Source organism: Bufo bufo, chromosome 4 (assembly GCF_905171765.1).
Source record: "Bufo bufo chromosome 4, aBufBuf1.1, whole genome shotgun sequence".
Taxonomy (NCBI): Eukaryota; Metazoa; Chordata; class Amphibia; order Anura; family Bufonidae; genus Bufo; species Bufo bufo.
The window spans coordinates 346355443-346482967 of record NC_053392.1 but is presented as its reverse complement, the minus strand read 5'-3'; the positions used below and the strand labels follow the sequence as shown (position 1 = coordinate 346482967).

Sequence of the window (127525 nt, the reverse complement as noted above, 5' to 3'; positions counted from 1 at the left end):
TTTCCCATTTTTTTATACAAAGTTGGCATTTGACCAAGATATTTATCTCACCCAGCATGGGTATATGTAAAATGACACCGCAAAACACATTGCCCAACTTCTCCTGAGTACGGCAATACCACATGTGTGACACTTTTTTGCAGCCTAGGTGGGCAAAGGGGCCCACATTCCAAAGAGCACCTTTAGGATTTCACAGGTCATTTTTTACACATTTTGATTTCAAACTACTTGCGACAAGTTAGCGGAAATTGATCTTTTTTAGTTTTTTCTCACAAAGTCTGCCTTTCCGCTAACTTGGGACAAAAATTTCAATCTTTCATGGACTCAATATGCCCCTCAGCGAATACCTTGGGGTGTCTACTTTCCGAAATGGGGTCACATGTGGGGTATTTATACTGCCCTGGCATTTTAGGGGCCCTAAAGCGTGAGAAGAAGTCTGGAATATAAATGTCTAAAAATTTTTACGCATTTGGATTCCGTGAGGGGTATGGTGAGTTCATGTGAGATTTTATTTTTTGACACAAGTTAGTGGAATATGAGACTTTGTAAGAAAAAAAAAAGAAAAAAATTTCTGCTAACTTGGGCCAAAAAAATGTCTGAATGGAGCCTTACAGGGGGGTGATCAATGACAGGGGGGTAATCAATGACAGGGGGGTGATCAGGGGGTCTATATGGGGTGATCACCCCCCTGTCATTGATCACCCCCCCTGTAGGGCTCCATTCAGACGTCTGTATGTTTTTTACGGATCCACGGATACATGGATCGGATCCGCAAAACACATACGGACATCTGAATGGAGCCTTACAGGGGGGTGATCAATGACAGGGGGGTGATCAATGACAGGGGGGTGATCAGGGAGTCTATATGGGGTGATCACCCCCCTGTCATTGATCACCCCCCCTGTAAGGCTCCATTCAGACGTCCGTATGTTTTTTACGGATCCACGGATACATGGATCGGATCCGCAAAACACATACGGACATCTGAATGGAGCCTTACAGGGGGGTGATCAATGACAGGGGGGTGATCAATGACAGGGGGTGATCAATGACAGGGGGGTGATCAGGGAGTCTATATGGGGTGATCACCCCCCTGTCATTGATCACCCCCCTGTAAGGCTCCATTCAGATGTCCGTATGTGTTTTGCGGATCCGATCCATGTATCAGTGGATCCGTAAAAATCATACGGACGTCTGAATGGAGCCTTACAGGGGGGTGATCAATGACAGGGGGGTGATCAGGGAGTCTATATGGGGTGATCATCCCCGTCATTGATCACTCCCCTGTAAGGCTCCATTCAGACGTCCGTATGTGTTTTGCGGATCCGATCCATGTATCAGTGGATCCGTAAAAATCATACGGACGTCTGAATGGAGCCTTACAGGGGGGTGATCAATGACAGGGGGGTGATCAGGGAGTCTATATGGGGTGATCACCCCCGTCATTGATCACCCCCCTGTAAGGCTCCATTCAGACGTCCGTATGTGTTTTGCGGATCCGATCCATGTATCAGTGGATCCGTAAAAATCATACGGACGTCTGAATGGAGCCTTACAAGGGGGTGATCAATGACAGGGGGGTGATCAATGACAGGGGGGTGATCAGGGAGTCTATATGGGGTGATCACCCCCGTCATTGATCACCCCCCTGTAAGGCTCTATTCAGACGTCCGTATGTGTTTTGCGGATCCGATCCATATATCAGTGGATCCGTAAAAATCATACGGACGTCTGAATGGAGCCTTACAAGGGGGTGATCAATGACAGGGGGGTGATCAATGACAGGGGGGTGATCAGGGAGTCTATATGGGGTGATCAGGGGTGAATAAGGGGTTAATAAGTGACAGGGGGAGGGTGTAGTGTAGTGGTGTTTTGTGCTACTTATTACTGAGCTGCCTGTGTCCTCTGGTGGTCGATCCAAGCAAAGGGGACCACCAGAGGACCAGGTAGCAGGTATATTAGACGCTGTTATCAAAACAGCGTCTAATATACCTGTTAGGGGTTAAAAAAAATCGCATCTCCAGCCTGCCAGCGAACGATCGCCGCTGGCAGGCTGGAGATCCACTCGCTTACCTTCTGATCCTGTGAACGCGCGCGTTCACAGGAAATCTCGGCTCACGCGAGATGACGCCAATCGGCGTTAGTGTAGCCTGGGAGCGCTATAGGGCCGCACTTTGCCCATCCATGGTCTAGTGGGTGTATATGCAATCAATATGCCTTCATTACTTGAAATTGATATACATAATAATATTGTGAACAATTGTATAAAAATATTTTATTTAAAAAAAAAAAAGAATTTTTGTTATAGATAACTCATAAAATCAAAACCATGTCTTCGTGTATAATAAAAGGGATGTACAAACACATGGAGGGACAAAGGGAAAAATATAATAATGCATGTTTTTTCTAAAGATCGTGGAACTGTCCGTAAATGGATCAAGCAGGCACCGGATCATTTTCCAAATGTTGAAGAATGGGTCAAAAAAATTATGGATAAAAAAAAAAAACATGACAATTACCGATTGTGCTCTAAGCACTTAGATTTTTTTGCTTACGAAGCGGGTGGTTTACGCAAAAAATTACGTAGAGACGCTATTCCGACCATTTTTCCAGCAATAACTGACAGTACCCAAGATTCTTCAGATGCAAATAAAGGGACAGCTGAAGAAAGCCAGTCAACATCGGAATCATTCCTGAGGTCAGACTCACGATCTGCTACCCCTTCTGCAAATATTTCTGAAGAGACAGTCAGTGCAGAAACTCAAGCTGCAGCTGTAACAGTGCCCACGTTACAGACTATGCCATCTGTGAAAAGGAGGCCTAAGAAAAGAAAGGTTGCAAATATGCCTACTACCCAAGTTAGTTCAGATGCGGTAATTTCTACTGGTAACGTAATATTTACAGGTGAAATGAATTTGCTGGGAAGCACAATACAATTGCACCTTCCCTTGACTGCTACTGTAACAGATATGGATGTACAGATTGCTACTCCCAGTCATCCACCAAAGGAGGACAAATCGACCAATACAGACTTGTATTGGTCCAAAGATCATAACACATTGTTTTTGATAGCAGTTTTGTGAAAAAAGCAAATATCGGTATTCAGACTAAAAAAATTATTTGTCACCTTTGAAAAAAAGCAATAACAGAATTTCTAATAAAATTGAGCTGGCGCAAACACGTTATGTTCCGATTGAAAGAGAAGAAGAACCACAGTTTGCTCCTGGTGACCAGTTGAAGTCAGAAGAAGAGGAGGATGAAGATTTATCAGCATATACAGGGCCAGTGCAAGGATTTTTGCACACACAAGCGAAGCTACATTTTGGCGCCCCCCCCCACAACAAGGTGGGGGTGATGTAAAAAAGGAGGGCGTGATGTAACATGGAGGGGGATGAGAAATGTGACATGGAGGGGGATGAGAAATGTGACATAGGGGGGTGATGTGACATGGAGAAATGTGACATTTCTCCCCCTCCATGTCACATCACCCCCTGCTTTTTACATCACCCCCTTTGCGTCACATTTCTCCCCCCCGTGTCACATTTCCCCCCCTCTATTAATGTTGTGTAAAAATAAACATTATGCTCCTCACCTGGCCCTGGTCGTCTGCAGCAGCTCCCCTTCTCCTCTGTGTGGTCCTGGTATCTTCTCTCTGTGCTCCCGACAAGAATTTGAGGACCTTCCCCACTCAGCCAATCAGTGGCTGCAGCTGTGTCATGTGTCAGACCAGTGATTGGCTCAGCAGGAAATCACTGCCCTGACACGTGACACAGCTGCGGCCACTGATTGGCAGAGTGGGAAAGGTCCTCAAACAACTTGTCAGGACTCGGGAGCCCAGAGTGAAGATATGAGGACCACCACACAGAGGAGAACAGCCGCAGGAGGCCGGCGGCATGCAAGTGATTAATAAAAAAAAAAAAAGTTTCATTTTTCCGCCCCCCCTTCTCAGTGCCCTAAGGCGGCCGCTTGGTCTGCCTTATTATAGCACCGGGCCTGAGCATATATTGATGACTTGGATGATGAGGTTGAACCACTGGGAGGAAATTACTACTGATCCTGATCAAATGGAAATTATAAGTGGCGATAGAAAAGATCCTGTTTTGTATTTGTGTTTCAAAGTTGTCCTAAAAGTTTGGTCTCGATAATACCATGCCAGTATAGAAAAACCTGTGGTTCTAAAATAACCCATATGAAGATCAGAGAGATAGGGTCGGCGATAAACCTTGATGTAAAATGTGTACGAGGACACATACAACAACTGTGAACCAGTCAACCGAGAGTCAATCGAATTGCGGCTGGCAACCTTATATTGTCTAGTGCAATTGTGCTAAGTGGTAGCCATTTCAATAAAATAAAAAATTTATTTCAGTTGATGAAAGTGCCAATTATATCACAAGCGACACATTACAGGAACCAGCCAAAGTATATATTTCCTATGATAAACGAAGAATAGCGAAACGAACGTGAAAAAATAATATCCACACTGGGAAGGAGACCAGTATGCTTGGCAGGGGATGGTCAATCCGACAGCCCCGGATTTTCAGCCAAATATTGTATTTATACAATGATGGAGACAGAACTTAGCAAGATTGTGGACTTCAATGTACAACAACTTATTCCACCAGCCAATTCTGTAAGCCTTGAGAAGAAAGCATTTCAAGAAACTATAGACCGTGTTATTGCTAGCAATGTCAACGTGCAAATAGTGGCAACAGATCGGCATGTAGACATACGAAAAATAATACGAGAAGAATATCCCAGGATCAGGCATCAATTCGATGTATGGCACTTGGCAAGGTCGGTTTAACAGAAGCTGCTAGCTGCTTCAAAAAACAAACATTGTTACTCACTGTCACCATGGATACCATCAATTAAAAATCATATTTGGTGGTGCTCAAGAAATTGTGATTCTGACCCAGCAGAACTGATAGTCCGATGGAAGTCCATTTTACAACACGTACTAAACATTCATGAATGGGAATCTGACAATAACTACTCAAGGTGCCATCATGCATCCGGTCTCCAGGATACAAAGTGGCTCACCAACGACTCGGCAGCATATGAAAAATTAAAAAGTATAGTTATAAATCAGTCACTTCTCAAGGACATAGAACATCTTTGGTTTTTTTGCCACATCGCTGAATTGGAAGTTTTCCATTCAAGTGTACTAAAGTATCGACCAAAAAGGGTGCATTTTTATTATGATGCCATGGTTGCTAGAACCACGCTAGCAGTTTTGGACCATAATTCTAATGTGGGCAGAGTTCAGGCTGTTATAAAAGAATTTGTTGACATGGAGAGTGAGGAGCCACAGAAGAGATATAGACTTGAATACAGTAAGACACGTAAAGCCTGGGTGGTGAAAATCCTCTATGAACCACGATCTAATGAATTCCTAAAGCCAATACTCTCTAGAATTCTGGACTTTGCTGAAGGAAAAACAGATTCAACATGGCAATCAGCCATGCCTGGTTTACCGAAAAATATTGCTCCTATTGAAAGGCCACCAAAAGAGGACTTGGTTCGAAGACATTTGTTCAGAAAATTACAATTACAATTACAAAATAGAATTATTGTAATAAAAATGTTTCCATGATTGTTAAATTTGAGTTTATTTTAGGAAGTGACTGTTAATTTTGTAAAGTATTAAAACATTTTTTAAAATAAAACAATAGTTTTTTTGGTTCAAATTTTTTTCTATGTCCTGGGTGGTAAGTAGATGTGTGATTTTTCTGGCATTGATTTCCTTCGTCGGTGATCAATACCAGAAAAAAATAAAAATAAAATTTCAATTCTACTGCAGTCTGAAAGGAGAGAAATCCGTTCAGGATGCATCAGGATGTCTTCAGTTCAGTCGTTTTGACTGATCAGACAAAAGATAAAAACATAGCATTCTGCGGTTTTATCTCTGGCAAACCAAAAAAAAAAAAGCTTGCTTGAATGCCGGATCCAACATTTTTCCCATAGGAATATATTATTGACAGATCCTGACCCAGACTGAAAAAAGTGTAAAAATTGGGCTACAATTAGGGCATTTACACCAAGTCACATTGTTGACCCTTTTTTAGGGGTCTGGTTCAGGTCCTGGACGCTCTTCACCAGGGGCCCAAACAGGGTCTGTTTGAAAAGAGTAATCGGATCCCGGATGTGATGCCTTTGCTTTGTCTTTCATTCTCTGTAGTAATTCTTGCATTTCCTTTGACGAAAAAATACACAAAATAAAGTAATTTCGTAAGTGCCATTTCACAGATACCAAGGGCTAGTGAACTAAATATCTCATACCTCATCATCTTCTTGATCCTTATGCACAGAACTTGTTGTCACATTCATCTACTGTATATTGTCTTCCGTCTCAGAAATCTGAGTTGAATTTTTTTTTTTCTCATTGTAAACATTTTATTACAATAGACAGTGTATTATTATACAGCATGGAATGGTGTTACTTATCACTATTGTAATGGATGGCGTACCCCAGGTTGCGTATCCCTTCTTTATGTTATGGTACGCCTTTTGACATTTTATAGATATTTTGCTGACTGGGGGAGGGAATAGACAGATGTAGCAGAGCTGAACTGAATGGAACGGAACCCTTTGCTTGTGGGGGAGGAGAAGACAGATGTAGCAGAACTGTATATTCATGTATACAGATACAAGACCCACGGTTTATACACCCGGGTAGTCTATATCGACTAGATCAGTGTTTGGTTGTCCTCCAGCAATGCGACCAAACCGATTGATATGCTGCAGCTACTACATCAGTCTTTTCCCCTCCTCCACCAGCAATGTGGCTGTCTGGCTACATACCTTGCCCCGCTGTATATAGTAGACAGAAACAGAAATATACCCCACTAACTAAAGTAAGGTGCTACATCAACATACACAGCTCTGCTGTGTGAAAATGCTGCAGTCATGTGTAGGCTGATGCAGCAGCTTGCTAAACTGGTATAAGTGGGTCGTTTTTAATCTATGACATACAGCAGGGAAGCAGAGCTCTATGTACAAAGCTATATTGCTGGCTGGGGGAGGGGAATAGACAGATGTAGCAGAGCTGAACTGAACGGAACCCTTTGCTTGTGGGGGAGGAGAAGACAGATGTAGCAGAACTGTATATTCATGTATACAGATACAAGACCCACGGTTTATACATCACTATATTAGTGGAAAAATATATACACCAACTATATTAGATAAATATCGGCATCAGTGCTGGTCAGTGGGGGGTGGTCATGTTTTGTGGGAGTCAAATGCACAAATCATATGGAGACTACATGACTTGTGGGCTAATGTGTAGTAGTGAATTATTGTTTAGCTCCACAGAATGGTTTTGTAAAAAATAAGACAGCTTCTGTGTGTAAAACTGTACTAGACTGCAGGAAAGTGACCTTTTTCTGTGTAAATAAACTTACCATTGCTGTGAGAGTGATGGTTTCCACAGCAGAAGTGATTAGCTTCACAGAGATGCCAGAGTGATGAGTCATACAAACCTCATGAACAGAGCTCTGTGTGATGTCATAAGGAGGCGTGGCCAGCCTTAGAAGCTGAGAAGCAGGAAGTGAAATTCAGAGCTGCTGCAGGTATTATTATTATTATTTATTATTATTATTGAAGCGCCATTCATTCCATAGCGCTGTACATATGAGAAGAGGTATACATACATAATTCAGACAATTGCACTAATCATAAACAAGACAAGTTACAAACTGGTACAGAAGGAGAGAGGGCGCTGCCCGTGAGGGCTTACAATCTACATGGTATGGGAGAAGGACACAGTAGGTGCGGGTGAAGTTGGTCATGGCGGTATAGAGGCAGCAGGGTCACTGGTTGTAGGCTTGTCTGAAGAGGTGGGTTTTCAGGTTTCTTTTGGAGGATTCCACTGTAGGTGAGAGTCTGATATGTTGGGGTAGCGAGTTCCAGAGTGTGGGGGATGCACGGGAGAAATCTTGGAGGCGATTGTGGGAAGAGGTGATAAGAGGAGAGGAGAGAAGGTCTTGTGAGGATCGGAGAGTGCGTGTGGGGATGTATCGGGAAAGTAGCTCAGAGATGTAGGGAGGGGACAGGTTATGGACGGCCTTGTATGTATTTGTTAGTACTTTGAAGTGAATTCGCTGGGCAATGGGGAGCCAGTGAAGGGATTGGCAGAGGGGAGAGGCAGAGGAGTAATAGGGTGAGAGGTGAATTAGTCGGGCAGAAGAGTTGAGGATAGATTGGAGGGGTGCGAGAGTGCTAGATGGAAGGCCACAGAGGAAAGTGTTGCAGTAGTCTAGGCGGGAGATGATGAGGGCATGTACAAGCATTTTCGCAGATTCAAAGTTAAGGAAAGCACGGATGCGGGAGATGTTTTTGAGTTGGAGGCGGCAGGTGGTGGAAAGTGCTTGGATGTGCGGTCTGAAGGAGAGGGCAGAATCCGAGGTCACTCCAAGGCAGCGGACTTGGTTGACTGGGGAGAGTGTGCAGCCATTGATCGTGATAGATAGGTCTGTTGGGGGGGTTGAGCAAGATGGGGGAAAGAGGATGAATTCTTTTTTATCCATGTTAAGTTTTAGAAAGCGAGAGGAGAAGAAGGATGATATAGAAGATAGACATTGTGGGATTCTGGATAGTAAGGTGGTGATGTCTGGACCAGAGAGGTAGATTTGTGTGTCGTCAGCGTAGGAGTGATACTGAAAGCCATTGGACTCTATGAGCTGTCCCAGGCCAAAAGTGTAGATAGAGAAGAGCAGGGTTCCTAGGACAGAGCCTTGCGGGACACCAACAGAGAGGGAATGAGACGAGGACGTGGTGCGGGAGTGGGAGACGCTAAACGTCCGGTCTTTTAGGTATGATGTTATCCAGGAGAGGGCCAGGTCAGTGATACCAAGAGATGAGAGAGTTTGCAACAGAAGGGAGTGGTCAACAGTGTCGAAGGCAGAGGACAGGTCAAGGAGAAGGAGGACAGAGTATTGTTTGGTTTTGGCTGTCAGTAGGTCATTGGTGACTTTGGTGAGGGCAGTCTCAGCTGAATGGTGGGGTCGGAAGCCAGTATGTAGGCGGTCAAAGAGGGAGCAGAAGGAAAGGTGAGAGGACAGTTCAGAATGGACAGGTAAGGATTAAATAGCAAGATGATAATACCCCTTTAAGCCTACTTCATTTTCATTCAGGCTTTTGGTGAAGTCAAAAAACTGTGCTTCAGTGCCGTCCCAAAAAAAATCTAAATGTCTTCTACAAAATGACTCCAAGACAATATGTGGTCAGTGTGGTGTACATTGTGTTCTGTGAAAACTATATGGTCTTCCCACCACCCTAAAAAAAAAGATTAAAAATGCACAAATTGTCCCCATTGCTGTCCTTTTTGTCTGTAAATAAAATTTCCCATCAAACATAAACTAATTATGAGTTAACAAAAACCATAAAAGTGACAAAACAAAGTGATTGAAATTGCGTCCCTTAAAGGGGTTATCCGAGTTATTTTTTTGTTTTTTCTATGTTCCTAACTGGACAAATGTAACAGCTTTCCAATTCACTCACTTTATCTCCAGTGGCTGGTTTCTCAGATTTCACTGAGGGTCACATGACCTGTGATGTCAGCTTCTCTCCCTGCTCTGATAAAGGTCGTTTACAAGCCTGTAAACGAGACGTCACTGTGCTGGCCACGCCCCCCTCCACTGCCGTCTACTCTCTGCTAGGATTCTTAACCCCTTCAGCTGCACAGCTCTGCAAGCAGTAAGAGACAATTCTGGGCACATGATCTGACATACTAGAGAGAGCATTACACAAAAAGGTAGGGGGAAGATCCTGTGTGTATTAGCAGTGTCATTATACAGGTGGGACATGTAGTCCTACACATACAACAGCTCTTGTATCCACTCCCTTAGCAGTGTCATTATACAGATGGGACATGTAGTCCTACACATGCAACATGCTGCAGAGTCTCCCAGCACTCAGGGCAGCTCTTGTATTCACTCCCTTAGCAGTGTCATTATACAGCTGGGACTTGTAGTCCTACACATACAACATGCTGCAGAGTCTCCCAGCAGTCAGACATGTCACTCAGGGCAGCACTTGTATTCACTCCCTTAGCAGAGCAGGGGGAGGGGCAGAGATGGTTTTTATTGCATGTAAACAAAGGGCCAGAAAAGAACCAGGGAAATGAGGAAAAATAAATATTTTTTTTGCATAAAACTTGCTTAGCTCAGTTATATATCAGATTTTCAGTGCTATATTATTTTTTTTCATAACTCGGACAACCCCTTTAAGTATTGAGGAAGAACTCTACCACCTTTATTCCGAGTTCATGTTGGATACCCGTGTTAGAGCCTCTACATCCAGACTCATTATGAACGTATTTGAGTGAATTTGTATATCCTGGAGTTTCACAACAGTGTCTTTGGTGTCTTTTACAAAGGAAGTAAGGGTCTGGACGAACGGTGAGATGATTTGATCTACATACTCACTGATTCCTTCACACCGGTTCTGATTACCGGAGACTATTGGTCTTCCAGGAATTGGTCTACGCTTTTTATAAACCTTAGGTATTGTGTAAAATGTTGCAATTGTTGGACATGATTTGAATAAAACCTTAAATTCCTCTTTTGTAATTAGTTGTCTTTCTTTTGCTTCTAGAAGCAAGGGACACAGTTAGTCTTGTAAAGCAATGAATAGGAGTTAGAGACAGTGCAGATAAGGCTACTTTCACACTTGCGTTAGGTGCGGATCCGTCTGGTATCTGCACAGACGGATCCGCACCTATAAATGCATACGATGGTATCCGTTCAGTGGGGATCCGTCTGCATAACAGCTTTTTCAGATCTGAGTTTTCACTATTTTGAAAACTCAGATCCGACAGTATATTCTAACACAGAGGCGTTCCCATGGTGATGGGGACGCTTCAAGTTAGAATATACTAAGAACTGCCCCCCAGCAGGGGGCAGTTATGTACACAGTTCTTAGTATATTCTAACTTGAAGCGTCCCCATCACTATGGGAACGCCTCTGTATTAGAATATACTGTCGGATCTGAGTTTTCACGATCTAACTCAAATCCGATGGTATATTCTAACATAGAGGCGTTCCCATGGTGATGTGAGGTATGTCAACCACATGGGCGGCACTCGCTCCGCTTTGCTGGCTCGTTTGGCAAAAGACTTTTGCAACTATTGTTTTTCCAAAAATCTGCTCGTCCGGGCAGACTATCTTCCGGGCCTCCACAATATCGAGGCAGATTGGAGCTCTCGCCACTGGTCGGACAGCAGCGATTGGAAGCTCAAGGTAGAGGTCTTCTCTGCTATCTGTTCTCTGTGGGGCCCGTTGTCCGTCGACCTTTTTGCATCCCGGCTCAACGCCCAACTCCCGCGGTTTTACAGTTGGCGGCCGGATCCGGCGGCGGAAGCAGTGGACGCATTTCTCCAGGATTGGTCCAACTCACTTCTCTACGCCTTCCCTCCATTTTCCCTGATCCCCAGGGTGCTCCTTCAAGTCAGGCGCCAATCGGCCGAGTTGGTTCTATTAACCCCGTTCTGGAGGTCTCAGGCATGGTTTCCCCAGCTCCTGGAATTGGCGGTGGATATCCCCAGGCTGTTGCCAGCGCTTCCGGATCTGGTGTTGGATCCCCATGGTCAGTCTCACCCCCTTCTGATGGAGGGCTCCTTACCCCTCCTGGCGTGGAGGATTTCGGGTTCCCCTGGGATCTCCAGGGACTTCCGATCTCGACTAGATGCACTAGACGATCATATCGATCCGCCTGGAAGGCTTGGGCTAACTGGTGCATGGAACGGGACCTGGATCCCGTATCAGCCCCTGTTTCAGACGTCCTTCGATACTTGACGTCATTGTTCAAGGAGGGTCGTGCTTATCGTACCATTAATGTGTACAGATCGGCCATTTCCTCAGCGCACCAGGGTTTTAATGGTTGCCTGGCTGGGCAACACCCGTTAGTATGCCGCCTGCTTAAGGGGGCTCGCCTATCTCGCCCTCCCAGACCTCGGTTTTCGTCCACTTGGGATGTCTCCTGTGTTCTGTCACTTTTTCCTTCTTGGCCTTCCAACACGGATCTCTACCTTCGCCAACTCTCGGCCAAGTCAGTTTCCCTCTTGTGTTTGGTATCCTGCAAACAGGTTTCCGACGTGCAAGCCTTGGATTTTGCCGCTAGGTCGTTTACTCAAGATGGGGTGACCTTTCACATCTCTAGACGCACTAAGACGTCATCACGCTTGGTTTCTTATCCGGCATTTCCGGCAAGACCAGCTTTGTGCCCGGTTGTCTGCCTTCGTTAATACGAGTCCAGAACGGTGGTTCACTGCTCTCTCGCCTGTTCCAACCTTTTCCTCTCGTATCGCTCCCCCTTTGCTCCGGTGTCTAGTACCACCTTGGCACATTGGGTCAAATGGATCCTTTCGCTCGCGGGCGTGGACACTTCCGTCTTTACGGCTCATTCCACACGTAGTGCTTCGGTCACCTCCATGATGGCTTCAGGGGCACGGTTGCAAGACATCTTAAGGGCGGCCGATTGGTCGCGCGAGTCCACTTTTCGGGATTTTTACTTTCGCCCGTCGCCTCATGTTTTCTCTACGGTGGTCATGCAGCTTTGAACTTGCAATACGAAGCCTCCGTGTCTGGGATAAAATTGTAGGATTTTACTAGTTCTACGACGTAAAGTCATGATTTTAGTAAGACACGGAGGCGAGTATTGACCGACCCTTTGGTTTTCTCCCGCCCTTGATTCCTTCTTGGGTATGGTAAGTACTTAATCTCAAGGGAAATGTTGAATTGCATGTTAGGATATTTGCACATGTTTCCAGCAGCGTGTCAGAGTATCCCTCTTTTGTGGGACGGTGTTGATTCGCCACGTTTTCTTTTCTTCCCTTTTAGGTTGATGCCTTCGGGATCCATTCTTTCGGAGTGTTCTTCGTTTCATCGCCATGCGGATAGTTCTACGTTGGCGAGTCACACCAGAATCGTTCTGTTTCCGGTTCATATGGTTCTAGTTCCAGTGGGTCGTTTGGAGTTCCACGGTTTCCGGATCTTAGTTCATTTGTTCGCATACAGTGGTTACAAAGAAAGAGGAGGACTGTTAGGCGGAGCTGGTTCTTATACTGGCTGGGTCAGGGGGGAGTGGCCTGTTGCCTTAGTCACTGATGTTTTTTCTCTTCCTGTGTCTGTTTGCTGCTATAACTTAAGTAAAGAAAGAGAAAGCAATACTCGCCTCCGTGTCTTACTAAAATCATGACTTTACGTCGTAGAACTAGTAAAATCCTACAATTTAAAGCTATGTCTTCTTGTAGCAGTTTTTCTTCTTTTAAATATTCTCTCCTCTTTTACCTTGTTGATTTTCTTTATGTATTTAAAAGTTTCTATCATATCCCCTCTGTCTTGTCTTTCTTCCAAGCTATATATGTTAAGGTCCTTTAATCTTTCCTGGTGAGTTTTATCCTGCAATCCACATGCTAGTTTAGTAGCTCTTCTCTGAACTCTCTCCAAAGTATCAATATCATTCTGGAGATATGGTCTCCAGTACTGAGCACAGTACTCCAAATGAGGTCTCACTAGTGCTCTGTAGAGCGGCATGAGCACCTCCCTCTTTCTACTGGTAATGCCTTTACCTATACACCCAAGCATTCTGCTAGCATTTCCTGCTGCTCTATGACATTGTCTGCCTACCTTTAAGTCTTCTGAAATAATGACCCCTAAATACCTTTCCTCAGATACTGAGGTTAGGACTGTATCACTGATTGTATATTCTGCTCTTGGGTTTTTACGCCCCAGGTGCATTATCTTGCACTTACCAACATTAGAATTTAGTTGCCAGATTTTTGACCATTCCTCTAGTTTTCCTAAATCCTTTTCCATTTGGTGTATCCCTCCAGGAACATCAACCCTGTTACAAATCTTTGTGTCATCAGCAAAAAGACACACCTTACCATCGAGGACTTCTGCAATTTCGCTGATAAAGATATTAAACAATATGGGTCCCAGAAAAGATCCCTGAGGTACCCCACTGGTAACAAGACCATGGTCTGAATATACTCCATTAACTACAACCCTCTGTTGTCTGTCCCTCAGTCACTGCCTAATCCATTCAACAATATGGGAGTCCAACAATATGGGAGTCCAAGCCCAAAGATATGGAGATACTAAATTTTTTTTTATTTTTTGGTTATGAAAAGATAATATAGTGTAAAACATAAATACATTTAAAAAAAGTAGACATATTAGGTATCGCCGCGTCCGTAAGAATCTTCTCTTATAAAAATACCCCATGACCTAACCCCTCAGATGAACACTGAAAAAATAAAATAAAATTGGTGCAAAAAAAGGTATTTTTTTTGTCACCTTATATCACAAAAATTGTAATAGCAAGCGATCAAAAAGTCACATGCCCCCAAAATAGTGCCAATAAAACCGTCCCCTCATCCCGCAAAAATTGAGCCCCTAGTTAAGATAATCGTCTAAAAAAAAAAAATTATGACTCTTAGACTATGGAGATACTAAAATTATTATTTTTTGTTTATAAAAAGATAATATAGTGTAAAACATAAATAAATAAAAATAGTAGACATATTAGGTATCGCTGCATCCGTAAGAATCTGCTCTATAAAAATACCCCATGACCTAACCCCTCAGATGAACACGGTCAAATTTTTTTTATAAAAACGGTGCCAAAACAGCAATTTTTGGGCAAATTTTCCATTTTATTATGTTTTTTTCCAGTCACAAAGCAAGGGTTAACAGTCAAACAATACTTAATATTTATTAACCTGATTCTGAAGATTACCCCATATGTGGTCGTAAACTGCTGTATGACCAAACGGCAGGGCGCAAAAGGAAAGGAACGCCGTATGGTTTCTGGAAGGCAGATTTTGATGTCCTTTTTTTTTGGCACCATGTCCCATTTGAAACCCCCCTGATGCACCCCTAGAGTAGAAACTCCATAAAAGCGACCCCATCTAAGAAACTAAACCCCTCAAGGTATTCAAAACTGATTTTACAAACTTTCTTAACCCTTTAGGTGTTCCTCAACAGTTTATGGCAAATGGAGATGACATTTCAGAATTTCTATTTTTGGTAACCGTACCTCACAAAAATGTAATATAGATAAACCAAAAAATCATATGTACCCTAAAAATAGTCCCAACAAAACTGCCACCTTATCCTGTAGTTTCCAAAATAATTTATACTCTAGGGGTGCATCAGGGGGGCTTCAAATGGGACATGGTATAAATAAACCAGTCCAGCAAAATCTGCCTTCCCAAAACCACACGGCGCACCTTTCCCTCTACGCCCTACCGTGTGCCTGTACAGTAGTTTACAGCCACATATGGGGGTGTTTCTGAAAACTACAGAAACGGGGCAATAAATATAGCATTTTTTTTGGCTGTTAACCCTTGCTTTGTTACTGAATAAAATGGATTAAAATGGAAAATTTGCCCAAAAATTTAAATTCTCAAATTTCATCTCCATTTGCCAATAACTCTTGTGCAACACCTAAAGGGTTAACGACGTTTGTAAAATCAGTTTTGAATACCTTGAGGGGTGTAGTTTCTTAGATGGGGTCACTTTTATGGAGTTTCTACTCTAGGGGTGCATCAGGGGGGCTTCAAATGGGACATGGTGTAAATAAACCAGTCCAGCAAAATCTGCCAAACCACACGGCGCACCTTTCCCTCTACGCCCTACCGTGTGCCCGTACAGTAGTTTACGGCTGTTTCTGCAAACTACAGAATCGGGGCAATAAATATAGCGTTTTTTTGGCTGTTAACCCTTGCTTTGTAACTGGAAAAAATGTATTAAAATGGAAAATTTGCCCAAAAATCTAATTATGAAAATTTATCTTCATTTTACATGAACTCTTGTGGAACACCTAAAGGGTTAATGACGTTTGTAAAATCAGTTTTGAATAGCTTGAGGGGTGTAGTTTCATTTTTGGGTGGTTTCTATTATGTAAGCCTCACAAAGTGACTTCAAACCTGAACTGGTTTCTAAAAATTGGGTTTTTGAAAATCTCTGAAAAATGTCAAGATTTGCTTGTAAACTTCTAAGCCTTGTAACGTCCCCAAAAACTAAAATGTCATTCCCAAAATGATCCAAACATGAAGTAGACATATGGGGAATGTAAAATAATAACTATGTTTTTAGGTATTACTATGTATTATAGAAGTAGAGAAATTGAAACTTTTTGTAAATTTGCTATTTTTTTATAAATAAAAAAGATTTTTTTTTACTTGATTTTACCAGTGTCATGAAGTACAATATGTGACGAAAAAACTATCTCAGAATGGCCTGGATAAGTCAAAGCGTTTTAAAGTTATCACCACATAAAGTGACACTGGTCAGATTTGCAAAAAATGGCCTGGTCCTTAAAGTGAAAATGAGCCCGGTCCCTAAGGGGTTAATACTTGGTTCCAAATCCATTGCATTCAATTACAGCCTGAAGTCTGGAAAGCATATACATCACCAGATGCTGGGTTTCCTCCCTGGTGATGCTCTGCCAGGCCTCTACTGCAACTGTCTATAGTTTCTATTTGTTCTTGGGGCATTTTCCCTTCAGTTTTGTCTTCAGCAAGTGAAATGCATGCTCAATCGGATTCAGGTCAGGTGATTGACTTGGCCATTGCATAACATTCCACTTCTTTCCCTTAAAAAAATCTTTGGTTGCTTTTGCAGTATGCTTTGGGTCATTGTCCATCTGCACTGTGAAGCGCCGTCCAATGAGTTCTGAAGCATTTGGCTGAATATGAGCAGATAATATTGCCCGAAACACTTCAGAATTCATCCGGCTGCTTTTGTCAGCAGTCACATCATCAATAAATACAAGAGAACCAGTTCCATTGGCAGCCATACATGCCCACACCATGACACTACCGCCACCATGCTTCACTGATGAGGTGGTATGCTTAGGATCATGAGCAGTTCCTTTCCTTCTCCATACTTTCCATCACTCTGGTACAAGTTGATCTTGGTCTCATCTGTCTATAGGATGTTGTTCCAGAACTGTGAAGGCTTTTTTAGATGTCGTTTGGCAAACTCTAAGCTGGCCTTACTGTTTTTGAGGCTCACCAATGGTTTACATCTTGTGGTGAACCCTCTGTATTCACTCTGGTGAAGTCTTCTCTTGATTGTTGACTTTGACACATATACACCTACCTCGTGGAGAGTGTTCTTGATCTGGCCAACTGTTGTGAAGGGTGTTTTCTTCACCAAGGAAAGAATTCTTCGGTCATCCACCACAGTTGTTTTCCATGGTCTTCCGGGTCTTTTGGTGTTGCTGAGCTCACCGGTGCGTTCCTTCTTTTTAAGAACGTTCCAAACTGTTGTTTTGGCGACGCCTAATGTTTATGCTATCTCTCTGATGTTTTTTTTGTTTTTTTTCAGCCTAATGATGGCTTGCTTCACTGATAGTGACAGCTCTTTGGATCTCATCTTGAGAGTTAACAGCAACAGATTCCAAATGCAAATAGCACACTTGAAATGAACTCTGGACCTTTTATCTGCTCATTGTAAATGGGATAATGAGGGAATAACACATACCTGGCCATGGAACAGCTGAGAAGCCAATTGTCCCATTACTTTTGGTCCCTTAACAAGTGGGAGGCACATATGCAAACTGTTGTAATTCCTACACCGTTCACCTGATTTGGATGTAAATACCCTCAAATTAAATCTGACAGTCTGCAGTTAAAGCACTTCTTGTTTGTTTCATTTCAATTATATTGTGGTGGTGTATAGAGCCAAAAATGTTAGAATTGTGTTGATGTCCCAATAGTTATGGAGCTGACTGTATATGTGTAATTTAATGTGTGTACTTATTATATAATATTTACTCATTTTGCTCACTAAAAGACATGAATGGTATAACTGCTTGTGTGCTATTAGCTTTGTTACAACGTGTTTACCTATAATTGTAAGGGTAATCTCACACTAGCGTTATTCTTTTCCAGCATTGAGTTCCGTCCTAGGGGCTTAATACCAGAAAAGAACTGATCAGTTTTATTCTAATGCATTCTGAATGGAGAGCAATCCGATCAGCATGCATCAGGATGTCTTCAGTCTTTTTGCCTTTTCAGGACGAAGATAATACCGCAGCATGCTGTAGTTTTATCTCCGTCCAAAATTCCGGAACACTTGCCGGAATGCTGGATCCGGCATTTTTTCCTATTGAAATGCATTAATGCCGGATCCGGCCCCTAGTGTTCCGGTAAAACAGATCTGGCATTGCGGTCTGCGCATGCTCAGACCGCAATAAAATGTGAAAATAAATAAATGCATAATCTGTTTTTCCGGATGACACCGGAGAGACGGATCCGGCATTTCAATGCATTTGTCAGACGGATCAGGATCCCGCGACGGAACTGCCTGACGGAATCCTCTGCCGCAAGTGTGAAAGTACCTTAACATATTGTAGATAATTAGATACCATTTTACTAGTAATTCCAAATGGCATCCAGGTAATTCCAACAGATTCACATCATTTTTCTTGCAACTGTATTAAATAATAATATACACAGTTGTATGTGTATGTATGTGTATATATGTGTATGTGTATGTATTTTTTGGTTGTCTGCCATTCTTCCTTCATATATGGTTCCCCTAATTCAGGTTACATTTCTTAACAAGTCTCTGACTTTGCAGAGATGAGGGACAGAGTCTCATCACATTGCAGTTGCTTTGCTCTGAGTCCTTTATAAGGGCAGCAAGCATTAGATCTGTGATATAGAATTCTGCCCCCTAACTTATATATGTACTCATACATGATGTTGCTTCAACCGGTCTTCCCTGCTTCCTGCTTGTGATAGGTTTCTCATATATATCTATTATAAGCAGGAGAGAGCAGATCGAAATAGGATACACTAAATCTTCTGTACACAGGACACACAGGTTGTATTGCCAACTTATGTGAGACAGTTGTGAGATATTTTATGTACTCACCTACTATATCACAACACTTCCCATCCCTTTGATAGAGTGGAGACTTTATGTTCAACAGAACTCAATACATGAGGGGACACACTGAGGAACAAGAAGGAGGGATTTGACAATCAAATCCACAAGTAGTTGCAGGGACCGCGCTGATACCAGCAGTAATAGACACAATGCAGACTTCAACACACGCTCCAGCAGGCAGCTGTTATAAATCCACTCCTATGGACGTCTCCTGCAGCGTCTTGATAACAACCGAAAACTTCAATATACGGCACCAATTCCTTCACAAGACAAAGAGACACATAGCGCAATACCCAAGTGGTAAAAGTAAGTATCCAATTTGACAGATGATGATGCAATCCTGTAGTATACAGGAGATCAGTTGCACAGGAGAGCAAGGTTTAGACTACCGGTCAGACTGGGGGGCACATTACACAGTCGCCATAATGAAAGGATTCAAAATGTATGGGTGCACTTTGAATCCTTTCATTATGGCAACTGTGTAATGTGCCCCCCAGTCTGACCGGTAGTCTTAACCTTGCTCTCCTATGTAACTGATCTCCTGTATACTACAGGATTGCATCATCATCTGTCAAATCCCTCCTGTCAGCTTTCAGACCCCCTCCCCACCAAGCTCCTCCCTTCTTGTTCCTCATTGTGTCCCCTCATGTATAGAGATCTGTTCAGCACATAGTTACTGTGCACAATATGTATACATTTACCGATACCTGGAAAATCTGGATAGAAAGCCCATTGTGTCATATTCCACCACTAACCAAAATTGAAACACACAAAGAGACTTAGACTTTGTCAAATTAAATAATAAGATATTTTATTTATAACATTTTTAACATTGTTTTGGTATATAAAGGCCACAGTGTTTTTACGTTTCATATTATTAGACAATCAAAATTATTTAAATCATAAGAACCAATTAAATCCAAGACCTTGTCTAAGACCCAAACTAGTCCGCTCAAGGAGTGACTATTACCCCATATAAACACCATGACGATAAAAGAAGGGGGGGTGGGATGAGGGATTCTTCGCTGTCAACTGCTGAATGCACAGCAAGTAACTGAAATCTTCTTCTCTTACAGGTGACTCGTGGCGACCGTTACCAGCAGACCAATCACAATCTTCAAGCATCCACGAGGTCAAGTTCAGCCCAGCACACATTAGAGGTAAGTAAATAAACTTAACCCTTTCACTTCCACATACCTTTGCACATACCAAAAAGGGGTGGGTGTTTCCTGACACCATGTCCCCCCTTTTGTATTTGCAAAAGGTTATCTCATACTTCAGAGAATATGGTTAATCCCTTAGGAATAGGTAACTAGCCCTGTTGAGGAAGGGTTGAGGCGTATGCATATATACCCATGCATGCATGCAGACAAGTGCATGCGTGTATGGTATATATGCATACAGTGACCACCATATCATAAGATGATGTGCGCAGATGTGCCCAACATCTGCGCACGTCTGCCCATGGTGGCCCACAGGGGCTCATGGTGGCCCCTGTGGGAAATATGTGCCTCCTTTATAGGTCCCTTACTCCCCTTAGTGTATATATATATATATATATATATATATAGCGGTGCCCCCTGTAGCTGTGTCCCATTCATCTGTGCCCCCTTTAGCTGTGCCCCCTTCTATGATCTATATATATATATATTCATCTGTGTCTTATAGGATATTCCCCCCCTCTCCCTACAGGGAGTGCAGAATTATTAGGCAAGTTGTATTTTTGAGGATTAATTTTATTATTGAACAACAACCATGTTCTCAATGAACCCAAAAAACTCATTAATATCAAAGCTGAATATTTTTGGAAGTAGTTTTTAGTTTGTTTTTAGTTTTAGCTATTTTAGGGGGATATCTGTGTGTGCAGGTGACTATTACTGCGCATAATTATTAGGCAACTTAACAAAAAACAAATATATACCCATTTCAATTATTTATTTTTTACCAGTGAAACCAATATAACATCTCAACATTCACAAATATACATTTCTGACATTCAAAAACAAAACAAAAACAAATCAGTGACCAATATAGCCACCTTTCTTTGCAAGGACACTCAAAAGCCTGCAATCCATTGATTCTGTCAGTGTTTTGATCTGTTCACCATCAACATTGCGTGCAGCAGCAACCACAGCCTCCCAGACACTGTTCAGAGAGGTGTACTGTTTTCCCTCCTTGTAAATCTCACATTTGATGATGGACCACAGGTTCTCAATGGGGTTCAGATCAGGTGAACAAGGAGGCCATGTCATTAGATTTTCTTCTTTTATACCCTTTCTTGCCAGCCACGCTGTGGAGTACTTGGACGCGTGTGATGGAGCATTGTCCTGCATGAAAATCATGTTTTTCTTGAAGGATGCAGACTTCTTCCTGTACCACTGTTTGAAGAAGGTGTCTTCCAGAAACTGGCAGTAGGACTGGGAGTTGAGCTTGACTCCATCCTCAACCCGAAAAGGCCCCACAAGCTCATCTTTGATGATACCAGCCCAAACCAGTACTCCACCTCCACCTTGCTGGCGTCTGAGTCGGACTGGAGCTCTCTGCCCTTTACCAATCCAGCCACGGGCCCATCCATCTGGCCCATCAAGACTCACTCTCATTTCATCAGTCCATAAAACCTTAGAAAAATCAGTCTTGAGATATTTCTTGGCCCAGTCTTGACGTTTCAGCTTGTGCGTCTTGTTCAGTGGTGGTCGTCTTTCAGCCTTTCTTACCTTGGCCATGTCTCTGAGTATTGCACACCTTGTGCTTTTGGGCACTCCAGTGATGTTGCAGCTCTGAAATATGGCCAAACTGGTGGCAAGTGGCATCTTGGCAGCTGCACGCTTGACTTTTCTCAGTTCATGGGCAGTTATTTTGCGCCTTGGTTTTTCCACACGCTTCTTGCGACCCTGTTGACTATTTTGAATGAAACGCTTGATTGTTCGATGATCACGCTTCAGAAGCTTTGCAATTTTAAGAGTGCTGCATCCCTCTGCAAGATATCTCACTATTTTTGACTTTTCTGAGCCTGTCAAGTCCTTCTTTTGACCCATTTTGCCAAAGGAAAGGAAGTTGCCTAATAATTATGCACACCTGATATAGGGTGTTGATGTCATTAGACCACACCCTTTCTCATTACAGAGATGCACATCACCTAATATGCTTAATTGGTAGTAGGCTTTCGAGCCTATACAGCTTGGAGTAAGACAACATGCATAAAGAGGATGATGTGGTCAAAATACTCATTTGCCTAATAATTCTGCACTCCCTGTATACCTGAAACCAGGTGCATCGGTGTGAATGTCCCCCAAGCATTCACACAGATGCAATCTGGTTGATTGCATCAGAATGACCGGACTAAGGTCCGGTCATCCTGATAACTACAAAGGACTCGGATTCCACAGAATCTGAGTCCTTTGATATAATTGTCTCCAACGCTTCTGGAGATAATTATACATGATAGAAGGAAAGGAGAAGCCTCCCCTCCTTCTATTATGCGCATTCCGGCAGCGAAATTAACATCTCGCTGGCCGGAATGCAGAGTGCCACAGGCGGGAGATCAAAGGCATGTAAGTGCGGCCCCGATGCGCTCGTTTAGGAGACGCACGGGCCGGCGCAGTGACATCATTTCACTGCGCCGTCCCACGTGTCTCCAATGGTGACCCCCACATTATAGTGTCCTTGTTCGTGCCCCTGTTACTGTGCCCCTGATTTACCCTTGCCCCTGGTTAACCCTTACATTGTGGTATCTGTGTCCCTGATTAACCCTTGCCTTATTTGTACCCCTGTTACTGTGCCTTGTTTTGTACCCCTGATCCTGTGCCCCTGATCTACCCGGTCCCTGATTACCCTTACATTGTGTTGTCCCTGATTCTGTGCCCCTGATATACCAATCCTTGTTGTGTTTGTGGTCTGCTTACACCCCTGTAAGACCACCGTTAACCCTCGTCGTACCCCATAGGGATAGTAAATAGAATCAGGTGGGTGTGCTGTTGATATTTGTGTGTGTATGGTATAGCTAGTTTGTGGGTGGAAGCCGGGAACGTGTAGGGTAGTTTAGTACTGTATATTTAGTGTTGTATTAGTGTATTGCGTACATAATGTACTAGGTGTTAATAAATATCTTACTTACTAGTAACTATCTGTGTAACGAGTAGTCATTGGTGATAGTTAGTCCAGTAAGGCGCATGCAGTTAGTTTAGTGAGTAACGTAAGGTGTAGTGAAGGTATTGTATATATATAAAAGTATAAATAGGCGGAGTCATCAATAGACGGCCCCTCCTATTTATGAATATTAATCATTGATATTTGCATAAATATTAACGACTAATATTCTCCCTTTACAAGCCCGCACAAGTATTTAGTCTTCCTTATGTTTGGTTACCATCTCCCTGATTGTTTAGATAGTAAGTTTCCTATACATTCTTTAGATTCCTTTCTGTGATTTACTTTTTTACTTCCTTTTCCCCTCCTATACCCTTCGCACCCCGTGCCTCATTAATGCTTTCCTACCTCCCATACAATGACAATTACCTGAAAGGTTGGTGATTTTGGTTTGGCGGTGACCTATGGGAATTTCTATTACCACAAGCTGCAGGGAAGAACACACACCTCTCTCGCAATAAAGTTTGTTCTTTATCACATTGTCTATGAGCTCTTCACTGGTGCTTAGAAAATGAAACAACTTTGAGTACACGACCTGTACAGTTTCATATAAGCTGTGACCAAATCACTATATACCATTGAAAATTACATGTAATTATTTTTTTACTTCTGTATTACCATAGTATTGTCATTGAAGTGTTTTTTACATTTTCCCTGTATTAAAGTTTTTTGTTTTCAATAAAAATGATTGTCTCCCAAATGTATCGGTGAGCTATGATGAGTTTGCATTATTTGTCAATAACGCCTTTTTACTGACATACACATAGGATGCTTTAGCTAAACAGCTGGCTTTAATCAATCATCACATGTACCCAAAATGGTGCATTAAAAACTAGAACTTGTCCTGCAAAAAATAAGACCTCATACATAGTAACATAGTACATAAGGCCGAAAAAAGACATTTGTCAATCCAGTTCGGCCTGTTATCCTGCAAGTTGATCCAGAGGAAGGCAAAAAAAAACCTGTGAGGTAGAAGCCAATTTTCCCCACTTTAGGGGAATAAAAAATTCCTTCCCGACTCCAATCATGCAATCAGAATAACTCCCTGGATCAACGACCCCTCTCTAGTAGCTATAGCCTGTAATATTATTACGCTCCAGAAATACATCCAGGCCCCTCTTGAATTCCTTTATTGTACTCACCATCACCACCTCCTCAGGCAGAGAGTTCCATAGTCTCACTGCTCTTACCGTAAAGAATCCTCTGCTATGTTTGTGTACAAACCTTCTTTCCTCCAGACGCAGAGGATGTCCCCTCGTCACAGTCACAGTCCTGGGGATAAATAGATGATGGGATAGATCTCTATACTGACCCCTGATATATTTATACATATTAATTAGATCTCCCCTCAGTCGTCTTTTTTCTAACGTGAATAACCCTAATTTTGATAATCTTTCAGGGTACTGTAGTTGCCCCATTCCAGTTATTACTTTAGTTGCCCTCCTCTGGACCCTCTCCAGCTCTGCTATGTCTGCCTTGTTTACAGGAGCCCAGAACTGTACACAGTACTCCATGTGTGGTCTGACTAGCGATTTGTAAAGTGGTAGGACTATGTTCTTATCACGGGCATCTATGCCCCTTCTGATGCAACCCATTATCTTATTGGCCTTGGCAGCAGCTGCCTGAAACTGTTTTTTGCAGCTTAGTATGCTGTTTATTAAAACACCTAGATCCTTTTCCATGTCAGTGTTACCGAGTGTTTTATCATTTAGTATGTACGGGTGACTTGCATTATTTCTTCCCATGTGCATAACTTTACATTTGTCAGTGTTAAACCTCATCTGCCACTTATCTGCCCAAGCCTCCAATCTATCCAGATCCCTCTGTAGTAGTATACTGTCCTCTTCAGTGTAAATTACTCTACACAGTTTAGTGTCATCTGCGAAAATGTATACTTTACTATGCAATCCTTCTACAAGATCATTAATAAATATATTGAAGAGAATAGGGCCCAATACTGACCCCTGAGGTACCCCACTAGTGACAGTGACCCAATCTGAGTGTGTACCGTTAATAACCACGGTTTTCTATCATTGAGCCAGTTACTTACCCACATACAGACGTTTTCTCCCAGTCCGAACATTCTAATTTTATATACTAACCTTTTATGTGGTACAGTGTCAAATGCTTTGGAGAAGTCCAGATATACGACATCCATTGATTCGCCGCTGTCAAGTCTAAAACTTACCTCCTCATAGAATTGATTAAATTACTTTGGCATGACCGATCCCTCACGAAGCCATGCTGATATGGCGTTATTTGCTTATTTCCGTTGAGATGCTCTAACATAGCATCTCTCAGAAAACCTTCAAACAGTATACCCACAACAGATGTTAAACTTACCGGCCTATAGTTTCCAGGCTCTGTTTTTGGACCCTTTTTGAATATTGGCACCACATTTGCCATGCGCCAATCCTGTGGGACATTCCCTGTCAGTATAGAGTCCGCCAATATCAGAAATAAGGGTCTGGCTATGGCATTACTTAATTCCCTAAGGATACGGGGGTGTATGCCATCCGGTCCTGGTGATTTGTCTATTTTAATCTTTTTAAGTCGCTGATGTACTTCTTCCTGGGTCAGACAGGACACTTTTAATGGGGAATTTATTTTTACATTCTGCATGTCATCTGACAGTTTATTTTCCTCAGTGAATACATTGGAGAAAAAAATATTTAACAGCTTTGCTTTCTCCTCGTCGCTCTCTCTGCGACTCCCCCCTCATTACTCTTTAAAGGGCCGACACCTTCAGATTTATACTTTTTAACATTTATATAATTGAAGAACATTTTAGGGTTAGTTTTACTCTCTTTGGCAATTAATCTCTTGGTCTCTAGTTTGGCCGCTTTTATTTGTTTTTTACATGTTCTATTTTTTTCCTTATAGTTTTTCAGTGCTTCCGTGCTACCCTCCTGTTTTAGTGATTTATATGCTTTCTTTTTGTCATTTATTGCTTTCTTTACAGTTCTGTTTATCCACATTGGTTTATTTTTGTTCCTTAACCTTTTATTCCCATACGGTATGTACCTCTCACAATGAGATTTTAGGATCCTTTTAAAGATATCCCATTTTGTGGCTGTATTTTTATTTTTGAGGACTTTGTCCCAGTTAGTTAGGCCTATGGCCTCTCTTTGTTGGCTAAATTTAGCTTTTTTAAAGTTTGGTATTTTTGTTCCTCTCTGTAGAAACGCTCTTTTGAATGATAATTGGAAGGTTATTACTTTATGGTCACTATTTCCCAGGTGTCCACCAACCTGCACGTCTGTTGTTCTGTCAGGCCTATTGGTTAATACTAAGTCGAGTATGGCCGTCCCTCTAGTCGGGTCCTGAACCAGTTGGGAGAGGTAATTGTCTTTGGTTATTGCCAAGAACCTGTTTCCCTTATGAGCTATACAAGATTCAGTTTCCCAGTCTATATCTCGGTAGTTGAAGTCCCCCATAATAACCACCTCATTATGATTTGCCGCCTTGTCTATCTCGTTTAGTAGTAGATTTTCTGTGGACTCTGGTATATTAGGTGGTTTATAGTAAACTCCTATTAGTAATTTATTGTTGTTTTTAGCTCTATGTATCTCTACCCACAGTGACTCCACATGTTCATGTCCCTCACTTATATCTTCACGGAGTGTGGGCTTTAGACAGGACATTACATAAAGGCAGACCCCTCCCCCTCTCCAGTTTTGACGATCCTTTCTAAACAGACTGTAACCTTGTACATTAACTGCCCAGTCATAGCTATCATCCAGCCATGTCTCAGTTATTCCCACTATGTCATAGTCCTCCTCACACATCACTAATTCCAGCTCCCCAGTTTTATTAGTCAGGCTTCTGGCATTAGTATACATACATTTGAGAGGTTTATGTATATTTTTTACCCTACACCTTTCCTTCTGAACTGTTCTAGTCCCTCCTTCCATTCCTCTCCCAGTCCCACTACCTTGCCCCCGGTCTCTATCTGCACTATCTTCACCTCCTATAGTGTAATTACCCTCCCCCCCAGTCCCTAGTTTAAACACTCCTCCAACCTTCTAGCCATCTTTCTCCCCAGCACAGCTGCCCCTTCCCCATTGAAGTGCAGGCCGTCCCTACAATAGAGCATGTAGCCGATAGAGAAGTCGGCCCAGTTCTCCAGGAACCCAAACCCCTCCTTCCTACACCAGTTCTTGAGCCACTTGTTAATCTCCCTAATCCCCCACTGCCTTTCTTGTGTGGCTCGTGGTACAGGCAGTATTTCGGAAAATACTACCTTTGAGGTCCTTGCCCTAAGCTTTTGACCTAAATCCCTGAAATCATTTTTAAGGACTCTCCACCTACCTCTAACTTTGTCATTGGTTCCAATATGGACCATGACCGCTGGATCTTCTCCAGCCCCTCCCAGTAATCTGTCAACCCGATCCGCGATGTGTCGAACTCTAGCGCCAGGAAGACAGCACACTGTTCGGCGATCACGGTCTTTGTGACAGATTTCCCTATCTGTTCCCCTAATAATGGAGTCTCCCACTACCAGCACCTGTCTGGCCTGCCCTGCTCTCCTGTTTCCCTGCTTACTGGAGCTGACATTCCCCTGACTGGCAGAGGAAGTGTCCGGCTGCAGCAGTGCTGTCCCTGGACTCACATCCCCCTCATCTACCAAACGTGCAAACTTGTTGGTGTGTGTCAGATCAGGGCTAGCCTCCCTGGCACTCTTCCCTCTACCCCGCTTTCTAACTGTTACCCAGCTAGCTACCTCACTTTCCTCAGCCTCCTCTCTGTCACCCTCCCCCTCATCTACCCCAAAGAGTGCTTGCTCGGTGAGAAGCAAACTGTTTTGCAAATTGTCAATGCCTCTCAGTGTTGCAACTTGCCCGTTTAGAGACTCGATTAGCGATTCCAAACGGGTAATTTGCTCACATCTTGAACAAAGATATACACCCTCGAACGGCTGTTCCAGGACTGCATACATCATGCAAGATGTGCACTGGATTGCGTTGTCAATTGTGCAACACATACTAAATGGGGATAACAACAGTAAAAAAGTAAAACAGTAAATATGATTTAGAATTAGACCCTGTCTGCTGTAGTTGAAGGACTACCTAGAATTAAGCCAACAACACACAAGGAAATTATAACCAACCTTAGTTTCCAACTCCTTTTTTTTAACTCCACTTAATAAGAAGCCCACTTACTAGAGCAAGCCTCAGGAAGAGCAGGCTCTAGAGAGTCTAGTGGTTCAATTTATAGCACCTGGTTGCCCAGGCCACTCCCCTTAATCAAGCAGAGAAAAAAAATGGGTTTAAATGGCAACACCCAGCAGAGAAAAAAAAAAAGTTTTAAATGGCTCATACAAGTACATTGATGAAAAAACAAAAAAGTTATAGCTCTTGCAATGCAATTTAAAAACAAATGTGCGTGGTAACTAAGGGGTTAAAAAAAACATATTTTTATGGAGGGTGGAGGCACATTGAACCTTCGACCCTGGAGAAGGTACAACCCATCAACAGCTCTGTTTCTAAGTTCATTTCAGGACAAGATTGTTAGATCAAATTACAATCTTACATTTTCTGCCTAACTATCACTGCTTAACCAGAACAGAGGAAACACATGTTCCTAACCGGTAATAAGAGATTATTTTTTGTTATAAACGTTACTCTGAAATATATACAGTTGATGCATTTTTTGTTTTAAGGAAGCACAATGGAAACGGATGCACTTGAAGCCCTGAACGCTCTATGGTTTGAACATAAAGGGATATATTTTGATGCCAGTTTAACATCACCAGAAATCATAGATTCTATAAAGCACATGGAAATAAGGGACAGCGATGTGTTTCTTGTCACTTACCCAAAATCAGGTAAGTTCACAGGTTGAAATGTTTTTTTTGTTTGTTTTGTTTTTGGTGTAGTCTGTTATAGAGAAGCTTACATATAATATACAATTATAGAAAACATTACTTTAATGTAACCTGTCTCTCCTCAGAAGGCACACCATTAACAACAACACCTAGGTGTCAGTTCATCAGCCTAGCCTAGGCCATGTGAGGTCCCGTTCTTCCGTCACATAGCCTACGCATTACTCAGCCCCATTGAAGTAAATAGGGCTCGGCTGTGACACCAAACACTGCTGTTGGACAATGTATGTAACGCTGTGCTTGGTGAGCTGAGGGAGGGCTGCAGTGCTACTGAAAGTAATGGTGACTTCTTACACAGCTGATCTGCAGATGTCCTCGGTGTCAGACCTCCAACGATTAGATACTGATGACCTATCCAGACAATAGGTCATCAGTATAAAATCTCAGAAAAACCCTTTATGTCCAATCTTCAATAATTTATCTATCACGGTAGCTCTTTATGTGGCACTGTATCAAAGGCTTTGCAGATGTCCAAGTAGGCAAGGTCCATAGCACTATCTCCGTCCAACACTTTTGAAACACAGTCAAAGAAATTAATAGGATTAGTTTGCCATCTGCCCTTGGCGAATCCACGCTATTTTGGATCCAACAAGTTATACGTTTTGAGGTGGTCAACTACCTTTTTTTCAGGATGATTTCTATTATTTTTACTACTACTGAGGTCAAACTAACTGGTCTGCAGTCTCTGGCTTGTTTTCTGCTACCCTTCTTGTGGATAGGTACAATACAAGGGGCGTACATGGAAATCATGGGGCCCCATAGCAAAACTCAGAATTGGGGAGCCCCCCCTAATAAAATTTCAAATTATTAAAGCTGATTAGTGAGGGTGCAGGGTACATTAGGGGTTAAATAAATGGTTAGGCTGTGTTTACATCACGTTTTTGCCATACGTTTTTACGTATATGTTGGGGGGGAGGGGGAAAGGGAAAAATGCAGCACCCAACACTTTTCTATCCTGCAGAGTCCAGTAGAAAAAACGTATACGTTAACATATACCAGTCCCCATAGCTCTGTGTGCTTTTATTGTGTAAAAAAACCTATTTGATACATATGCAAATGAACCTGAGATGAGTCAGAGCTTGAAAATATGACTCTTCTCTGGTCACACAAGTAAGATATGACTCTTTTATGTTCATTTGCATAAAAGGCGGGAAGTACAAAAATGCATAATACTTATTGAATTCATCTGCAAATTAAATTAAAAGTGTAATTTATATGTTTAGGGTAACACAATGAGCATTTAGAAACGCTCAGTGAGGATAGCATAGTAGAGGCGACAGGTTCTCTTTAAGTTTTATTTATTTTTAGATAGGTGTAAAGTAGAGGAGAGCATTAGATCTCTGTCTTTGTTATTAACAGGCAGCAGAGCTGACCACTCTTAGTCATGTCCCATCCTTTCACCTCAGAGGTAGTCTATCTGGAGCATCCAGCACATGCCTCAGGTCCCATATGAAAGAATACGTATGCACTACAGTAAGCAGAGCTGAGGCTCCTGTTTGACCCTGACCCTAACAGCTGTAAATTCAGTCACCCTGAAAACAGCCCGTCTTCCTGTCAGCTCCTCTCACCTCAGCTCTGCTCCATCATGCAGAGCGCTTATGGTGCTGCTTCCTTCTGACCTCTCACCCAGCCTAGGAATAGTGTGAAGGAAGTGACTGGCAGTGCTGGGGGTAAACAACCATAGAGAAGTGCAGGAGGACCCAGAAGAGGGTAAGCATGTGGGACATCACTGCTGATAAAAGTAAATACAGGGCTGCTACTTTACCGCGCTGCTAGCTGTGGGAGCAAACTTCCACCAAAAACATCACAGAGGGGTGGGCACATCAGGCAGTGGAGGAAGCGGCTGCTCACTCTTCTCTCCCTCCCTCCTTCCAGCCCAGTCTGCTGTTATTTGCGCTGCGCATAGTGCCAAATAAAAATGTAAATATGTAATGGCACTGGGGCGTTTGGGGGGGACAATGGGCCCCTCATTGACACTGGGTCCGGGGCTGCCGACCCAAACGCCCTATTATAATCAGCCATTGCCGGTATTTATCGCTCTACTGTTACTAATGCAGTGTGTATTCAGGTAGGAAAGGGGGCGGAGCCATGCAGCCTGGCCGGGCCCCCTAACCTCACGGGCCCCATAGCCAGTGCGTGGTCTGCCTATATTGATGGTACGCCACTGGTACAATGTTGGCCATTCTCCAATTTCCAGGAACATCCCCCTGTCAAGAGGAACCAGTTAAAAAAGTCAGTAAGAGGAGCAGCAACTACAGATCAGAGTTCTGTACAGACTTCGAGGTGGACGCCATCTGCACCCATTGATTTGTCTGACTTCAAATGTGTCAATTCACCTATAACATCATCCTCCCAAAACCCTGGGGCTGAGACTCTAAAGCTAGCAGTAATGTCATGACCAATGACCATAATGTAATGATTTTCTAAAAAATACAGGATAAAAGTAACTATTCAAATGGTCAGTGACAGCCTTGTTCCCATCAATACATTTCAAATTTTTGTAAATATATTATCATAAGATTTGAGATTTGGAAAAAATAGACTTAACATGACTTAGGTGCATAAAGAGTTTACTAAACTTAGTTTTTTTTGCAGCCCCGTGAAAAACTGTTGCTACAGGAGGGAGGTGTTATCAGTCAGTTATAGGATTGTGATCCCATGTATTTGATTTGTACTGGACTCAATTGACGATTGTCTGTATTTGATGTGTTTGTTATGCTTTTTGCTAAATTAATAAATAAAAAGATACTATTAAAAAAAAGTTATAGGATTGTGTATAAGTGTGTAACATGAAATTCTGCCTAGTATATCACGTTAATACTCAGAGATATAATCATCCGCCACCCTGTGTATTATAAGATATGTATATTCTGTTTTCACAAACTTCAGTTCAACCCAAAAAAAAAATGAATTTGAACTGTGTGGAGATGCACCAACACAGATTTTTGCCAGGTATTTCATGATATCACTCGGAGATATAAACCATACTCTAGCTCACCTACTGAGTCTTTAATAATTAATCTGTTCTGTTATACATAGACTTACTGTGCATCAAACTTATTGTCAACAGATGGGCTAATATATAGGCACATTTACCTAGTTTACCTACTGAGCCTTTAATAATGTCTTCTGTTATATGTGGACTTACTGCATTAGACTCATTGTCAACAGGCAGTCTAATATATATGCGCATTTTTCTAGTTCATCTGCCACGCTATTCATACTTCTAAAACTTGATTCATCTGTTACATTATTGATTCAGTTACTGTATATTATGGCCAACAGACAGTTGCTTGGGCTCTCAAAGGGAATGAGCAGGGGCAAAACTGCTGCTGTAGCTGCTACAAGTAGCAGCAGAAGAAGAGGTGGTGGCAGCAGCAGCCACAGCAACAGGCTAGAGCTGCCACTGTCATCCTCTGGTCGTGTTTTGACTAACAATCTAGCTGTACTGGAATGGTTGACTCATTCTTCAACATCATCTTAGGTGACAACACATACGCAGAGCCAGGGGCGTAGCTAGAAATGCATGGGCCCCATAGCAAAAAAAATGATGGACCCCCCCGTGCCATCCACAGATCCCCCTCCCCTAAACAGTGCCATCCACAGATCCCCCCTCCCCTAAACAGTGCCATCCACAGATCTCCCTCTAAACAGTGCCATCCACAGATCCCCCCCCTAAACAGTGCCATCCACAGATCCCCCCTAAACAGTGCCATCCACAGATCCCCCCTAAACAGTGCCTTCCACAGATCCCCCCTCCCCTAAACAGTGCCATCCACAGATTTCCCCCCTAAACAGTGCCATCCACAGATCCCCCCTAAACAGTGCCATCCACAGATCCCCCCTAAACAGTGCCATCCACAGATCCCCCTAAACAGTGCCATCCACAGATCCCCCCTAAACAGTGCCACCCACAGATCCCCCTCCCCTAAACAGTGCCATCCACAGATCTCCCCCCTAAACAGTGCCATCCACAGATCCCCCCTAAACAGTGCCATCCACAGATCCCCCCTAAACAGTGCCATCCACAGATCCCCCCTCCCCTAAACAGTGCAATCCACAGATCCCCCCCCCTCATAACAGTGCAATCCACAGATCTCCTCCCTAAACAGTGCCATCCACAGATCCCCCCTAAACAGCGCCATCCACAGATCCCCCCTAAACAGTGTCATCCACAGATCCCCCCTAAACAGTGTCATCCACAGATCCCCCCTAAACAGTGTCATCCACAGATCCCCCCTAAACAGTGCCATCCACAGATCCCCCTAAACAGTGCCATCCACAGATCCCCCTAAACAGTGCCATCCACAGATCCCCCTCCCCGACGCTCACAGCAGTATATTTATAAACTAATCAGTAACTACTTTAACTTTAATCATTGCTCATTACTGAGCTCTTTACTTGGATTATTTGGATATCTTACTCTGTTTTAGCTCCGTTAACAGCAGGCAGTGCGGCGGGCGGCGCTCACTCACTGACATCACTCGCCTGTGCCGCCTAGTGGGAGGAGCAGGTGCGTGATGTCGGTGAGTGAGCGCCGCCCCCGCACTGCCTGCTATTACCGGAGCTAAGACAGAGTAAGATATCCAAATAATCCAAGTAAAGAGCTCAGCAATGAGCAATGATTAAAGTTAAAGTAGTTACTGATTAGTTTATAAATATACTGCTGTGAGTGGCGTGGCCCTGTATATTCTAACCCCCAGGCAAGCGTCCCTGTCACCATGTGAACGCCTGGGGGTTAGAATATACCATCGGATTTGAGTTTTTACGATCTCACTGAGCTCGTGAAAACTCAGATCCGATAATATATTCTAACCCCCAGGCAAGCGTCCCCGTCACCATGGGAATGCCTGGTGGTTAGAATATACCATCGGATCTTCTGAGTGGCCTGGCTGGAGCCTCCGCAGCCACTGTGTCGGCCCGGCCCTGCATGCGCCCTGCTCCATCCTGACTCCTCCCCACCCAGGCCCGAGCCGCGGACCACCCGCGCCCCGCCCACTACACTAGTCTAGAGTAGTGGGCGGGTGGTCCGCGGCTCGGGCCTGGCTGCCTGTGTGCAGTGTGTGTGTAAATAAAAAAACTAAAAAATAAAAAATCAACAGAAGGCGGCACGGACGGGCCCCCAGTGGCGTAGGGCCCCATAGCCACTGCTATGGTTGCTATGGCGATCCCTACACCACTCCGCAGAGCCAGGAATCACCCTATGTGCGCTCAGCTGTCCTGCAACTGCCTCTTTCTTTTGCTGCTCCTTCTGCCTGGGAAGTAATACATGCTGCCAGCTCTGCTTCGCTTTTCAGTGAGGACGATCTTAGTGAGAACAGTCAGCAGCTGAGTTCTCCATTAGGCATGCAACTAGTGATGACAGTTGAGTGGGAGCAGGTGTTGCGAGTGGTAAGGGATGTGGCCATGAGACTGGTGAGGGTGACATAAGTAATGACTAAACAGTGATGGATCATAAAGCAGTTGATCACACGTGGGACCCGGGTGAGGAGGAGGCATCATCATCATCATCAGGGGGTGAGTGAAGGAAGCAGGCCAGTGAGACAGCAGCAGGGTGGCAGCCTGCTGATGAGCCAGCAGGGTGGAAGCATTGGGAAATCTGCAGCCAAACGTGCCCAGGGCAGACCAACTGCTAATCAGGAGCTTACCTTCAGGAAACAACTAGCAGTGCACAGGTTCATAAAGGCAGCAGCAGTCATCACGGAGTGGTGGGGGTAAAATGCCATACTCTGCAGTGTGGGAATTTTTTTATCAAGTCGCTGGAGGACATTAGCATGGCGGTATGCAGGATATATGGACAAAAGGTGATGCGCGGTCAGGGTGCTAATGTTGCCCTGCATTAACACATGGGGCATCATCATAAAGTGGCCTGGGAAAACCGTGGTACTAATGTAGTGGTACAGCCTGAGGCAGCAACCGCTGCATCTCCCAGCGGCCCTCACGCCTTCTCCAGCAGTCAGGGCTCCTCAACCTCAGCAGAAAGAAACTGTCTTTCATTCCCTTCGTCTACAGCTCCTCATGCTCCTCCGCATCCTCCTCCTACCCCTTGTCATGTTTCACGAGCAATCAGTCACCGAGGCTATTGCAAAGAGACAACAGTATGCATGCACTCACCCATTGGCATAGAAGCTGAATGTGTGCCTGGCCAAGTTGCTGGTACTACAGACCCTCCATTTCCATATCGTGAACATTTCAGAGAAATGATGGCTTGTGTCCACCCAAGGTGGAGAGTCCCAAGCTGTTATTACTTCTCTAAAAAAGCTGTACCAGCCCTGCACACATATGTTCAGCAAAAGGTGGGCCAGTCCTTGAGCCTGTTGGTGTCTGGTATAGTTAATGCCAGCGCCGAAGTTTAGAGATGTAACTTCGGTCAAGGACAATATATGTCCTGTACAGCCCACTGGGTAAATGTGGTTCCGGCCCAAGCACACCAGCAACTTGGCCAGGTGATGGCAATGTTGCCTCCGCATTGTAATCATGGGATTTCTGTGTCAATGTCCTCCTCTGGCACCTCATCCTCCACCTTGTCCTCAGCCTCCACTGTAGGCACAGTTCAGAGTGGTCCTCCAGCATACCACCTATGCAAAGCACAGCGTTGTTGTGCGGTTCTGCACCTGGTCAGCCTGGGTGAACAGAGTGACACCGGGGAGGAACTGCTCCGCGTCATCAACCAATGAATCAAATCCTGGCTATCTCCTCACCAACTGGAGATAGGAACTATTGTCACCTATAACGGGAAGAACATTCTGTCTGCACTGCGTCAGGTAGGGCTGACCCATGCGTCCTGCATGGCGCATGTCTTCAATTTGTTTGTCATCCGGTTCCTAAAGTCTTCCACCATCACTGTGCATGCACTTCAGCCACTCTTACCATGCAAAACACTGCAGGTCAGTGTGTGGATACAGTCAGTACAACAGGTAATCGTTCAGGAAAAAGATAAAATATCACAAACCCCCTCCCCATAATATAAAAACTATAATGCAACATAGAGAAGGCAGTCCATGTCTCCTGTCCTTGGAGGATTATCATCCTGCAAATGTTTGCAAATTTACTTGGTAATGTGGTTGAAAAAAGACATAAGTCCATCAATTTAAACCAAGGGATAGGTGGGAACGCCAATCCTAGAAGGATGTATTTAGTATTTTAATGTTTCATGAAAAATTAAAGAAGTGACCAACAAAAGTTTTCTAGAACCAGGGCCGGACTGGGGATAAAAACCAGCCCTGGAAAAAGTTGCATACCAGCCCCACAGCATTGCGTCATTATTTACTTGTTTATAAAAGGGGAAAGCATTCATTTTAAAACATGCGTGTAAACACGAATATGAACTTTGCCCCACAATAGCTCTTTTGTAGAACCCCCATTGTTCATATTATCACAGTACAGTCGTGGCCAAAAGTTTTGAGAATGACACAAATATTAGTTTTCACAAAGTTTGCTGCTAAACTGCTTTTAGATCTTTGTTTCAGTTGTTTCTGTGTTGTAGTGAAATATAATTACACGCACTTCATACGTTTCAAAGGCTTTTATCGACAATTACATGACATTTATGCAAAGAGTCAGTATTTGCAGTGTTGGCCCTTCTTTTTCAGGACCTCTGCAATTCGACTGGGCATGCTCTCAATCAACTTCTGGGCCAATTCCTGACTGATAGCAACCCATTCTTTCATAATCACTTCTTGGAGTTTGTCAGAATTAGTGGGTTTTTGTTTGTCCACCCGCCTCTTGAGGATTGACCACAAGTTCTCAATGGGATTAAGATCTGGGGAGTTTCCAGGCCATGGACCCAAAATGTCAACGTTTTGGTCCCCGAGCCACTTAGTTATTACTTTTGCCTTATGGCACAGTGCTCCATCGTGCTGGAAAATGCATTGTTCTTCACCAAACTGTCTTTGGATTGTTGGAAGAAGTTGCTGTTGGAGGGTGTTTTGGTACCATTCTTTATTCATGGCTGTGTTTTTGGGCAAAATTGTGAGTGAGCCCACTCCCTTGGATCAGAAGCAACCCCACACATGAATGGTCTCAGGATGCTTGACTGTTGGCATGACACAGGACTGATGGTAGCGCTCACCTTTTCTTCTCCGGACAAGCCTTTTTCCAGATTCCCCAAACAATCGGAAAGAGGCTTCATCGGAGAATATGACTTTGCCCCAGTCCTCAGCAGTCCATTCACCATACTTTCTGCAGAAGATCAATCTGTCCCTGATGTTTTTTTTTGGAGAGAAGTGGCTTCTTTGCTGCCCTTCTTGACACCAAGCCATCTTCCAAAAGTCTTCGCCTCACTGTGCGTGCAGATGCGCTCACACCTGCCTGCTGCCATTCCTGAGCAAGCTCTGCACTGGTGGCACTCCGATCCCGCAGCTGAATCCTCTTTAGGAGACGATCCTGGCGCTTGCTGGACTTTCTTGGACGCCCTGAAGCCTTCTTAACAAGAATTGAACCTCTTTCCTTGAAGTTCTTGATGATCCTATAAATTGTTGATTGAGGTGCAATCTTAGTAGCCACAATATCCTTGCCTGTGAAGCCATTTTTATGCAACGCAATGATGGCTGCACTCGTTTCTTTGCAGGTCACCATGGTTAATAATGGAAGAACAATGATTTCAAGCATCACCCTCCTTTTAACATGTCAAGTCTGCCATTTTAACCCAATCAGCCTGACATAATGATCTCCAGCCTTGTGTTCGTCAACATTCTCACCTGAGTTAACAAGACGATTACTGAAATGATCTCAGCAGGTCCTTTAATGACAGCAATGAAATGCAGTGGAAAGATTTTTTTTTGGGATTAAGTAAATTTTTATGCCAAAGAAGGACTATGCAATTCATCTGATCACTCTTCATAACATTCTGGAGTATATGCAAATTGCTATTATAAAAACTTAAGCAGCAACTTTTCCAATTTCCAATATTCATGTAATTCTCAAAACTTTTGGCCACGACTGTAGACCAGCTTTTCCCAACCAGGATGCCTCCAGCTGTTGCAAAACTACAACTCTCAGCATGCCCACGCTGGGAGGTGTAGTTTTGCAACAACTGGAGGCATCCTGGTAGGGAAACGCTACAGTAGACCATCCAATTGGGTCAGAACTAAGAATAATCAACTTAATTCAGCTGTACATATATAATTATATACAGGAGATACCCAGGTTATACCAACATGGTCCATATCACTATATACAATAGATGTATAAGTTATAAATCTTCAATGGACCATGCTGGTATAACCTGGGTATCCCCTGTATATAATTATATATGTACAGCTAGTATAAGTTATACATCTTCTGTATATAGTGATATGGACCATTCTGGTATAACCCGGGTATCCCCTGTATATAATTATATATGTACAGCTGGTATAAGTTATACATCTTTTTGTATATAGTGTATAACTTATACCGACTCTACATATATAATTATATGCAGGAGATACCCAGGTTATACCAGCATGCTCCATATCACTATATACAAGAAGATGTATAACTTATACCTGCTGTACATATATAATTATATACAGGAGATACCCAGATTATACCAACTGTACATATATCATTATATACAGGAGGTACCCAGGTTATACCAGCATGGTCCATTAAAGATTTATAATATATACCAGCTGTTAGTTGTACATTTATAATGATATCCAGATGATGCCTAGGTTATTTCAACTTAATATATTTAAAGTGAGTCTTTCACCTAATCTGAGCGTTTTAGACCGCTCAGATCAGGTTATAAACTCTTTGACCCTCATTACAATAGTACCTTTGTTTTCTGTGTCCCTCATCCAGATCATGAAAGAAAAAACACTTTTTAAACGTATGCAAATGAGCTTCTGAAGGTGCCCAGGGGCGGCGTTACTGGGCGATGTGCCCAGAAAAACACACCTCTTTCAGTCCTCTGGCCCGCCCTTCTGTCCTATTATCCCCTCCGCCTCCAGCCGGCGAAAGTCACGAGCGGCACCAGAGGCCGGCGGGCCGGCTGTGTTTAGTTGGCCGGGGCATGCGCTATATAAAAAGCTGTTCCCCTGCCCATAATGGGCAGAGCAGTGCGCAGGTTCGGGCCAGTTCCCAGCCTGACTTCTTCTCTTGCCGTTCGTGACGTCGGCCGGCTGGAGGCAGAGCAGGAGGTAATAATAGGACAGAAGGGCGGCCAGAGGGCTGAAAGAGGTGTGTTTTTCTGGGCACATCACACAGTAACACCACCCCTGGGCACCTTCAGAAGCTCATTTGCATACGTTTAAAAAGTGTTTTTTTCATGATCTGGACGAGGGACACAGAAAACAAAGGTACTATTGTAATGAGGGTCAAAGAGTTTATAACCTGATCTGAGCGGTCTAAAACGCTCAGATTAGGTGAAAGACTCCCTTTAATTTATACTTAGATATACAGTCCTCCTGTAAGTACCTGGCCTTCCCCCTCTGTCCCCCTCTTCCTCACCCCCCTTCCTCACCCCCTCTTCCTCCCCCCCCTTCCCCTTCTGTCCCCTTTCTTAACCCCAGTTCGGGACGTGCGCATCGTAGTCCCAGTATTCACGGCTCCTCAGGCTGTTTACCTCAGCATACACGTGGGCTCTGCTACCGCTCTGCAGGCCCGGCATAGCTGAGAATCGGGAGGTTAGGCCCAGCAGCACCGGTCTAGGGAGGTGGCGGGAGGCTACTCGCAGGAAGAGAGGGGTAGCCACACACAGGACTGCCAGGCCAGGCCGGGCCAGGATCACTAGCTTCCAGGACTGAAAGGGACGAGTGAATGAGCGGCGCCTGCAAATCACAGCGACACCAGGTGGTCGGAGGTAGGCAGCTCCCACGGAGGCCGGCCGGCCTGCTCAGCTCCACTACACCAGAGCTTTCGACCCGAAAGTGCAGGCACATCTTAAAGCGGCCCCAGCCGCCCCAGGGCAGGCTTCCTACCGGGAAATTTTCCTGTATCCCGGTAGGCCAGTCCGGCCCTGTCTAGAACCCACTGTAATTTTTGCATAGTGGGCATACAGGGGATAGTGATGGGATACCTAAGGGACAGAGTGGTGTAATCCAGGTAGCAGAGTGATGGCATATTAGGGGGCAGAGTTTTCTAGAATCCGCTGTATTTTTTCACACTTTGAGTTTAATTGCAAGTAAATTATAAAAGCTATAAATCATTTTACAGGCACAGTTTGGACACAACAAATTCTAAGCCTAATATTTCATGAAGGCCATCGAAATGGAACAGAGTCTATCCAAAATTTGACAAGAATGCCATGGATTGAAGCAAATATTTTAAATGTTGACTTTAAAAGCAGTCCATCTCCTCGAACCTTAACAACTCACCTGCCTTATTATCTAATGCCAAGAGAACTGAGTATCAGAATGGGAAAGGTAAATCACAGGAGTATTTTCTTACAGTGTTTCTAGTATTTATTCATTATTGTTTTGCAGCGCATACTATTTGTCTTTGATTAGTTTTTCCCAACAAGAAAAAGATATATACAATATTTCTATATTCCAATTTTATTTATATATAAGAATCATCTCCTAGAAATTCCAATTATTTTCAGCTTTTTCCTCCACCATAAAATATTCCGGTTGTTGTACAGCATAGAGATAGGGCATGCATAAACAGCAAAATGATAAGCATGGAAAGACTCAAAATAATGAAAGAAATATGCCAAACATTTTTCCTGGGGTAGTCATATTAATAATGAAAAGACACATACACAAGGCAAAATAATGGGGCTACCCCCATCCTCTTATACATCCTGTCAGACACTGTCAGAGGAAGCCTGTGGTTATTGTGTCTACAGTTACAAAAAAAAGTAAGTGAACCCTTTGTAATGACCTGGATTTCTATATTGATTAGTAATATAATATGGTCTGATTGTTACAGTGATAGACTAAGGCTAGTTTAACACCTGTGGTAAAACTGGCAGGTTGTTCCAGAGGATAATGCCATGCACCGCCAGACCCAATTGAGTATAATGGGATCCACCTTGCTTCCGGCATGAGCGCCGGGTTTAGGCTTGACAAATACTGGTGCTGCTAGGGCGGATATGGTAAAGTTCAGGCTTTTTCTCTGCTGGATAGCTTTACCACAGGTATAAAGCTAGCCTAACTAAACCAATAACACACAACTAGTTGTACCATTTGGGTCTTTTATAATCATATTAAGTGAACATCTACAGTGCAGGGAAAATAAGTGAACCTCCAAGGTACCAGTCAGAACCAAAACCGAGTTTGGTTCCAAGTTTTAAAGTGGTTTTCCACTTTAAAAATCAACTACCGAAGTTATTCAACAAAGTCTTGCGGGACTTCTCAAATAACTGACTTCAGCTCATCTGAGCCTGTACATTTTAATGCTGTATAGAGACGGATCTCTGTACAGCATTATTCCAAAGTTTTGGTAACAACAAAAGATCTATAGAAGATTCTGCAAACACTGCAAAACACTGATCAAGAATGATGTTCATGGGAGAACTTCACCTAGGAAGCCACTACTGATGAGACAAGAGTGGAACTTCACTGCAATACCAAAGCCTTATCAGAACTGTGAAGCATGAAGGAAAGCAATATAATTGTGGGCGGCTTTGTTGCCACAAGGTCTATAAGCATTGCAATGTTTGAGGGAACAATGAATTCTAAGGTGTATTAAAACATTTTACAGGAGAATGTAATGGCAACAGTCTATGACCTGAAGCTGAAGAGACATTGGGTAATGCAAAAAGACATTAAGCACACAAGTAAATCAACCAAAAATGGGTGAACAAATAAGATTTGTGTTTTGGACTAGCCAAGTCAGAGTACTGACCTTAACACTATCGAGATGCTGTGGCAAGATCTGAAGAGTGTCCACTCACTGCATCCTGGAATTATTAATGAACTGAAACACATTTTCCAAATTCCTCCTCAATATTGTGCAAATCTTGTTTACAGCTACAGAAAATGTTTAATGGAGGTGATTGTTGCTAAAGGAAGATCTACAGGTTATTCCATTCAAGGGTTCACTTACTTTTTCTCCCAGCATTGTGGATGCTTACTGAATATACAGTTCAGCTGTTTGTGTGTTACTAGTTTAGTTAGATTGTGTTGATCTATAATTGTGAATCAGATAACAGACCACATTTAACCAATTAATTACCGGACTGTTTATCCCCCTTCCTTAACAGGCCATTTTTTTGGTTGTAGCAATGGGACTATCTAACTGCAAATAACTGATTAATTTCTGAGCAAACGTACATGTATTTCATACTATTTTTCACAGGACACCTTAGACCATTCTCTTGTGCAATTAGATGATGGATATAATATATATTTTTTAAAAATGTAAGGAAAAACGGTGATAATTTTGGAAAAAAATTCAATTTTTCCTTTCTTATAATTTTTTTTTCTAACAATTACAAATGGTTTCAAGACAAAACATTTCTAAAACTATTACCGTGCACTTGTACCCTGAAAATGGACACTATTTATGAAATGTATCTACTGCCTGGGCCAGCCACAAGACTTCAAAAGACTGAAGTGTATTTTGGATTTTGGCGGCCTATTTTTCTATTGCTGGTTCTAGGGCACCGTACTGACAGAAAAATCTTGTCCAGTGCCAAAACCAAACAAGCCCCTTCAAAGTGACTTTTTTATGTTATTCCCCTAAGGCAGGCATGCTCAACCTGTGGCCCTCCAGCTGTTGCAAAACTACAACTCCCGGCATGCCCGAAGAGCCTACAGCTATCAACCTACAGCAGGGCATTGTGGGAGTTGTAGTTTTACAACAGCTGGAGGGCCGCAGGTTGAGCATGCCTTTCCTAAGGTATTCATTTTAGGGAAATTTGGACATTTTAAGAATTTTTTTATTTTACTTTTTTTTTATAAATGAAAAAAGTATGCATGCGTTTGTGTAACATCCCAGAGTATGCCACTAAACTCTTTCTCCCCGCTACATCATATCAGGTGTATATGTATTGCCATCTTGTGTAGTCCAGGCGTGTATAATGTATTTGCTGTGATTTCCATGTTCACCAGCAGGTGGCAGCAATATGTTCAGCAGACCATAGCCAGTTTAGTAAGTCTAGACTGGAATAGTTCATTCCAGTCTAGCTCCCCCCTCTTTGAGGAGGAGTGGAATGTTCCCACATCCTACCTCATGGGGAGGAGAGGAGGTTAAGTGAGTGTGTACCAGCCCCCTGCTTGGGGAAGGCTGTGTTGGTAGGAGCTCCCAGAAACAGGGATCCCAACCTAGGATCCAGCCTCGGCTGAGGCCAAGGATCACTCTTCCCAGACTGAGCCCTTCAGCCTCAGTGCTGGTGACAAAGCAAGCAGCACCTCCAGAACTACAGATCTCCAGGAAAAAAGCCATCCCCTGCGAGCAGAACTGTGAGTGTTTATACAGAGACCAGGAGAAGCCAAATCTCTCCTCAGCTAGTCAGACCCACATCAAGCAGAAGACAGACAGAGCAGAAGATAGATAGCTGCCAGATCCTCTAGGCATATGTTAAGAAGCAGAATATATACAGTTGTGTTCAAAATTATTCAACCCCCACTGAAATTGAGTGTTTTGGCCAGTTTGACATTGATTTTGATCATTTCAGTCATCTTGTTTACAATTAAATCAAAGAGGCACTTGTAAGTCAGACAAATATAACATAACATTTATAATGAAATAACCACAAATGTCTTTTCTGTGCTCACATCATTATCAGTTTTATTCAACCCCCAAGTGACATTCAATCTTAGTACTTAGTACAACATCCTTTTCCAGTTATAACAGCTTTTAAACGTGAAGCATAGCTTGACACAAGTGTCTTGCAGCGATCTACGGGTATCTTCGCCCATTCTTCATGGGCAAAAGCCTCCAGTTCAGTCACATTCTTAGGCTTGCGCGCTGCAACTGCTTTCTTTAAGTCCCACCAGAGGTTCTCAATCGGATTTAAGTCTGGTGACTGCGATGGCCACTTCAAAATGTTCCAGCCTTTAATCTGCAACCATGCTCTAGTGGACTTGGAGGTATGCTTGGGATCATTGTCCTGTTGAAAGGTCCAACGTCTCCCAAGCCTCAGGTTTCTGACGGACTGCATCACATTTTCATCCAATATCTCCTGGTACTGAAGAGAATTCATGGTACCTTGCACACGCTGAAGCTTCCCTGTACCTGTAGAAGCAAAACAGCCCCAAAGCATGATTGACCCCCCGCCATGCTTCACAGTAGGCAAGGTGTTCTTTTCTTCATAGGCCTTGTTCTTCCTCCTCCAAACATAGCGTTGATCCATGGGCCCAAACTGTTCTAATTTTGTTTCATCAGTCCACAGAACACTATCCCAAAACTTTTGTGGTTTGTCCACATGACTTTTGGCATACTGCAGTCGACTCTTCTTATTCTTTGGAGACAGCAAGTTGGTGCGCCTGGGAGTTCTGGCATGGAGGCCTTTATTACGCAGTGTGCGCCTTATTGTCTGAGCTGAAACTTCAGCACCCACATCTCACAAATCTTTTTTCAGTTCCTCAGCAGTCACACGGGGACTTTTCTTCACTTTGCGCTTCAGGTAGCGCACAGCAGTCGAAGTCAGCATCTTCTTTCTGCCACGACCAGGTAGCGTTTCAACAGTGCCCTTTGCCTTGAATTTGCGAATGATGCTTCCTATGGTGTCTCTTGGTATGTTTAACATCTTTGCAATCTTCTTATAGCCATTGCCCTTCCTGTGAAGAGAAATCACCTCTTCTCTTGTCTTCCTGGACCATTCTCTTGACTTCACCATGTTTGCAAACACACCAGTAAATGTCTAGAAGGAGCCGAGTATCATAGTCCTTTTAAATCTGCCTAATTGGTGCTTATTATGCTTGATTGCTGCTCCTTGACATCCACAGGTGTTTTCAATACCTGATCGAAAACACTTGAATGAACCTCTGTTCTTAAGAGTGGTAGTCTTTAAGGGGTTGAATAATTGTGTCAATGAAGAAATCACCAAAAAACATTTAATACTGTATTACAAAAACAATTTTAGTTGCATTTGGTTCTTTAAAAAGTCCTTGTAAGATTTCATTCTGAACACAATTACAAATGTACACTAAATTCCCTAAAACCCTTTACAGCATTGGGGGTTGAATAATTTTGAACACAACTGTACATATTGATTCCTGCCACATATTGCCAATACCTGCTGGGACCCAAGACTATTGCTGTAACTCATATGGATTCAAGCTGCCATTCAGTAAAGACAAATTGGATTATATCCCCAGTCTGGATCTCATTCCTTACTACCAAAGTTCCTCAGTTACTCCTACTAACAACACTCATTTTATTGCAAGTGAGCCAGGATCCAGGAGTCCAGCCCTACCAAGGTAGGAGACACCGTTGAGACTATACCTACTATACAGAGACATTATCCCCCTCTGGCATTCCTCACCTGGTACGTGAGTTATACATAGTAACATAGTACATAAGGCCGAAAAAAGACATTTGTCCATCCAGTTCGGCCTGTCATCCTGCAAGTTGATCCAGATGAAGGCAAAAAAAAACTGAGGTAGAAGCCAATTTTCCTCACTTTAGGGGAATAAAAAATTCCTTCATGACTCCAATCAGGCAATCAGAATAACTTCCTGGATCAACGATCCCTCTCTAGTAGCTATATCCTGTAATATTATTACACTCCAGAAATACATCCAGGCCCCTCTTGAATTCCTTTATTGTACTCACCAGCACCACCTCCTCAGGCAGAGAGTTCCATAGTCTCACTGCTCTTACCGTAAAGAATCCTTTTCTATGTTTGTGTACAAACCTCTGTACTGACCCCTGATATATTTATACATAGTAATTAGATCTCCCCTCAGTCGTCTTTTTTATAACGTGAATAACCCTAATTTTGATAATCTTTCAGGGTACTTTAGTTACTTTAGTTGCCTTCCTCTGGACCCTCTCCAGCTCTGCTATGTCTGCCTTGTTCACTGGAACCCAGAACTGTACACAGTACTCCATGTGTGGTCTGACTAGCGATTTGTAAAGTGGTAGGAATATGTTCTCATCACGGGCATCTATGCCCCTTTTGATGCAACCCATTATCTTATTGGCCTTGGCAGCAGCTGCCTGACACTGTTTTTTGCAGCTTAGTTTGCTGTTTATTAAAATTCATAGATCCTTTTCCATGTCAGTGTTACCGAGTGTTTTACCATTTAGTATGTACGGGTGACTTGCATTATTCCTTCCCATGTGCATAACTTTACATTTGTGTTAAACCTCATCTGCCACTTATCTGCCCAAGCCTGCAATCTATCCAGATCCCTCTGTAGTAGTGTACTGTCCTCTTCAGTGTTAATTACTTTACACAGTTTAGTGTCATCTGCGAAAATTGATATTTTACTATGCAAGCCTTCTACAAGATCATTAATAAATATATTGAAGAGAATAGGGCCCAATACTGACCCCTGAGTTACTCCACTAGTGACAGTGACCCAATCTGAGTGTGTACCGTTAATAACCACCCTCTGTTTTCTATCATTGAGACAGTTACTTACCCACTTAGACGTTTTCTCCCAGTCAGAGCATTCTCATTTTATATACTAACCTTTTATGTGGTACAGTGTCAAATGCTTTGGAGAAGTCCAGATACACGACATCCATTGATTCGCCGCTGTCAAGTCTAGAACTTACCTCCTCATAGAAACTGATTAAATTAGTTTGGCATGACCGATCCCTTACGAAGCCATGCTGATATGGCGTTATTTGCTTATTTCCTTTAAGATGCTCTAACATAGCATCTCTCAGAAAACCTTCAAACAGTTTACCCACAACAGATGTTAAACTTACCGGCCTATAGTTTTCAGGCTCTGTTTTTGGACCCTTTTTGAATATTGGCACCACATTTGCCATGCGCCAATCCTGTGGGACATTCCCTGTCAGTATAGAATCTGAAAATATCAGAAATAAGGGTCTGGCTATGACATTACTTAATTCCCTTAGGATACGGGGGTGTATGCCATCCGGTCCTGGCGATTTGTCTATTTTAATCTTTTTAAGTCGCTGTTGTACTTCTTCCTGGGTCAGACAGGACACTTTTAATGGGGAATTTATTTCAACATTCAGCATTTCTTCTGACAGTTTATTTTCCTCAGTGAATACATTGGAGAAAAAAATATTTAACAGCTTTGCTTTCTCCTCGTCGCTCTCTGCGACTCCCCCCTCTCAGAGATAGACAAAACACAAAAAATATATAAATATGTAGGATACCAGCTCCGTGGTTCCTTGCTGGGACTCCATCTTTCTGTCCCTCTGTACCCATAACAGGACAGCATCTTTCTGGGTAATCAAAATTAACCACGTGTATCCAGCTTAGGAGCTAAGTATCCTACATATTTGTATCCATATATTTTTGTGTTTTGTCTATCTCTGACTCCTTTTGAGATCACCCCCTGATGAGCCTAGTGTGTTCTAGGCGAAACGCGTTGGGGTCTCGTTTGTTTTGTATAATCTCAGTGGCACCCAATCCTGGGAACAGCCACTGACACTTGTTTATCAGAAGGGTCTCGGCGGTTCCCACCTCCTTTGGAATAACCACCGATACCCTCGACCTTGTTATCTTTCCCCCTACTAGGGTTCCCCTGAGTAGGGTCTAACAGGGACGGGATAGTAATAGGTTCGGGGACAGGGAACCTCCACCATCAGGGGGTCACCTTGGGCTGAGCAGACTAGAGGGCAAACTAGGGTGAGAGAACTCTGCCCCTGCCAGGTCTATAAGACTCTGCCCCTCCCTCCCCAGTTTTTTCCTTAATTCTTGCTATCCTGTTACTGTGGATTTCTTGTGGGAGGAATACTCTCCCACAGGAAATTTAAGTACTCACATGTCTCTCTACACTATAGTGGTATATTTATACCAATACCCTTCTTTTATAGAATAATAAAGGTATTTTTAAAAGTCATGTTCTCTTACAGTTGCTTTTTTCCACTTGTTAATTTCCCTAATCTCCCGCTGCCTTTCTTGTGTGGCCCATGGTACAGGTAGTATTTCGGAAAATACTACCTTTGAGGTCCTTGCCCTAAGCTTTTGACCTAAATCCCTGAAATCATTTTTAAGGACTCTCCACCTACCCCTAACTTTGTCATTGGTTCCGATATGGACCATGACCGCTGGATCTTCTCCAGCCCCTCCCAGTAATCTGTCAACCCGATCCGCGATGTGTCGAACTCTAGCGCCAGGAAGACCGCACACTGTTCGGCGATCACGGTCTTTGTGACAGATTTCCCTATCTGTTCCCCTAATAATTGAGTCTCCCACTATCAGCACCTGTCTGGCCTGCCCTGCTCTCCTGGTCCCTGCTTACCGGAGCTGACATTCCCCTGACTGGCAGAGGAAGTGTCCGGCTGCGGCAGTGCCGTCCCTGGACTGATATCCCCCTCATCTGCCAAACGTGCAAACTTGTTGGGATGTGTCAAATCAGGGCTAGCCTCCCTGGCACTCTTTCCTCTACCCCGCTTTCTAACTGTTACCCAGCTAGCTACCTCACTTTCCTCAGCCTCCTCTCTGTCACCCTCCCCCTCATCTACCCCAAAGAGTGCTTGCTCGGTGAGAAGCAAACTCTTTTGCAAATTGTCAATGCCTCTTAGTGTTGCAACTTGCCTATTTAGAGACTCGATTTGCAATTCCAAACGGGTAATTTGCTCACATCTTGAACAAAGATATACACCCTCAAACGGCTGTTCCAGGACTGCATATGTAAGATGTGCACTAGACTGCGTTGTCAATTGTGTAACACATACTAAATGGGGATTACACCACAAAAGCGAAAAATACAATATAATGTAGTACTAAGAAACTGGCTAATTGCAGTCCCCCACTGAAGTCCCTGAATCTAAAGTCACTTAATCTTAAGTCACACACTTACGCAACCACACTTAATCAACCACGCGTCGCGGTCAAACTCGCGTTATATATCTCCTTATATAAATATAAATGCAGCTCACTACACCAGCCTGGTTTGTTTTCCCTCTGGATTCAAAAAGGCTGTGCTGCTCTTACTGCTGAGTTTTTATAGTCTCCTAATTAGACAGCCACACCCTAATTAGACAGCCACACCCTAATTGCTCACCTGTGCAACCCCTGGAGAAGGAAAAAAATGTGTTATCACAGCACACAATACAGTCAAACACAGCCACTCATCAATGTCCACAAAAAATTTTGCTCTCAGATACTCCCTCACTTAATCTTAAGTCACACACTTACGCAACCACACTTAATCAACCACGCGTCGCGGTCAAACTCGCGTTATATATCTCCTTATATAAATAAAAATGCAGCTCACTACACCAGCCTGGTTTGTTTTCCCTCTGGATTCAAAACATCTTAAAGGGCCCTGTTACAGTACCTGCGCAAGCTGCAATTGGCGTCACGAACTACTCATAGACTTATATGCACATATCCTGACCCACTGCATCATTGGCCACCGTACCAGTGTCCTGCTTATTGCATTTGTATATTTTACGCAGAAAAAAAACCTTGCTCTACAAAATATAGCTAAAACGAATACCTAGTTTTTTAAATAAATAAAAAATGTGTGTATGTTTAACAAATTCCACTATAGTATTGCTAAAACTAATAAATATACATATATATAAATATAATAAATATTTCATTTTATTTTTTTATGAACAAAAAAGGGTCAGGAAGAGGTTAATTGACAGCCTGGGGGGGGGTGCTGCAAGCATCTATCACAGCCAGACTGCTCCAGCTTGTCACAGCGCACTTTTCCATGTGATCGCAGCTGTCTCAAGACAGCTCGGTCACAGCGATCTGCAGCGGCACGGACCGTCGGCAGATCATGATGTAACCTGACGATTTTATATGTCGGGTTACAGATACAAGCCTACCGCTGCAATGTATAAAGTCATGCAGCAGTAGGCAAGTGGTTAAAGACCATCTGCCAGCATGATTAACACTATGAAACCAGGAATGCTGCCTGTTAAGGTTGATTATGCTGAACTAAGTGAGCAATTAGTAGTAAGGATGAGTGGGCTAGGTGAGCCCGGTACACTTCTCTACTCTGCCATTATATAAGACATAACAATCTTGAGCCTGGAGGCAGAGGTCCCAGTGGAGGAGGAGGCAGATGTGGCGGTGCAGGCAGAGGAGGTATTTTTTTTTTTTTAGAGGCCCCAAAATACTAGGAAATAGCAAAGAGAACGCACAAACTTTGCTGGAGTACAACAATAGCTAGGTGCGCCCAGTACACTTCTCTATTCTGCCGATATAAGACATAACAATCTTGAGCCTGGAGGTGGAGGTCCCAGTGGAGAAGGAGGCGGATATGGCAGTGCAAGCGTAAGAGGCGGACATGGCGGTGCAAGCGTAAGAGGCGGACGTGGTGGTGCAGATGGAGGAGGCGGATGTGGAGGTGCAGGTGGAGGAGGTCACCAACCTTATTATTATAATTTTTTTTAACTTTGTTTTAAATTTTTTATTTTTTTTATTTTGCATTTTGTTTTGTGGAGGGCCCAAAACATTGGGAAATAGCAAAGAGAATGCACAAACTGTGCTAGAGTACAATTGCTAGGTGCATCTGGTACACTTCTCTACTTTGCCGATATAAAAAATAACAATCTTGAGCCTGGAGGAGGCGGACATGGCGGTGCAGGCAGAAGAGACAGACGTAGCGGTGCAGGTGGAGGAGGCGCGCATGTCGGTGAAGGCGGACATGGCGCTGCAGGCGGAAGATGTCACCAACCTTATTTTTTTATTTTTGTTTGTGGAGGCCCCAAAACATTAGGAAATAGCAAAAAGAACGCACAAACTGCTCCGGAGTACAACAAGTATTCTTGAAGCAATTCTCTTTTCACATCGTGTTCAATAGAGATGTCGCGAACATAAAATTTTCCGTTCGCGAACGGAGACCGCGAATTTCCGCAAATGTTCGTGAACGGGCGAACCGGGCGAACCACCATAGACTTCAATAGGCAGGCGAATTTTAAAACCCACAGGGACTCTTTCTGGCCACAATAGTGATGGAAAAGTTGTTTCAAGGGGACTAACACCTGGACTGTGGCATGCCGGAGGGGGATCCATGGGGGGGATCCATGGCAAAACTCCCATGGAAAATTACGTAGTTGACGCAGAGTCGGGTTTTAATCCATAAAGGGCATAAATCACCTAACATTCCTAAATTGTTTGGAATAACGTGCTTTAAAACATCAGGTATGATGTTGTATCGATCAGGTAGTGTAAGTGTTACGCCCGCTTCACAGTGACAGACCAAACTATGACAGACCAAACTCCCTGTGTAACGCACCACAAACAACCGCAAACGTCCATTTGCACAACCGCAAACTCCCCATTTGCACAAGGTTGGATACCAAGCTAGCCATGTCCCGTTCCTTGTCCTCACTGATGTCATTGAAGGTCTATTCCTCCACCCAGCCACGTACAACACCAAGGGTCCCTGAAAGGTGACAACAAGCCCCCTGGGACGCCTGCTGTGTTTGGTCTTCCACCTACTCAAAGCCACCTTCCTCCTCTGACTCCTCTTCTTCAGACTCCTCTCTCTGCGTTGCCTATCTCTGCGTTATTATAAGGTGTGTTAAGTAGTACTATTCCTATCAGTTTAATCCCTGTTACGTCCCCTATCAGGGGACGTGTATGGAATAGATTTTAGGAACCGGGAGATGGAAAACGTTGCTTGGTCGGTCCTCCTACTTCCAATTTGGGGCACTGCGCGTGCAATCTACTGTGCCACCAGATAGGAATAGTACTACTTAACACACCACTCCTATCAGTTTAATCCCTGTTACGTCCCCTATCAGGGGACGTGTATATGGAATAGATTTTAGGAACCGGGAGATGGAAAAAGATGCTTGGTCGGTCCTCCTACTTCCAATTTGGGGCACTGCGCGTGCAGGTAGGAGTGGTAAGTTAAGTGGTGTGTTAAGTAGTACTATTCCTATCAGTTTAATCCCTGTTACATCCACTAGTATTATTATTATTATTATTATAAGGTGTGTTAAGTAGTACTATTCCTATCAGTTTAATCGCTGTTACGTCCCCTATCAGGGGACGTGTATGGAATAGATTTTAGACAACCGCAAAGAGTTGTCAATAGTTGACACACTCATGACATAAATTTTATTCCTCGATGCGTCAATCTTGGTGTAGCGATGACTGTGCTCGTGCGCACGTTTGGGAGATTGCAGGCGATGGGGTTTTTTCAAAGCCTATGGTCATGCTGAGGTAGTTCAGTGACCCAGAAAACAATGATTCTGCAGTGTGGGCCCATTGTTGGCCTAGTAGGCTTTAATGATCACCTTAGATGATCACAAAGAAAATGTATGTTTTTTCTATGTAAAATTATCCAGCCGATTGCTTTTGGTCTGTTCACAATGAAGCAACGACCTTATCATCTGGGGTGTGCCAACATTGCCAACACACTCATAGAGGTGGTCGCTTCATTGTGATACGCAAGCCCCTTCACCACAACAAGGTAACGATCACGAAGGGGAATTGACACATGTATGTGCCTTTTTTTTGTTTGGTTTTTGAAGCCACAGTGCAGCACCAGAGGCCAGAAAAATTAGGCATGTACACATGCCTGAAAAATTAGGTATTGTTGCAGCCGCTGCTGTAGCAGCGGCCAGAAAAATTTATGTTTCCCAGGCAGAAAGTGCCCTAAAACATTGCGGCTTGAACCCTAGTTGGTGGCGTATAAGTCACGCAAGTCATCCGGCATTCAGAGATAAAATACAGCAGTGTGTGGACCATTTTTAGCCCAAGGCAGCTCATCTCATCAGGCGTTTTTTAGTCGAATATATCGCCCACTGTCAGTCCCTTCGGGATCCATCCCTCATTCATCTTAATAAAGGTGAGGTCATCTAGACTTTTTTGACCTAGGCGACTTCACTTCCTAGTGACAATACCTCCTGCTGCACTGAAGGTCCTTTCTGACAGGACACTTGAAGCGGGGCAGGCCAGAAGTTCTATTGCAAATTGGGATAGCTCAGGCCACAGGTCAAGCCTGCACACCCAGTAGTCAAGGGGTTCATCGCTCCTCAGAGTGTCAATATCTGCAGTTAAGGCGAGGTAGTCTGCTACCTGTCGGTTGAGTCGTTATCTGAGGGTGGACCCCGAAAGGGCTGTGGCGATGCGTAGGACTCCATCAACAACGCGTCTGTAAAGCGTCCTGTCCTTGCCGGCGTGGTCGTGGGAGGAGGAGGATTACTTTCACCTCTTCCCCTGTTAGATTCCCATTGTGCTGTGACATCACCCTTATACGCTGTGTAAAGCATACTTTTTAATTTATTTTGGAACTGCTGCATCCTTTCCGACTTCCGGTAATTCGGTAACATTTCAGGCACTTTCTGCTTATACCAGGGGTCTAGTAGCGTGGCCACCCAGTACAGGTCGTTCTCCTTCAGCCTTTTTATACGAGGGTCCCTCAACAGGCACGATAGCATGAAAGACCCCATTTGCACAAGGTTGGATGCCGAGCTACTCATGTCCCTGTTCTTCCCCCCAGCCACGTACAACGCCACAGGTACCAGATAGGTGACAACGAGCACCCTGGGATGCCTGCTGTGGTTGATCTTCCTCCTCCTCCTCAAAGCCACATTCCTCTTCTGACTCCTCTTCCTCACACTCCTCTTCCAGCGATGCCGCAGGTCCAGCAAGCGATGCTGATAAGGCTGTTTCTGGTGGTGATGGTGACCACAACTCTTCCTCTTCACGCTCATCTACGGCCTAATCCAGCACTCTTCGCAGGGCACACTCCAGGAAGAAAACAAATGGGATGATGTCGCTGATGGTGCCTTCGGTGCGACTGACTAGGTTTGTCACCTCCTCAAAAGGACGCATGAGCCTACAGGCATTGCGCATGAGCGTCCAGTAACGTGGCAAAAAAATTCCCAGCTCCGCAGAGGCTGTCCTAGCACCCCGGTCATACAAATACTCGTTGATGGCTTTTTCTTGTTGGAGCAGGCGGTCGAACATTAGAAGTGTTGAATTCCAACGTGTCGGGCTGTCGCAAATCAAGCGCCTCACTGGCATGTTGTTTCGCCGCTGGATATCTGAAAAGTGCGCCATGGCCGTCTAGGAACGCCTGAAATGGCCACACACCTTCCTGGCCTGCTTCAGGACGTCCTGTAAGCCTGGGTACTTATGCACAAAGCGTTGTACGATCAGATTATACACATGTGCCATGCACGGCACATGTGTCAACTTGCCCAAATTCAATGCCACCAACAAATTGCTTCCGTTGTCACACACCACTTTGCCGATCTCCAGTTGGTGCGGAGTCAGCCACTGATCCACCTGTGCGTTCAGGGCGGACAGGAGTGCTGGTCCGGTGTGACTCTCTGCTTTCAGGCAAGTCAAACCCAAGACAGCGTGACACTGTCGTATCCGGGATGTGGAATAGCCCCTGGGGAGCTGGGGGGGTGCAGTTGATGTGGAGCAAGACGCAGCAGCAGAAGAGGACTCAGCCGAGGAGGTTATGGAAGAGGATGGAGTAGGAGGAGTATAGGAGGTGGCAGCAGGCCTGCCTGCAAGTCGTGGCGGTGTCACCAACTCCTCTGCAGAGACACGATTTCCATGCTTGGCAGCCGTCAGCAGGTTTACCCAATGTGCAGTGTAGGTGATATACCTGCCCTGACCGTGCTTTGCAGACCAGGTATCACTGGTCAGATGGACCCTTGCCCCAACACTGTGTGCCAGACATGCCATCACTTCCTTTTGCACAATCGAGTACAGGTTGGGGATTGCATTTTGTGCAAAGAAATTTCGGCCGGGTACCTTCCACTGCGGTGTCCCAATAGCTACAAATTTTTGGAAGGCCTCAGACTCCACCAGCTTGTAAGGTAAAAGCTGGCGGGCTAAGAGTCCCGACAAGCCAGCTGTCAGACGCCGGGCAAGGGGGTGACTTTGTGACATTGGCTTCTTATACTCAAACATGTCCTTGACAGACACCTGACTGTGGGCAGATGAGCAGGAACTGCTCAAGGCGAGAGACGGAGTGGCGGATGGTTGAGAGGGGGCAAAGAGGACAGCAGTGGTTGACGTGGCTGAAGATGCTGGACCAGGAGGAGGATGGCGGCTTTGAGTTTGTATGCTGCTTGTACTCATGTGTTGATCCCATAGGCGTTTGTGATTTGAGATCATGTGCCTTCGCAAAGCAGTTGTACCTAGGTGGGTGTTGGACTTCCCACGACTCAGTTTCTTTTGGCACAGGTTGCAAATGGCATCGCTGGTGTCAGAGGCAGACACACAAAAAAAATGCCACACTGCTGATCTCTGCAATGACGTCATTCTGGTGGTGGCAACAGCACGCGTCGATTGGCGTGCTGTCTGGCTGACCCCGGGTGCCGATGCATGCTGTCTGACTGTGCCACTAGCTCCTTGCGACAACCTCCCCCTGCTTCCAACTCGTCTCCTCCTCCTCTTTGTCTCCCCATCTGAAATTTCCCCCTGTTCTTCTCTTCGAGCGGGCACCCACGTGACATCCACGGACACATCGTCATCATCAACCGCTTCACTTGTATCTGACAACTCAGCAAAGGAAGCAGCAGCGGGTACAACATCATCATCATCACACCGTACGTCCATGTGTGTAATGCTGCCTGACTGAGACATATCCCTGTTATCTACATCCTCTGGCAATAATGGTTGCGCATCACTCATTTCTTCCAACTGATGTGTAAATAACTCCTCTGACAGACCAAGTGAAGCGGCTGTGGTGCTAGTGTTGGTGGTGGCGGCAGGCGGGCGAGTGGTAACTTGAGAGGTGCACGAAGCTGAGCTGGAGAAGGATGGTGCGTCAAGGTTCCGAGCGGAAGCTGTAGAAGATCGGGTGCACTGTGTTAGCCAGTCAACTATGTCCTCAGAACTTTTCAAGTTCAGGATACGTGGCCTCTGAACACTGGGCATTATTCTAGGGGTGGCCTGCCTCTGCCTGTTGATTTTTTTAGATTAGTTTAGTTGTACTATGCGTGCAAGCTACTGTGACACCAGATATGAGTTGCGCTGCTGACACTATGCACTTGCAGCAGGGCCTTAAACACACAAACACGTGCAGGCAACTGACTGCTATTTATTCACAGTCAAAATTGTTGTTTTTCTTTAAATGTAATCTACTGTGACACCAGATATGAGTTGCGCTGGTGACACTATGCACTTGCAGCAGGGCACGAAACACACAAACACGTGCAGGCAACTGACTGCTATTTATTCACAGTCAAAATTGTTGTTTTTCTTTAAATGTAATCTACTGTGACACCAGATATGAGTTGCACTGGTGACACTATGCACTTGCAGCAGGGCACGAAACACACACGCGCGTGCAGGCAACTGACTGCTATTTATTCACAGTCAAAATTGTTGTTTTTCTTTAAATGTAATCTACTGTGACACCAGATATGAGTTGCGCTGGTGACACTATGCACTTGCAGCAGGGCACGAAACACACACGCGCGTGCAGGCAACTGACTGCTATTATATTACAGTCAAAAAAGTTTTAGTTTTTTTTAAATGCAAGCTACTGTGACACCAGATATGAGTGGTGGCACTGGGCAAGTGGGCACAGTATATGCTGTGAACCTGACACACACGCTGGCAGGAAACTGCAATTAGATTACACAGGGAAAAAAAAAAAAAAGCAGACTGATGTTCTAGCCCTAAAAAGGGCTTTTTGGGGTGCTGTCCTTACAGCAGAGATCAGATGAGTCTTTCAGGACTGTAGTGGACACTGAATACACTGAATACACTAGCCTAGCTATCGATTTCCCTATTAAATCAGCAGCAGCTACACTGTCACTCCTCTCACTAAGAATGCAGCTTCCGAATGAATCTAAAATGGATGCTGTCAGGAGGTGGGAGGGTCTGGGAGGGGGGTATGATGCTGATTGGCTGAAATGTGTCTGCTGACTGTGAGGTACAGGGTCAAAGTTTACACAATGATGACGAATAGGGGGCGGACCGAACATCGCATATGTTCGCCCGCCGCAGCGAACGCGAACAAGCTATGTTAGCCGGCGAATAGTTCGGGACATCTCTAGTGTTCAGTAATTTTATTTCCTAAATTGTCCACTAAACAGTGTATATAATTGTTTCTTTTTATCTGCGTCGCTACTGGGGCCGCTAACTTTTTACACGGTATATGTGCGTAAATATAATTATCCCTCACATAATTTCTTTCTGTTGTTCTGCTATTAACAGTCGCTCATCCTCCAGTTTTGAAGCTTTTTCTATCCAGACCTCATAGTTACTTTCTGTAGGATTTTTTATATAATTATCCTCATATTTTTCCACCTTTTGTTGCTGTTTAATTATTTTTTCCCTTATCCCTTTCTTGTATATTACCGTGTTCTTTATAAAAATCCTTCTCATATAGGCCTTCGCAGCCTCCCATACTATATTAACTGCTGCTGAATCATCATTCATCTCAAAAAATTCCCCTATCTCACTTGAAACCTTATCGTGTATCCCCATTATACTTATCCACCCTATATTTGTAATAATTGAGTTATGGTCCAAAATCCCACGTTGCCCATATTTAACCCCTTCAATTTCCGATACACCTATATTGTTTGTGAAAACTAAATCTATCCGTGATAAACTCTTATGTGTCTTTGAAAAACATGAATATTTTTTTAGTTTAGGATGTAGTACCCTCCAAATATCTATCCAACCCATTTCTTCCGTGATATTTTTTAATTTAGAGCCCATGCATGCATTTTGAATCTTACCAACCCTGCATCTATCTATTTTACTATCCATAATATTATTAAAATCCCCCATAACTAGTAGTGTTTTTTCTCCTACCTTAAGCACAAAGTCATACATTTTTAAGAGGATTTCAATTTTGAAGGGTGGTGGTATATATACAGTACAGACCAAAAGTTTGGACACACCTTCTCATTCAAAGAGTTTTCTTTATTTTCATGACTATGAAAATTGTAGATTCACACTGAAGGCATGAAAACTATGAATTAACACATGTGGAATTATATACATAACAAACAAGTGTGAAACAACTGAAAATATGTCATATTCTAGGTTCTTCAAAGTAGCCACCTTTTGCTTTGATTACTGCTTTGCACACTCTTGGCATTCTCTTAATGAGCTTCAAGAGGTAGTCCCCTGAAATGGTTTTCACTTCACAGGTGTGCCCTGTCAGGTTTAATAAGTAGGATTTCTTGCCTTATAAATGGGGTTGGGACCATCAGTTGCGTTGAGGAGAAGTCAGGTGGATACACAGCTGATAGTCCTACTGAATAGACTGTTAGAATTTGTATTATGGCAAGAAAAAAGCAGCTAAGTAAAGAAAAACGAGTGGCCATCATTACTTTAAGAAATGAAGGTCAGTCAGTCAGCCGAAAAATTGGGAAAACTTTGAAAGTAAGGGCTATTTGACCATGAAGGAGAGTGATGGGGTGCTGCGCCAGATGGCCTGGCCTCCACAGTCACCGGACCTGAACCCAATCGAGATGGTTTGGGGTGAGCTGGACCGCAGAGTAAAGGCAAAAAGGCCAACAAGTGCTAAGCATCTCTGGGAACTCCTTCAAGACTGTTGGAAGACCATTTCAGGGGACTACCTCTTGAAGCTCATCAAGAGAATGCCAAGAGTGTGCAAAGCAGTAATCAAAGCAAAAGGTGGCTACTTTGAAGAACCTAGAATATGACATATTTTCAGTTGTTTCACACTTGTTTGTTATGTATATAATTTCACATGTGTTAATTCATAGTTTTTATGCCTTCATAGTCATAGAAAATAAAGAAAACTCTTTGAATGAGAAGGTGTGTCCAAACTTTTGGTCTGTACTGTACATTAGCTATGATCCACGGTCTTCCTTCCAGTAAGCAATCAATCAAAATGTATTGGCCCTCCTGATCTTGAACTACTTCCCTTATTTTAATATCAATGTCCCAATGTATCAAAACACTCACCCCTCTTGCATATGATGAGTACACTGAATGAAAGGAGTGCTGTAACCATGGTCTACACAGCCCCTGTAACGTTTCGCTGGTCAAATGCGTCTCTTGTAGGCAAATTATAGCGGGTAAAAATCTATGTATTGCATCAAAAAACGCTGCCCTCTTTGCTTCCCTATTCAACCCCCTAATATTCCAAGAAATTATTCTCATAAAGACCTATATATTTGCCCATCCGGTCTTCTAGCCTAGCTAGATACCCCGGGGAAGGGGGGAGGAGAGAAGGCAGGGAAAAAGAGAAAAAAAAAAAAACTTAACCCAGCACAACAAATACCCTTCCCCATTCCCTCCTGAATGAGCCAGGCTGATTCCTCTCCAGGTTCTCTCTCTTGGCATTACCCCCTGCCCGCCGACCTCCAGCCCTGTTGCCCCTTAACTCCTTATATTTTCTTTTATCCAGCTTTGGACCGCCTCTGCTTTATCAAAAACCCAGTTTTTATTTTCCCACTCCTAAGTTTCACCTTCTGGGGCACTTTAGGAAGGTATTATAACTATAGGGAAAACCACAGGAGGGCCTTATAACTACTTGGGCACTATAGGAGGATATTATACCTATGGGGCAGAACAGAGAGACTTATTACTACTGGGGCACTACAGGAGGATATTATATCTATTTGGGGCACCACAGGAGGGCCTTATTACTACCGGAACACTACAGGAGGGTATTATACCTATTGGCACCACAGGAGGGACTTATTACTACTAAGGCACTACAGGAGGGCATTATACCTTCTGGGGCACTACAGGAGGGCACTATACCTATACGGGGCACCACAGAAAAGCCTTATTACTACTGGGGCACTACAGGAGGATATTATACCTATTGGGGGCACCACAGGAAATCCTTATTACTACTGGGGCACTACAGGAGATATTATACCTATTTGGGGCACCACAGGAGGGCCTTATTACTACCGGAACACTAGAGGAAAGCATTATACCTATTGGGGGCACCACAGGAGGGCCTTATTACTACTGGTGCATTACAGAAGGATATTATACCTATTGGGGGCACCACAGGAGGGAATTATTAGTACTGGGGCACTGCAGGAGGGCATTATTCCTATAGAGGCACCACAGGAGGACCTTCTTACTGCTAGGTCAGTACAGGAGTGTATTATTGGCGGCACCACAGGAGGGCATTAAACTACTGGGGCACTACGGGGAGCACTATAACTACAGGGGCACTATAGGGGGCATTAGACAGTAACCACTGGGGGTCTTATAGGGGACATTATATGTTCTGCCCAGTAGACATGCCTAGACATGCAATCTTATGTAGAGGCAGCCATTTTACCATGTGCTTCAGTGTTAATGTAATGTTATAGTACATGCTACGCTATGCTTAATACTTATACATGTTATTTGTATTCTTGTAGTTCTCATGTGCATCGTGCAGAGATGCCCTCCTGTGGTGCCCCCAACATTATAGCTACTAGGGACACTATAATGGTGGATAAGTACTACAGGAGGGGCGTATTAATATTATAGAGAGCCTTATTACTGCTGCGTGCACAAAGGTGGCCATTATTATTGGGCACAATATAAAGGGCACTATCACTAACAGGGGCACTCTTGGGGAGTAGTATCATTATTGGGGGCATTGTAGGGGTCAGTATTACTAAGAAGGGCACTCTGGGAGGGAATTATTGCTATAAGTAGGACTTTTATATTACTATAGGTGGACTAATCTGTATAGCAGTATACTTTCTGTGGTATAGTATTTAAGGGCATTGCGGTGCGCAGTAGGCACAGTATTCTGGGCAGCACCAGGATAATACTGTTGGAGTAGCAGGGTGGGGAGGATGATGATATTAGAAAAGTGAGGAACGTAAGATGAATGTTTGGTAAACTCTGCAGAGACTAGATGCGGTTGAAAGTAGTTGTCTGGCCTGAATGGAGAAGATTGGGAAAAAAAACGTCTACATCAGAGGAGACATCACCTGGGAGGTACTGAATGTGAGAGGTATATAGTGCTGTATGTTTGTTAGTGTCCATGCAGCAAGTAAAATATGTCTTAAGTCCTAGGGCGAGCTTGTGTGTGTGTGCAGGGCCGCTGATAGGCCAGTACAGCTGGCCCAGTTGTACCGGGCCCGGCTGGCAGGGGGGCCCGGGCTGCCGACTCCCGAGCCATTTTAATTTTTTTGCTGTCAGTGGGCTGGCTCCAGTAACAGCAGGCAGTGTGGGGGCGGCGCTCACTCACTGACGTCACACGCCTGCTCCTCCCACTAGGCGGCGCACGCGCGTGACGTCAGTGAGTGAGCGCTGCCGCCCGCACTTGTTACTGGAGGCTGGAGGGTGGAGGGAGGAGGCAGGAGCTGAATGTAAGGTAGTATTTTAGTAAAGAGATGAGCGCTGTGCCTGTGCTAAAATTAAAGTTACTGTCTGCAGCCTGCACGGCTGCACCGATTTATTAATGTATACTACTGTGAGTGGCGGGGGGGAATCTATATGGATGACGTCATGACGGCACTGTTATAGGGAGGGCGGGGGATCCGTGGATGGCACTGTTATGGGGGGGGGGGGGTCTGTCATGTGGATGACACTTATGGGGGGGGCCGGGGGGTCTGTGGATGACACTTATGGGGGGGATCTGTGGATGGCACCATTATGGAGGGGGATCTGTGGATGACACTGTTATGGGGGGGATCTGTGGATGACACTGTTATGGGGGGATCTGTGGATGACTGTTATGGGGGGGATCTGTGGATGGCACTGTTATGGAGGGTATCTGTGAATGGCACTGTTATGGAGGGGTATCTGTGGATGACACATAGCATAAGATGCTATATACGGTATGTGTCATCCACAGATCCCCCTCTATAACAGTGCCATCCACAGATCCCCCCATAACAGTGCCATCCACAGATCCCCCCATAACAGTGCCATCCACAGATCCTCTCCATAACAGTGCCATCCACAGATCCCCTCCATAACAGTGCCATCCACAGATCCCCTCCATAACAGTGCCATCCACAGATCCCCTCCATAACAGTGCCATCCACAGATCCCCTCCATAACAGTGCCATCCACAGATCCCCTCCATAACAGTGCCATCCACAGATCCCCTCCATAAAAGTGCCATTCACAGATCCCCTCCATAACAGTGCCATTCACAGATCCCCTCCATAACAGCGCCATTCACAGACGACCCCCCAGCGCCATAAATATCACTTGTAGACAAATCTGCATGTTGTTTCAAGGCGGCGTCTGGGGAGGGGCCAAGGGCAGGGCCAGGGGTGTGGCTGAAGGAGGGATCAGGGGGTGGAGCTGAAGGGGGCCCCGTCATGTATGCTGTACGGGGCCCCATGATTTCTATCAGCGGCCCTGTGTGTGTGTGTTTAGGGCAGATACTTTGAGAATATGGCACATATGTATTGGGGCTTGGGCCTTGGATCTTTTGAGACCCTAGCAACGCCCCTGCTTCAGTGTATGAACTTAATAAATAGTCTCATGAATGTATTCTTATAAGTGGAGATCACATGTTAAAGGGAATCCGTCAGCTCTTTCAAGTACATCTAACAAATGGCAATGCATTTTAGGTCAATTCAACATCATCATAACTATATGATGTTAAATCTGCCAGTCAACTGCTCTGCACATGCATGAGATTTTGGTGAGGAGCAGGATGGGCAGGCAGGAGGAATTTTGGCTACCTTCTGACGTCACAGGGGAGGGGGCAGTCATGAAAGACAAGGGCCGACACTAGGAACTTGCAGAGGTGGACCTGGGCTCTTCATGGAGTCAGGCTTGGGCTCCAGGAACCTTTAATTATGCCCCACCGGGCACTTGAAAGGTTAATTAGCATATCACACAAACTTCATTTTATGATGATCAGAAACTGGAATAGCCATAACAAAGGTATAGTTATGATGATGTTAAACTGACATAACATGCATTGCCATTAGTTAGATATTAATTGAAAGAGCTGACAGATTCCCTTTAAGTCTGTGCACTTGAGGTAGCAAGGAAATGTATGTTACTGCTCAGATGCTGCAGTCGCTATTGACCATGGCATCTGAGGGGGTTTTGGGTAGGGATCGACCGATATAGATTTTTTAGGGCCGATACCGATAATTTGTGAACTTTCAGGCCGATAGCCGATAATTTATACCGATATTCTGGGTATTTTTATTTTTGAGAAAAAAATAATTTTCCTACACAAATCTGCTGAAAATTAATATGTTTATTGTTAACGTGTATTTTTTATTTTTTTGGTAAATTTTGTTTTTTTTTGTTGTTTTTTTTTACTAACTTTTAGCCCCCTTAGGGACTAGAACCCTTGTCCTATTCACCCTGATAGATCCCTATCAGGGTGAATAGGAGCTCACACTGTCCCTGCTTCTCTGTGCTCTGTGCACACAGCAGCATGGAGCTGAACATGGCAGCAAGGGCTTCAATAGCGTCCTGGCTGCCATGGTAACCGATCGGAGCCCCAGGATTACACTGCTGGGGCTCCGATCGGAGGAGCAGGGGAGAGGGGATCCTGTGGCCACTGCCACCAATGATTAATACTGGGGGGGGGCGCACTGCGCCACCAATGTTTTTACTATTGGGATTGGGATGGGGGTGGGGGGCGCACTGCGCCACCAATGATTAATACTGGGGGGCTTGGGTGGGGGCGCACTGCGCCACCAATGTTTTTACTATTGGGATGGGGATGGGGATGGGGGGCGCACTGCGCCACCAATGAAGATAAGTCTCTCAATCATTCATATACAGGAGGCGGGAGCTGGCTGCAGAATCACATAGCCAGCTCCCGACCTCTATGAGCGGTAGCTGCAATCCACGGCACCTAAGGGGTTAACTACCGCAGATCACAGCTACAGCTCATAGAGGTCGGGAGCCGGCTATGTGATTCTACAGCCAGCTCCCGCCTCCTGTATATGAATTAATGAAAGACTTATCTTCATTGGTGGAGCGGTGGCCACAGCCCCTCCCCTCCTCTTATCTTCTCTCCTCTCATTGGCGGCAGCAGCAGCACAGGGGGAGGGAGACACTGCTTCCTTCTCCCCTGTGCTGCGGAGGGAACACAGAGAGCGCTGAGAGCAGCGCGTTCTGTGTTCCCAATACGTTATCGGAATATCGGCAAAATAGATGCCGATACCGATAACGGTCAAAATCCTCAATATCGGCCGATAATATCGGTAAAACCGATAATCGGTCGATCCCTAGTTTTGGGTTTTTCCGTGATCAGAGTTATCTCTGATCACACACACTACCTTTGGGATTTAGCTGTATGGTAGAAGTTGCCAATAAATTAATTTCTTAAAAGATGTTGTCTCACTTCAGCAAATGGCACCTATGATATGGACAAAGTTAACGTCTTAGTGACCAGCCTGTTTTGGGCCTTACTGACCAAGTGTTTTCTTCCTTTTTTCATCATCGCCTTCCAAGAACTACATTTTTATTTTTCCGTCTATGTAGCTGTATGAGGTTTTTTTTTTAAGGGACAAGTTGTAGTTTTTAATGGTGTCCTTTTGGGGAACACAAAACTTTCTGATTAACTTTTATTAACTTTTTCTGGGAAGGAGATGGGGAAAAAACAGCAATACTGACACTGAGTTTTTATAATTTTTACAATGTACATTTTTCAGTATAAATAGCATAATATCTTTTTTCTCTGTGTCAATGATACCAAATACATATATATATATATATATATATTTTTTTTTTTACATATTACTAATTTTGTGCAATAAAACCCCCTTTTTTTTTAAAGGAAGAAAATCTTTTTGCATCACCGCTTCCCAAGACCAATACATTTTTTTACTATTCTTTCTATGGAGTTGTGTAGGGCTTGATTTTTGCAGGACGACTTGTAGTTTTCAGTTGTGTCATTTTTGGATAATTATGCTTTTTTATCACTTGGTGGCGACTAAGAATAAATGAGCAATTCTGCCATTTTTTTACGGTGTTCACTATAGGGGATAATTTACATGATATTTGTGTAGTGCGGGTCGTTACGGATGCAGCGATACCAAACATGTTTTTATCAAACAGATTTTATTTTTGCATTTTTTCATTGAAAAGTGTATTCTCAATTGATAAAAGAGCATATTTTTTAAATTGAATTTTTGTAAAATTTTTAAAATACATTTTTTTAATAAATGTTTGATTTATTTTTTTCACTTTATTTTTTTACGACTCAATAGTCCCAGGGGGACAGGCAATATTTTGATTTCTTTTAAAATACAATGCACTATCCCTATGCTATACTGACATTGTCAAAAGAAGCACAGCTGTAAAACACTCAAAGCAAGCTTGGGGCCTATACCAGGTCCCAGCCAGCATTTTTCACACATCGGCACCCCACAATTGCACTTGCGGAGTGCCGATGGGAGACAGAGGAAGTCCGTTTTCCCTGTCACCATTTACATGGGGCGGGCGCCAATGCCTGCGGTATGAAAGGGTTTAAACAGCCTGGATTGGTACTCCTGCCAGTCCGGGCTGTTAGAGCAGGAGCGTGGCTCTCATGTGAGAGCCGAGCACCCGCTCTTCGCTGCACAGGAGACTCGTGCAGCTCTTAGGCAGGAACCCTGTGAAAAGGCATTGGTACAATCCACCAGCAGTGACTGTGCTTGGACTCTCTGGTGGTCAGGACTGTGGAAGCGCAGCACCTACATCCCCGCCATCCCTGCCATCTTGTATCTGCTCTGCATTGGTGGCTGTAACCCCTGGAAAAGATCATGTATAATGTGATGGAAAAATGAATCAAGCCAGCAAAGGAAGCAATATGGCCGATCACAATACATTAAGAAGTGCCCTGTATTAACTTTATCTACATGATAAATGCCATTTGCTAAAGTGAGACAACCCCTTTAACGATCACATTATTAATCATTATATATTTTTAGCCAATTGTCAATTAATTGCATTACATCAACATTGTAATTCAATCCTCTTTTTTTCAGATTATATATGTGTGTCGAAACCCAAAAGATGTCCTGGTGTCCTACTATCACTTCTTCAAAATGAATCCAAGATTAAAATATGAAATAAACTGGGAAACATTCTTCAACCTCTTCATATCAGGGAGAGGTAATATAGCAGCGAATACAACTATTTTATCATCTGATTATAAGTAACTAATTATATTTTTCTCAGATTTTAAAGTGGGTCTATATGCAAACTGAACACATATAGCTAATTTATTCTAAAAATAAACTTTAGATTCATTTTACATCTGACTTCCATTTATATACAAAGCCGTGACGCTCTGCTGTATCCATTGTATGACACATGCCAGCAGCACCTGAGGGACATCATTAACTTATGATGGGGTCCGTCAGTATTTCATCGATAAGAATGGTGCTGCATTGACTTCTTTTTCTTGCCTCAAATCTAAAAAAATTTACAATGGGAGCTTCTGACACACATGAAAAGAGCCTTAATATGTTTCATCTAAAACAAAAACCATGGGCAGCTGAATACATTTAATAAAGGCTCATGCACACGAACTTGCAATCTGCAATGCGCGGCCACCGTCCGTAGGGCTGCCGTATGCGGACGCAGGACCCATTCACTTGAATGGGCTCTGCGATTCGTTTAGGTGGTCCGGACCACAAAAAATGGTGCATGCACTACTTTTTTGAGGTGCGAAGGCAACAACAAAAAAACACTTCCATGCCTCTGTTCCACAGTGCACCTTCCGGATGCGGTGCATAAACCGCCGATGCCAATATATTGCAGACCCGCTGTTTGCTAGCCTTAATACGGGCACTGGACAACAACGGTCGTGTGCATGAGCCCTTCGACAGTTGTCTCTGGAATTTTTCATGTTCCACAAAGTTTTATGGTCATAAAAACTAAAGGACTATTTAGATGGGGTAATCATCAATAAGGAACTTCCAAATCAGTGTTTCAGCCCTACAGTATTGTTACAATTACAGTGACCATAATCTTCAAATCCCTGCCTTTTTCAGCCATATAACTAGGGATGAGTGAATCGACTTCGGATTAAACATCCGAAGTCGATTCGCATAAAATTTTGTTCTAATACTGTACGGAGCAGGAGCTCCGTACAGTATTAGAATGCATTGGCTCCAATGAGCCAAAGTTATTGCTTCGCAAAGTCTCGCAAGACTTCGCGCAATAACTTCATAAATTAATATGTAATGTAGAAAAACATTTCCTGAACTCAGGTTAGGTTCCAAGTGGTGTTTCATCCGAAGTCGATTCGCTCATCCCTACATATAACATTACAATTGTAATACAGGAATGAATAATGTTACCACATTGTTATTGCTAATGTGACTCTGAGAACAAATCAAAAAGGTTTACTGCCTCCAATTAAGTCCCAGAATGGCAACATGACCAGTCATTGATTTCTCTTAGTTAATCCTTAGCAACAAACTGTTACTGTATCAGTAATAGCACAAAGTGGTGGCTTGTAGTTTGTTGCTTATCACCCAAAACTGCACTTTGAAAAGAAAGACAAAACGTATCAGTGCGCTGATTATTAGCATGATAACTTTATTCTCTGGTCAGTATGATTACAGCTATTGCACCAGTTGCACCCGTTTTTATACCATTGACGGTGCTGCCACTACACTTTTTTGTTTTCCTGTATATATATATATATATATATATGTATATATATATATATATATATATATATATGAATTTCTGTCTCTTCCTTATGCACAGCAAAACGACTGGACAGATCTTTACCAAATTTGGTACATAGGTACATCAAGCCGGAAGGTTTTAGACCAGGTCTCAGCTCTCTAGGATGTACTGTTCCTGAAATATTCCCAAAAAATGCAAATATGGCACATAAAATGCATTAGCCAATAGAAGTCCACAGGTCTTTCACTCATATCCCAACTGCCATACACACGGTCACATGACCCTTATCAGCCAATAGAAGCTTGCAGGTCCTTCAGTCTCGAAATATAGTCTTACATCAGGTTTCCACAACAACCCAGACATTTTTCTTCACTGCTGTAGGTCACCTTTAAAGGGGCTGGGCACTGTGGATGACACTGCTAGGCTAAAAGCACACTATCAGGATTGCATGCAGATTTTCTGCGCAGATTTGCATGCGGAAAATCCGCACCATAGTTCATGTACATTGTATTCTATGAGAATTTGAAATTTTCATGCACACGTTGTGGATTTTGACCTACGGTGCGGATTTTAAAATCTGCAGCATGTCAATTTTTTTTTTTATTTTTTTTTTTATTTTTTATTTTTTCCCTGTGCGGATTTCCTCCATTCACTTCAATGGGGAGAGTAAAATCTGCATGTGGAAAATCCGCACCAGATCTGCATGCAAATCCGCATGCAAAATCAATTGATGCGGATTGACCGCACGGATTTCCCTGGAAACCTCTGCAGATTTCAGTGAGGATAGTCCTCACATAAATCCTGAATATGTGCAAATTTTGGATGTGGATTTTTCTGTCCTCATTGAAGTGAATGGAGAAAATGCGGACAGGAAAAAAAAAAAATTGACATGCTGAGAATTTTTAAATCCACACCGTAGGTCAAAATCTGCACGGAAAAAATCTGCAGCGTGTACATGAGAATTTCAAATTCTCACAGAATACAATGTACATGACCTACGCTGCAGATTTTCCGCACGCAAATCTGCGCTGAAAATCCTCACGCAATCCTCATCGTGTGCATTTAGCCTTAAAGGAGCAGAGTGCTGTGGAGGTTACAGTTAAGATGCCAGGCTGCTGTGAAGGTCATCATTCAGGGGACAGTCTGCTATGGAGGTCAGTGTTAAGGAGCGGAGTGCTGAAGAGGTCACTGTTAAGGGTGTGGGGTATTGTGGAGGTTAACGTTAAGAGGGTAGGGCAATGTGGAGGTCACTGTTAAGGGGGAGGGCCGCTGTGGAGGTTACTGGTAAAGGGGTAAGCACTATGGAGGTTACTGTTAAGAGGACAGGGGACTGTGAAGGTCACTATTAAAGAGGCAGCTGCTATGGAGGTCACTGTTAAGAAAGCAGGGTACTGTGGAGGTCACTGTTAAGGGAGCAGAGTACTGTGGAAGTCACTGTTAAAGGGGAGGGCACTGTGGAGGTCTCTATGAAGGGGGCAGGGAACGGTGGAGGTCACTGTTAAGGGGACGGGTGCTGTGGAGGTCCCCATAAAAGGGGCGGGGCAGTGTGAGGGGGTCACTGTTAAGGGGGCGGGCAGCTGATGAGGTCACAGTTAAGGGGATGGCATGCTGTGGAGGTCAATGCTAAGGAGGAGGCGCCCTGTGGAGGTCACTGTTAAGAGGTAGATCGCTGTGGAGGGTCACTGTTTAGGGGGTGGGCCGCTGTGGAGGTCTTTGTTAGGGGAGCGAGTTGGGTGCTGTGAAGGTCAAATTTTAAGGGAATGGGGCACTGTGGGGGGGCTCAGTGTTAAGAGGTGGGGTGCTGTGGAGGTCACTCTTAAGGGGCGGATTGCTATATAGGTCACTGTTATGGGGGATACTGTCAACATTAAATGAAACAGTGAAAATATACCTGTGTGAAGGCGGGACATTAGTGTTGATCGAGCACCAAAGTGCTAAGGTGTTCAGGTGCTCTGGTCGAACATCTCAGGTTGCTAGGATGCTCTACCGAGCACCCGAGCACAATGGAAGTCAATGGGAGAACCCGAGCATTAAACCAGGCACCCCCTGCTCTGAAGAGAGGAGGGTGTCTGGTTCAGTGGCGTACCTACCATATAGGCAGACCACGCAGCTGCTATGGGGCCCGTGAGGAAGGGGTGCCCGCAATGGAAGAGAACCCCACCCCCTAATTGCTCCCATCTATCTTCCTAAAGCTAAAGGGCCTTTGATGATGTCATCACAGGTCCTGTAAGGGAACAACACAGTGTAAAGTGTAGTTCCCAGGTTAGAACAGTGCATCTGTAAGGACCTGTGATGACATCATCTTCAACATCACAGGTCCTGCAGGATCTAACAAAGGAACTGCACCAAAAATGGTGTAGTTCCCAGGTATAAAAAAGGTACATCTGCCAGGACCTGTGATATCATCACAGGTCCTTCAACCCCTAATAGCAAGTATTAGAAGTTCACAATCGGCTCTGCATTTTTATCCATACAGATTGAAATGGAGTGGTAAGAGGAGGTCCTCCACTTTTCTCTTCCTCCCTCCCCCACCCATGCCCTGTTTTTACTCATTGCTCACTCAAATAATAATTCAGACAGTTACAGTGACCACCACTACCTCATGTACACACACAGTGACCATAATGCATAATTGACCACATATATCTGTACACACCACATTGATTATACCTATTATAGCTCTTAATGTGTATATATATATATATATATATATATACACACTCACCTAAAGAATTATTAGGAACACCATACTAATTCAGAACTGCCTTAATTCTACGTGGCATTGATTCAACAAGGTGCTGATAGCATTCTTTAGAAATGTTGGCCCATATTGATAGGATAGCATCTTGCAGTTGATGGAGATTTGAGGGATGCACATCCAGGGCACGAAGCTCCCGTTCCACCACATCCCAAAGATGCTCTATTGGGTCGAGATCTGGTGACTGTGGGGGCCATTTTAGTACAGTGAACTCATTGTCATGTTCAAGAAACCAATTTGAAATGATTCGAGCTTTGTGACATGGTGCATTATCCTGCTGGAAGTAGCCATCAGAGGATGGATACATGTTCTCATTCCGTTTACGCCAAATTTGGACTCTACCATTTGAATGTCTCAACAGAAATCGAGACTCATCAGACCAGGCAACATTTTTCCAGTCTTCAACAGTCCAATTTTGGTGAGCTCGTGCAAATTGTAGCCTCTTTTTCCTATTTGTGGTGGAGATGAGTGGTACCCGGTGGGGTCTTCTGCTGTTGTAGCCCATCCGCCTCAAGGCTATGCGTGTTGTGGCTTCACAAATGCTTTGCTGCATACCTCGGTTGTAACGAGTGGTTATTTCAGTCAACGTTGCTCTTCTATCAGCTTGAATCAGTCGGCCCATTCTCCTCTGACCTCTAGCATCCACAAGGCATTTTTGCCCACAGGACTGCCGCATACTGGATGTTTTTCCCTTTTCACACCATTCTTTGTAAACCCTAGAAATGGTTGTGCGTGAAAATCCCAGTAACTGAGCAGATTGTGAAATACTCAGACCGGCCCGTCTGGCACCAACAACCATGCCACGCTCAAAATTGCTTAAATCACCTTTCTTTCCCATTCTGACATTCAGTTTGGTGTTCAGGAGATTGTCTTGACCAGGACCACACCCCTAAATGCATTGAAGCAACTGCCATGTGATTGGTTGACTAGATAATTGCATTAATGAGAAATAGAACAGGTGTTCCTAATAATTCTTTAGGTGAGTGTATATATATATATATATATATATATATAAAAAATATATATATATATATATATATATATATATATACACACACACACTCACCTAAAGAATTATTAGGAACACCTGTTTTATTTCTCATTAATACAATTATCTAGTCAACCAATCACATGGCAGTTGCTTCAATGCATTTAGGGGGGTGGTCCTGGTCAAGACAATCTCCTGAACTCTAAACTGAATGTCAGAATGGGAAAGAAAGGTGATTTAAGCCATTTTGAGCGTAGCATGGTTGTTGGTGCCAGACGGGCCGGTCTGAGTATTTCACAATCTGCTCAGTTACTGGGATTTTCACACACAACCATTTCTAGGGTTTACAAAGAATGGTGTGAAAAGGGAAAAACATCCAGTATGCGGCAGTCCTGTGGGCAAAAATGCCTTGTGTATGCTAGAGGTCAGAGGAGAATGGGCTGACTGATTCAAGCTGATAGAAGAGCAACGTTGACTGAAATAACCACTCGTTACAACCGAGGTATGCAGCAAAGCATTTGTGAAGCTACAACACGCACAACCTTGAGGCGGATGGGCTACAACAGCAGAAGACCCCACCGGGTACCACTCATCTCCACTACAAATAGGAAAAAGAGGCTATAATTTGCACAAGCTCACCAAAATTGGACTGTTGAAGACTGGAAAAATGTTGCCTGGTCTGATGAGTCTCAATTTCTGTTGAGACATTCAAATGGTAGAGTCCGAATTTGGCGTAAACAGAATGAGAACATGTATCCATCATGTCTTGTTACCACTGTGCAGGCTGGTGGTGTAATGGTGTGGGGGATGTTTTCTGGGCACACTTTAGGTCCCTTAGTGCCAATTGGGCATCGTTTAAATGCCACGGGCTACCTGAGCATTGTTTCTGACCATGTCAATCCCTTCATGACCACCATGTTCCCATTCTCTGATGGCTACTTCCAGCAGGATAATGCACCATGTCACAAAGCTCGAATCATTTTAAATTGGTTTCTTGAACATGACAATGAGTTTACTGTACTAAAATGGCTCCCACAGTCACCAGATCTCAACCCAATAGAGCATCTTTGGGATGTGGTGGAACGGGAGCTTCGTGCCCTGGATGTGCATCCCTCAAATCTCCATCAACTGCAAGATGCTATCCTATCAATATGGGCCAACATTTCTAAAGAATGCTATCAGCACCTTGTTGAATCAATGCCACATAGAATTAAGGCAGTTCTGAAGGCAAAAGGGGGTCCAACACCGTATTAGTATGGTGTTCCTAATAATTCTTTAGGTGAGTGTATACAGTATACTCACCTAAAGAATTATTAGGAACACCATACTAATACGGTGTTCGACCCCCTTTTGCCTTCAGAACTGCCTTAATTCTACGCGGCATTGATTCAACAAGGTGCTGATAGCATTCTTTAGAAATGTTGATGGAGATTTGAGGGATGCACATCCAGGGCACGAAGCTCCCGTTCCACCACATCCCAAAGATGCTCTATTGGGTTGAGATCTGGTGACTGTGGGGGCCATTTTAGTACAGTGAACTCATTGTCATGTTCAAAAAACCAATTTGAAATGATTCGAGCTTTGTGACATGGTGCATTATCCTGCTGGAAGTAGCCATCAGAGGATGGATACATGTTCTCATTCTGTTTACGCCAAATTCGGACTTTACCATTTGAATGTCTCAACAGAAATCTAGGCTCATCAGACCAGGCAACATTTTTCCAATCTTCAACAGTCCAATTTTGGTGAGCTCGTGCAAATTGTAGCCTCTTTTTCCTATTTGTAGTGGAGATGAGTGGTACCCGGTGGGGTCTTCTGCTGTTGTAGCCCATCCGCCTCAAGGTTGTGGGTGTTGTGGCTTCAAAAATGCTTTGTTGCATACCTCGGTTGTAACGAGTGGTTATTTCAGTCAACGTTGCTCTTCTATCAGCTTGAATCAGTCAGCCCATTCTCTTCTGACATCTAGCATCCACAAGGCATTTTTGCCCACAGGACTGCCGCATACTGGATGTTTTTCCCTTTTCACACCATTCTTTGTAAACCCTAGAAATGGTTGTGCGTGAAAATCCCAGTAACTGAGCAGATTGTGAAATACTCAGACCGGCCCGTCTGGCACCAACAATCATGCCACGCTCAAAATTGCTTAAATCACCTTTCTTTCCCATTCTGACATTCAGTTTGGAGTTCAGGAGATTGTCTTGACCAGGACCACCCCCCTAAATGCATTGAAGCAACTGCCATGTGATTGGTTGACTAGATATTTGCATTAATGAGAAATAGAACAGGTGTTCCTAATAATTCTTTAGGTGAGTGTATACGCACACACACACTGCATATATTACACAGTATTATAGATGCAATATGTACAAATATATAGTATATACAACAGTGTACTGATATGTGAGGTACAAGGTATAATAGATGGTGTGTACAGGTATATAGTATATACAGTAGTGTACTGATATGTGAATTACGAGGTATAATAGATACAGTGTGTACAGATATATAGTATGTATGTACCCCCCTGGTCTGGTTCATAGGAAAAGGTCAGAAATTGATGGAAACACCACCGAAATGGTTCGGGAACTGCATGGGGGAGATGTCTGGATGCATTTTGGACTCCAAGGTCAATGCTCGGAACGATGTTGTCCGACTAGTACGCCACTTTTACAAACTGACCCTAATATGCACAAAACCGAAGATAAAATAGATTTTATAGGAAAAATTGTTAGGAAACATTCTTTCCTGTATATTTACTTGTATAGAAAGTGCAAGTTCTGCCAAAAATTACAAGGAAGAGGCATTCTGTTACAACCTGTATATCACATAAAGGAGGGCCTCATTCACATTGTGGTACAACTGTTCAGGTAGTGGGACTCCTACACTCTTAAAGCCTATGCACTATGTGAAAGGGCTTCAAAAAATTACAAGGAACCGTCACTCCAATACACCCTTTATTACGCATAAAGGATAGCATCATACACCCTTGAAAAATTAGGATTGATGGCCTGCTGGTGACCCTCAAAAACATTAGGAGCAAGGGCCTGCTGGTGACCATCTAAAACATTACGGGCGAGGACCTGCTGCTGAGCTGACCATCTAAACATTATGGGTGAGAGTCTGCGGCAGAGCTGACTCTAAAATATTAGGGGCGAGTACCTGCTGCTGAGCTTACCATTGAAAAAAGTATGGCGAGGACCTGCTGGTGAGTTGACCCTGTAAAACATTATGGTTAAAGGGCCTGCTGGTGAGCTGAACCTTAAAAAACATTATATGCGAGGGCCTGCTGGTGAGCTGACCCTCTAAAAGATTGTAGGTGAGGGCCTGCTGGTGAGCTGACCCTCTATAACATTATATGCAAGGGCCTGCAGATGAGCCGACTCTCTAAAAGATTGTAGGTAGGGCCTGCTGCTGAGCTGACCCTCTAAACCATTATATGCAAGGGTCTGCAGGTGAGCTGACCCTCTAAAAGCATGTAGGTGAGCGCCTGCTGGTGAGCTGACAATCTAAAACATTACATGCGATGGCCTGCAGGTTAGCTGACCCTCTAAAAGATTGTAGGTGAGGGCCTGCTGGTGAGCTGACCCTCTAAAACATTATATGTGAGGGCCTGCAGGTGAGCTGACCCTCTAAAAGATTGTAGGTGAGGGGCTGCTGGTGAGCTGACCCTCTAAAACATTATATGCGAGGGTCTGCAGGTGAGCTGACCCTCTAAAAGATTGTAGCTGAGGGCTTGCTGGTGAGCTGACCCTCTAAAACATTATATGCGAGCGCCTGCAGGTGAGCTGACCCTCTAAAAGAATGTAGGTGAGCGCCTGCTGGTGAGCTGACCCTCTAAAACATTATATGTGAGCACCTGCAGGTGAGCTGACCCTCTAAAAGATTGTAGGTGAGGGCCTGCTGGTGAGCTGACCCTCTAAAACATTATATGCGAGGGCCTGCAGGTGAGCTGACTCTCTACAACATTAGGAGCGAGGGCAGACTAATAAGCATGTTATGATGGAAGAGGGGGAGGACGAGAAAAGGAAGATTGAACCATATACCCTTTTTTGTGGTGGAAGGGGTGCATGGGAATACAGTGTATTCAGTACATTATAAAAAAATAAAAAAACATTTAAAGTGCCTTTATGTTCAGCCTCTTTCCTCTGGTGGAGAAGAGAAGTCAGGGGCAATCCAGGCCTTTTTCATTTTTATAAGAGTCAACATGTCAGCATTTTCAGTTGACAGGCGCATGCACTTATCAGTTATTATGCCCCCAGCAGCACTAAATACCTGCTCTGACAAAACGCTGGCGGCAGGGCAGGCCAGCACCTCCAAGGTGTAAAGCGCCAGTTTGTGCCACGTGTCCATCTTGGACACCCAGTAGTTGTAAGGCACAGAGGGATCATTGAGTACGCTGATACGGTCTGCTACGTACTCCTTCACCATCTTCCAAATTTTTTTCCTCCTTGTGACACTAGGCCGCGCATCAGGGTGAGGGTGCTGGCAGAATGTCATAAAACTGTCCCAGCCTTTGGAAAGTGTTACCCTGCCTCTGTTGGAACTGCTGTGTGTTACCCTCGTCATCCCTCCTCGGTTGCCCAAGGAACTACGTACTCTGCCGTCAGCGTTGTCAGCTGGAAATTTTTGGAGCAATTTTTCAACAAGTACCTTCTGGTATTGCACCATTTTGCTAGTCGTCTCCACCACAGGAATGAAAGATGAGAAGTTCTCTTTGTAGCGGGGTTCGAGAAGGGTGAACAACCAGTAATCGGTGTTGTCCAAAATGCGTAAAACGCGTGGGTCACGGGAAAGGCAGCCTAACATAAAGTCAGCCATGTGTGCCAGAGTCCCAACAATAAATACTTCACTGTCATCATCAGGAGGATGACTCTTAATCTCATCATCCTCTTCCTCCTCTTCTGCCCATCCACGCTGAACAGATGGAATTAAACTTCTATGGGTACTACCCTCTGTAGCGGAGGCAACCGTCTCCTGCTCCTCCTCCTCATCCAATTTGTGCTGAGAAGACGAACTGAGGGTGGTCTGGCTATCACCCTGTGTAATATCTTCCCCGATTTCCACCTCTTTCACATGCAAAGTGTCGGCTTTAATTGTGAGCAGTGAGCATTTGAGTAGACACAGAAGTGGGATGGTGACGCTGATAATAGCGTTATCACCGCTCACCATATGTGTTGATTCCTTAAAGTTTCTTAAAACCTCACAGAGGTCAGACATCCATGCCCACTCCTCGCTTGTGAAGAGCGGAAGCTGACTGGAAAGGCGACGACCATGTTGCAGCTGGTATTCCACTACTGCCCTCTGCTGCTCCTCACAAAGCGTGGCCAACATGTGTAACGTCGAGTTCCAGCGCATGCTCATATCGCACAACAGTCGGTGAGCTGGCAATTGTAAGCGCTGCTGCAGCATTGACAGACCGGCGGAAGCTGTCGATGACTTGCGGAAATGGGCACAAATGCAGCGCAAGTGGGGGTTGGAGCCACTAATGTAGGTGGTGGCGGAAACCCTGATGGAATTAGGGCCCACAATCCTTGGCGTCTGTAGAACCTGTGCTATCCCAGGGTATGACTCGCTCCCGGACTCCACAACGTTCACCTAATGTGCCGTCAGGAAAATGTAGTGTCCCTGGCTGAAAGCAATTGTCCATGTGTCAGTGGTTAAGTGGACCTTCCCAGTAACTGCATTGGTCAGGGCACGGGTGATGTTACGGGACACATGCTGGTGTATGACGGGCACGGCCCACCGTGAAAAATAGTGGCAACTGGGGACTAAGTAACGAGGGACGGCCGCCGACATCAGGCCTACCGAAGGCCTCTTTGTCCACAAGCCTAAATGGCAACATTTTCAGGGCCAGTAATTTTGCAGAAAGTTGCACATTTAGTGTTATGGCCTGTGGGTGGGACATTTGTACGTTGCGCTGGAACACGGAAGTGGATGTGGTTGCTGATGGTGCTTGCAAAGGTCCAGGTGCAGGGTGGGAGGCATCCGGGCCTATGCCTTTGACAGGGGATTGGCCAGCACGTAACACAGGGGAAGAGGAGGCAGTGGTGTGACCCACAGACACAGATTGTGGAACCAGGCGTTCGGCCCACCTATTACGGTGCTTTGATGCCATGTGGCTGATCATGCTGGTGGTGGTGAGGTTGCTAGTGTTCACGCCCCTGCTCATTTTTGTATGGCACAGGTTACAAATTGCAATTCTTTTACCGTCCGCACTTTCCTCCAAAAAGCGCCAGACTGCGAAACACCTACCCCTTGGCAAGGGACATTTCCGCAAGGGTGTGCTTCATGAAACAGTTGCAGGCCTGTTTGGTGTGGCCCGCCTTCTCCCTTTTGCCACCTCACTTCCTCTTCCAGTCTGTTGCAGTGCTGCTGATCCCTCCCCCTCTGTACTGCTGTCCTCGCTTGGCTTGCCACCTTCCCAGGTTGGGTCAGTGACTTCATCGTCCACCACCTCCTCTTCCACTTCCTCACTCTCCTAATCCTCCTGACTTGATGACCTAACAACAACCTCAGTTATTGACAACTGTATCTCATCCTCATCATGAACCTCTTGAGACAATAATTGCCGTTGACTTATTGGCAACTGTCTCATCATCATCATCCACCTAGTGAAACACTAATTGCTGTTCCCCACCGTCATCTTCTTCTGACTGTGGATGCTTAAGAGTTTGGGAATCAGGGCACAAGATCTTGTGTCCCTCTTCAAGTGGGCTTGTCGAGAGGCCCAAATGAAGGAATGGCACTGAAAAGAGCTCCTCGGAATATCCAAGTGTGGGACCACTTGTTTGGCAAGACTCTCCATGGTGGGAGGAAGGAGGATCAGGGTGAGGATTGTGTTGACCATACACTTGGCTACTGAGACTGGATTTGGTGGAAGACAGGGTGGTGCTTAACCGACTGGAAGCATTATCTGCTGCAATCCAACTGACCACCTGGTCGCACTGGTGTGACTTCGAGAGCGTTGTCCTGCGCCGCCCTGCAAACTTGGACATGAAGCTAGTTATCGTGGATGATTGTTTTTCTTGTGCTCTGGCAGCAGGCACAGTTTCAGTGCGCCCAGTGCCACGGCCTCTGTGTGCACCATCAGCATCACGGACACTTCCCTGTCCCTTACTGCTCGCCTTCTTCATATTAAATGTTATATATGCTTGAAAGTATGTCACATGTACAGTAGCGTAGGATTTGTAAGTGTATGCGGCAAAAAATTTAAAAAGGTATTTGGGATGTGGAAACGTCACACAGGAGATATACCGCAGATAATGTCGCTGATGTCAGCAGCGGCTAATAAAAAATTACAGGGAATGGCACAGGTATTTTGGATGTGGAAACGTTACACAGGAGAAATACTGCAGATAATGTCGCTGATGTCAGCAGCGGCTAATATAAAATAACAGGGAATGTCACAGGTATTTGGGATGTGAAAACATTACACAGGAGAAATACCGCAGATAATGTCGCTGATGTCACCAGTGGCTAACAAAAAATTACAGGGAATGTCACAGGTATTTGGGATGTGGAAACATTACACAGGAGATGTACCCCAGCGGACACCGTCTACGGAAAGAGTACACTGGATGATATTTTTTGGATGTGCACACGTTACACAGGAAATGTAACGCAGATAATGTCGCTGTCTGCAGCGGCCTAACTATCGCACGCTATTTAGCGCAGGGTGCGCTAAAAATTGATATTGCTGCCACACACAATAGTCCTTAAAAGGACTTTTGGATCTGTAAAGTTTTAGCAATTTAGTGCAGGTTGTGCTAAAAATATATATTGTTGCTGTCACACACAACAATAGACCTTAAAAGGAGTTTTGGGTCTCTGACAAGTTTTTCTACTTAAATAAAAAAAACATTCACTCCCTACACCATCTTTCCCTTCTTTAGCACAGCTCTCCCTGACTAACACTGAGCTGAACACGTGTCATCGGGTGCTATATACCCGATGACGCATTCTGGCCAGCCAATCACTGTAATACCAGTAACCAACAAGGCTACGGCATTATAGTGAAGGGCAGCACTTACGTGCATCCTTATTGGCTGCGTAGCAGCCAAGAAACGTGCGGCGAGGAGACTCGAGCATTGCGCTTGCTCGAACCAAACTGGTGTTCGGCCGAGCATGCTCAATCAACACTACGGGTCATCCTGCTAGTATATATATATACTATACTATATATATATATATATAGTGACACAGTGAGAGGTTTGGTCTGGAAAAACAGGTATTTTCCTCCCAGCATGTGCTGCTGGGCTGATTTACAACCAGTTGAGGTCAAATACTGGACCAGATTTTAAGTGCTGGTCCGGGTTTTGGCAGCACCTGGCTGTCCTTAAATAGGCAGCTGGGCTCAGAAGCCAGGTCTCTGTGTTGGGATCTGGGAGCCTTGTGTCTGGATAAAGGCTTAGTACCTGTTTGGCGTGAAAATAGGTTGGTGCTGCTATGGTCAAGGACTCTTTGAGGCAGAATTGCCGCATGGTGTGAATTACCACCCACAAAGTAAGGTGACTTTTTGCTTGATTATGACTGCTTGTTTTGTCACTTGCCTAAAGTGTGAATAAAACACTGAACTGTTTGATCCAAAGAACTTGTTGTTGCCTCTATACTGCGTCCGCTAATCCTGTCTACCAGAGCCAAACCCCACAGTTGGTGGAGGATGTGGGCAAGAGCAGTGAGGCTGGCGTGAACGCCGATATTTTTGGTTTCTGCATTTTTCAGGCACGTTTGTATGTCGTACATTAAACCATCTGTATTACAGCCAGGGCCCCACGACAAAATGGAGGCTGTTGTGAAGGCCCTCATGGAGGCTAATCTGCAGCAGCTAGAGAGAAACTTGCAGCAACGAGAGGCTAATAAGCAGCAGCAGGAGACTAAACACTTGCTGCTACAACACGTGATGGCTTTGCAGACAGCAGGAGCAACCCTGAGCGTCCACGATGCCTGGAAAGTAGTCCGTGCCGCGATTCCTAAGATGACCCCCGCAGACGACTTTGAAACCTACCTGGCGATGTACGAGAAATTGGCCATCAGGGAAAAGCTACCCCGTGACCAGTGGGCTTAGGTCGTCGCTCCATTCCTGGCATCTGATTCCCAGCGGGTGTATTTCGACTTGCCGGACGATCAAGCGGCCGACTACCATAAAGTCGAGGGTGAGATTCTGGCAAGACTGGGAGTGAATATGTTGGTCCGGGCCCAGCGAGTGCATCAGTGGGGGTTCAACCCGGCTGAGCCTGCAAGATCCCATTATTATAACTTACTTCACCTCTTGCAAAAATGGCTACAGCCTGACGTGCTGAGTCCCACTGCTATGCTGAATCGTCTGTTAGCTGATATGTTCTGGAGGGCTTTGCCATACCCTCTCCAGCATTGGATCGGTCAGGTGTCTCCTGGCAATGCCCTTGAGATGGTGGACCTGGTGGAACGATATGAAGCTACCAGGAATCTAAAGGATGGTTTTATCGGGAGGGGGGTCGGCAAACCCTGGAAATCTCCACCCCAGGCCTGCAGATTTGAGCCGATAAAACCCGCCCGGGATGTACCCACGGCAGACCTTGCTCCGATAGTCTGCTGGCGGTTTCAGGAGCCTGGCCATGTAAGGACTGACTGTCCCCATCGGATTGAGCCCATGGACACTAACTATGGCTACCGTCAGTCGCTATATGCCAGGAGGCTGTGTGCAACAGGTACCCCAGAGTCTCTAGATCACTTGTGCCAGCTGGACTCAGGGAGTCTAGTGACCCTAGTAACGGCTACCATGGTGCGGTCCATTGAGTTTACTGGCCGGAAAGTCGGGGTTATATGCATCCAAGGAGACTTAAAAGACTACCCCACTGCGCTGGTGTCTCTAACTATGGTGGCTGGTAGATGGACCCATGAGGTAATAAAAAAGATTATTAAATCTGCATAAAATATATCCAGTGTCCATATAAAGTGCATATGGTCCGTGTGGGGACCTACCCATATAGAAATAAAGTGCATACATAGTTACGATCTTGTAAAATACAAGAAAAAGTGCAAAGTGCTGTAAATTGAATACACGTGTGCATCATCATATGATGTAACAGTGGGAGGAGTGATGCGATACATGAAAATCTGAAAAACAATAACATACCCTGCAGGTATACCTGAGTCCCACATGCAGGCTATCGCCAAAATCGGCGTTCGGAAGATGTTACTGCGCAGACGCCAGGTTGCGTCAAAAGCATGAGACGTGGGGTCACGGAGCGCCGTTTGTGAAGCAAGCGGCCATTTTACAATGGGTAAGTAATCTACAACCGTGCGCGCATGCCGATTCATACTTAATGCAGGCAGCGCCATCACGGAGTCTGGCAGCTCGCCCAGAGTCATGTATACAGGGTATCTTAGAGGATAAATATATGGGGAGGCTGCACCCCGTCAAAGGTACAGACTTTCTGCCCTAGTGGGCATGAAGTGTCGACAAACATGACGCGACACGCCACGCCTGTCACCACAGAGCCCGCAAATCACCTCTTATCTATAACCCCTTCCAGGGATCTCCTGATGACCCAGAGCTGACATTAAGTACAATAAAAATATATATTTGACACAACGTGGAACAGAATAAAACATTGATAGTGTTAATAACATATAGTGACATTGGCATGTGGACGCAGTGTTCCTCTGCAGCAGAGTGCCTGAATTCAGATCCCCTCCACTTTTCTCATATTGTAGATCGAGAAATCTACGTGACCAGCTAGTGAAAGCAGATATTTGTCCCAAATCCAGACTGACACAAACTACCTTGACCAAACAGGGCAAGGGGAGCTTCCCCTGCCTATTCTGTGTCAATTGCAGAATGATATGTAAGGGTAGATCTTTTGTACACCCAACGACAGAGGTCACTTATCCCATATGCTTCCATCTCACATGCAACTCCAATTTTGTTATTTATGTCTTAACCTGCCCATGTAGGCTCAACAACCACCGCTACACGATTCGTAAAAAACTGCAAGATTTACAGATTCCGAAACATTTCTCTGATTTTAAACACTCTGAGAAGGATCTTAAATGCTGGATTATAGATCATATTCCCTTGCCTAGGTGTGGGGGCAATAGAGTATTGATGTTGAAAAAGAAGGAGCTATATTGGATATATACTTTGGATTCTTTAAAACCTAATGGGCTTAATATGGATTATAATCCGGGATTGTATTCATAGGGAAATGGTTTGCCCTACAATGTTTCTGCATATGTACTTTGGTCGTAGTCCTGTGTGTAGATAGTGGACTATGAACACAAACAAGCTACATTAAGGACATATGGTTTTCTTTTTATATTTTCACAGAAGTGATGGATTCTGGGAAATGAGGAACAAGCGTGCCCTGCAGAGGAACACTGCGTCCACATGCCAATGTCACTATATGTTATTAACACTATCAATGTTTTATTCTGTTCCAGGTTGTGTCAAATATATATTTTTATTGTACTTAATGTCAGCTTTGGGTCATCAGGAGATCCCTGGCAGGGGTTATAGATAAGAGGTGATTTGCGGGCTCTGTGGTGACAGGCGTAGCCTGTCGCGTCATGTTTGTTGACACTTTATGCCCACTAGGGCAGAGGGTCTGTACTTTTGACGGGGTGCAGCCTCCTCATGTATTTATCCTCTAAGATACCCTGTATACATGACTCTGGGCGAGCTGAAAGACTCCGTGATGGCGCTGCCCGCATTAAGTATGAATGGTTGTAGATTACTTACCCATTGTAAAATGGCCGCTTGAGCCTAAGCGCATGCTCCACAAACGGTGCTCCGTGACCTCACGTCGCATGCTTTTGACGCAACTTGGTGCCTGCGCAGTAGCATCTTCCGAACGCCGACTTTGGCGATAGCCTGCATGTGGGACTCAGGTATACCTGCAGGGTATGTTATTGTTTTTCAGATTTTCATGTATCGCATCACTCCTCCCACTGTTACATCATATGATGATGCACACGTGTATTCAATTTACAGCACTTTGCACTTTTTCTTGTATTTTACAAGATCGTAACTATGTATGCACTTTATTTCTATATGGGTAGATCCCCACACGGACCATATGCACTTTATATGGACACTGGATATATTTTATGCAGATTTGATAATCTTTTTTATGCACAACATGCTGATTGATGTAATTCTTTTATTGATAATTGTATGTAGGGGTTGAGCTATACAGTATATACCCCATGTTGCACTTGTGTTCACTGCTTGAAAAAGGCTCTTTGTATGAGCTGAAAAGTTGCCTACACCACATGGGTGAATAAACTACAATTTTTATCTGGAGTGCTCTCCGGTTTCCTGTCTAATATATATATAATATATTTTTTTTATTAAGTTCCATAACTTATGTACAATAAAAACAAAAAAGTTATTTTAAGTTTTCGTTTGAAAGAGCTATGTGGGGGCTTTATTCTTGTGGGATGACTTGTAGTTTTCAGTAGTATAAACGGAGTACATTTTGATTGCTTTTTCCATTCCATTCTTTTTGTGGGTCTTAAGCAACAAAATTTAATTTTGCTATTGCTTTTTCAGTTTTTTCTTCTTCAGTGTTTACTCTGCAGGACAAATTAAGTGATCATTGAATAGTTCAGTTCACTATGGAAGAAGCAATACCAAATACATGGAAGGGATTTAAAAAATGTTTTTTAACTTTTTTCATGAGAAAAAGTTGTATATTTTTCTCTTTTTATTTGGGATTTTTTAAAATAAAACTTTATTTACTTCTTATATTTCACCACTTGATAATCTCACAAGGGGACTTTGCCATGTGATCTTTTGATCGCTTACATAATACACATTACTACTTATATAGCCAGTGTATTATGTGGTCAGTAGGACATTCTGTGCCTCTGGTGGCCTTCAATAAACTCCTGGCTGCTATGTAAAGGCATTGGCAACCTGCAATCACATTCATAGGGGTGCCGATAGGTGACAGTGGGAATCTCCTCTATCTGAAACCATTTAGATGCCACGGTTGCTAATGACTGTGACATCTAAGTGATTAAATAGCCAGGATTAGAAGTTTGTCCCATTCTGGCCATTAGAGCAGGTTCTTGGCTGTCTGCTAACACATATGGTGGGTTAAACCTTCACCACCATAAAAAGGCTATAATGCAGCTTTAAAGCTTGTTAGTGAGCACCTTAAAAGTATGTAAGGGCGGTTACTAACTTGTTAAACCCATGCAGTGCTCTAAAGCAAGAGTAATTCCATAATTTTGAAGATAAACCATCTTATTTTACAGTCTTCATTGGCTCATGGTTTGATCATGTTAAAGGCTGGTACACGCACAAAGAGAATTTCAACATACTTTTTTTGACGTATGAGGAAATGAAAAAGGTAATTAGTAGTTTATTTGTTTATATGAAGATAAGCAATATATAAAGTGAATTTGAAAACGATGGTATCCATTTGGAATTTACATCAATGTAAAGATTATAGGGGAGATTTATCAAACTGGTGTAAAGTAGAACTGGCTTAGTTGCCCATAGAAACCAATTAGATTCCACCTTTCATTTTCCAAAGGAGCTGTGAAAAATGAAAGGTGGAATTTGATTGGTTTTTATGGGCAACTAAGCCAGTTCTACTTTACACCAGTTTGATAAATCTCCCCCTATAAGTTCTAAGACACAACATCTGTTGATATACACTAAGTGAAGTACACTATTTTTCTAAAAATATCAGTGGTGTTAAACCTACATTATTATTATTATGGTCTCACATAGGCTTGTGCTAATTGAGCTTCAGATCCAAAGTCGATTCATTCCAAAAATTTGGTTTTAATGCTGTCTTCGTACAGCATTAAAATGTATGGCCTTTATGTAACAAAACTTCATCTCGGCCAAAGTTGCATGAGGATACTTTTCACACTAGCGGCACGGACCTCTGGCCGGCTGTTCCGGAGGGGGAACAGCCTGTCGGATCCGTCCTGCCGTTAGTGAACACGACATGTCGTACTTTTATTCCGGCGGCCTCCCAGCATGCACTGCCATGCTGCTGCCGGAACCCCGCCCTCATTATAGTCAATGGAGCCGGAGCGGTAGTCCGGGGGCACGCGTTCACTAGCGGCAGGACGGATCCGACAGGCTGTTCACCGGCCATAACAGCCTGCCGGAGATCCATGCCGCTAGTGTGAAACTAGCCTAAGACTTCGGTGAATGACTTCGGTATTCCTATCTGCTTATTAAAAAAACATTTTAAAATAGGAATCCTACTTCGGATTCCTATTTTAAAATGTTTTTTTCAATACGCAGATGGGAATACCAAAGTAATTCACCGAAGTCTCACAACACTTCGGCCAAGATGAAGTTTGGTTCCACAGAGCCAATACGATTTAATGCTCTACGGAAACAGCATCAAAACTGAAGTTTTCGAATGAATCGACTTCAGATCTATGATCCGAAGTTGCATTCGCTCAAGCCTAGTCTCACATCTGAGCTCCACTCATTGCATTCAATATGCTTTGCCCCTTCAGAATGCATGCACATGGTCACTTTCCATTTAAGTCTATGGGAGATATGAAAACTGCAGAGCAAGCATGCTCTGGAGGGCAACTACACATGCATAGTCACCATCCTACAGCAAACAGGGGACATGGGCAAGTGTTCTCAGGACCATGGGGGTCCCAGCCCAATGCCATAGGTAGGTTTAGAGTAGGACCTGCCTGACTGAGACCACCTTGACTCTGGTAGGTGGGCACAGATGTGTTTTGAAGAAAATATATTGGCTGAGAGCTTCAGATTTTATCACATCAGAGTGAAGGTTAAGTCCATATATAATGCTTGCATCTGTTATGTTACTGCCTTATTATCTGTTTTCATTAATTTATTCAGAAATGTAGCCATGATGATTTTATCGTTGTTTTTTTTCTGGTCCCAGCATTTGGGCTCCAAGCAATGAAATATTTGTACCAGATCCTATTTATATGAGAAACCTTTTTAATGTTTATGATGCCCAAAAAAAGGTTAGAACTTGAGCATTATAATTTAACCTTTATGACAAACTGCACAATGCACAATCAAAAAATGAAGCCATAGGTCACACGGTGAGCACCAGGGCTGCTCATCATTGATGTACAGTATAAGATGAGAGCACAACAGGGGACAATTATAGCTTCTATTATCTTTTCTTCTCTGGTATATGTTTAGCTCAGAATTAATTGTTATTAAAATGGGACTATAATATGGGACCATTGCCTGTGTATTTTGTAGCTACTTTATATGTCTGTTTCAGGACCTTCGGTCAGCTGTACTAAAAATATCCAAATTTGTGGACATAAACCTTGATGAAAAAGCAATAGATACCGTGGTGCAACGATCAACTTTTAAGAACATGAAGGATGATCCCCTTTCTAATTACTCACATCTTCCAAAAGATTTGTTAGACCAAAGTAAAGGAGCTTTTCTACGTAAAGGTAAATTCAAAATAAATCAGTATCCCAAGAGGCAAAAGTAATGAAAAAAAGTACTAACCCTTTTAATCTACACTGATCTAGTACTGTACCTATGCTTAAAGAGGACCTTTCACCGATTCTTACCCTATGAACTAACTATACAGACATGTAGAGCGGCGCCCGGGGATCTCACTGCACTTACTATTATCCCCGGGCGCCGCTCCGTTATGCCGTTATGCCCTCCGGTATCTCCGCTCACTAAGTTATAGTAGGCGGAGATACCAGTCCCTAAGTTATGGTAGGCGGAGTCTGCCCTAGCGCTGGCCAATCGCAGCGCAGAGCTCACAGCCTGGGAGGTTATTTTCTCCCAGGCTGTGAGCTCTGCAATGCGATTGGCCAGCGCTAGGGCAGACTCCGCCTACCATAACTTAGGGAACGGAGATACCGGAGGACATAGCAGGAGAACGGAGCGGCGCCCGGGGATAATAGTAAGTGCAGTGAGATCCCCGGGCGCCGCTCTACATGGCTGTATACTTAGTTCATAGGGTAAGAATCGGTGAAAGGTCCTCTTTAAGATCTTTGTTTATAGACTGCAAGCAATGAAATGTTGTACCAGCAAGTGACATCTGCAGCAAATCACTTGTATCAGCAGTAATGTTCTGTATCTACTGGTATCACACCTGGTTGAGCATACATGTTTATGGAAATGTGCTATAAACCATTGCCAACTCTAACAACGACTTATCTACTGGGTTACAAAAGCCCAGTCTTTTGGGCTGCCAAGATTTAAAAGAGGTTTTCCATTGCTCTTCACTTCCTGGAAAGAAAAACTGAAAATTACAGGGGATGCCTGTTTAGCCAATCATCGGTCACATTGTTGACCTGCCTCAGCTAGTGATTACCTTAGCAGCATCTCTTGTCATTTTGTTTAATGAACTGGGAGCAACTAGTGGAGAGCAGTGGGGATAATAACAGTGTCAGAACTGAACCAACAGGAGATCAGTGAAGCGAACAATACTTCCTGCTTATTTTTAACCAATTCCGCCCATTTAAAAAATGTAGTTATGCCCGCACACAGTAGTTATGCCCCTTTAGAGCCCCCACACATTAGTTATTCCCCTTAGTGCCCTTTTCATAAAAGAATTCTCCATTAGTGCCCTCAAACAGTAATTATTCCCCATTAGTGATCATTCACAATAGAGTGTTTCCTTAGTGATGCAATAAAGTAGTAGTACTCCTTTAGTGCCTCCACAAAGTAATTATGCCCCCTTAGTGCCTCTACAGAATGCGCATACAGATGAAATTGGGACTTGTTGCAACCAACCAATTGTCCCACCTGATCTAGGACAGTTCAAAGGCATAAATCATACAACCTACTGTTGGTGGACCATATGCAGTTGCATTGTTTGCCCTATGGTTAACAGAGCCCTCTCTATCCTAAGGACAGGGCATCAGTATCTGTAGCCCATAAACCCCTTTAAAAAGAAATTTGTCCAAATGCCTTATCATACACTGATACATTAAAGTATAATATATCAGTGCATCTTTGCTGGGGACACTCTCCTTTGCTGTGTTTTTTAATTGTCTCCTGGCCTGTGTGTTTAGATTCATTAAAGAGAAGCAGTAGAACAAATATGATGACATTTATTGTCAGAAAAATTAAATATATTGTATAGAAATGTACTTCTATGGAAACCATTTCATAAAATATTGGTAATCGTGGGTACTCTAAACTGATTCTACATTCCACATAAATCCACTGGCTAAATTTCTCTCTAAATCTTTTACCAGGGATTGTTGGTGACTGGAAAAATATAATGACGGTGGCACAAAGTGAGATGTTCGATAAACTATTAAAAGAAAAGATGGGAGATCTGCCAATAAAGTTTTTGTGGGATCTTGATGAAGAAACTGCATCCTAGAGTGTATATGTGGGATACATGGACCAAGAATTAAAATAAAAATATATTTGAATACAGAGCATACAGTCTTATTTTTTCTCAATGGTGCCTTATTAGCCAGAACAGACTTCCTTGACCTCACTATTGGTCGAAGTTCATGCCAAGTTAGGGGATCTACCAATCAAATTTATCTGGGTCATGGATGAAAAAATGTCTCTGAACACCAGATGGTTACTCCCTAGAGTTCTAAATGAGCTGAGTTCAGTTATTGCTTTGCCTCTGTTCATAATGTTTACAGATTCTTTAATGACAGACATTGTACCAAGGGACTAGCACAAGGTGAATGTGGTGCCTGTTTTCAAAAAGGGTGGTAGGTCTTCAAGAGGAACTTATAGACACCTACAGTGGGAAAAATGTTTACGGGCCTTCTACAAGACTACATACAGTACATGATTATGTAACAGTAAATAATATAATACATTAACTATATCCACTGGGACTGACCTTGCCTCACTTTGGACTTACTTAAGCCTACAATATTCAGGGCAGTGTAGGAACCAGCTACAAACATATTCTGCTCAGAAGTCCCAGGTAGATGGGTGTGTCCAGTCTAAAAGGGGTGCCACCCCCAACATGTTGCAAGAAAATTTAGACTAAAACCTTCAGGATCACAGGTGCATATCCATGAGGCAAACACAATTACAAAAAACAAAATGGCTGCACACCATTATATATACAAACAATAGAGCTAGGAAATGAGGGTCATTCTAGATAAAAGTGGTACAATACCGACTATAAATGAGTATACATGAATAATGGAAGCTCTTAGCGCACATACGTGTCGGGCCCATCTACCAGGCGTCAAGGTGGCTTCCGCAGATGGGTCCTTATCACTAAAGAAACTGCCTCACTTTGGACTTACTTAAGCCTACAATATTCAGGGCAGTGTGGGAACCAGCTACAAACATATTCTGCTCAGAAGTCCCAGGTAGATGGGCGTGTCCAGTCTAAAAGGGGTGCCACCGCCAACATGTTGCAAGAAAATTTAGACTAAAACCTTCAGGATCACAGGTGCATATCCATGAGGCAAACACAATTACAAAAAACAAAATGACTGCACACCATTATATATACAAACAATAGAGCTAGGAAATGAGGGTCATTCTAGATAAAAGTGGTACAATACCGACTATAAATTAGTATACATGAATAATGGAAACTCTTAGCGCACATACGTGTCGGGCCCATCTACCAGGCGTCAAGGTGGCTTCCGCAGATGGGTCCCTATCACTAAAGAAACTGCCTCACTTTGGACTTACTTAAGCCTACAATATTCAGGGCAGTGTAGGAACCAGCTACAAACATATTCTGCTCAGAAGTCCCAGGTAGATGGGCGTGTCCAGTCTAAAAGGGGTGTCACCCCCAACATGTTGCAAGAAAATTTAGACTAAATAGTGGCTTCTGCAGATGGGTCCCTATTAGAGTTGAGCGAACACCTGGATGTTCGGGTTCGAGAAGTTCGGCCGAACTTCCCGGAAATGTTCGGGTTCAGGATCCGAACCCGATCCGAACTTCGTCCCGAACCCGAACCCCATTGAAGTCAATGGGGACCCGAACTTTTGGGCACTAAAAAGGCTGTAAAACAGCCCAGGAAAGAGCTAGAGGGCTGCAAAAGGCAGCAACATGTAGGTAAATCCCTTGCAAACAAATGTGGATAGGGAAATGAATTAAAATTAAAATTATAAAAATAAAAATGAACCAATATCAATTGGACAGAGGTCCCATAGCAGAGAATCTGGCTTCACGTCAGCAGAGAATCAGTCTCTTCATGCCATAGCAAAGAATCTGGCTTCATGTCAGCAGAGAATCAGTCTCTTCATGCCATAGCAGAGAATCTGGCTTCATGTCAGCGCAGAATCAGTCTTCATGTCATAGCAGAGAATCAGGCTTCACGTCACCCACCACTGGAACAGGCCACTGTCACACATTTAGGCCCCGGCACCCAGACAGAGGAGAGAGGTCCTGTAACAGAGAATCTGGCCTTATGTCAGCACAGAATCTGTCTTCATGTCATAGCAGAGAATCAGGCTTCACGTCACCCACCACTGGAAAAGGCCACTGTCACATATTTAGGCCCAGGCAGAGGAGAGAGGTCCCGTAACAGAGAATCTGGCCTTATGTCAGCGCAGAATCTGTATTCATGTCATAGCAGAGAATCAGGCTTCACGTCACCCACCACTGGAACAGGCCACTGTCACACATTTAGGCCTAGGCACCCAGGCAGAGGAGAGAGGTCCCGTAACAGAGAATCTGGCCTTATGTCAGCGCAGAATCTGTCTTCATGTCATAGCAGAGAATCAGGCTTCACGTCACCCACCACTGGAACAGGCCACTGTCACACATTTAGGCCCAGGCACCCAGGCAGAGGAGAGAGGTCCCGTAACAGAGAATCTGGCCTTCATTGGGCAGACTAGATGGGCCAAATGGTTCTTATCTGCCGACACATTCTATGTCAGCGCAGAATCTGTCTTCATGTCATAGCAGAGAATCAGGCTTCACGTCACCCACCACTGGAACAGGCCACTGTCACACATTTAGGCCCCGGCACCGAGACAGAGGAGAGAGGTCCTGTAACAGAGAATCTGGCCTTATGTCAGCGCAGAATCTGTCTTCATGTCATAGCAGAGAATCAGGCTTCACGTCACCCACCACTGGAACAGGCCACTGTCACATATTTAGGCCCAGGCAGAGGAGAGAGGTCCCGTAACAGAGAATCTGGCCTTATGTCAGCGCAGAATCTGTATTCATGTCATAGCAGAGAATCAGGCTTCACGTCACCCACCACTGGAACAGGCCACTGTCACACATTTAGGCCCAGGCACCCAGGCAGAGGAGAGAGGTCCTGTAACAGAGAATCTGGCCTTATGTCAGCACAGAATCTGTCTTCATGTCATAGCAGAGAATCAGGCTTCACGTCACCCACCACTGGAACAGGCCACTGTCACACATTTAGGCCCAGGCACCCAGGCAGAGGAGAGAGGTCCCGTAACAGAGAATCTGGCCTTATGTCAGCGCAGAATCTGTATTCATGTCATAGCAGAGAATCAGGCTTCACGTCACCCACCACTGGAACAGGCCACTGTCACACATTTAGGCCCAGGCACCCAGGCAGAGGAGAGAGGTCCCGTAACAGAGAATCTGGCCTTATGTCAGTGCAGAATCTGTATTCATGTCATAGCAGAGAATCAGGCTTCACGTCACCAACCACTGGAACAGGCCACTGTCACACATTTAGGCCCCGGCACCCAGACAGAGGAGAGAGGTCCTGTAACAGAGAATCTGGCCTTATGTCAGCACAGAATCTGTCTTCATGTCATAGCAGAGAATCAGGCTTCACGTCACCCACCACTGGAACAGGCCACTGTCACATATTTAGGCCCAGGCAGAGGAGAGAGGTCCCGTAACAGAGAATCTGGCCTTATGTCAGCGCAGAATCTGTATTCATGTCATAGCAGAGAATCAGGCTTCACGTCACCCACCACTGGAACAGGCCACTGTCACACATTTAGGTCCAGGCACCCAGGCAGAGGAGAGAGGTCCCGTAACAGAGAATCTGGCCTGATGTCAGCACAGAATCTGTCTTCATGTCATAGCAGAGAATCAGGCTTCACGTCACCCACCACTGGAACAGGCCACTGTCACACATTTAGGCCCCGGCACCCAGACAGAGGAGAGCGGTCCCGTAACAGAGAATCTGGCCTTATGTCAGCGCAGAATCTGTCTTCATGTCATAGCAGAGAATCAAGCTTCACGTCACCCACCACTGGAACAGGCCACTGTCACACATTTAGGCCCAGGCACCCAGGCAGAGGAGAGAGGTCGCGTAACAGAGAATCTGGCTTCATGTCAGCACAGAATAAGTCTTCATGTCATAGCAGAGAATCAGGCTTCACGTCACCCACCACTGGAACAGGCCACTGTCACACATTTAGGCCCCGGCACCCAGACAGAGGAGAGGTTCATTCAACTTTGGGTTGCCCCGCAATATAATGGTAAAATGAAATTAAAAATAGTATTGAATGAGGAAGTGCCCTGGAGTAGAATAATATATTGTTAAGGGGAGGTAGTTAATATCTAATCTGCACAAGGGATGGACAGGTCCTGTGGGATCCATGCCTGGTTCATTTTTATGAACGTCAACTTGTCCACATTGGCTGTAGACAGGCGGCTGCGTTTGTCTGTAATGACGCCCCCTGCCGTGCTGAATACACGTTCAGACAAAACGCTGGCCGCCGGGTAGGCCAGCACCTCCAAGGCATAAAAGGCTAGCTCTGGCCACGTGGACAATTTGGAGACCCAGAAGTTGAATGGGGCCGAACCATCAGTCAGTACGTGGAGGGGTGTGCACAGGTACTGTTCCACCATGTTAGTGAAATGTTGCCTCCTGCTAACACGTTCCGTATCAGGTGGTGGTGCAGTTAGCTGTGGCGTGGTGACAAAACTTTTCCACATCTCTGCCATGCTAACCCTGCCCTCAGAGGAGCTAGCCGTGACACAGCTGCGTTGGCGACCTCTTGCTCCTCCTCTGCCTTCGCCTTGGGCTTCCACTGGTTCCCCTGTGACATTTGGGAATGCTCTCAGTAGCGCGTCTACCAACGTGCGCTTGTACTCGCGCATCTTCCTATCACGCTCCAGTGTAGGAAGTAAGGTGGGCACATTGTCTTTGTACCGGGGATCCATCAGGGTGGCAACCCAGTATTCCACACACGTTAAAATGTGGGCAACTCTGCTGTCGTTGCGCAGGCACTGCAGCATGTAGTCGCTCATGTGTGCCAGGCTGCCCAGAGGTAAGGACAAGCTGTCCTCTGTGGGAGGCGTATGGTCATCGTCCTGTGTTTCCCCCCAGCCACGCACCAGTGATGGGCCCGAGCTGCTTTGGGTGCCACCCCGCTGTGAACATGCTTCATCCTCATCCTCCTCCACCTCCTCCTCATCCTCGTCCTCCAGTAGTGGGCCCTGTCTGGCCACATTTGTACCTGGCCTCTGGTGTTGCAAAAAACCTCCCTCTGAGTCACTTTGAAGAGACTGGCCTGAAAGTGCTAAAAATGACCCCTCTTCCTCCTCTTCCTCCCGGGCCACCTCCTCTTCCATCATCGCCCTAAGTGTTTTCTCAAGGAGACATAGAAGTGGTATTGTAACGCTGATAACGGCGTCATCGCCACTGGCCATGTTGGTGGAGTACTCGAAACTGCACAACAGGGCACACAGGTCTCACATGGAGGCCCAGTCATTGGTGGTGAAGTGTGTCTGATCCGCAGTGCGACTGACCCGTGCGTGCTGCAGCTGAAACTCCACTATGGCCTGCTGCTGCTCGCACAGTCTGTCCAGCATATGCAAGGTGGAGTTCCACCTGGTGGGTACGTCGCATATGAGGCGGTGAGCGGGAAGGCCGAAGTTACGCTGTAGCGCAGACAGGCGAGCAGCGGCAGGGTGTGAACGCCGGAAGCGCGAACAGACGGCCCCCACTTTATGCAGCAGCTCTGACATGTCGGGGTAGTTGCGAATGAACTTCTGCACCACCAAATTAAGCACATGCGCCAGGCAAGGGATGTGCGTCAAACCGGCTAGTCCCAGAGCTGCAACGAGATTTCGCCCATTATCGCACACCACCAGGCCGGGCTTGAGGCTCACCGGCAGCAACCACTCGTCGGTCTGTTGTTCTATACCCCGCCACAACTCCTGTGCGGTGTGGGGCCTGTCCCCCAAACATATGAGTTTCAGAATGGCCTGCTGACGTTTACCCCGTGCTGTGCTGAAGTTGGTGGTGAAGGTGTGTGGCTGACTGGATGAGCAGGTGGAAGAAGAGGAGGAGGAAGCTGAGTAGGAGGAGGAGGAGACAGGAGGCAAAGAATGTTGCCCTGCGATCCTTGGCGGCGGAAGGACGTGCGCCAAACAGCTCTCCGCCTGGGGCCCAGCCGCCACTACATTTACCCAGTGTGCAGTTAGGGAGATATAGCGTCCCTGGCCGTGCTTACTGGTCCACGTATCTGTGGTTAGGTGGACCTTGCCACAGATGGCGTTGCGCAGTGCACACTTGATTTTATCGGACACTTGTTTGTGCAGGGAAGGCACGGCTCTCTTGGAGAAGTAGTGGCGGCTGGGAACAACATACTGTGGGACAGCAAGTGACATGAGCTGTTTGAAGCTGTGTGTGTCCACCAGCCTAAATGACAGCATTTCATAGGCCAGTAGTTTAGAAATGCTGGCATTCAGGGCCAGGGATCGAGGGTGGCTAGGTGGGAATTTACGCTTTCTCTCAAATGTTTGTGAGATGGAGAGCTGAACGCTGCCGTGTGACATGGTTGAGATGCTTGGTGACGCAGGTGGTGGTGTTGGTGGTACATCCCATGTTTGCTGAGCGGCAGGTGCCAACGTTCCTCCAGAGGCGGAGGAAGAGGCCAAGGCGGCGGCAGCAGCAGAAGACGCCGAGGCGGCAGCAGCAGAAGAGGTAGCAGGGGGAGCCTGAGTGACTTCCTTGTTTTTAAGGTGTTTACTCCACTGCAGTTCATGCTTTGCATGCAGGTGCCTGGTCATGCAGGTTGTGCTAAGGTTCAGAACGTTAATGCCTCGCTTCAGGCTCTATTGGCACAGCGTGCAAACCACTCGGGTCTTGTCGTCAGCACATTGTTTGAAGAAGTGCCATGCCAGGGAACTCCTTGAAGCTGCCTTTGGGGTGCTCGGTCCCAGATGGTGGCGGTCAGTAGCAGGCGGAGTCTCTTGGCTGCGGGTGTTCTGATTTTGCCCACTGCTCCCTCTTTTGCTACGCTGTTGGCTCGGTCTCACCACTGCCTCTTCCTCCGAACTGTGAAAGTCAGTGGCACGACCTTCATTCCATGTGGGGTCTAGGACCTCATCGTCCCCTGCATCGTCTTCCACCCAGTCTTGATCCCTGACCTCCTGTTCAGTCTGCACACTGCAGAAAGACGCAGCAGTTGGCACCTGTGTTTCATCATCATCAGAGACGTGCTGAGGTGGTATTCCCATGTCCTCATCATCAGGAAAAATAAGTGGTTGTGCGTTAGTGCATTCTATCTCTTCCACCCCTGGGGAAGGGCTAGGTGGATGCCCTTGGGAAACCCTGGCAGCAGAGTCTTCAAACAGCATAAAAGACTGCTGCATAACTTGAGGCTCAGACAGTTTCCCTGATATGCATGGGGGTGATGTGACAGACCGATGGGCTTGGTTTTCATGCGCCATCTGTGCGCTTTCTGCAGAAGACTGGGTGGGAGATAATGTGAACGTGCTGGATCCACTGTCGGCCACCCAATTGACTAATGCCTGTACCTGCTCAGGCCTTACCATCCTTAGAACGGCATTGGGCCCCACCAAATAACGCTGTAAATTCTGCTGGCTACTGGGACCTGAGGTAGTTGGTTCACTAGGACGTGTGGCTGTGGCAGAACGGCCACGTCCTCTCCCAGCACCAGAGGGTCCACTAACACCACCACGACCATGTCCACGTCCGCGTCCGCGGCCCTTATTAGATGTTTTCCTCATTGTTCCCGTTCACCACAATTTTGAGAATGGCAAATTTGGGAATGCTTTTTCAACCCAGAACAAAAAGTCTGCTTTTACGGTCACTACAAATAACTTGACCAGATAAAACACTGCAGATTTGGTTGAATAGAGATGTGAGACCTGTTTTTTTTTGCGCTGTGTGACAGGTATAGGTTTAATCACAGAATCACACTTCTATCAGCACGCTAGCGTGTGTCTTAGGTTTTTCTGAATGACACTATCAATACCTTCAATGTAAGATTTTCTTTTTGGGATAGATTTCAAGTAGGCCTCAAATACCAGAAACTAGTTATTTTGAGAATGGCAAATTTGGGAATGCTTTTTCAACCCAGAACAAAAAGTCTGCTTTTACGGTCACTACAAATAACTTGACCAGCTAAAACACTGCAGATTTGGTTGAATAGAGATGTGAGACCTGTTTTTTTTTTGCGCTGTGTGACAGGTATAGGTTTAATCACAGAATCAAACTTCTATCAGCACGCTAGCGTGTGTCTTAGGTTTTTCTGAATGGCACTATCAATACCTTCAATGTAAGATTTTCTTTTTGGGATAGATTTCAAGTAGGCCTCAAATACCAGAAACTAGTTATTTTGAGAATGGCAAATTTGGGAATGCTTTTTCAACCCAGAACAAAAAGTCTGCTTTTACGGTCACTACAAATAACTTGACCAGATAAAACACTGCAGATTTGGTTGAATAGAGATGTGAGACCTGTTTTTTTTTGCGCTGTGTGACAGGTATAGGTTCAATCACAGAATCACACTTCTATCAGCACGCTAGCGTGTGTCTTAGGTTTTTCTGAATGACACTATCAATACCTTCAATGTAAGATTTTCTTTTTGGGATAGATTTCAAGTAGGCCTCAAATACCAGAAACTAGTTATTTTGAGAATGGCAAATTTGGGAATGCTTTTTCAACCCAGAACAAAAAGTATGCTTTTACGGTCACTACAAATAACTTGACCAGATAAAACACTGCAGATTTGGTTGAATAGAGATGTGAGACCTGTTTTTTTTTGCGCTGTGTGACAGGTATAGGTTTAATCACAGAATCACACTTCTATCAGCACGCTAGCGTGTGTCTTAGGTTTTTCTGAATGACGCTATCAATACCTTCAATGTAAGATTTTCTTTTTGGGATAGATTTCAAGTAGGCCTCAAATACCAGAAACTAGTTATTTTGAGAATGGCAAATTTGGGAATGCTTTTTCAACCCAGAACAAAAAGTCTGCTTTTACGGTCACTACAAATAACTTGACCAGATAAAACACTGCAGATTTGGTTGAATAGAGATGTGAGACCTGTTTTTTTTTGCGCTGTGTGACAGGTATAGGTTTAATCACAGAATCACACTTCTATCAGCACGCTAGCGTGTGTCTTAGGTTTTTCTGAATGACACTATCAATACCTTCAATGTAAGATTTTCTTTTTGGGATAGATTTCAAGTAGGCCTCAAATACCAGAAACTAGTTATTTTGAGAATGGCAAATTTGGGAATGCTTTTTCAACCCAGAACAAAAAGTCTGCTTTTACGGTCACTCCAAATAACTTGACCAGATAAAACACTGCAGATTTGGTTGAATAGAAATGTCAGGTCTATTTTTTAGGCGCTGGGTGACAGGCTCAACTTGCCCCTGATGTAATATATGGCCAAAAAATAACCACACTGTTGATGGTTAAATGCACTTGGGTGACACAGGCTCAGCCTGCACCAGATGTAGTATATGGCCAAAAAATAATCAGACTGTTGATGGTTAAATGCACTTGGGTGACACAGGCTCAGCCTGCACCAGATGTAGTATATGGCCAAAAAATAATCAGACTGTTGATGGTTAAATGCACTTGGGTGACACAGGCTCAGCCTGCAGCTGATGTAGGATATAGCACAAAATAACCACACTATCGATGGTTAAATACACTTGGGTGACACAGGCTCAGCCTGCAGCTGATGTAGTATATGGCCAAAAAATAATCAGACTGTTGATGGTTAAATGCACTTGGGGGACACAGGCTCAGCCTGCAGCTGATGTAGTATATGGCCAAAAAATAACCAGACTGTTGATGGTTAAATGCACTTCGGTGACACAGGCTCAGCCTGCAGCTGATGTAGGATATAGCACAAAATAACCACACTATCGATGGTTAAATACACTTGGTGATAGCTCGTGCTGGCGCACCACAAGTCACAAAATGGCCGCCGATCACCCCAGAAAAGAAGTGATCTAAAAACACTCTGGGCAGCCTCAAAAAAGTGAGCAAGTCAATAATAGCACTTCAATGATCCACAGCTGCAGATCGATCACAGAATGAAGTCTTTTGGAGGAGTTAATCTGCCTAATCTAGCCCTAACGTCGCAGCTGCAACCTCTCCCTATACTGATCATAGCAGAGTGACGTGCGGCGCTACGTGACTCCAGCTTAAATAGAGGCTGGGTCACATGGTGCACTGGCCAATCACAGCCATGCCAATAGTAGGCATGGCTGTGATGGCCTCTTGGGCCAAGTAGTATGACGCTTGTTGATTGGCTGCTTTTCAGCCTTTCAAAAAGCGCCAAGAAAGCGCCGAACACCGAACCCGAACCTGGACTTTTACGGAAATGTTCGGGTTCGGGTCCGTGTCACGGACACCCTAAAATTCGGTACGAACCCGAACTATACAGTTCGGGTTCGCTCATCCCTAGTCCCTATCACTAAAGAAACTGCCTCACTTTGGACTTACTTAAGCCTACAATATTCAGGGCAGTGTAGGAACCAGCTACAAACATATTCTGCTCAGAAGTCCCAGGTAGATGGGCGTGTCCAGTCTAAAAGGGGTGCCACCCCTAACATGTTGCAAGAAAATTTCGACTAAAACCTTCAGGATCACAGGTGCATATCCATGAGGCAAACACAATTACAAAAAACAAAATGGCTGCACACCATTATATATACAAACAATAGAGCTAGGAAATGAGGGTCATTCTAGATAAAAGTGGTACAATACTATACAGCCCCCCATCAGTATACAGCCCCCCATACTATACAGCCCCCCACACTATACAGGCCCCCCCACACTATACAGGCCCCCCCACAGTATATAGACCCCCACACACAGTATACAGGTCCCCACACAGTATAAAGCCCCCACACACAGTATACAGCCCCCCCCACACACAGTATACAGCCCCCCCACAGTATACAACCCCCCCACAGTATACAGGCCCCCCACAGTATACAGCCCCCCCACAGTCAGTATACAGCCCCCCCACAGTATACAGCCCCCCCCCACAGTATACAGGCCCCCCACAGTATACAGCACCCCACTATACAGTAGTTTACAGTATATTAGCATAACAGCCCCTGTCACCTTTTTTTGATGTAATCTTCACAAAAAAAGCTCCACAGTTAAGGCAAACTTCTCCTGCAACACTCCTGATAGGACCTGTGATGACCTCATAGCCATGTGACCAGTAATATTGCTAGGTTACTGGTCACATGGTGATGATGTCATCTAAGGTCCTAGATCACACTCACAGCTCTCACAGACACAGTTCGCTGGCTGGAGTGCCGGCAGGCATGGCATGGCAGCACCCCCTGTGTAGCTGACAGCCTGACACCCGGGGCAGTGGCTAGCAGGGCTCAAGAGGCAGCTGCCTTGGGCCCCCAGGAGCAACTGGGCCCGGGGCAGCTGCCCCTTGGTAAAGACGGCCCTGACTGGAGACCATATCTCCAGAAGGATATTGATACTTTGGAGAGAGTTTAGAGAAGAGCTACTAAACTGGTACATGGATTGCAGGATGTAACTTACCAGGAAAGATTAAAGGACCTTAACATGTATAGCTTGGAAGAAAGACGAGACAGAGGGGATATGATAGAAACTTTTAAATACATAAAGGGAATAGTGTTGAGCGAACAGTTCGAGCATAGTTCGGGTCCGTACCGAATTTTGGGGTGTTCGTGACACGGACCCGAACCCGAACTTTTTCGTAAAAGTTCGGGTTCGGGTTCGTCGTTCGGCATGTATTTTGGCGCATTTTGAAAGGCTGCAAAGCAGCCAATCAACATGCATCATACTACTTGCCCTAAGATGCCATCGCAGCCATGCCTACTATTGGCAAGGCTGTGATTGGCCAAGTGCAGCATGTGACTCAGCCTCTTTATAAGCTTGTGCGCACGTCGGGACGTGCTCACTCCCGATGTGAATAGAACAGGGATAGACGCAGCTGATGCTAGGGCGAGAATAGGCAGGGATAATTGAATAACTGGAAGCAAATTTCTCTCCTCCACCTGTGATTCATCTGAACAACTGCAGCTGAGCTGCTTTTTTGATAGGGATTGGCTATTTTTAGAGTGGCCAGAGTGATTTTTCCATCCACATGTACCTGGGCTGACCGCCGGCCGCCATTTTGCGACTTGTAGTGCTGCAGCAGAAGCTGCCACAGTGTGCATTCCAAAGCTCCAAACAAGTCAGACATCTACACCTGGGATTCAGACCAATAGCGATTTAGCAGCACAGTCCAAGGCTATTTTTTTTAAAGGTTGTGCAGACCATTTTGTGGCACATGTTACTGGGCTGATAGGCGGCGGCCATCTTGGGACTAGTGCTGCAGCACAATCTCTCCCAACGTCCATTAATCACTTGTAATAGTGGTCTGTGCCATAGAAATCCTACATCAGGGACTTGGGTGTGCTTGTGTCACCCCTACTAATACCAGTCCACCTGTAATCCATACAGTGAAAAGCCATAAAGTATTCCAGTGAGGGAATTTTTATTTTATTTAAAAAAGGCCAAGTTAGTTTATCTGGCGTTCAATATACTAGATACAGTTAGGCCTGCGTTTCATACATCTGGAATTAGCAAACTAATGTGCTGGGGTTGGGAAAACATATACAGTATGTACCCATACTAGAATCTGTCAAAGAAAGCGGTACTCACATATAACAGTCATTCCATCTGTAATCCATACAGTCAAAAGACTGAAAGTATTCCAGTGAGGGGATTTTTTTTATTTAAAAAAGGCCAAGTTAGTTTATCTGGCGTTCAATATACTAGATACAGTTAGGCCTGCGTTTCATACATCTGGAATTAGCAAACTAATGTGCTGGGGTTGGGAAAACATATATGTACCCATACTAGAATCTGTCAAAGAAAGCGGTACTCACATATAACAGTCATTCCATCTGTAATCCATACAGTCAAAAGACTGAAAGTATTCCAGTGAGGGGATTTTTTTTATTTAAAAAAGGCCAAGTTAGTTTATCTGGCGTTCAATATACTAGATACAGTTAGGCCTGCGTTTCATACATCTGGAATTAGCAAACTAATGTGCTGGGGTTGGGAAAACATATATGTACCCATACTAGAATCTGTCAAAGAAAGCGGTACTCACATATAACAGTCATTCCATCTGTAATCCATACAGTCAAAAGACTGAAAGTATTCCAGTGAGGGGATTTTTTTTATTTAAAAAAGGCCAAGTTAGTTTATCTGGCGTTCAATATACTAGATACAGTTAGGCCTGCGTTTCATACATCTGGAATTAGCAAACTAATGTGCTGGGGTTGGGAAAACATATATGTACCCATACTAGAATCTGTCAAAGAAAGCGGTACTCACATATAACAGTCATTCCATCTGTAATCCATACAGTCAAAAGACTGAAAGTATTCCAGTGAGGGGATTTTTTTTATTTAAAAAAGGCCAAGTTAGTTTATCTGGCGTTCAATATACTAGATACAGTTAGGCCTGCGTTTCATACATCTGGAATTAGCAAACTAATGTGCTGGGGTTGGGAAAACATATATGTACCCATACTAGAATCTGTCAAAGAAAGCGGTACTCACATATAACAGTCATTCCATCTGTAATCCATACAGTCAAAAGACTGAAAGTATTCCAGTGAGGGAATTTTTTTTATTTAAAAAAGGCCAAGTTAGTTTATCTGGCGTTCAATATACTAGATACAGTTAGGCCTGCGTTTCATACATCTGGAATTAGCAAACTAATGTGCTGGGGTTGGGAAAACATATATGTACCCATACTAGAATCTGTCAAAGAAAGCGGTACTCACATATAACAGTCATTCCATCTGTAATCCATACAGTCAAAAGACTGAAAGTATTCCAGTGAGGGAATTTTTTTTTTATTTAAAAAAGGCCAAGTTAGTTTATCTGGCGTTCAATATACTAGATACAGTTAGGCCTGCGTTTCATACATCTGGAATTAGCAAACTAATGTGCTGGGGTTGGGAAAACATATATGTACCCATACTAGAATCTGTCAAAGAAAGCGGTACTCACATATAACAGTCATTCCATCTGTAATCCATACAGTCAAAAGACTGAAAGTATTCCAGTGAGGGGATTTTTTTTATTTAAAAAAGGCCAAGTTAGTTTATCTGGCGTTCAATATACTAGATACAGTTAGGCCTGCGTTTCATACATCTGGAATTAGCAAACTAATGTGCTGGGGTTGGGAAAACATATATGTACCCATACTAGAATCTGTCAAAGAAAGCGGTACTCACATATAACAGTCATTCCATCTGTAATCCATACAGTCAAAAGACTGAAAGTATTCCAGTGAGGGGATTTTGCTTATAAAAAATAATATATTTCATTGTGGTGCGAGTTGAATCGCAACAATGAAGAAAAATACTATTAAGGGACGAGGACGCGGTCGTGGTGGTGTCCGTGGAGCCTCTGTTGCTGGTAGAGGACGTGGCCGTTCGGCCCCAGGCGCACACAGTAGGGAACGAACTCCCTCAACTAGCCGGCAGAATGTACCGCAATATCTCGTGGGGCCCAATGCCGCTCTTAGGATGGTAAGGCCTGAGCAGGTACAGGCATTAATCGATTGGGTGGCCGACAGTGCTTCCAGCACGTTCACCACATGGTCTTCCACCCAGTCTTCTGCGGAAAGCGCACAGGTGGCACCTGAAAACCAAGCCCATCAGTCTGTCACATCACCCCCAAGCATATCAGGGAAACGGTCTGAGCCACAAGTTATGCAGCAGTCTCTTCTTCTGTTTGAAGACTCTGCTTCCAGGGTTTCCCAGGGGCGTCCACCTAGCCCTTCCCCAGTGGAGGAAGACATACCATGCACTGACGCACAACCACTTATGTCTCCAGATGAAGAGGACATGGGAATACCACCACAGCAGAGTCACCGACTCTCTGATGATGACGAAACACAGGTGCCCACTGCCACGTCTTTTTGCAGTGTGCAGACTGAACAGGAGGAGGTCAGGGAGGGAGACTGGGTGGAAGACGATGCAGAGGACGATGAGGTCTTAGACCCCACATGGACTGAAGGTCGTGGTGATGACTTTCACAGTTCAGAGGAAGAGGTAGTGGTGAGACCGAGACAACAGCGAAGCCAAAGAGGGAGCAGGGGGCCAAAGCAGACGAGCCGCCGCCCCCAGAGTTCGCCTGCTACTGGACATCGCCAACAGGGACCCAGCCCCACAAAGGCAGCTTCAAAGAGTTCCCTGGCATGGCACTTCTTTAAACAATGTCCTACCGACAAGACCCGAGTGACTTGCACGCTCTGCCATCAGAGCCTGAGGCGAGGCATTAACGTTCTGAACCTCAGCACAACCTTCATGACCAGGCATCTACATGCAAAGCATGAACTGCAGTGGGGTACACACCTTAAAAACCAGGCACTCGCTGAGGCTCCCCCTGCTCCCTCTACCGCTGCTGCCTCGGCTTCCGCCTCGAGAGGAATGTTGCCACCTGCCGAGCAGCAAACAGAGGATGTGCCACCGACACCACCACCACCGCCACCGTCAACTAGCGTCTCCACTATATCACACAGCAGCGTTCAGCTCTCAATATCTCAAACCTTAGAGAGGAAGCGCAAATTCCCCCCGAGTCACCCTCGAGCCCTTGGCCTGAACGCCAGCATTTCTAAACTGCTGGCCTTTGAAATGCTGTCATTCCGGCTGGTGGACACAGACAGCTTCAAACAGCTGATGGCCATGGCTGTCCCGCAGTATGTGGTTCCCAGCCGCCACTACTTCTCCAAGACAGCCGTGCCTTCCCTGCACATGCAAGTGTCCGATAAAATCAAGTGTGCACTGCGCAACGCCATTTGTGGCAAGGTCCACCTAACCACAGATACGTGGACCAGTAAGCACGGCCAGGGACGCTATATCTCACTAACTGCACACTGGATGAATGTAGTGGCGGCTGGGCCCCCGGCGGACAGTTCCTTGGCGCACGTCCTTCCGCCCCCTAGGATCGCAGGGCATCATTCTCTGCCTCCTGTAGCCTCCTCCTCCTACTCGGCTTCCTCCTCCACTGCTTCCACCAGCTCATCCGGTCAGCCACACACCTTCACCACCAACTTCAGCACAGCCCGGGGTAAACGTCAGCAGGCCATTCTGAAACTCATATGTTTGGGGGACAGGCCCCACAGCGCAAAGGAGTTGTGGCGGGGTATTGAACAACAGACCGACGAGTGGTTTCTGCCGGTGGGCCTCAAGCCAGGCCTGGTGGTATGCGATAATGGGCGAAATCTCGTGGCAGCTCTGGGACTAGCCGGTTTGACGCACATCCCTTGCCTGGCGCATGTGCTGAACTTGGTGGTGCAGAGGTTCATTCACCACTACCCCAACATGTCAGAGCTGCTGCATAAAGTGCGGGCCGTCTGTGCGCGCTTCCGCCGTTCACATCCTGCCGCTGCTCGCCTGTCTGCGCTACAGCGGAACTTCGGCCTTCCCGCTCACCGCCTCATATGCGACGTGCCCACCCGGTGGAACTCCACCTTGCACATGCTGGAGAGACTGTGCGAGCAGCAGCAGGCCATAGTGGAGTTTCAGCTGCAGCACGCTCGCGTCAGTCGTACTGCCGAACAGCACCACTTCACCACCAATGATTGGGCCTCCATGCGAGACCTGTGTGCCCTGCTGCGCTGTTTCGAGTACTCCACCAACATGGCCAGTGGCGATGACACTGTTATCAGCGTTACAATACCACTTCTATGTCTCCTTGAGAAAACACTTAGGGCAATGATGTTAGAGGAGGTGGCCCAGGTGGAGGAGGAGGAGGAGGATGAGGGCTCGTTTCTAACACTTTCGGGCCAGTCTGTTCGAAGTGGCTCAGAGGGAGGTTTGTTTAAGCAGCAGAGGACAGGTTCACAAGTCGCCAGCCAAGGCACTGTACTGGAGGACGAGGAGGATGAGGAGGAGGAGGTGGAGGGGGACGAGGATGACGCAAGTTCACAGCGGGGTGGCAGCCCAGGCCCATCACTGGTGCGTGGCTGGGGGGATACGGTGGACGATGACGATACGCCTCCCACAGAGGACAGCTTGTCCTTACCCATGGGTAGCCTGGCCCACATGAGCGAATATATGCTCCAATGCCTGCGCAACGACAGCAGAGTTGCCCACGTTTTAACGTGTGCAGACTACTGGGTGGCCACCCTGCTGGATCCCCGGTATAAAGACAATGTGCCCACTTTAATTCCTGAACTGGAGCGCGACCGTAAGATGCGCGAGTACAAGCGCACGCTGATAGAGGCGCTCTTGAGAGCATTCCCACATGTCACAGGGGAACAGGTGGAAGGTGAAGGCAGAGGAGTGGCAAGAGGTCGCCAACGCAGCTGTGTCACGGCCAGCTCATCTGAGGGCAGGGTTAGCATGGCAGAAATGTGGAAAAGTTTTGTCTCCACGCCACAGCTATCTGCACCGACACCTGATACGGAACGTGTTAGCAGGAGGCAGCATTTCACTAACATGGTTGAACAGTATGTCTGCACACCCCTCCACATCCTGACGGATGGTTCGGCCCCATTCAACTACTGGGTTTCGAAATTGTCCACGTGGCCAGAGTTAGCATGTTATGCCTTGGAGGTGCTTTCCTGCCCGGCGGCCAGCGTTTTATCTGAACGCGTATTCAGCACGGCAGGGGGCGTCATTACTGACAAGCGCAACCGCCTGTCCACAGCCAACGTGGACAAGCTGACCTTCATAAAGATGAACCAGGCATGGATCCCACAGGACCTGTCCCTCCCTTGTGCAGAGTAGTCCTTATTAACTGCCTAAAACATGTCTTGTTGTGCTACGGGCCACTTCTTTATTTGATACAAATTTTATGAAACCCACAGTTGAATGAAACTCTTCTCTGTCTGGGCGCCGGGGCCTAACCAGATGAAAGTGGCCGGTTAAACTAACGGGTGACATGAAGCCATAACCTCTGCCATGCTACCTCTGTCTTCTGTCTGGGTGCTGAGGCCTAAGTCAAATAAAGCGGTCTTCTGCTGTGCTGGGGGATATGAAGCTAATCTCTGACCTCTCTCCTCTGTCTGGGTCCAAAGGCCTAAATCACTGAAAGAGGCCTTCTCCTGTGGTGTGTGATATGATGCCAGAATATGTGCTGTGGGGCCTCTCTCCTCTTCCTGGGTGCAGGGGTCAAATAAACTAAATTGTGGCCTACTCCTGTGGTGGTTGATATGATGCCTGATTCTCTGATGTGGAACCTCTCTCCTCTGTTTGGGTGAAGGGGTCAAAGTAACTAAATGGTGGCTTCTCCTGTGGTGGCTGATATGATGCCAGAATATGTGCTGTGGTGCCTCTCTCCTCTTCCTGGGTGCAGGGGTCAAAGTAACTAAATGGTGGCTTCTCCTGTGGTGGCTGATATGATGCCAGAATATGTGCTGTGGGGCCTCTCTCCTCTTCCTGGGTGCAGGGGTCAAAGTAACTCAATGGTGGCTTCTCCTGTGGTGGCTGATATGATGCCAGAATATGTGCTGTGGTGCCTCTCTCCTCTGTCTGGGTCCAAAGGACTAAATCACTGAAAGAGGCCTTCTCCTGTGGTGTGTGATATGATGCCTGAATATGTGCTGTGGTGCCTCTCTCCTCTTCCTGGGTGCGGGGGTCAAAGTAACTCAATGGTGGCTTCTCCTGTGGTGGCTGATATGATGCCAGAATATGTGCTGTGGTGCCTCTCTCCTCTTCCTGGGTGCGGGGGTCAAAGTAACTCAATGGTGGCTTCTCCTGTGGTGGCTGATATGATGCCAGAATATGTGCTGTGGGGCCTCTCTCCTCTTCCTGGGTGCAGGGGTCAAAGTAACTCAATGGTGGCTTCTCCTGTGCTGATTGATATAAAGCTGATGGTTGTGCCATCTGACATGGTTGCCAGGGTCTGATTCAATGGGGGCCTACTCCTGTGGTGGGTGATCTAAATGCCTGATTCTCTGCTGTGAAACCTCTCTCCTCCGTCTGGGTGTAGGGGTCAAAGTCTTTCAAAGTCGCCTTCTCCTGTGCTGATTGATATGAAGCTGATGGTTGTGCCATCTGACATGGTTGCCGGGGTCCCATTAAATTGTGGCCTACTCCTGTGGTGGTTGATATGATGCCTGATTCTCTGATGTGGAACCTCTCTCCTCTGTTTGGGTGAAGGGGTCAAAGTAACTAAATGGTGGCTTCTCCTGTGGTGGCTGATATGATGCCAGAATATGTGCTGTGGTGCCTCTCTCCTCTTCCTGGGTGCAGGGGTCAAAGTAACTAAATGGTGGCTTCTCCTGTGGTGGCTGATATGATGCCAGAATATGTGCTGTGGTGCCTCTCTCCTCTTCCTGGGTGCGGGGGTCAAAGTAACTCAATGGTGGCTTCTCCTGTGGTGGCTGATATGATGCCAGAATATGTGCTGTGGTGCCTCTCTCCTCTTCCTGGGTGCGGGGGTCAAAGTAACTCAATGGTGGCTTCTCCTGTGGTGGCTGATATGATGCCAGAATATGTGCTGTGGTGCCTCTCTCCTCTTCCTGGGTGCAGGGGTCAAAGTAACTAAATGGTGGCTTCTCCTGTGGTGGTTGATATGATGCCTGATTCTCTGCTGTGAAACCTCTCTCCTCCATCTGGGTGTAGGGGTCAAAGTCTTTCAAAGTCGCCTTCTCCTGTGCTGATTGATATAAAGCTGATGGTTGTGCCATCTGACATGGTTGCCAGGGTCTGATTCAATGGGGGCCTACTCCTGTGGTGGGTGATCTAAATGCCTGATTCTCTGCTGTGAAACCTCTCTCCTCCGTCTGGGTGTAGGGGTCAAAGTCTTTCAAAGTCGCCTTCTCCTGTGCTGATTGATATGAAGCTGATGGTTGTGCCATCTGACCTCAGCCGTGTTAGCCCCCCCATATCAAAATTTTTGAACAAAACATATGCAATTGGTTAGATCTTTGTTAGATCAGGTTAGATCAATTGTTGTTTGCGTTAGATCTCATACAGAAGTAGAGATATTAACAGTTATTTGCAGGGGGGGCTAACCCGTCATCAGCCCCCCCTTATCAAAAAATTGACCAAAAAATTAGCTATTTTGGAAGATATTTGTTAGATCAGGTATGATCAACTAGTTGTTTTGTTAGATCTCACATAATTACAGACTTATTAAGTGATTAATGAGGGGGGGCTAGCCCCCCCACATGCAATTTTCAGGTAAAATTTGATGCAGAGTAATAGGCCTTCGTTAGATCCGGTAAGATCAAGTGGTTTCAACGTTAGATCTCATTTAATTACAGAGATATTTCACATAAAAATACAGATATTAGGTAGTATTAAATAGGGGGGTTAGCCCCCCCACATGCAATTTTCTGGTAAAATTTGATGCAGACTAATAGGCCTTTGTTAGATCCGGTAAGATCAAGTGGTTTCAACGTTAGATCTCATATAATTACAGAGATATTATGGATATTTGGTATAACGTCAGGGGGGGCTAGCCCAACCACATGCATTTTTCTGGTAAAATTTGATGCAGACTAATAGGCCTTCGTTAGAACCGGTAAGATCGAGTGGTTTCAACGTTAGATCTCATTTAATTATAGAGAAATTTCACATAAAAACACAGATATTAGGTAGTATTAAATAGGGGGGCTAGCCCCCCCACATGCAATTTTCTGGTAAAATTTGATGCAGACTAATAGGCCTTTGTTAGATCCGGTAAGATCAAGTGGTTACAACGTTAGATCTCATATAATTACAGAGATATTATGGATATTTGGTATTACGTCAGGGGGGGCTAGCCCCCCCACATGCAATTTTCTGTTAAAATTTGATGCAGACTAATAGGCCTTCGTTAGATCCGGTAAGATCAAGTAGTTTCAACGTTAGATCTCATATAATTACAGAGATATTATGGATATTTGGTATTACGTCAGGGGGGGCTAGCCCCCCCACATGCAATTTTCTGTTAAAATTTGATGCAGACTAATAGGCCTTCGTTAGATCCGGTAAGATCAAGTGGTTTCAACGTTAGATCTCATATAATTACAGAGATATTATGGATATTTGGTATTACGTCAGGGGGGGCTAGCCCCCCCACATGCAATTTTCTGGTAAAATTTGATGCAGAGTAATAGGCCTTCGTTAGATCCAGTAAGATCAAGTGGTTTCAACGTTAGATCTCATTTAATTACAGAGATATTTCACATAAAAATACAGATATTAGGTAGTATTAAATAGGGCGGCTAGCCCCCCCACATGCTATTTTGTGATAAAATTTGATGCAGACTAATAGGCCTTCGTTAGATCCGGTAAGATCAAGTGGTTTCAAGGTTAGATCTCATTTAATTACAGAGATATTTCAAATAAAAACACAGATATTAGGTAGTATTAAATAGGGAGGCTAGCCCCCCCACAAGCAATTTTCAAGTAAAATTTGATGCAGAGTAATAGGCCTTCGTTAGATCCGGTAAGATCAAGTGGTTTCAACGTTAGATCTCATTTAATTACAGAGATATTTCACATAAAAATACAGATATTAGGTAGTATTAAAAAGGGGGGCTAGCCCCCCCACATGCAATTTTCTGGTAAAATTTGATGCAGACTAATAGGCCTTCGTTAGATCCGGTAAGATCAAATGGTTTCAACGTTAGATCTCATTTAATTACAGAGATATTTCACATAAAAACACAGATATTAGGTAGTATTAAATAGGGGGGTTAGCCCCCCCACATGCAATTTTCTGGTAAAATTTGATGCAGACTAATAGGCCTTCATTAGATCCGGTAAGATCAAGTGGTTTCAACGTTAGATCTCATTTAATTACAGAGATATTATGGATATTTGGTATTACGTCAGGGGGGGCTAGCCCCCCCACATACAATTTTCTGGTAAAATTTGATGCAGACTAATAGGCCTTCGTTAGATCCGGTAAGATCAAGTGGTTTCAACGTTAGATCTCATTTAATTACAGAGATATTTCACATAAAAATACAGATATTAGGTAGTATTAAATAGGGGGGCTAGCCCCCCCACATGCAATTTTCTGGTAAAATTTGATGCAGACTAATAGGCCTTCGTTAGATCCGGTAAGATCAAGTGGTTTCAACGTTAGATCTCATTTAATTACAGAGATATTTCACATAAAAACACAGATATTAGGTAGTATTAAATAGGGGGGCTAGCCCCCCCACATGCAATTTTCGGGTAAAATTTGATGCAGACTAATAGGCCTTCGTTGGATCCGGTAAGATCAAGTGGTTTCAACGTTAGATCTCATATAATTACAGAGATATTATGGATATTTGGTATAACGTCAGGGGGGGCTAGCCCCCCCACATGCAATTTTCAGGTAAAATTTGATGCAGACTAATAGGCCTTCGTTAGATCCGGTAAGATCAAGTGGTTTCAACGTTAGATCTCATTTAATTACAGAGATATTTCACATAAAAACACAGATATTAGGTAGTATTAAATAGGGGGGCTAGCCCCCCTACATGCAATTTTCGGGTAAAATTTGATGCAGACTAATAGGCCTTCGTTATATCTGGTAAGATCAAGTGGTTTCAACGTTAGATCTCATATAATTACAGAGATATTATGGATATTTGGTATAACGTCAGGGGGGGCTAGCCCCCCCACATGCAATTTTCAGGTAAAATTTGATGCAGACTAATAGGCCTTCGTTAGATCCGGTCAGATCAAGTGGTTTCAACGTTAGATCTCATTTAATTACAGAGATATTTCACATAAAAACACAGATAATAGGTAGTATTAAATAGGGGGGCTAGCCCCCCCACATGCAATTTTCTGGTAAAATTTGATGCAGACTAATAGGCCTTTGTTAGATCCGGTAAGATCAAGTGGTTTCAACGTTAGATCTCATATAATTACAGAGATATTATGGATATTTGGCATTACGTCAGGGGGGGCTAGCCCCCCCACATGCAATTTTCAGGTAAAATTTGATGCAGACTAATAGGCCTTCGTTAGATCCGGTAAGATCAAGTGGTTTCAACGTTAGATCTCATATAATTACAGAGATATTATGGATATTTGGCATTACGTCAGGGGGGCTAGCCCCCCCACATGCAATTTTCTGGTAAAATTTTATGCAGACTAATAGGCCTTCGTTAGATCCGGTAAGATCAAGTGGTTTCAACGTTAGATCTCATTTAATTACAGAGATATTTCACATAAAAACACAGATATTAGGTAGTATTAAATAGGGGGGCTAGCCCCCCCACATGCAATTTTCTGATAATATTTGATGCAGACTAATAGGCCTTCGTTAGATCCGGTAAGATCAAGTGGTTTCAACGTTAGATCTCATTTAATTACAGAGATATTTCACATAAACAGAGATATGAGGTAATATGACATAAGGGTGGGGGGGGGGTAGCCTTTCAAAAAGTACAGTATCAGCACCAATTTAGAGATGATTGGAGGATATACAGCTGAGTGATACACAAATAAAATACATTTCCCTAAATAGTTGGGGTGCTTGAATGCATTTTTAACAGTTAACTCTTGAGTTTAGTGTCATTTTAAAGTAGAAGTAGGGCTTGTAATTGTAGTATACAAATCCGAAACATCACTGAGATATATTCAAAACAGTGACAGATACCGCACCGCTGTTCTATCAACATTACAGTTCTTATCAATTGTGTTTGACTTTTGACCTATAGTATGAAAACCATATTCTTCACTTATTCCATTCACCTAGATCCATATCTAATTCCTTTGTATCTTAGGGTACCACAATTTTTCACATGCAATTATGTTAAAGACAGACAGATAGACAGACAGAATTAGGTAATAGATTTGGTAGGAGGTGTCGTGGCAGTCCAAAGTTTAACTACCATATTTTCCGGCGTATAAGACGACTTTCTAACACTAGAAATTATTTTCAAAAGTCGGGGGTCATCTTATACGCCGGGTATGAGGCAGCACAGGGGAAGCAGTCCCTCCCTCCCCCTGTGCTGCCTGCTGCCACCAATGATGATAGAGGGGGGGAGGAGGGGCCTGTGGTTTATTTATTGCAAAAAATATATATTTTATAGATATACAAATTACCAGTACCGGTACCTTTGCGGCCAAGGGGCTGACGCCGTTTTGTGCCCAGACGCGCCCGAATCCTGGATCCCAGCGCCGCCCCTTTCTTAATTTATTCACTGCACTCGTTCGTTCTTGCTGTGAGGGAGGAGGGAATAGAGGAGACAGTGCCAACTAACTGCGCATGCGCGAGACTACGAGCAGCTTCAGAAGATAATTTATTCACTGCACTTTGGTTTTTAATCTTCTGAAGCATCTTGTAATCTCGCGCATGCGCAGTTAGTTGGCGCTGTCTCCTCTATTCCCTCCTCCCTCACAGCAAGAATGAACGAGTGCAGTGAATAAATTAAGAGAGGGGCGGCACTGGGATCCAGGATTCGGGAAGCGGCTGGGCACGAAACGGCGGAGGGACAGCCCTTTGGGCACAAAGGTACTGGTAATTTGCATATCTATAAAATCACTTTTTTGCAATAAATACAGTAAACCACAGGTGGGGTTAACAATAGTACAGTATATAGAGGGGTAGTCTTATACGGCGAGTATAGCCCAAACACTGTATTTTAAATGGAAAAGTTGGGGGTCATCATATACCATATTTTTTGCCCCATACGACGCACTTTCCCCCCCCCCCCCCAAAAAAATGGGAGGAAAATGCCCCTGCGTCTTATGGGGCGAATGCTGACCAGTTTAACATCGCTGGCTGCGATGTGCGAGCGGAGGAGGGACTGGGAGGAGGAGCTGGGGGCCAGCAATTGCGGCGGGGCGGTGCAGTCACTGTACTATAGCCCCGCCGCTCCAGTGCTGCACAAATATAAAATGTATTATTCAATTAAAAGTTATTAAACATGCCCCCCTCACTACTAATAGTACCGTATACCCTAATAGCTTCTGTACAATGCCGGCAGGCAGGCCAGGCGGGCGGCAGCGTAACTCCCTGATGTCACGTGCCTGCACCGCCTACTTTATGAATGAAGTAGGCGGCGCAGGCAAGTGACGTCAGTGAGTGACGCGCCGGCCGGCATTGTACAGAAGCAATTAGGATATACGGTACTATTAGGAGTGAGGGGGGCATGTGTAATAACTTTTAATTGAATAATACATTTTATATTTGTATACTAGGGGGGCGGGGGCGGCGGCGGGGAAAACTGTGGATAACATGGATGGCACAGTTAAGGGGTGGGGGTATGTGGATGGCACTGTTATGGGGTGGGGGGTCTATGAATGGCACATGTATAACAGTGCCATCCACAGATCCCCCCTGTAACAGTGCCAGCCACAGATCCCCCCTGTAACAGTGTCCGTCATCCACAGATCCCCCATAAGTGTCCATCATCCACAGATCCCCCCATAACAGTGTCCGTCATCCACAGATCCCCCCATAACAGTGTCCGTCATCCACAGATCCCCCCATAACAGTGTCCTTCACAGATCCCCAGTAATAGTGCCATCCATAGACCACCATTAGTTCCAAACCCACCAAAAGCACACCTTTTGGTTAAAAAAATTTTTTTTCTTATTTTACTCCCCAAAAACCTAGGTGCGTCTTATGGGCCGGTGCGTCTTATAGGGCGAAAAATACGGTACGCGGGAAAATACGGTATTTCCAAGACAGCTGATATCAAAGATATGGTAGAACAAGCTTCCATTGGCTTTACTATGTTTTGAAAAGTCCATTCAGAAGCTGGTTTTTTTTTAAGACCAAAGAAGGGGGTTTGATGTTTGCAATAAGGTGGAAGTACCTATATAATAGCAGTATTTAAAACAAATATTTGAAATTGGAAAAAATCAAAAAAGAATAGTGAAAGTGTTGTAAATAATTTTTATATATTGTTTTTTTTATTTTTTTTATTAAAGAGCCAACATATCAGCATATAAGAACAATTGTCAGTATCTACTGTATATTGTGTAGAGTATCAGAGAATAGGCAATATAAAAAATATCTTATCACCAACTGTACAAAATCCATGCATAACTACAGCTACCTAACTAGGTAAAGTTACAATCCAACAGAACACAGAATACTTAGGTGCTAATCTATAGAAGGTATTTAGGGGTTCTTACAGAGAAGATTCGAAAGTATATGGGTGGGGGTGGGGGGGGGGGGTAAGGAGACTGAGTACAGGAGTGTAGTAGAAACAGAACAACCAAAAATGGCCCAGGCATACAGATTGTTTTTTGGTATTACTCACTAAGGAAAGTTTCTAGTTTATGAAGCACTGACCAGTATTATGTAGTCAGAATTACTTAGACTTTAACATATATAACAACCTCTGATAGTCCACATACTTTGTTGGGGTCAACAGTTTTTACAGCGTGGTTAATATCATTATATTCTTCCCACACTTTGTTTCTTCTTTGACAGTAGGACACATAGTGGCATCCTTGAACATGTACTATAACTGCTCCTAGTGCATAAAGTGTATCGGATATTGTTAGTTCACTTGGAAATTCAGAGAGAAAATATTTTGTTAAAGGTAAACCAACACGTGGCTCAATTATTAGATGTGGGCCCGGCCTAGTGATGATTGTAGTACGTTGGCCGCAGGTGGGTGAACATGGTCTATTGATGATCTTAGATGAACTTTGCATTGCATAGGCAAAGCCATGTTTCAGGTCATTTGTGTTTATTGGCCAAAATATACTAGAGCGTTCACTATTATTTTTACATGCTGCATTTTGACAAATTGAAGTTTCGACTGCACTTGGAACATTTTTCAAATACAATTGAATAGTATTGCCGATGTAATCTTCTGCATTTAAGTTTACAATTCCACCAGGAATTTGGACATATGGGTAAATCTCCAGTAACAATTGAGCTCTTTGTTTGTAGACATATTGATTAGGACCATTTTCAACAAAATATTTAACAAAATTGAGAAAGGGGTTTTGGCAACTAGCTACAAAGTTTCTGTATAACTCATAATCAATGTAGATGGAAGACAAACTGTGCAGCAGAGAATCAAATGGACAAGTGTTATTTAGCTTATATATAGCCTTGCTTAATTTAATGGGGTTTAAAAGATTTCCATTCCTCAGTATGCCTAATGGCTTTCTTGAGCAAGGTTTGTCAATTATTTGAGTTATGTTTGGAAATGGTGTTAAATATGTCTGTCTTTTCTTAAAGGGTCTATTCAATGGGTCAACAGAATTATTGGACTTCAGAATCTTTGAAGTGACATCATTTTTTCCTTGAGAATCACATTCAGTTTTGTAAGGCTTTTTCTTCTAGAAGCTCTAGGACATTCTCCTCCATATGCTTGATTTCTTCTATAGGCTCCAGGATATTTCCCTCCATATACTTGTTTTCTTCTAGGAGCTCCAGGGTATTCTCCTTCATGTGCTTATTTTCTTCAATAGGCTCCACGAAATTCTCCTCTATATGCGTGTTTTCCTCTATGAGCTTCAGGGAATTCTCCTTCATGTGCTTGGCCTGTGAAGTAGGTTCTTGCAGAAGTTGAGTGGAGTCCTTCAACATGTGTAACTGTGGACTAACCTCTTTTTCATCTTCCAGAGGTTTGGTTTGTCCAAACTCATTTATGACATCTCCCATAAATGCTTTGGCACTGATTATTGTAGGAATGGGCCCAGCAGCTGCTATTTTAGAAATTCCAGAAAGAGCTGTTAAATGGCATGCAACAAACTTGTCAACTCGGAGTGGTTTTTGATTGTGCTGAAGAATAGCATTCTTCAGAAGGCCAAAATCACCCTCAACTGACGCAGAAGAGGCTGTTTTATTAGGAGATTGAAATGCTGGTTGCATGACTGATGTCCAGATAGGGAAATACTTGATCAAACGCAGTAGTTTCTGAGAAAAGCCGACACAGAAATAAGGGTTTGGTTGATCACCCTGTTCTCTACTTGTTTCATCTGCTTCCTGAACAATGTCACTTAACCACTCTGCCAGTGCCTGGGAATTTATTTCCTCTTCATCATTGAGTTCTTCATTATCATCTTGTTTAGCAACATAGGCATCAATAATTTCTAAATCTCCCGTCTCAATGCAATGACAAAGGTATGACTTTGATGTTTCATATTTAGAGATTTTGTCTTTTGCCATTTCACCAGTTGTCTCACACCTGGAAAGGATAAGTGTACTGAGAAGAAGGTGTTTTAGAATCTTAAATGATGCGCAGTTGATCATTAGTCCAACACATCGAATATAAAATTTTCTAACAAGTTGTGCCTTTTTGGGATAGCATTTCCATCGGCAAACTGTTTTAATTAGATGGGCGACATCTACCCGAATAAAGCATGCTAGTTTTTCAGTATTAAGGCCCTGTAAGATTGATAAACACTTTTTGAGATAGATGTTAAGGCTACAGTCATTTAAGGCTCGGCATAATGCACCAAGTAAGGCCAATGAGAAGTCACAGACACATTCTTTAGGTGATTTATGTACATCTTTGAGCCATTTTTCCAACCAAAAAGTTATAGTTGGCGTATCCTGACATTCACTCAACATTTGAGAAACACTTAATTGAGTATTTGTAAAGTTGATCACAATCTCATATAAGAATATATGAGCTGACAATCCATTTGCTCTTTTTAGTTTTTGAACCAAACTCCCAGTGGCATCTACTTCAATTTTTGAGAAAGAGTGTTTTGAGCAATACCTTTTGTAAATGTATGTTTGTTCCTTTGACCAATAATGTACAAAAAAAAAATCATATGAGATAATGTGAATATCACCTGCATATTTTGGGGTACTTTTCATTTCTACAAGAGACAAAACAGGATCTTTTAACTTTGGTGTACCAAACTTCCTGTGGACGGCTTCCTGTCTGGCATCTCTACAAATTCTTAAAGACGGTATGTTGGGTGGCTCTTTTTCCCCAAATGTAATTTCCTTATTAAGTTTTTCTCTTCTCCAGTTGCAGGGTAGTGTTTTTAACATCTCCTCACCAACTTTCCTTCTTTTCTCACCTCTCAATTGACATTTCTTTACATGCACTATGGATCTTGTGTCAGGAGCACGAATATGAAGGATTAGAGGGTTTCCAACACAAGGCTCCTCTTCTGCATAAACATAAACTGCTGCTTTGCACTCTTTACACTGTCCAGTTGCAGTTATAAATTTCCTTGTCTGATCATTGCTGATACGAACTTTGTTTCTCTTAAAAGAAAATACACAAGGAATCCCATGTTGTTCGTAAAACACATCTGCAATTGTAGTACTCCATGCATTTTTTTTAAGTATTCTCCGTCTCTTCTTGCAGCTACCCTCATTATAGATTACTGTGTTAGGCTCAATTTCTAAATATTGCTCATAAGGTATTGATAGCTGCCATAAAACTGTTGGTTGCCTTCCCTGCGACTCTGCCAAGCAGTTCTCCGAAGATTCTTCATCTGTAGTGCTTGAGTTAGAGGAGGACTCTTGCACTGTATCTCCTGCCTGAGGTGAGATAAGCCTGAACTGTAGGCGCAGGAATGTCTGCAGACCATAACTATTTTGATAAATATAATCATGGATCTGTTTTGGCTTAAATGCACTCTGTGACAATTCTTCTATCTCAGAGGCTTTCTTCTGGAAAGAGGAATGAGAACATACATCCCTCCATACTGGATCAGAAGCTGGCTTTAACTCTCCCTCAGCATTGAAAATGGTTGGATAACATTTTAGGGCTTCTTTTAAGACCTCACTATCAACTGATGGTTTTCGTGGCATCTACAATTAGAATTAAAAAAACAATGTAATTTCAATAGAACAACGTATATAATGTTATATATATAAATATATATACACATACATGCATAAGGGAATCCCTTAAAACAGTGGTCTTAAAGTACTGGCCCGTGGGCCAATTGCGGCCCGCGAGGCGGTACTATGTGGCCCGCAGCCAGCTCAGAAGTCAGGTGCGCGGTCATGGACGTGAGACGTGATATTATTACATTCGGCTAGGAATCAATCACTCTCCCTGAATGCAATGATTGTGCATCCAGGGAGAGTGTTTTCTAACGGCATGTAATAATGTCACATCCCATCAGATTCGGTGTGCAGGCGTTTACATGCAACTGCTCTCACCTGATCAGTAACTTCAATGGGTGACAGCGGCCGCTCGTGAATGCCGGATTAGTGATTCCTGCTGCAGGAAAGCGCAAGTTTCTGATGCAGGAATCCCTAATCGCACCTAAACCTACAGATATGAATGTGACCTTATTGTGTGTGTATATTAGTGTACCAAACCGGATATAGTTACATTTTATTTTAAAGTATGAAATTTGGCGAGCGGCCCCCATGAGAGAAAAAAATGTGTCGAGTGGCTCCCGGGTGAATTGAGTTTGAGACTCCTGCCTTAAAATATGTCATGTATATGAATAGCAGCATACAGTATGTTATTCTTTTAGTTCATTCAAGCCTTGACTATCCCTATACCCCTTTTGCTGCAAAGCCCTGTGTAACATTTTTAACCTCAGCTGGACAGACTATTTTGCAATTTTTTACCTTTTTTTAAATTATTTTAACCTCTTAAGGACCGGAGATTTTGGGGATTTAGCATTTTCTTTTTTCGCTCCCTGCCTTCCCGCAGCCATAACTTTTTTATTTTTCGGTTCACATAGCCATATGAGGGCTTGTTTTTTGCGGGACAAGATATACTTTCCAACGCCACCATTTAATATTGCACACGATGTAGTGGGAAGCATGAAAAAATTCCAAATGGGGTGAAATTGCAAAAAAGAGCGATTCTGCAACAATTTTCCGGGTTTTTTATTTACGCTGTTCGATTTGCGATAAAACTGACCAGTTACTTTTATTCTACAGGTCATTACGAATCCGACGATACCTAATATGTATAGTTTTTCTTGCGTTTTGTAGTAAATAAAAAATTCTAAAGTGGGACAAAATCTGTTTTATTTTTTTTGTTGCCATGTTTTGACCCCTATAACTTTTTTATAATTACGTTTACGGAGCTGTATTGGGCTCATTTTTTGTGGGACAATCAGAAATTTTTATTGATACCATTGTGGGATGTGTATGACTTTTTGATCACTTTTTATTACATTTTTTTGTAGAAAATGAAGCGAACACAAATGGTGAATTCGCCATTTGGACGCTTTTTTCAGTTTCGCTATTTGCCGTATGGGGAAAAAAAAATTATATTTTCATACTATGGGCATTTTCGCAAATTGCAACACCCATAATGTATTTTTATATATTTTTTTTTATTTAGATTTTGGGAAAAGGGGGGTGATTTGAACTTTTATATTTTTTTTCATTTATTTTATTTTTTTTTTACACTTTTTTATAGTTCCCATAGGGGACTATAACATTCAATCATCCGATTTTTTAAATCATATATTCCAATGTACTTGCATTGGAATATATGATGATTTTACTACTTTCCTATGGAGCCCTATTACAGCATAGGGCTTCATAGGAAATACTATTCAGCAGCCTGGGTTCATTCACAAGGACACAGGCTGCTGATCACATGCTCCGGCTCCTCCAATCACAGATCGGGAAAGCCGGAGCAGTGAGTTAACTTTCACTTTCAGTTTTTTCTCATTTCAGATGCAGTGGTCAGGATTGACCACGGCATCTGAGGGGTTAAATGTCCCCGATCGGCATAACTGCTGATCGGGGACATGAGCCGCGGGTGTCTGCTACAAGATGCAGCAGTTCACCTGCGGGCGCCATATACAGAGAGCGGACACAGGGTGTACATGTACGCCCTGTGCCCTTAAGAGGTTAAATAATGTTTATCAAATCAATATTAAAAATATTAAAAATACATAATTAGATTGATGAAAAAAATATATATAATAATCAGTATCAGCTGGTCTGCACTGTAGCACATGTGCATAATGTACACTACAATATGGTGCACACTGTTGTATGAGTATATTATATGTGTGTGTTGCCTTTTATTTATTTTATTTTTTTACTTTTAGTGGTGTCGGGGAAATATTAGGGGTCTAAACAGACCCCTGACATTTCCCTTTTAAAATTGAAAAATAACTTGAGAATACAGAGTCCTCAATCTCTTTTTCTGGAGCCAGAGCAGTGAATGAACAGGAAACACTCAGAACAGAGTCACAAACTGAGGAGCCATCGTACTATCCCTTATTAATGGACATGAACCCTCTGTACTGAGTGCTCTTCTGTATCCAGAGACTTGTGAAGGAACAGGAAGTGATGTATAGTGAATGGCAGAACCAGGGCCTCAGCCTGGGGGGGCCCAGCACAATGCCTGTGCATAAATGGAGGGACTTGCCGGCTGCCGGATATTTTATTTGTTATAAAACCTTGTTTACCTTTAATAGTTTTTAAACTATTTATTTTGTAATTGTGTTCATTATCATCATCTATAAGTATGAATAGTGTCAGTGCAATTAAAGTAACCCAAAAGTGGTCCTCCTAAATTGGGCTTCAGTCAGGGTAACCTAGTAGACAGAAAACACAAAGGAGGAATTTATCAAAACTGGTGTAAAGGAAAACTGGCCTAGTTACCCATAGCAACCAATCAGATTCCATCTTTCATTTTTCAAAAGAGCTCTAAAAAAATGAAAGGTGGAATCTTATTGGTCGCTATGGGCAACTGAGCCAGTTTTCCTTTACACCAGTTTTGATAACTCTCCCTAAAAGAGAGGAATTTATTAAAACTGGAGCAGACAAAATCTGCAGCAGCTGTGCATAACAACCAATCAGCTTCTCTCTTTTATTTTTAATACATAACTGAAAAAACTGAAGAGAGAAGCTGATTGGTTGCTGTGCACAGCTGCTGCAGATTCTGTCCGCTCCAGTTTCTATAAATTCCCCACATTATATTTTGTTTTGAAATAATTATGTAGAAATCCCCATTGTTTTTTGACTAAACTGTCTAACAGGTTGGGGTGTCACCTTTGCAATGTCACACTTTATTCAGGATGAATCTACTTTCAAGTCACTAATATATTCCTTTACCTCAATAGTACAAATATAATCTATTTATGTCCAAAGAAAACTTACCTTGCATGGTTTCTTAAAATGCAACCATGAAGAACAGTATTGAAATTCAGCCCTGAAAATCACAGATGAAAAGTACACAAAAGCCACATAAAGAATGTCCAGAGAACCTTGGATCCCAATCACTGGGTTACAGCTATATTCAAGATTGACTTCTGAACTAGTTGTCAACTTCTAAAAGTTGAAATAAAAAAAAAATACCATGATGTCAAAATAATCCATATACATTCAAGAGTTCACACCATCACAAAAGATACATGCTAAAGATACAAACTGAACTTTTATTAACCTGTGACTGAGGTCACATAGAGTCCAAGCAGAAAGTGTTGTGTTCTGTTCTCAATGGAGAGGAGACTTTCTTTAGGTTCACCTCTAAGCCATTTATGTCGCGGCTTTAACTTCATATCGCTTCGCATGATATCGCACAAAATAAATTTCCACTCAGGTTTATGAGCACAGTTCACACCTTTGCGATTTGTCAAACGTTAAAAAACACCTGTCGCGCAAAAAAGGTGCAGGAGCTACTTTAAAGGCCGGTGCAGACCTATGCGATCTGGGACGTGCGTCCTGCACAATTGCACACAGCGATTGCCGTGCGGCCCCATTAATTTCAATGGGGTGACATCCACATGGCAATCCTAGAAAAAGGTACATGTACCTTTTCAGCGACCCATGAAGCATGGCTGTTTTAGCCAGGATCGTTTTTGTTTGCACGGGCAGAATTGTGGTGGGAAGCCGCGCGTTGCACCCAGGGCAACTGGGGTGCCATTAGAATATAATGGCACCATCGGCGCGACTGTCTGAGGTAGGTGACTCCGTGACCATCTGGCAAACCGTGGGACAAGCAAAATCGTACAAACAAAAACGCACAACAACTGTGCAAAAAAAGCTCACCAGCTAATTTGCTTATGAGTGAACTGAGTCAAAGTAATGTTAAGCGACTGCCACAAAGGGTTAACTTCTGATATAAAATCACCAACTTTCCTGTCATTATCTGAGAGAAAATAAAACTGCAATAAAGACCTTTTATTCCTAATTACATTATGATTATTACTTTTTACCACCATGTGCGGCCTAATAAAAAACTAACAATTATCTATTAGCTTGAATGTCTTTTTGCCAGAAAATTGCATATGGGGGGGGGGGGGGGGGGGGCTATTTAATACTACCTAATTGTATCAGTGTTTTCATGTGAAATATCTCTGTAATTAAATGAGATCTAACGTTGAAACCACTTGATCTTACCGGATCTAACGAAGGCCTATAAGTCTGCATCAAATTTTAACAAAAAATTGCATGTGGGGGGGCTAGCCCCCCCTGACGTAATACCAAATATCCATAAAATCTCTGTAATTATATGAGATCTAACGTTGAAACCACTTGATCTTACCGGATCTAACGAAGGCCTATTAGTCTGCATCAAATTTTACCAGAAAATTGCATGTGGGGGGGCTAGCCCCCCTATTTAATACTACCTAATATCTGTGTTTTTATGTGAAATATCTCTGTAATTAAATGAGATCTAACGTTGAAACCACTTGATCTTACCGGATCTAACGAAGGCCTATTAGTCTGCATCAAATTTTACCCGAAAATTGCTTGTGGGGGGGCTAGCCCCCCTATTTAATACTACCTAATATCTGCGTTTTAATGTGAAATATCTCTGTAATTAAATGAGATCTAACGTTGAAACCACTTGATCTTACCGGATCTAACGAAGGCCTATTAGTCTGCATCAAATTTTATCAGAAAATTGCATGTGGGGGGGCTAGCCCCCTTATTTAATACTACCTAATATCTGCGTTTTAATGTGAAATATCTCTGTAATTAAATGAGATCTAACGTTGAAACCACTTGATCTTACCGGATCTAACGAAGGCCTATTAGTCTGCATCAAATTTTACCAGAAAATTGCATGTGGGGGGGCTAGCCCCCCTATTTAATACTACCTAATATCTGCGTTTTAATGTGAAATATCTCTGTAATTAAATGAGATCTAACGTTGAAACCACTTGATCTTACCGGATCTAACGAAGGCCTATTAGTCTGCATCAAATTTTACCAGAAAATTGCATGTGGGGGGGCTAGCCCCCCTATTTAATACTACCTAATATCTGTGTTTTTATGTGAAATATCTCTGTAATTAAATGAGATCTAACGTTGAAACCACTTGATCTTACCGGATCTAACGAAGGCCTATTAGTCTGCATCAAATTTTACCAGAAAATTGCATGTGGGGGGGCTAGCCCCCCTGACGTTATACCAAATATCCATAATATCTCTGTAATTATATGAGATCTAACGTTGAAACCACTTGATCTTACCGGATCTAACAAAGGCCTATTAGTCTGCATCAAATTTTACCAGAAAATTGCTTGTGGGGGGGCTAGCCCCCCTATTTAATACTATCTAATATCTGTATTTTTATGTGAAATATCTCTGTAATTAAATGAGATCTAATGTTGAAACCACTTGATCTTACCGGATCTAACGAAGGCCTATTAGTCTGCATCAAATTTTACCAGAAAATTGCATGTGGGGGGGCTAGCCCCCCTATTTAATACTACCTAATATCTGTATTTTTATGTGAAATATCTCTGTAATTAAATGAGATCTAACGTTGAAACCACTTGATCTTACCGGATCTAACGAAGGCCTATTAGTCTGCATCAAATTTTACCAGAAAATTGCATGTGGGGGGGCTAGCCCCCCTATTTAATACTAGCTAATATCTGTATTTTTATGTGAAATATCTCTGTAATTATATGAGATCTAACGTTGAAACCACTTGATCTTACCGGACCTAACGAAGGCCTATTAGTCTGCATCAAATTTTACCAGAAAATTGCATGTGGGGGGGCTAACCCCCCTATTTAATACTACCTAATATCTGTGTTTTTATGTGAAATATCTCTGTAATTAAATGAGATCTAACGTTGAAACCATTTGATCTTACCGGATCTAACGAAGGCTTATTAGTCTGCATCAAATTTTACCAGAAAATTGCATGTGAGGGGGCTAGCCCCCCTATTTAATACTACCTAATATCTGTATTTTTATGTGAAATATCTCTGTAATTAAATGAGATCTAACGTTGAAACCACTTGATCTTACCGGATCTAACGAAGGCCTATTACTCTGCATCAAATTTTACCTGAAAATTGCATGTGGGGGGGCTAGCCCCCCCTGACGTTATACCAAATATCCATAATATCTCTGTAATTATATGAGATCTAACGTTGTAACCACTTGATCTTACCGGATCTAACGAAGGCCTATTAGTCTGCATCAAATTTTTCCTAGAAAATTGCATGTGGGGGGGCTAGCCCCCCCTGACGTAATACCAAATATCCATAATATCTCTGTAATTATATGAGATCTAACGTTGAAACCACTTGATCTTACCGGATCTAACGAAGGCCTATTAGTCTGCATCAAATTTTAACAGAAAATTGCATGTGGGGGGGCTAGCCCCCCTATTTAATACTACCTAATATCTGCGTTTTAATGTGAAATATCTCTGTAATTAAATGAGATCTAACGTTGAAACCACTTGATCTTACCGGATCTAACGAAGGCCTATTAGTCTGCATCAAATTTTATCAGAAAATTGCATGTGGGGGGGCTAGCCCCCCTATTTAATACTACCTAATATCTGCGTTTTAATGTGAAATATCTCTGTAATTAAATGAGATCTAACGTTGAAACCACTTGATCTTACCGGATCTAACGAAGGCCTATTAGTCTGCATCAAATTTTACCAGAAAATTGCATGTGGGGGGGCTAGCCCCCCTATTTAATACTACCTAATATCTGTGTTTTTATGTGAAATATCTCTGTAATTAAATGAGATCTAACCTTGAAACCACTTGATCTTACCGGATCTAACGAAGGCCTATTAGTCTGCATCAAATTCTACCAGAAAATTGCATGTGGGGGGGCTAGCCCCCCTGACGTTATACCAAATATCCATAATATCTCTGTAATTATATGAGATCTAACGTTGAAACCACTTGATCTTACCGGATCTAACGAAGGCCTATTAGTCTGCATCAAATTTTACCAGAAAATTGCATGTGGGGGGGCTAGCCCCCCCTGACGTAATACCAAATATCCATAATATCTCTGTAATTATATGAGATCTAACGTTGAAACCACTTGATCTTACCGGATCTAACGAAGGCCTATTAGTCTGCATCAAATTTTACCAGAAAATTGCATGTGGGGGGGCTAGCCCCCCTATTTAATACTACCTAATATCTGTGTTTTTATGTGAAATATCTCTGTAATTAAATGAGATCTAACGTTGAAACCACTTGATCTTACCGGATCTAACGAAGGCCTATTAGTCTGCATCAAATTTTACCCGAAAATTGCTTGTGGGGGGCTAGCCCCCCTATTTAATACTACCTAATATCTGCGTTTTAATGTGAAATATCTCTGTAATTAAATGAGATCTAACGTTGAAACCACTTGATCTTACCGGATCTAACGAAGGCCTATTAGTCTGCATCAAATTTTATCAGAAAATTGCATGTGGGGGGGCTAGCCCCCTTATTTAATACTACCTAATATCTGCGTTTTAATGTGAAATATCTCTGTAATTAAATGAGATCTAACGTTGAAACCACTTGATCTTACCGGATCTAACGAAGGCCTATTAGTCTGCATCAAATTTTACCAGAAAATTGCATGTGGGGGGGCTAGCCCCCCTATTTAATACTACCTAATATCTGCGTTTTAATGTGAAATATCTCTGTAATTAAATGAGATCTAACGTTGAAACCACTTGATCTTACCGGATCTAACGAAGGCCTATTAGTCTGCATCAAATTTTACCAGAAAATTGCATGTGGGGGGGCTAGCCCCCCTATTTAATACTACCTAATATCTGTGTTTTTATGTGAAATATCTCTGTAATTAAATGAGATCTAACGTTGAAACCACTTGATCTTACCGGATCTAACGAAGGCCTATTAGTCTGCATCAAATTTTACCAGAAAATTGCATGTGGGGGGGCTAGCCCCCCTGACGTTATACCAAATATCCATAATATCTCTGTAATTATATGAGATCTAACGTTGAAACCACTTGATCTTACCGGATCTAACAAAGGCCTATTAGTCTGCATCAAATTTTACCAGAAAATTGCTTGTGGGGGGGCTAGCCCCCCTATTTAATACTATCTAATATCTGTATTTTTATGTGAAATATCTCTGTAATTAAATGAGATCTAATGTTGAAACCACTTGATCTTACCGGATCTAACGAAGGCCTATTAGTCTGCATCAAATTTTACCAGAAAATTGCATGTGGGGGGGCTAGCCCCCCTATTTAATACTACCTAATATCTGTATTTTTATGTGAAATATCTCTGTAATTAAATGAGATCTAACGTTGAAACCACTTGATCTTACCGGATCTAACGAAGGCCTATTAGTCTGCATCAAATTTTACCAGAAAATTGCATGTGGGGGGGCTAGCCCCCCTATTTAATACTAGCTAATATCTGTATTTTTATGTGAAATATCTCTGTAATTATATGAGATCTAACGTTGAAACCACTTGATCTTACCGGATCTAACGAAGGCCTATTAGTCTGCATCAAATTTTACCTGAAAATTGTATGTGGGGGGGCTAGCCCCCCCTGACGTAATACCAAATATCCATAATATCTCTGTAATTAAATGAGATCTAACGTTGAAACCACTTGATCTTACCGGATCTAACGAAGGCCTATTAGTCTGCATCAAATTTTACCAGAAAATTGCATGTGGGGGGGCTAACCCCCCTATTTAATACTACCTAATATCTGTGTTTTTATGTGAAATATCTCTGTAATTAAATGAGATCTAACGTTGAAACCATTTGATCTTACCGGATCTAACGAAGGCTTATTAGTCTGCATCAAATTTTACCAGAAAATTGCATGTGAGGGGGCTAGCCCCCCTATTTAATACTACCTAATATCTGTATTTTTATGTGAAATATCTCTGTAATTAAATGAGATCTAACGTTGAAACCACTTGATCTTACCGGATCTAACGAAGGCCTATTACTCTGCATCAAATTTTACCTGAAAATTGCATGTGGGTGGGCTAGCCCCCCCTGACGTTATACCAAATATCCATAATATCTCTGTAATTATATGAGATCTAACGTTGTAACCACTTGATCTTACCGGATCTAACGAAGGCCTATTAGTCTGCATCAAATTTTTCCTAGAAAATTGCATGTGGGGGGGCTAGCCCCCCCTGACGTAATACCAAATATCCATAATATCTCTGTAATTATATGAG

The 127525-nt window shown here is 43.9% G+C and overlaps 1 protein-coding gene across 3 annotated transcripts; it reads left to right on the top strand.

The window, feature by feature from the left end:
- Window positions 1-7530: 7530 nt before the first annotated feature.
- Window positions 7531-88538, top strand: LOC120998280 (amine sulfotransferase-like). Of its 3 annotated transcripts, XM_040428906.1 has the most exons (8): window positions 7531-7574; window positions 19989-20072; window positions 28721-28885; window positions 40082-40290; window positions 65765-65891; window positions 84410-84504; window positions 86398-86578; window positions 88349-88538. In XM_040428906.1, the coding sequence occupies exons 3-8, from the start codon at window positions 28729-28731 to the stop codon at window positions 88477-88479; spliced, it is 900 nt and encodes a 299-aa protein (XP_040284840.1). In that variant the 5' UTR covers window positions 7531-7574; window positions 19989-20072; window positions 28721-28728; the 3' UTR covers window positions 88480-88538. The 3 variants fall into 3 exon arrangements, with proteins under 3 accessions (XP_040284840.1, XP_040284838.1, XP_040284839.1); XM_040428904.1 differs by lacking the exons at window positions 7531-7574; window positions 19989-20072 and adding an exon at window positions 28570-28648; XM_040428905.1 differs by lacking the exons at window positions 7531-7574; window positions 19989-20072 and adding an exon at window positions 28607-28648 and having other exon boundaries at window positions 28725-28885.
- The last annotated feature ends 38987 nt before the right edge of the window (window positions 88539-127525 follow it).

Coding starts and splice junctions, on each gene's coding strand:
- LOC120998280 (XM_040428904.1), top strand. Junction 28,886..40,081: donor TGTCACTTACCCAAAATCAG/GTAAGTTCACAG, acceptor ATCATTTTACAG/GCACAGTTTGGACACAACAA. Junction 84,505..86,397: donor CGTATGAGGAAATGAAAAAG/GTAATTAGTAGT, acceptor TGTCTGTTTCAG/GACCTTCGGTCAGCTGTACT.